This window comes from Canis aureus, chromosome 12 (assembly GCF_053574225.1).
Source record: "Canis aureus isolate CA01 chromosome 12, VMU_Caureus_v.1.0, whole genome shotgun sequence".
NCBI lineage: Eukaryota > Metazoa > Chordata > Mammalia > Carnivora > Canidae > Canis > Canis aureus.
Window position 1 is genome coordinate 27,548,106 of NC_135622.1, and position 102,578 is coordinate 27,650,683.

The following is a 102,578-nucleotide window of genomic DNA, read 5'->3' on the forward strand; positions in this document are numbered from 1 at the left end:
AATCAGAGACTCCCCACAAGTAGTTGCTCTTGTTATTCACAGGAAGCCAGAGAATCAGCGGGGAGGATTGGTGAAGGTTCTGGGAACACTATACTCTGGAGCCCACTTACCAGCTCCCATGTCCCCTGTGCTGTGAGAGGGGGAGGGGAGGAGACGCTTCCTGGGCTCTACTGTGTGCCAGGCTCAGTGTGAAGGGCCTCGCATAAATTAAGGTGGGATTAGCCCCATTTTGCATTTGAGGAAACTGAGGCTCAGACAGAATGAAACAACTTGCCCAAGGTGGGGGAAGTGCTGGATTCAATCAAGTCCTCTTGGAAAGACTGAGCAAGAGGCCAGGAAAGGCCAAGGGAACCTGCAGGGACATCAGATGATCCCTGTGTAAGAAATTCTGGAGAACAGGGGTCACATAAAATGGTGGCCACAAGGGCTCTGCCCCCATCAGGGCACTTGGCCTGTTGGCACTCCCCCTCCCCCTGCCCTGCGTGGGGTGCAGTGGGAACAAGGGGCGGGGCTCTGGAGCAGGGCGCCCAGGTGAATGCTAACAGCAGGGCAGATGACTGAGATGGACCAGATGAAGAGAGGACTCCTCACCCACCGGGCATTCCCTGGTGACTAGGGAGAGCTGAGGAGGAGAGATAGGGCTTTTACCCCACCCCTGGTCCTCCCTAAAGAGAGGCCAGGGATGCTCACTGACCATGGCACGAGAGTAGAGCCATGAGACTGTCCCACAGAGAAAACCTGTCTCTTCTCTTCCGAGGGGATCTAAGATGAGCCTCATTTTCCAGTAATAGCACTTCCTTCCAGCTACAAGCATGGGAGCAGGACTGAATCCCATCGTATCTGAAACGCCTTGTCATCCAAACTCTCAGTCCCCGAATGCCCTAAGATAGCCCCCAACCTGGTTTGGGAGCAACAATAACTGCCCCCGCCAACCATCCAAGATCACTTTGAGAGGCATGGTGCCCCAGGGAGCCTGCAGAGCGATTTTTCATTTGCAGCGAAAACCCTCTCTGGGAACACTTGGTGCCCTTGGCAGGCCTTCTCCACGGGGGCTGTGCTTTTGCCCAGGGTGACCATGGTTCAAGACTCCCCTTCCTTTCTCTGAGGTGGAGTGAGCATCCCAGGGCACTCTGCTTAAAGTAGGTGTTGGTATGTGGTGTGGGCTGAGGGCAGTGTGTCCTGGCCGGTGCCTATCCAGACATTCAATCCACGGTCAAACCATGGTCCACCTTTGGGGTTCGGAAAATACAGTCCTCTATGTGTTGGGGAAAAGCAATGATTTGAAGTGCTCCAGCATGGGGGCGCTGTTGAGAGCAGTTGGGGAGGCATAGGCAGGGCACAGCAAAGGGCTATGAGGAGAGTGGGGAGATGTGTTGGAATGTGGGAGGCACTGTGGGGAGCTGCGTGACAGGTGGTTGGTTTACCTTGTGGCAAAGTCTCTGTGGAGGCTTGTGGGAGCAGAGCATCTGGGGAGGAGAATTTGGGACGAGGCATGCACAGGCCTGTGCATCCCAAGGCATAGAGGGCCCAGCCTCACCCACCCTGCAGAGCCACTGGAGTAATCCCCATTACAGCCTGTGTGGGGAGGCCTCCTCAGCTTTCCAGGCAGCAATCCCTGCTCCTGCTCCAGCATCTTCACCCATCCCCTTCAGTGACCCCCGTCCTCCATATCCCACCCCTCCTAGCTCCGCCAGGCCAGCCTAGGGTCCTGGTAGCTCACAGAGTATGAGCCGGCCAGGCAGCCCTGTAGGTGACTCAAACCACGGGGGCCACAAGGTGGAGTAGAATCCATCTTTCTAAGGTGGGCCAGAGCTGTTGTGACCACCTGGCCCCTACCACACAGCCTGCAGGGGTGGAGATGGGGAAAGCGGGGAGTCCTGTCTCCAAGGTCAACCCTGGGCTGGTTCCAACCTCCCCACCCCCTACCTTCTCCAATATTCTTGCCGTGAGCTGTTACTAAAGAGAGTGTATGTTCCGTGGGGGCACACACTCCACCCTGGAGACAAGCACAGACAAGAGGAATTAGCAGCCACAGTCTACAGAAAGAAATAGGAGACCAGGGAAGTTGAGGTGCTTACTAAGGTGGCCCTTCTGCTTGCCCTCCCCATCTGCCTGCTTCCTTCCTCAAATGCACACACCTTTTCAGGTGTGTACACACCTCGGTCCTCATTAGGCAATTCCTGATGTCCTTTTCCTTTGGGGTGGGAGCAAAGGAAAGGCCCAGAGACTTCCATGCCCCTTGTTAGTGGGAATGAGCTTCAGGTACAGAGGGAAGCCAGTGGGGATTGGGGCTCCTTCACTCCTTACTTTACTGCCCCCCCTCTTCTTCCTTCATCCTCAAAAGATGTACTAACCTTCACATGGACTTAGTTTCTAGTTATAAAGCTCATTCACATCAATTTTTGTCGGTGATTCTGGACATCGGCCCCATTTTGCACTTGGAGAAACTGAGAAGAAAAGATCACCTGACTTTCTCAAGGTCATTCAGAGGAGCAGGGACCACAGCCCCACCCCTAATCCAAGGCCAGCTCTGCATCCTAATCTAAGGCCTGGATGCCTGGGTGTGGCCAGGCCTCCGCAGAGACCTCAGGCAGCTTTGACTGTGTAGGGAGGAACAGAAGGTCCACAACCGCCTAGGGCATGGCCACGCACTCCCAGATGGAAGTCAGGCTACAGGTGGAGAAGGCATGCAGGGCCAGGTTGATCCTGCTCCCCCTCTGTCCCTGGGCCTGAGTTTCTCCTCAGGCCATCCCTTGGCAGCTGTCCTCCTACCTTTAGGGTCACAAAGCATTTCCACCTGTAAGGGATCTGATTGTTCTCTGCCGGTGCTCAGGTTTACGTGTCACGCTCCACAGGGAGTGAGCAAGCTGGGTGACCAGGGTGCCCCAGGGTGGCTGTGATTCTGGTGGAGAACCCTGTGTCCCCCCACCTCTCTCACCTCTTTGTCCTGACACTTGCCATCTCTTAGCCTCTGTCCTTTCCCTCCTCCGTGGGGTCCAAAGCAATCGTTCCTTTGCCCACCCCCACCCCTACCCCTTTGGTGTCTGCAAAGTTGTGGACACCTGAGAGGCGGCCCTGCGTCCTGCTCCACTAATGCCAGAATGCTTTCCTCCTCTCTCCATCGCCTCATCTTTTGGCTCCTTGTTCTTTTCATGACCTTCTTCCATTCCTCTTCTGTTCCTCTTGCTCTTTGGGGCACTCGGGGACATCGGCACAGAGGCCCTGTCTCCCAAAGGCCCATATACCTGCCCGCTGCCCCCCGGCTCCTGCAGGTGCACCACCCCCCTGCAGCCCCACCGCCACATGTCAGCGACCCTGGGGACAGAACCAGCTGCCCGGCCGTCTAAGGAGCCCAGGGACGCAGGCAAGGCGAGTCCCCTCCTGGCCAGCATCCTCGGCCGCCGGCAGGCACCCTTTCTCCTGCTCTGGAGGAGAAGCAGCCGCAGAGGGGCCGCGGAGAGGCCGCCCAGGGATTTGGGGCGGGACCGGGCCGGGCGGCAGGGACGCAGGGGCTCGGCGAGGGGAGAAGGGACAAGGGAGGCCGGGCCCAGCTCCCCCGCAGCTGCGCCTGGTGGCAGCTGGCCAGGCTGTGGAGTGAAGCGCTGCCTGCGGCTCTCGCAGGGAAATGTGATTTCCCCTTGAGTGAAGCGGACTGTGCAGTGTGGAAATTGGCTCTTTTCTGAGCGAGCGCGGCTGTTGTGGAGTCGGGGCGGGCTGGGGCCCGCGGGAGGCCGCGCTGGCCCCTGGAGTGAGCCGGGAGCAGCCATGTGCTGAGAACTCATTAGGGATAAATCAAACCAGTACCAGCATGAAGCCAACACCCGCCCCCCCCCTCCCCTCCCCTCCCCTCCCCCTCCCGCCGAGACCCCCACTCCCTCCTCCTCCTCCTCCTCCTCCTCCCCCACGCCAGGGAGCCGAGCCCACTGCACAGGGACCGTCACGCGCAGCACAGGGGCGCGCAGCCTGCCGCGCTCCAGGAGCCACCCGCGCCCCCCACCCGCACCCCCACCCCCACCCCCGCCCCGTTCATTTGCAAATAAATCTTTTTGTTGGTTTGGTTTTTGTTTGTTTGCTTTGGGGAAGGGGCGTTGGTTGCAAGCTTAACTTACATACAGCCCCCACTTTGCCCCGAGTGTGGACGGCCATTCAAACCACTGTCATCTTCCCACCACCGTCACCTCCTTTTTTTCAGGGCTGCCCCTGCCATTCTGAAAGGCCCCCGGCCCCCAGCCAAGTTGGTTCCCCCACCAGGTATGTGTGTGTCCCCACCCCCCGGAGATGAGAGCACCCTGGGGGCACAGCCGAGGGAGTGTGGCCAGAAGCTTCCTTGGGTGGGATCTGTTTACTACAGTACCCCCCACCCCACTCCCAGGGGACTTCACTGCAACAGGACACACATGGTCCAGAAAGGGGTGAGCTTGGTCTGAATGGAAACTCATTTCCCCACCAAAGGAAGAAGGGAAGAGAAACAGAAATGCTTAAGAAAGAAGGAAGGGGAAAAAAAAGAAAAGAAAAGAAAAGAAAGAAGAAGGGCTCAAGACTGGGGAAGCTGGCTGGAGGGGCCAGGGAAAAGGGGCTGCTCTGCTTGCCATTCCAGAGACCGAATTTGGGGGGTACCAGAACCTGCTAGTTCTTGTCATCACAAGGAGGCCCCCAGTCATCACCTTTGTTTCTCCCACCCCTTCCTCAGAGAGAGGGGCCAGGGATGTAGCTAAGGAGCCCAGAGAGAGCTGGGGTATGGGCCTCTGACCCTGTTCTGTAGCCTCCCCATTGAAGACCCCAGGGGACCTCAGCTTCCTCACTTGTAGAATGCTCCTGGGCCATGAGATGCTGCCCTAACGTTGTGATTCAGTAGTTGCCTGGGTCAGTGAAAGGCATTCCCAGCCTCATCTGACTGGTTCAGGTATGAAGCCTCTTTCTCCCAAATTCCCCAGGTAATTTTCCATGAAACACTGTACAAAACACCATAGTTCCATATTTGGAATCAGGTCTCTGTTGGGGTGGGGTGGGGTGGGGTGGCTTCTGGTGCCCCACTCACCCAGGGCACTGGAGCCCCATCTTGGCCAAGGGAGCTAAGCTGGGCTTCCAAATGATTTCAGGACTGGGGCAGAAACCAAAGCAAGGCTGAGGAGCCACAGTTAAAGAGGTGGGGGCGGAAAAGTCTGCTGAGCCCTGGCATTCCTCCATAGGTTAACCTGGAGTCTCTCGAGAACCACCTACTATGTGCCAGGCTCGAAGACAAACACTTAGCCAAGAGCAAGAGAAATCCTATTGAATTCCATCACCCACCACCTCCACCCCACATCTTTCGGACTTAGAAATAAGACTTTTCCGAAAGTCACTAGGGCACAAGGTGGGAAAATGCTGAAGGCCATGAGAGAGATCTAAAGTGCTTTCAGGTTTCAGATCCTATCCTCAAAATCCTTCTTGCTCCTTGCAGGCCTTTCTTGGGCAGGCATCCCTGTCTTCTCCAAGCAGCAGAGCTAGGAACACCAACTGCAAACCCTAAACCCCCCTGGGGCCTAAAAGGCCCAGATGTCTCTTTCCAGAAAAGGGCTTCCTGTGCTTTTGTTCCCAGGCGGGAGTAGGGTGCTCTCAGTGAGGCACACAGAAAATGTTAGCGACCTTTCAGGAAGGGGAAGAGGAAGAGGGGGCTCAGGGCCTAGAGGAGCTTGGCTTGGCAGCTGCGGCTCCCTGTACAGGCTTGGCTGGTCCCCCTTTGTCCCATCTCAATACTCACCCCTCCCCAGCTCAGCAGGCTGCCCGCCCCCCCCCCCCCCCCATCTCTGACCACAGCCTGGTGGAACAGAAGGGAAGGGAGAAGGAAGAGGTGTTGACGCTGGGAAAGGAGACACAGGAGAGTGGGCAGAGGGCACACAGGGACAGAGACTCCAGCTGGCTGCGGGTTCTAGGTCTTTGGGTTCTTCTTTCCTGTAAGCTCCTGCTAAGTGGTGGTGACAGTGATCTCAGTCTTGGGGGACCAGGGGCCTCACCTCCCTGATCTCTACTCCCCATTCAAGGAGGGTGGAGGGAGGGGTCCGGAGGGGCTGCAGCACCATGATGGGAGGGGTGCTGTCCTAGAAGGGGGAGCAGGTGCCTTTTCTCATCAGCCGGCCCAGGGTGGGGGTGAGGCTGGAGTGGGGGTGGGCTGAGACCCAGGCCAAGGCTCAAGGCCCATCTGAGCATGTCGCCTGCTAAGGAGGAGCGGAGGCGGGGGAGGGGAGGGCGGGGAGGTGAATAAATAATAGGAAATAAAACTTCATGAAGCAGAAAATAAAAGGCAGATTATACAGATGTGGCAATTTGAAGGATCATTGCCTCTGTCCTCTTTTTAACTGCTGCATCTGGAGTTTTGAGGCAGCTTATCCTCTCCCTCCCTCTGCCAGGTCCCCGCCTGGCTGGAGGCCCCCACGGGGCCAAGGCACGAGTGGGGACAGCGACTCCAACCACTCAGCCAGTGGTGTTTCCTGGCCTTGGCCCTGCTGCTGCCCAGCCTTGGCTGGGCCTGGGGGGCTGGGGCAGTGGGTGAAAGGGGGAGGTGGAGCTGAGTGTTTCGGGGTGAAGCGCTGAGTGAGGTGTGTTTGGGGCTGTGCTTGTGTGAGAAGGCGAACATCTGCCAGACAGCAGGGTCTGGGTGAAGACAGGGTTGGTCACTAGGAGTGTGGACAGGGCAGAGATGACAGGAGGGAACCTGTATGGTCAGGAACTGCGTGCGGAAGGGGACCCCTTGCAGAAGGGGCTTTGGCTGAGGGGTAGCTGGAGGGTGAAGTCTAAATCTCTCCGTATCTTCCTGCAGGCAGCTTCTTTCTTCCTCTTCATCAAAATTCATTTGTTAAGCTTCAATTTGACACTGTGCCAGGTGCTATATAAACAGACACGGTCCCTGCCCTTAAGGAATTTCCAACCTAAGACGCGCACACACACATTGACATTTTGTTTATTTTATTTTAAATATTAATGTATTCCCCACCTTGTTCCAGAGAGGATTTGAGACAGCTCACAGGAAACGCATTCGATAAATTAGTCAAATATAAATAGGAAATAAAGCATCAGGACCACAGAAAATCCAGTGAGGGGTCCCGAGCAGCCGCAGTTGAGCTGTAAATCGGCCCAAACCTCGAGCCTCATGGTGGTGGCCAAGTGGAAGGGCTTTGACAGGCGCTTACCTGACCTCGTTCGCTGGATGACAGTCCCTGCTTTTCCAGCCGCATACCTCCTCCAGACCCTGTCCACATCACAGCAGACAAAGACAAAGATGTCAGAAAGCCAGAAGCTTCCACCTGACACCAAAGGTGAGAGGCCCATTTGGCTCAAATATCCTCATAATGCTGGTGTGTTGCCTCTCAAATCAACTGTCACAGAATCATTAATGGAAAACGGGAGTCAGAAGGGGACAGGCTTAGGGGACGCTACTGAATCCAGTCTCATGGGTAATAAGTAACTTCCCTATGGAAACTGACCCTCTCCGGGAAGATCAAGGAGGCCGAGTCCTGTCCAGTTAGACCTCCGGGTCTGAAATCCAGAGCAGAGATCAGAGCTGAAGATCTCAGAGCCGAAGATCACAGCCTCCAGCCTCCATCGGGAGGCTTTCCCAGCGGCTCTCCTGCAGGCCTCGGAAAGCTGCACATTAGAGGAATGCTGAGTTCCCGGGTTGGAGGCACAGGCGGAGGAAAGATAGAAACAGAACATAGAAGGACCTGGAGAACGCGGAAGCTGGAAGCCAGGGGTGTGGGGTGTGGGTGGGGGACATGGTTTCGAGAGTTACACTTTTGGACGCAGGTGTTGCACCCTGAGCCGTGGAAACCAACTTGCCCTGCTCCTACCTTTGGGAAGCTGGGAGATGGGAAGATGTTCTACTGGGAGCAGAGACAGAAGGAGAGGGAAGGGGAGCGAGGGGAGAGCCAGGGAAGTGAGGGATGTGGGAAGTCACAGACTTCTCACATGGAGCTGGGCTCGAGGAAAGCTTCCTGGAGGAGATGGCATCCGGAGACAGCTGGTTTCCTCTCCTTTTAGGTACCAGTGGTACTCAGAGTTTCTCAGCAGCTGGTCCCAGTCCCCATCCTTTGGGTGATACTATCCCCACCCGCCACCCTCATCTCAGCAGAGGGACTCTGATTTCCCTAGGCCCCTGACTCTAGTGATGGCTCAGAGATGGGCACACGGTTCAAAGTGGTCAGCTCCAAGAGACTGCATTCCTAGACATGAGTTTGAACTTTCCAAGAAGAGATAGTCTCTATGTGCTGGACCAGCACCACGAAGAGCGGTATTTGGTAGCTGCTGGGGCCCTCTTGGTACCATGAGGGCTGCTCCTGCCTCCTGGGGGGACAGAGCCCAGAGGAACAGAGGGAAATGGGGGCAAGGCTTAGTTGAGAGTCCTAGCTCAAGCTTCATCTAACCTGGATATAGACTGTCCCATTATGGGAGTGATCAAATGTCCTTTTTTTTTTTTTTTTTTTTTTTTTTTTAGTAAAGCGCATTTGAGTTAAGATTTGTAACTTGCAAATTCCAGGCAGAGGGAAATCCAAGGCCTTGAATTTAGAAAAGCAGAACCCAAACAGCAGCCCCCAAGGACGGGCAGGTGCATGTAGTGAGGCCCACAAGGCTGCGGACTAACAGCTAACTTGAGAGCCTTTCCTTCAGTGCCAGGCATTGTTCTGGGTCATTTTACTTATTCCTCACCAGGACTCTGTGAAGAAAATAGTGTTATTATTCCCATTTGATAAAGAAGCAAATCAGAGTACAAGGGGCTTGGGAGTTGGCCTGTGGTCAGACAGCTAGAAGAGAGAACATTCTGGGACTTGATCCTAGACAGTCCAATTCCAGGCCCTGGCTGGTGAGCCCAGATCACGCTGGGCCTTGTGCAGGGTCAGACAGGTTCCTGAGTCAAAGGTCGCTGAGGGGTGAGGGGCATGAAGGCTGAGAAGACATTGGATTTGATGATTAAGCATCATCAGTGGCCCTTTTGGTGTGTCCCGTTTCTGGGAAGGGTAGAGCAGGAGCCAGTTTGCAAGGTGTGAGTGGGAGCCAGGTGTGAATGGGAGCCGGGTGAGGGAGAGAAACAGCTGGCAAAGACCACACATCTGTGGGTCCCAGCTATAGGCAGCAAAGAGTGAAACTCAGGCTTTTCTTTTTCTTTTTCCTCCCGAGGGTGGTATACTGGAATTTGTTTGCAAGGCGGGATAAGGAAGGTGGTAGAAAGTAGGCCCAAAGACCTGGATGGGACCCCTGAGGGAGAGAGGTCATGGCAGGCAGGAGAAGCAGGGACAGTGTGTGGTCAGTCCCAGATATACAGTGAGCACTTCTTCTTCTAGAGAAGGGAAGAGGAAGGGACAGGTAAAGGTGTGAGCCACAGTTGGACGGCAAGGGGGCACAGACATCCAGAAAAGTTAGCAGAGCGGCGGTGGGAGGAGCCATTATGGAGAGCCATAAGTACGTTGGAGTATGTGCCGGCATGGGCATGCACGTGGGCATAGGGGGCAAGGGGGGGAGGAGGGTCAGGTGGGGGATTGCCAGGTTGTCCTAAGTCTCCAGGCCATTGATTTTTCTCCCCCATTTTCTTTTTTTTTTTTTAAATTTTATTTACTTATGATAGTCATACAGAGAGAGAGAGAGGCAGAGACATAGGCAGAGGGAGAAGCAGGCTCCATGCACCAGGAGCCCGATGTGGGATTTGATCCTGGGTCTCGAGGATCGCGCCCTGGGCCAAAGGCAGGTGCCAAACCGCTGCACCACCCAGGGATCCCTTTCTCCCCCATTTTCATCTTTTATTTTAGACTTACAGAAAAGTTGCACAGGTGGTGTGGTGTCTCCAGGCCATATTCTGACCCTACCTATTGGCCTTATTCACTCAAGTCACATCATTTTCCTAAAGCAGGCTCCCAGGCTGGCTGCTTCCCAGGCCATGAGCCTGTGCCTCTTCTGCTGATAAAGCACACTCTTGGGCTGCAGGCGAGGGCCTGAGTGACCAGACCCCACCATAGCCATACCACCGTGTTTCCCTTGCCCACTGCCACCGCAATCCTGCAGCCCAGCTCCTTCTAACGTAGCCCACCTGCTGTCGCCATCTGACTCTGACCCTCAAAGAAAAAGACCCAGGCCTTGGGCCTCAGTGGCCTTTTATTCTTTTCTGGTGCCTGATGAATGACCCACAAATGAACGTTATCAGCAGAAAGCCACACAAAACAGAGATTCTGGGAGACCAGGAAGAGGTTATATCTAGGGTGTCACCTGGGTCATGGCAGGCCCAGGCCCTGGAGACTGAGCTTCCCTAGAGGGGAAAGGAGGAGCCAAAGACAAACTTCAGCCAGCCTTGCAGAGCCTGAGCCCATTACCAAGAATCTGTGCCCACCCCACTGTCAGCAAAGAGATCACCAACCCACCTCCCAGGTGGGAAAGGAAGGTCAGACACAGGCCTGAGGGTTGGCGCTGCCCTATGCCTCAGGACTGGGACGGGGAGCTCACTCAGTTTTCACTTTTGTGGGGATAATACTTTGGGGAACTCTAGGCTGCCCCCATATGGCTCTGGATACGATATCCTTTCTCCCTCCATCTATAGGAAGATGTCAGAGTCGCAACCCTCTCCTTGGCGGACTTCTCCAGAAGGTGAGGCCTGGCCTGGATTACTGTGGATTTAGGGAAGTGGAAGGCTCTGGTTCTGGTGATGTTGGGGACAAACAGACTAACTTCCACTTCTTCAGGGAGCAGAGCTCTGCGGCTGGACACCTGGGCCCCACAAGCTTCAAAGATGCAAGCCCGCCCCCCAGTGGCCACAGGTCAGAACTGCAGCCTAACCACGCAGCCTGCACCTTCCCAGGCCTCCAGGCCAAGGGGCCTAGGCAGCATTGGCCCGCTGCCCCCCCCCCCCACCTCCCCGCAGCCACCACCTGTCTCTGACGGCTTCCTGCGCCCAGGTGAAAGAGAGGTGCCAGTTCTACTTGAACAAAGAAGCATCATAGTGCCACACACATGCACAAATGTGGATAAACCTCTGCCTTTTTTATTCTGGTTTTAGAAATAAGGATATGCGTTCAGTGAGGTCAAATAACCCACTCAAGGCCAAGCTTGTGTCAGTCCTGGGGCAAGTCTCATCCACCTGATGCTCGGTTTTCACCTATTAACTGCACATCAGTGACCCAAGCCGCTTTAAAAAAAAAAACAAAAACAAAAACATAATCATGCCCTCAACCCAGACCTACTGAATCTGAATCCCTTAGCGTGGGATTTGTTCCTGAGGATGGGAATGCATCCTCAGCATGCCTCCCCAGCAAGATCAAGTGTGCTTCTATACTGATAGCAAGGACCAGAGAACAGGACTGTTACCTCCCAGAGGCCAGAGACATGTTCCAGTCATTTTGGAAATTCCTGTACTGGCCCATAAAAAGTGGTCAATATTATTTATGAAATGAATGAGTGGATGAACAAATGATTCTGAGGTCCCCTCTGGCTCACAGTCTTCCACACACGCACACAGACCTAGACACGCACATACAGACACGCAGAGGTACAGACACACCTAGGTGAAGGGAGACTCAGCCTGGCACCCTGCAGGTGGCTCCAGCTGCTCAGAACAGCCTGACCCTCCCTTCCTCACACATTTGTGCACACCTCCTTCTTCACTTGCCTGCATTTATTGTGCACTCACTGAGTACCTGGCCCGGCCCCAGGCCCTGGCCAGACACCTCTTATGGTCTCGGAGGGTCAGCCCCAGTTGGTGGAGTTCCAGGCCACGGGGCTGGTTACAAACACAGAGGGAGGAGGCCCCCCACCCTCTAGCAGGAAGGCCAGAGAGGCAATGCGTCAGCCAGCAGGCGGCAGACAGGCAGCAGAGGCCCCTCTTGGCGGGCAGCCTGCTCGCACACTTGGCTGAACAGAGACAATGGTGGCTGCTCCTCCAACCCAGCCTCCTTCCCACAGGCAGAGTCTGAGGTCCATGAGTGTCCGGAACCTCCCCCAGAGCCCAGCTGGGAGGCAGTCAGAGGGCAGCACAAGGGGACTTCCCAGGGAGGGGAGCAAAGCCCCCTGTGAGCTGGTGGGGGGAGGGTTCTGGAAGTGGCCCTGGCACCCCTCTTGGGAATGCAACTTTATGGGATGGGGTGTGTGGAAGGGAGCCAGGCTTCTATCTGGCCTTCACAGCTCTCAGCTCCTTCCAAGAGAGCCCCCCAGGGGATGTGTCACATCTTGCCCCTCAGCCCTCTCCTAGGGTCTGAACCTGGAGGACCTCCTTCCCTGCTCTGGAGAAACAAAGGCCCCTTGTTCCCAGGGCTCTCCACAGAGCTCTGGAGGCTCCAACCCCTTCTGGCCCTCACCGACCACCAATGGCTCTGCTCTGATGATTAGCAATTGGGTGTGTGAGGTGGGGCCTCCTTCATTTGCCCCTGGTGCATGGATGATTGTACACAAAGGCCCGGGGCCCAAGAATCAGCCTCACTGAATTTGTTCTTGAAACCCTGCCCTCCCAAGGCCTACCTGTCAGGGGGCAGGGCTGAGCCACCCTGCTGTCACCTGAGGATGGCTGGGGTCTCCCAGGACCTCTCACCACAGGTCACCAGACTCCCAGCGCAAGACCACCCTCAGGGATATGGCTCCACTGGTTTGACTGCCCAGAGGCTTCCGCTGCCTCAGCCTCCCTTCTGGAAGCTCAGAACCCAGGAGTACTCTGAATTTCAAATGAGTGCTGAGCTGCCCCCAGGAGTACAGCCAAACTCTTATCCATCCTCCCCTGAGAGTGAGCAGGGACTGGGGCAGCTGGGGGCCAACCTGGGGGTGGGCACAGAGTACTAGGAAAGTTCCAGTGAACAGGGAGGGAGGATCACAGAGAAATCAGGGTTGTCCTTCAGTGGAAAGGGGAAGGGCCTCATCCCCCATCAGGGACCCACTGAAATGAGGCTCCTCCGTGGGGTCTCATCTCAGGTCCACCCCGGACATGTGGTCAGAGTCTGTGAGGTAGCACCAGCCTCACAGCTGATTGCGGTTCCTCTTGGGTATGATCTTCCGGTAAGTTCTGCGCTCTGAGATGTTGCGCTTCACCTTGGCAGTGGTGGGGGCCTCCTCCTGGTGTAGCGACGGGCTGGAGTGGGACTTCTTCAGGCTGGGCTTGGGCTCCTGAGTGCCTCCGGCTTCCCTCCCCAGGTGCTCTTCCCACAGGTCCAGGTCATCTGAGGAGCAGTGGAGACGGGCCACCAGCAGCTGCACATAGGTCTCGTAGCGGGTTTTCTGCAACACAAGGGACCCGCCACCTTAGCACCACCCTGGCTCCAGGGCTGGAGAAGGCTGGAATCATGGGGGACAGACCACTCACAGTGAACAAGACTCTGGTGGTAAAGATTTCTGCAAAAGGAGTGCTGGGCCAACAGCCAACATCTGTACTGAGCTTGACTTTGTAGACTTTGCAGGACACAGCAGCAACGTGCCCAAAACGTGCAGTTATCTGGACAGTTTTACAATAACACCTACCAGCCCAAGCTTGTTCTAACAGCCACCACCTTGTAATGCTGTAACTAACGCCTCCAGAACACGTTACATCTCTGAGACACTAAAAGATCCATAACCCACTAGGCCTGATCTGTGCAGTGCTGCACACAAACAGCTCACATCTGTACTGAAGCCTAATTGAGTCTGAATAGCATTTTAACAATTGGCATCTGGAGAGTGGGATGCTAACTACCCTCATCTGTTTAACTCTCCGAAGGCCTCCATAACTAGCAGCTTTCAGATGCGGGTGGGGTCCCAGTGTACTGAGTGTATGCTCATCCTCCACCCCACCTGATCCTCATCCCAGCTCTGGCTGACTGGGTGACCAGGGAATCGTTTTCTCCACCTTATAAAGAAGGGAATGAGATCTAGGGAGGGCCAAGGGCTTGCTACAGGTTGCAGCTGACCATAGGCAGGGAGAGGCTAGGATTCTGCAGGCAGGGATGGGTCCTGTCACCCCAGAGACTCTGGGAAACGGTGCATCCACGGCTGAGGACCACCTACCAAGCTAAGGGATGAGCCAAAAAGGCAGGGAGAGGGCAGTGTGAGACCTGGCGAGCACAGCCCAGAATGACACGGATGCTTCCTTCTCTGGTCTCTGCCTCTGGATGGCTCTGATCCTCTCTGTCCTCATACTGCCCCTCCCCTGCCCCTCTTGGCTTCAGATCCCAGAATGTGTGCACTGACCAGAGGCCTAAGATGTAAGATGAAGGAGGGAGGGTAAGATGCGGGGCCAGGGGATAAAACAGTGCGGCACAGATCAGATTATTCCTTAGTTAAGACTATGAGGCACGGCCCTGCCTGGAATAGGATGTGAATTCATCAAGTTTGGAGAAATTGTTTAATCTCTCCCTGCCTGCTTCCTCATCTGTAAAGGGATGAGTCCCTACCTCAGAGTTGTGAGACGCCTAAATAAGATAATACCGGCAGGTATTACAAGATCTATAAATACTGTCTACTAGTACTAGGTAGGTATTAGGGAAAATAATTCAACTAAAATACAGTTTTCCCTTCAATTTAGGTAAAGGCGAATATAGTATACTCTTAGGTGAAAGTGATAAAGAGTCCGCTGGAAGAGTTTGCAGACCAGCAGCTGCCAGGTGCCCCCAGGGCAAGGGAAGGGGTCTGCGTGCACAGGGACACGCACCGTGCACAGGGCGCTGCGGGCCGCCGAATGCGGCCACGAGAGGGCGGCAGAGCGCCGCACCGAGGCGGGGAGGGGGAGGGGAGGGGAGGGGAGGGGGAGGGGAGGGGCGGGGGAGGGGCGGGGACTCGGCGCCGGACCTCATACTCCAGGTACTCCTTCCGCAAGCGGTACTCCTCCAGCTCGCGGCCGCGGCCCCGCCTCTCCGGGAGGTTCCGCTGCAGGTCGAGCAGGTCGTCGGAGGCAGCGTCCAGGCAGTTCTCGTGGGATCGGTGCTGCTCCTCCTGGGGGCGGGCCGGAGGGGAAGCTGTCCCACCGCTCCGCCCCGGCCCCGATGCGCCGCGCAGGCCACCCCATCCCCTCACGCCGTTCCCGGCCCCGGGTGCTCCCGGGCCTAGGTGCTCGTGCTCGGCGCACCCGCTCCGGCTCGCCAGGCCCGGGGCGCAGCCCCGCCCTCCCCTGGCCGTCCCCTGGCCGTCCCCTGGCCCGTCCCCTGGCCCGTACCAGCGTGCTCTGGGCGGGGCCCACAGGCAGGATGGGCCGGACGAATCTGCGCTGGGAGCCCACGGCGGCAGGGAAGGGCGGCGCCGAGTGCGTGGCGGCCGCCAGGTTGATGCGCGCGATCCAGGAGCTCATCTCCTTCGCGGTGCTGAGGGCAGAGGAGGCCGTTAGTCCCCAGGGTGACAGAGTCGGCCCCGTCCCTCTCCCCGCGGCCTCCTGCGGGCTGCACAGTTCCAGACTCTCGAGACCCAGAGCCTCAAAAAGCCAGAAGCCGGTCACCAGCCCAGGTGGCTGACCTCTGCGGGTGGTTTTTATCATCTGTCAAAGAGGAAAATCTAGGAAAGCAATGGATTTTAGATCAAATGCAAAAAAAAAAAAAAAAAAAAATCAGTGGCTAGAGGCTTTCCTGGGATCCTCTGTTCATAAGTAGGAGGCTGGCCCGGGGCTTCCAGGGAAGAGGCCCCTGCAGTGGCAAAGTGGGCAGGGTCAGAGGAGGCCTCAGGTGCAGCCCTAGGACCCCTGCCGGCTGCGGCGGTCTGATGTTCCGGGTCAAGAAGGCAGTTCCCGGGGATCCCTGGGTGGCTCAGCGGTTTGGCTCCTGCCTTCTGCCCAGGGCGTGATCCTGGAGTCCCAGGCTCGAGTCCTGCGTCGGGCTCCCTGCATGGAGCCTGCTTCTCCCTCTGCCTGTGTCTCTGCCCCTCTCTCATTAATAAATAAATAAAATCTTAAAAAAAAAAAAAAAACAAAAAGGCGGCAGTTCCCACCAAGGCCCCAGCCAACAGCCATCAGAGGGTGAGCGTGAGATCAGGGAGAGGAGGGCCAGGGCCTTGCTGCTTGGCGGGCACCCCCAGGGACTTACGGTGCCTGGAAGAGGTAGAGGCGCCAGTCGGCAGTCCGCAGCTGGAAGACGTGCGGCTTCTTGGTGTAATGGGTGGCCGGGGTGGCCAGTGAGTGGTGCACTCCCACCGGCTCGTCCACCATCTGTCCCACCAAACTCTGACCACTCTGGCAGTGGTCCTCTCCCTGCCACAGGGCACAGGGCCTCAGAAAAGGGGTGCCTATCAGTTGCCCACCCTCCAAACCATTCTGGTTCCCCACCCTGCCCTTCCTACCTTCAGGAAGTAGAGGACCATCCCTCGAAGCAAGGTGTGGAACATCTTCCAGCCACGCTTACCCCACGGTGCTGCTCCAGGGGTAGAACACAAAAGCAGGTGGTGGCACCCCAACCAGACACATGCAGTCCCCTCTCCCCGCCAACTCAGTCCCTCCCCAGGGTGCACATAATGAACACACAGTGACGTACCAACACAAGAAAACAGTCGCAAACAAGCAGATGCCATGCCTCACACCCAGGCAATCTTGCTTGGACCACACAAACGACAACAAAACCAGATGTCCACACCGACCATCCTCCCTCCAAACACTCCCACCCGCAAGCACAGTTCCACCAGACATCTTTCTGGTCCCATCCAGAGAGTCACAGGGCTCAGGTTGTCATGCAGTAGGTGGCCGGCTTCCCCGGGGTCGCCTCCCGGCCTTGCTTAGGCCCAAATGCTAGCTCCTGGCTGGTCCCACACCCCATCCAATCCAGGATTCCATTACTACTCTGGTCCCATGGCTGCCCTGCCCTAAAGCTCCTGTCTGCAGAATGAGGCCAAATGCACCCCTGCCATTCTGTCACACCCCTTCTATTCCCAGCAAACCATTCCTGCTCCTTGTCTGAGGGAAATGCCCTCTGGCCTCTTTTGCTCTGAGATTCAACTCTGATACCATCATTTCCCAGAAGCCTCACCAATCCCTGTCCCCCACATCTCACCCTCCAAACAAAATCAAAACCTAGCCCTCCTCCACACCCCCATATTTGACCTCCCCCTCCCTACACCCCTCAGCAATTTCTACCTTTTATCCCAACACTGATGTACTTGTCTCACCTCCCCCTTACCACAGGGGTCCTGGGGGCCAAAGAGTACCTAGTGTGTCTTGTCTCTGCACCTCCGCCCCCTGGCATCTTACCCGGCACCCAGCACATGGTCCCCATCAAGGAAAGAACACAGGCTGCCTGTCCTTGACCTGCACCATCTCTCTGCATGCTGGCACACACTTCAGCTCATGTCCCTATGCCAAGCCACTCTGCATGCCTGTATGCACACACACTCTGGTTCGGTGGCAGACACAAGCCTCACACACTCAGCACAGCAGACACTCACTCTTCTTGCCATCCGCATCGTGATGCATCTTCCGAGCCAGGATGCCCTGCTTGTAGGTGGGCGCCGTGGGGTTCTGGGCCAGCTGGAGGAAGGGGTTGCTCATCTTGCCAGAGGGGAGAGACAGCTGGGCCTTTTCTGGTCTGCCTGCGTTGTCTTCGTCCCTGGGCATCAGAGAATCAGGTTGGGGGTACTGACTGGGTAAAAGCCACCAGGAGGGGCCCGCAGCTTCAGCACCTTCTACCTTCTCTCTCACTGGAGAGCCATATCCCAGGACCCCCCAAAAGGAGTCCTTCAAAGCCAGCTATTCCTGTCATCCCTACTCCCCACGGCCCCTGGATCCTCCAGGTATTACCTAGACTCCTCTACCCTCTTTGAGATTGGCCTCTGTCTGGACCCCACACAGAGGCCCTGGGCTCCTCCAACTCTCAGGTGGGTGGGTGGATGGAAGGAGGATAGGCCCAGAGGCAGGGGAGAGGGGCGGGGAGTAGAAGGAAGGGGAGTCTTACTTACACGGCCCATTCAAGCTTCTCACTTCGGATAGACCAGTAGAGGGCCTAGAATGGAAGTGCACAGTGAGCAGGGAGCCTCTGCCCATGAGGCCCAAACTCAGACGTAGGACAGGGAAAAGCTGCAGTCTGCCTTTTCCATCCCCTTCCTCCTTGACCAGGAGGCAGCTCATCCATGCATCCATGTCCTCATGCATACGTGCAACCATTTACGGAGCGTTCACTGTGTGCCAGGGACTGTGCCAGATGCTGCACGGTGATCAAAGCAATCCTGATCCCTACCTGAGATTCATGAGGCCTGAGCTAGTTCTCCTGAAAAGGAAATGAATCATCCACATACCATCCTGGCCCAGAGGGATCTGACAATGCAGGAACAGCTGACTAACAGGGCCAAAATATGGATGGTGGAAGAATGAGTAAATCAGTGCTGGAACTCGGAAATGATGCAACAAAGAGTACTCGTGTCCATGCATCTTGCTGGCCTTTGTAGCTCTAGCGATGCCTAGCATCATGCCAGGCACACGGCAAGTGTTCGAGAAGTGTCCATCACAGAGACGAAAGAATCAGTGCCATCACAGCTTACTAAAAAGCAGGCTTGTGCCCCTTGTCATGCTAAGCACGACAACCTTTATTTCATTGTGATAACCACACTGTAAAGCAGTCGCTACTCCTGGAGGAACTTCAGCAGCCAAGCTGCCTAAGACTAGAAGAATTCAAACCCTAGAACACGCAGCTCCTAAGTCTTAGACTTAATGCCACTTAAAACTTTGCCTTGGTTCATTTCTGAGAACCAAAGGAACAAAACAAAACAAAACAAAATCTCAGTGAGTCTCAGATTCCCCATGTCTCAGAATCACCTGGAAACTCAAGAGAACATTTTAGGGATCCTAGCCCCAGAGATTCTAATTTAGTCGGTCCAAGGCAAGGGGCCTATGAATTTGCACAAGCCAACAAATTTTAAGGTGCTGCTGCTGCTGACTAGGATGCACACTTTAGCACCTTCCATAAACAAGCCTTGGCCTCCCAAGGACTTTGCAGCAGAGCCAGGCCCAGGCGGGGCATCCCCCCCCACCCCCCCACCCCCCCGGCCGGGATGAGGAGCTACACAGGGAGCCCTGGCATCATTATCCCAGTGAGCCACCAGCTCCCCGTGCCTTACCTTCAGCAACTCCTTGGGGAAGTTCCCGCCATCTCGCAGGCCATTCAGGTTGGTTATGAATTCCTGGCAACTCATGCTCTTCCCAATGTTCTGTGGCCATTGAGAGAAGTGGGACAGCTGACACACACTCCCCACCCCAAGAGAATAACCCCCTAGCCGGCCACTCTGGAATCTTCTCCAGTTCTCCAGACCTACTCCTCCCCTACCCCCAACCCCCAGTTCTCCAGACATAACCCTGCCCCCACCCCCTGGGGCCCTTCCATGCTGCTGGTCCCAGCTCCCTTGCCCTCTCACCTGTCCATGCAGGTCCGTGTTAAGGAGCATGATGGCACAGGTCAAGGTGTGTACAGAATCTGCCCCAGAGGGAGGCAAGTGGAGAGAAAGCTCGTTGGAACCAGGACTCTTGCCTTTCCACTGCCGATGCTGGGTGCAGCGACGCCCAAGTGCTTCTGGTTCTCCACAGCCACCCAAATACTCCCACGAGCTGCTACCCAGTGTACTCCTGAGCAGACCCCTGGGGACACTTCCATGCCATTTTCCCAGGCACCACAGAACCCCCTGCCCTGCCCTCAAGGCCTGCCCCTCCTACCTGCGGAGGAGAAGGTCCCAGGATTGCAGTGATGGAAGCGTTTGGAGAACTGGTAGAGGACTCGCTCTCGCTCCTGTGTCTCCCCACTGAGCACCAGGGCCTGGAGGAAGCCCCTGGAAGGAGGGCCAGACTCCAGGACAGAGCCCAGGCTGGGGCAGCCAGAGGGCACCCAAGCTGGGGGACAATCCTATTCCAGCCTCCCCAGGGCCACCACCTCCCAACTGTCGCTCCTCCCCAGAGAGGGCCTGGAGGCATTACCTGAGGGCTCGGTCCAGACTCTGGCCTCCAAATTGGAAGAAGGACAAGTATTCCTCAGCCACAGCCCTACTGAAGTCATTGCTGCAGAGAGAATATAGCAGTGAAGCCCGCCCTGGGGGTGTGGCTGGGGCCCCAGGGCCCGCACATCCCTGGAGGGTAAGAGGGCAAGGGGGCAGCCAGGGTCCTGTCTGCCACTGGCACCCATCCAAAACTGAGTGGGGAGGACACGTGGAGTCGGGTTGGGAGGCAGGGTGGCCAGGACTGGGGGCTCTCGGGTGGGCTGGAAAGTGTGGAAAAGAGGTGACAAGTGGGACTAAGAGGAAGAGGCAGGCACCACAAGAGGACAGGGAAGGGGATGGAATAGGACAAGAAGGATGGGATGAATGGCAGCAGGGACACAGGGACCGGAGGGGCGGCTGGTCGACAGAGTCCGCTGACCACTCCTCCCTCTCCTGACAACCTCCAGCCTTGCATACGCTCCAAGCCCCTTACTTCTTCTGCAGGTAGGCAGCCACTTCAGACTTCCGGAAGCCTTCCAGGTGATAGAGGCGAGAGGCCAAGTTCCAGGCCACCTTGTCGGGGCTGACACCATTAGCCAGCTTGTCTCCAGCCTGTGGCCTTTGGCCTTCCTCCAGGGACTGTGCTTGGGGCATGGGGCTCTCAGGAAGCCTGTAGAGGTACAACAGTGTCCTCAGACTACTACGTGGGATGGGCAGGAAGGGACTGGGTCAAGCGTCCCTATAGGTTAGCCATGGGAGGGGTGCCCAGAGTCCACGCTCAGAGTTCAGCAGGGGAGCTGGAGCTCCCAGGCCTTGAGTAGTGGAGGCAGCAGCTGGACCAGTGCCTTCCTGGGGAAACTGGGGCCTGGCCTGGCCTGAGCACAGGAGGATCCAGAGAGGTGGCATACCTGCCAGGCCAGCAAGCGTGGGAACCAAGCTTAGGCCCCAGCACTTTCTCAGCTAAACCACAAGGACATTTTGAGCCCAGGTCACATTAGCTGTCACGTGCAGTCCTTTGAAGATGCCAGTGGTATCTAATCCATCCCCAGGAGGGATGGCATTTGTCTCCCCGAGCCCCACCAGCCATTTGTCTCCCTCACTTGTCCTGCTGTGCTTGTGATGCCTCCCTGCCCCCTTTCCCCCCTCTAAGCCCCAGCCTCAGGCTTCACTCCTAGAGCTGGAGCCAAGGAAGGTGCAAGGGTGAGGGATGAACAAGAAGCCTGGCTTCAGGCATGGTGACAGCTGGGAGGGAGTCAAAGAGGTGGCTTCTGACCTCTCCCTTCTCATACCCGCAGCCTTGTGGTAAGCAAGCCCTCTCCTCAGGAGCCCACATGGTGACCTGTTGTTATTATCATGAACATACAGAGGACCAGGCCACCCTGACAGACTCGGGGGGTGCTCAGGGTCTGACACTCAGAGCCTTGGAAGTCACCAAGCCAGTCTCCACCCGACTTTTCCGTTTCCCCTGCAACATTACAATCGGGGGCGGGGGTATCATCATTAATCTGAATATTCTGAATCCTAGTAACCACAGTTAGGGAGCTGTACAGATAAGCAACACCATGAGAACATGAAAATGTTCACTGGTAAACTGACCACTTATCAAATGGGGCTGCACTCGACCGCCCTCTCTCCTTAACACAAGTGTCCATCTCTGCCCCCAACCGGGTCATGTCTTCACTGTTCATTTCTCCCTGAGTTCTGAGGCTCCCGTACACCCAGCAAGGCGGGGCTGGCATAACGGAGACCTTCGGAGAAGCAACATCACCCATCTTGCCCCCTGCCCAAAACATGGGGCTTCATGAAGTCTGTGTTAGTGAGGCCAGAAGAGTCTAGGAATCACAGGAAGAGCCACTGACAAACAAGGAACTGGAGCAGTGAGTCCAGTGGACAACTGAAGAGAAAAATAAGGACAACTCGTCTCATCTGAAGAGAACTCTGATAGCTGAGCAAGCCCTAAAATGCTTTTACAGAAATGACCTGGCCGATTGGTGTGATAACTAAAATAATATCTAGATGGGGAGTTACTCTGGAGGAAAAAATGATGCAAACATAAACTGTCATGGGGTTGTGTACTTAAATGGGTGAATTACTTCTCAAAAAAGCTGTTATTAAAATAAATTAATTGGGATGCCTGGGTGGCTCAGGGTTAAGCATCTGCCTTTGGCTCAGGGTGTGATCCTGAAGTCCTGGGATCAAGTCCCACATTGGGCTCCCTGCATGGAGCCTGCTTCTCCTTCTGCCTATGTCTTTCCCTCTCTCTCTCTGTGTCTCATGAATAAATAAATAAAATCTAAAAAAAATTTAAAAATTTAAAAATTAACTGAGGGGCACCTGGGCAGCTCGGTTGGTTGAGTGTCCAACTCTTGGTTTTGGCTCAGGTCGTGATCTTGGGGTCATGGGATTGAACCCCGTCTCAGGCCCCCTGCTCATCAGGAAGTCTCTTTCTCCCTTTGTCCCTCGCCCTGCTTGTGTGCTCTCCCTCTCTCTCAAATAAATAAATAAAATCTTAAAAAAAGAAAATATGGTTCTCATTTTAGGTGGATTTACTTACTTTTATTTTGAGTTGAATTGACACTAATGTTGGTATGACGAGCCCTCTCTTCTCAGATCCTGAAAGACTCCCCTGATTACCAAGCCTCCGAACACCTCCAGAGGCAGTATGGTTTTCCAGATGCATGGGGAAGATGCTCTGGTTTTGGCACTGCCTGAGATTCTGTCCCCATCACCCAGTGACACTGAGATAGGGGTGAGGCCGACCTTCCAGTTAGTACAATCTGAACCATCATCACTGGTTCCTCCTGGCCTCTTCAGTATGTCCCCTACCCGGGCAGCCAGAGAACAAAACCCCTCTCCTGGGTGGAGGCCCTGGGCACCGACAGACCTCAGGCAGCCTCCTGGGGCAGGCAGACATCGAGACTGGCTTCCCAGTTGTCCTATTCCTGCCTCGGGCCACAGTTCTATGGTTATTTGATCCCATTATGGGCTCTGAGATCCACTCCCTGGTTCCAGTCAAATTTCCCCTTGGTGTTCTGACTTCTCCTGAGATCTGAGCCAGCACCCTGGGCCTAGGCTCATGGATGAGTTTCTCCCAGACACCTGCTCAAGTTCAAAGCAGTGTGTAATTCACACATCACAAACTCTGATCTTCCCACTCCCCAGCCCTGCCTAGCACGACTGCCATTTCTCTGGACACATAGGCCTGGTCAGGTCCTCTGAACCACCCCCCCACCCCCACCCCCCGGTATCCAGGCTCTTGGGACATTGCCTCGGCACACACCAATTCTGCCCCACATGTGTAATTGTCTGCTTTTTGGTTTCTCATGCTTTCAAATCCTCCAGTATTGCTCATAACTGCTGGCACCCAGTCATACAATCCTGGCTTAATAGATATTAGTATGTTAAATCCCAGCGTGCATTTCTCATGCTCCATCCAGACCAGGGTATTCTTAAATGCATCCACAATTAGAAGTCAGACGACCGGTTAGGCTAACACTTACCCTTCTGTAGAAGTCAAGCAAGTGCCAGGCTGGAAGGCTCCAGCCTCTGCAGTCCTGGCTGGACCTTCACTCCTTACTTCTTCCCCGGGGTGTGGGGCCTCTCCTGCCTCTTCTCTCTCCAGAAAACTTGGTTCTGTGCCATCTGGCTCCAAGAGTGAAGGGCATGAAGCATCTAGTATGCACCCGGGGAAACTGCTGCCCAAGTGGTGGTCCTGGTGCTGTGGGCTGCCTTCTTGGGAGGACACAGGGCTGGGCCTGGGGCCAGGGCCTCTGCCCTCAGACTCGGGACTGCTAGGCTCTGTCAAAGAGGCTGTGCTCCCCCAGGGGCCCGGAGCCAAGGTGTATGGAGCAGACTTCTGGATACACTCAGCATCACTGTCACCTGAGGAAGAGCATGGAGGGAAGCTGACATGGGGCGAGAGGCAGGCTGAGGGCCGGGGGCCTGGCAGAGCCAGGAAAACCGCCTGGGCAGCTACTCCACACACGCCCTCCCTGGGGCTCCTCCCCTGAAGCTGGGCCGCATGTTCTGTGCCTCCTTCAGACAGGGACCTCCCCCAGGCACAGGGAGTGGGCAGAGGGTTCCCAGGACTCCCGTCTGAGGCAACCCAGGGCTCAGGACTTTCTAAACCACTGAGGCCCGGGCATCAGAAATGCTGGGTCTTTTCGACATTTCCTCATTAACTCTATGCAATGAGCATTTTCAAACCCATTGTATGAATGAAGCCACAGAGGGAGAAGCAGGATTTCACCCTTGGTCTGGCTTCAACACAATACCATGGGACTTCTTAATGATATCTATGGATCCAAGGTCCATCTTTGTCCCTACCCAAATCCAAAGCCTCCCACACCCAATTTCCCAGAGTCTCTAATAGATCTCACCTCGGTCCTGGGAGAGAAGAGGCACCTGGGCCCAGGAAGGGCCCTCTTCTGTCTGCCAGCCTTCCGGGCTGGGCAGGGCCTGTTGAGAAAGGCAGGGGATCTCCATGAGCCTGGGAGACACTCAGAGGGGAGGGCAGGAGGGGGAGGGTGACTGAGGAGGGTGACAGGGCCCCTCCTTCTCTGCTCTCTTCCCACTCTGACAGCACGGCCTCAGTTCAGAAGAGGAATCCTGGGTGAGAGAAGACCCGCATCCTAGGAACGCTGGTGCTGGCCCAAGAACCACCGGGGCATTACCTCATACAGATGGGGAAGGGGGGGCCGAGAGAGAAGTGACTTGCCCAAGGTGGCACACGATGTGTGGCAGAGCTGGGATCAGATTCCACTTGTCCTGTGTCCCAGGTCAATGCTCTGTCCACACAGGATGTTGCAGATAGGGCGGAGTTAAGACTGCTTCCCAGCAAAGTCTTAGAGAGAAGGAGAGGCAAGAGGTTTGACCCAAGGGAAACAGTTCTTAGGGCCTTAAACGCATCCCACAAGGATTCCGGAGCCCCTCGTCCATGCTCACTGACTCTTGGTCTTCTCTGCCTCCATCCTCCTCCCTCTGTGGTCTCCAGTACCAGCCCAAGGACGGCCTGGATTATGACAGCTCTCAGGCACGGAGGTGAGAGCAAATGCTACTTGCTGTGAGGATGAGGCTCCCAGGCTTCCCTCTGAGGTCCCCAAGGGCCCTACAGCAACAAGGTCCCAAGAATGTACTCGCACAGGACAGAGCCACAATGCCCCATGCTGGACCTCCCAGCCTTCAGGTGGGGGCAGGGGGGCCTCCAAGAATACCTAGCAGCTCCTCTGATCTTGGGGTCAGGTGAGAGAGCTGCTCTGGTTCACGGCTCTTCTGCACTGTTCTTTGGGACCAGAGAGATTAGAAAGTTACAGCCCAGCTCTCCATCTTGAGTGTCCTTATCTCTTAAACAGAGGGCTCCTTGGGAAAACAGTGCTCCCCACCGTCTCACGTGTCACTTGTCCCCAGAACTTGTCCTAGTTGATATCAAGAACCTCTGCCATTGTTATGCAAGCCTGATCTATGGCCCCTGGGGAGGAGGCGGAGGGGTGGGAATAAAAGACTGTGAACTAAAAGTAACCAAATGCTGAAATATCTCAAGAAAAGAAAGGACAAGACTCTTAAAACAGATATCTCCCAGCCTGGGGCAGAGGTCATCTCGCAGGCTGAGCACTATCCTGTTATAGCTGGGAATGTCTTGGAAGTAGGAGGAGTAGTGTCTAAGAATGGTCTGGAACATACTGCAATTGGAGGAGCTGTTTGTTCTCTAAATGTGTCCAGACTCAGCCCCCTGGAGCTGGTGAGATGGAGACATTTGAAGACTTAATTGCCATCATGTTCTGATGACATCACGGCATTTATAAAATGCCCTATAATTCTGAAGGTCATACTGGGCCTGCTTTTCTGCTCTATTACTTTAGGATTCCAAAAGGCCCTAGCATCTAAAAAGGGTGTTCTGGGCCTGGTGACCACAGAGAAAGGCCCTTCCTTCCATGCACAGCCTTGGCTTGGTCCCCAGGGCTCAGCTTACCTCACTCTCTGTCCAGCACCCTGGTGCTTCCAGGGTCCCCTTGGTGGCCTCATCCACCACAGTCTGTGAGAAGGAGTGAGGTTTGTAGGTGGGCACAGGGAAGGGAGGCGTGGTGTGGCCACTGGAATCAGCTGTGCCATCCCCCAAATCTGGTTCACTGTCCAGTTCCCACAGCACCCCTCCTCCTGAGGGGGGAGGCTCCAGGGTCTGGGGACCCTGGGGCTCAGATCTCAAATCCATGCAGGAGTCTGAGAACTCCCAGGAAAAGCGAGCTCCAGAAGCACCCGTGTCCGAGCAAGGGCTCTCCAAAAAGAGGGGATTGTCAAAGAACACACTTTCCTCCTCAGCACCCCACTCTGGGGAGGAGTCTGTCCTTCCCTTCCTGGGCCACACAGCATTCTGGTTCTCCCCTTCAGGGTCACTGCTGTCTCCCCCTGGGGCCTCCACCGAGGGTGAGCTGGGATGGAGGCCTGAGCTGCGGGGGCCAGCAGGGCTGGAGGGGAGAGGGGGGAGTTCCACAGGGGCTGCAGGGAGGCAGCATCTCAGCTCAGCCCGGAGCCCCTCTGTCTTCTCCAACTCTTCCTCCAGGTCCAGGACACACATCTGGGCCTGCAGAATGCCTGCCCAGAACATCACCTGGGTGGATGTGCTCTGCCTTGGGCTCCCCAGGGGATGGCTATCCTTGGGTGACCCAGGGGGTGCTGCTTTGTGCCCGGCCCCGCCCTGGGAAGAGCCACTCCCCAGGTGCGGGGGCTCCATGCTGGCACCACTGGGAGGAGCATCTGGCCTCATGCAATCAGGAGGCTCCGAGGCCCAGGTCTGTTCCCGAAGAGGTTCAGGTTTGGGAGGGTCGAGAAGGCTGCACGTTTCCTTCAGGTGTGCTTCTGGACATGGCTGTAGGTTGTCTCCCAAATAGAGGTTGAGAAATTCCATGGGCTGGGGTTTTTCAGAGAGTCTGTCGTCCCCCATCATCCAGAGTGCAAGCTGCTCTGAAGCCCCTAGAAGTGTTTGCCTTCACAATCCCATTGTGAGGATTGGGCATGGGGAGCGCTGGCCCAAGTGGCAGCTGGGAGTCTGCACCTACCCTGGAAACGCCCAAAGCAAATGCAGGTTAGCAAAGGGCTGTCAGTCCATGGACACATGCGTCTTGTGTATCAGACAGGTTTCAGGGTGCCTGTTGTATCCCTGGCACCGGTCAAGGAACACATGCCCTCCATAGCCCTGCCAGGGGTGAGGGGTATACCATCAATGCTGTCCATCCCACAATCTCAACTGCTCACACCAGGGTGGCACCTGCTCCAAAGACACCCATCTATTGGCAGAAGGTGGCTGAGTGGCTTAGCTGAGAAAGACAAATGGGGCACACTTGATCTTTTTTTTGGGAATCTGGAAGGGAGAACAGAGAAACTGAAGTGGTTGGTAGCAGGAACAGAAGGTGGACATTCCTCAGAGCAGCATAAAAGCAGTGGCAAGCTGAAAACACACATAAACCAAAGTATGGGGGAGCCGAACAGACACAGACTGGAGGCGAGGAGCCCTGAGGGAGAAGCAGGCACCCAGGAAAGGAAGGCACAGGCTGCCTTATTTCTACTTTCCAGGGCTCCTGTCTTTGAGGCCTCATCCTTGGCTCAGCTAAACTCACTAGGGGCCCCAATGAGAGGACCCACAGCCCCTGCGGCCTACCCAGCTACACGGGAAGGAGAGGGAGCAGCAGGAGACTTGTGGCTGCACCACATCTGCTCAGACCTGCCCAGTGCATCGGCCACACTAGCTGAAGAATCTTGAAGGATCTTTTCCAGAAGCATGCATCTCCATCCTCAGCATAGAGACGAGTTACAAGACTCTCTGGGCGGCCCTACTTCTTCAGGACAATGGCTTGTTTTGACCACACAGACACTCTGCAACTCCTAACTGGACCCATTTCCTGCTTGGTAGAGTCCCAGGAAGTGCAGGGCTAAGTGCACAGCCCTTTTAGAGTGGATGCCCGATACTGAACATACCCCTGGCTGCACTGGAACTTTTCTGAGTTTCCCTTTGGCCCACATCCTGCACTCATGTGTTTCCATCCTAAAATCTTGTGTGTGCTTGTGTGCTGTGTTAAACTATTTGGGGGAACAAAGATATAAAGAGACACACACCTGCTCCCAACTTGTAACCACCTGGGGCCTACCTATTGGCCCACCATTAAACACTGGATAAATGGGACTCCGCCCCCCCCCCCCCCCCACCCCCAGGCTCAGGTGGGGACTTACTGTTCAAACCTATCGTTTAAAGTCACCTAGAAAACATGGCTTGGCACCATGCCCTCTTTTGGGACAGTATCTGACAGAAACGACACAGGACCACCAGGAATTTCAGTTTCTTGCTCCTTCTGAGAGCCTCTTCCTAAAAGTCCCTTAGAACCCGTCTGGATATTTCCCTCTCTGTCCCAACCCCTACATTCCTCTCTCAGAGCAGGAACCTGTCATTGCTTGGGCCTCAAGATCTGGAGGCTGCCTCCCTGGGAAAGGCTCATGTCCAGCCTTCGGGGCTACCAAGTTCTAGCAGTGACTGTGTGGACTATACCTTCCTTGAAGGCGAGGCTAGTCCTTATTTTTAAGCTTGTATTCGATGCTCTGAATCAAAGCAATGTGCACCAGTCTTACCCTTGGCTCTTGTCGTCTGGGTCTCCTTGCTCAGCCATTGGTCCTTCTCATTTCTTTGTCTCCACCTCACGCCCCTCTTCCCAGTTATAGGCTGAGGACTCCTATGCTTTGCTCCTTAAGTCCTGCACTGGTCCAACAGGCAATACCAGAACCTTCCTCCCCCCAAGCAGTGTGGTCTGTTTTCTACTCTCAGTCCTCTCTGGGTACTTCCAAGGGAGAAGGACGAGTGAGTCTCACAACCCACTGTCTATATTTGGGCTACCCCACCAGATCCAATCTACCTCCCCAGGCCTGTCTGGAGAATGATCAAATGTGAGAGAGGAGGTGAGATCTCCCCACTGCAGCCTTCTCAAGCAAGCAAGCAAGCAAGCCCACAGGGTACAAAGAACACAGAGAAGGCAGTTCCATTTAGGAGACAGAGGACAGAGGTGGAGGGAAGCACCTTCTTTACAGTTCGCTTATGGATCCCAAGGCCGACCTTTCTTTACCCTCCCTTCCTGCCAAGACCTGGGCTATTTGTGCTTAGCTGGCTCCCCTCCCAACACCCCTGCCCTGGTCTTCATTCCTCTACACGGTCCACATGTTGTACATGAACATGTGCCAGCCTCAGGAGCATGTCCCTGTGGGAATGAGAGCATTTTGTCTGGATGACATCAACTCCCCTACTCTCATCAGTGAACTCACTTGGTGGGAAAAGTTCAAACGCCAGTAACTGGAATGGGAAATGTTGGCAGCGGCCTTGTGGAAAGGAGTTCTGCAATTGCTATGAGACAGGAGTCCCACGTGTTTCTCTTTGCAAATATGTACTTTTAAATAAATATGTATATGAATTAAGGAGCCAAATGGGTAAATGCTCGTGACTCTGCTAGGCATAAATGATCACTGGATTTGCCCTCCCAGAACAAATCCAGATCAACAGGTTCCGGGCTGGGGGGGCAGGGGAGGGGGCGGACAGAAGCTGTAGCAGCTTTCCAGAGACCAAAGAGGAGAGAGCAGATTTCTGGGACCTGAGGGAGGTGGGGTAGGGACCGAGGAATAGAAGGAAGAAGCAGACGGCATTTGGTGACAGAAGAGGCATACAGTTTGGCTAGTCCATGACTCTGAATGGATTAAAATCGACCTGACTCCACCCCACCCCTCACTCTGTTTCAGAGCATTTATCCTGAGGTGTGACTGTTGGTGTTTCACTCACATGGCTCCTGTCTGCCCTTCCCAGAATGGAAGCACCAAGAAAATAGATAGATTAGAAAGCTAAAGGTTACTTTTGACTCAAGAATTCAGGACCACCCATGGGACCCCTGGGGTTACAGAGCTTGGTGGCAGGTGTTCCTGGTTCTAGGCTGGCAGTTCCAAATGGGCAGCACATGGCTTCACAGTAGAGTTGCCACCTTTGGCAAATAAACATAGTGGATGCCCAATATTTGGGACATACTTATACTAAAAATTTACTGTTTAACTGAAATTAAAATGTAACTGGGCATCCTGTATTTTATCTGGCAACCCAACCCCACAGAGGAGGTGAAAAAAAATGTACCAAGCCCCCGCAAAGCACCTGTTATCCAGCTAGGTGCTTCACAGCCATGAGCTCATCTGTCTTGACAGCCACCCCACAAATGAGACAAGTGCTATCATCTCCTTCCTAATAGAATCTAAAGCTCAGAGAGTGTAAAAAATGTACCCAGGTAGCTCAGCTAGTAGTATGTGGTGGAGCTGGAGTCTGCATGCAGGTCTGTGGCTCTCTTATGTATCACCCTCTCTCCCCACCCATAAATCAATTCCCTTGGGCCTTCATGAATTGAATGAAGCATGAATTACTTGTGAAGCAGAGAGTCTCTTGAATTCATCTGTTTTCCCACTGTCCAGTTCAGTGTCTGCTTGACTCAGAAGTGGTACTCCAAAAATGTTTGTGGAAATGAGAGGATGGATGGGTGGATGGATGGATGGAATGAAGGGAGGGAGGGGAAGGAAAATGGATGGACGGATGGATGGATGATGGATAGAAGGTATGGATAAAAGAGAAGGATGGAGGGATGGGTGGATGGATGATGGATGGATGAGTGCATGGAAGGGAAGGATCCTGAAAACCCCTCCTTGACAACCTTACCAAAGGACTGGGGAGATGGGGCTTGGAGGAGATTTAGCATCATTTTGACCTTGCAACTACCTCCCAAGGACAGTCTGCCTATGAACCAATCACATCTTCCTTCCTCCCAGGAAGCCCAGGACCCTTGGGGCAGAGCTCTCCCAGAGGTAGGGTCCTGCCAGGCCAGCAGCCAAAATGTTCACATGGGTCCCGGCTCCCAGGCAGCAGCTGGTAGAGAGGAGGAGACATGAGGAAGACTCATTCAATCACGTGATTTGTGCTCTCCGCCTCTGCAAGGGCTACTGTGACTGAGAGTTTACGTGTCTCTCCTCCTCTGCTCCCTTTCTTCCTCTCTTTCTCTCCTTCTCCTCTCTCTCTCCTTTTTTAAATCACTCCTCCCTGAATGAAGGGGTAGAATGGCCTGAGGGGTAAGCTCACTGCCTATGGCCATCAAGGCAGCCCTGCCTGGGTGAGGGCAGGGTCAAGGGTGGAGTAGGGGCCTGTTTCCTGGAGGCAACCTTCCTTCTTAGTCAGAGGTGGGCCAGGACCTGGGGACCAGAACTCAGGTCTCCATATCTAGAATTGTCTTGATTTACTTTTTTTTTCAGCCCTGGTGTTGAGTGAAATCTCTTTTGAAACCACTTATCTGAGACCCCTGGGTGGCTCAGTAGTTGAGCGTCTGTCTGCCTTGGGCCCAGGGCGTGATCCTGGAGTCCCAGGATCTAGTCCCACATCGGGTTCCCTGCAGGGAGCCTGCTTCTCCCTCTGCCTATGTCTCTGCCTCTCTGTGTGTTTCTCTCATGAATAAATAAATAAAATCTTTAAAAAAAAAAAAAAAAAGAAAAAAGAAACCGCTTATCTCAGGTGTTCTAACCGGAACAAACGAGGAAGAAAGTTCTGCTGCATGCCTTACATGGTGAGTTTTGTTAACCTCCAAAATAAAGCGGCCCTTGGATGGCTTGGGAAGTTGAAGTATAAGCTCCTGGAGAAGCAGAATGGCTCTATGGAATCCAACAAAATGTTTTGAGCTCCAGAAGACAGGAAGGAATGGGAAGGAGCTGAGGCTGGAGGAGAGGGAGGAGGTAGGGGGGAGGCGCCCCCTCTCTACTGGAGTGGAGGACAGTGCAGGGGCTAGGCTGGGCCTGGCTGATGGGAATATATAGGACACACAAACTCATCACTAGGGGATTAAGGGGCCTAAGTCCCTCCCCCCCTACCGCCCCTCACCCTGGGATTCAATGCAACTTTGTCTTGATCTCGGGGGTGGGGGGATAGGGGGTGGGGGGGGCGGCGCGGGAGGGCAAGGAGACCAGTTGGCTCTTGGACTGTACTTCTTGAGAGTGCATTTGCTTTTCACCGCCCGCCCCTCGCCCTTGCTGGGGCACACGGCTTTACTTTGAGGTGCAGGGAGGCCACAGGACACTGTGGGATGGCCTGCCCTGGGCGAGGAGGTGGCAGCCTTGCATGTCTGTAGCCCCCCTATGTCTAGAGGCTCACAGACTAGACTCAAGCTCCAACTACAACTGATGAGCTATGTGACTCTGGTCAAAAACTTCACCTGGTTCCTTATCTATAAAATAAAGGAAATAAGATGGAGTAAAGCTATGCTATAGATTTGTGATAAAGCAGGATGGGTCTGAGAGCTGCTGCTGGCCTGGCCCCCTGCAGGTGCTCAGAAATAGCATGTCCTGCTCAGTTTAACTTTGCTGCTTTGCTGGTTATTTAGAGAGGCCCAAACAAATAAGCCCACAAACAACCCTCCCAGTGGGCTCCCTAAGCTCTGAGCCACATCCCCGAGTTTTATGGCTCTGTGCCTCACTCCCTTGAAGCTTCCAGATTCAGCAGACATTCCTTCCTTATCCCTAGAAAATTTTCCTTCCTATGGAAAAAGCAAAGGATGGGCTCCTGGCCCATCCAGGAATTTAGGAAGTGGCCTGTCCCTACACACCCCTTGGTAGGAGCCAGGTTAGGGATGTCATCCCAGAGGGTAGAGGAATAGAGGAAGAGTTCCTTATCTGTAGTTGCAAGACAGATGCTCCTGCCTAAACCTGGGCAAGAGCACCGTGAGAGACATGCCTAGGGGCAGCCCCACATCCTGCCTACACGGAAGAAGCCTTCATGCAAGTGTGCACAAAGAGAGAGACAGAGATAGAGACAGAGACAGAGAGATACCAGCAGTGCGGAGGATCCCGTGGTGGGGTCAGCTGGGGCTCAGGCAGAGAGGGAAGAGAATGAGGGTACAGAGACAATGGGGTACAGAGACAATGGGGGAAGAGAGGGTGGGGGAAGGGAGAGTGGGAGCAGAGAAGATGAGGGGCAGAGAGGTTGGGGTACAGAGAGAATGGGGGCAGACCACCAATGTATCTCCAGAGCAGCTGCCCCCTGGGAATGACAAAGACCCCTAGGAGGGCTCAGGGCCAGGCTGGACCACCCTCACCCCTCCTGGGTCTCCCCTCCTTCCCCAAAGAGCCCAGCAGCCCAGGTTCTAAGGCCTGTGCTGGGTGGTTCATTACCTGCAGAAAGCAGCAGCTCTGGGATGTTTTAAAGCCTCAGGAGGCTGGGGATACAGGCCCATCTGAGGCACATTCCTTCCAACCTGGCTAAAGTCCAACAGGCCTGAGGAGTATTTATTATCTGCTGATGACAGCTCACCCTCCCCTGCCTTTTTAGCAGAGGAGTGAAGCCAACCATAGGATCTTAGGCCCTTAGAAGGACCTTCCCTCCGTGAGACTCCATTTACCATGAGGATGACAGCTACGAGCAGAAGGCCTCACAGTGTCCTGAACAGGGAGGCTTTGGCGAGTAAAATGATGGCCACTGCGTATCAGGTCAACGGGCCTAAACCACGGCTGCCCTGGCAAACCAGCTAGTGGGGTCCCTAGCACTAATCCAGCCTCTTGGGGTGGGGCCTGAAGGGCGAGGTAGAGCTGGGAGCCCCCTAATGGCCAATTCTGCGTCTGAGCTCCCGCAGCAACTACACCCAAAGCTGCCTCCGCCCCAAAGCCCAGGCCTGTCTGGCTTCCTTCTCTCTAGCCTCGCTCTCAAAGGCTCACCCGGAGCTTCTGGTCACAAAAGCCCTCACTGGGTACCCAGCCACAGTGGTCACCAGGGACCTGAGGAGGCCCGTAAGAGGTTCAGGAAGGAGCCCCTTCCCCCTTCCTAATTGGAGACCCCCAGCGGCTCTGGAGAGGCCAAGGTACCTAGGGGTCAGAGCAGGGATCAGAGGCAAGGCCAGATTGGGTGGGGTGGGTTGAGGGAGGAGGGGGACAGAGAGAAGGAAGACGAACGTGAGGGCTGCAGGCCTGCCAGGCTCATGGAAGGTGGGCCCGCAGCGGGCCTACAGAGCCCTCCTCCTGCCCACCTGCCCCTGCGGCTACCACAGGGGCCCGCATGGGACTCTCCACATCCCTTGCTCCCCTCGGCTCCCGCCAGGCCGCCACCCCCAGCAGGCCCACCTTGCTCACCTCCCAAGGACCCAGGAAAGGATAAGCGGGCCTTCCCCACGCAGGTCCGTCCACCAGTGAATGGAGAATGTGGCTGCCGGTGCTTCCGACTTCCGCTCCCCTCACCACCACGACACGCTCACCCCTCCCACCCCGCGGCCTCCTCCGGGCCCCTGAGCAGCTCGCCACCTCACACTTCCTGCCCACAAGCCAAGCGCCTCCATTCCCAGGTCCACTGCCTCTGGCCCCCTTCCTCAGGCCCCTGCTGCCCCGCGGCCCCCTACCCTCCAGGCGGCCCAGAGAGACGTGGCGACGCCCTCCTCCCCAGGCTAGGGCCCAGGGACAGAAAGGGGAAGGTGCTGTGCCCGGGCTGTGGACAGGCCCCACCCCCTTCCTCCCAGTGGTTCTGTCACCAGGTTCTCATCTCTGCCCCAGCTGGCGGTCCCTCGTCGCCAGGCACCCAGGGGACAGAGGAGGGCCCTAGCCTGGCAGCTTTTCTTTTTCCGTTTCTCACAAATGATATTGCAAACTGTGAAAGGCTTCTTTTCATACAGGTAATAGCGGTGCCTGACACACTTGTCTTGCAGCTACAAAGTGTCCCCCAGGAGCACCGTACTGCACTCCCCTCAGCTCTATTATGAAGTACTGCTATGTCCACTGCAGGCTGAGGGCAGGCTCGGAGAGGTGACACCACTGCCTAGGGTCGCACACCCGGGAAGTCACACAGCGGAGGTTAGAACTCAGAGTGTCTGACCACGAGAACCAACAGTCATCCATTCCCCACTACTGAATTCCTGCAGGATGCAGGTCACAGCTGCCCACGAGTGTGACACAGAGGCTGGTGGGGAGCCTTGCTCGCGTACCATTCTCTTCTCCTTCTGTACAATCTACGTCTTCGGCCTCAGGCACCCCCAGCTTCATGCTGAGGCTCCAAAGCCCCGTCCCTGCCCCAAGCTCTGGTCTGCACAATTCCAAGGGCCCAGAAGACTTTGCCACTTGTGAGCCCCAGAATCAGAATACCTTCTGACCCAGGCTGCCCTGGCCCCTAGTTTAGAGGCCTATTTCCAGCTCTACCCCTCCTCCGCTGTGTCTCTCCCCCAGAAGGTCAGGCCCACCAGGCCTTTCTCCACCATACTCAGAGCACCCAGGAGCCTGGAATTCTCGGCTTCCTGGGCCCATGTGGCATCATCCTACCAAGAGGCCCTGCATCACTGCTCTGTGCAGCCCTAGACTGCAGGGGGGTTGGGGAAGACAGGGAGAGGAGGGACGAGGTTTGCACCTGCGGGCAGGTTGCCCCCTGCAGGCACACATGGTACAGGGTGGAGAAGAGGGAGGGGAGGCTGGCCACAGCAGGGGTTGGAGGCCAGAAGTGGGCTCTGCTGTGGTAGCCACATTCAGGGGAAGCCAAGAATCTCAATTCAAATCTCAACAGGTCACACTATTAAGATGGGAGGTAGGAGGATAGACACACTTCAAAGAACACTTTGTCAGTTGCAGTTCTAATTTTTACATATTTGAACACATCAGATGGGCCCCTCCACCGTTCATGTTCTGGGGCTAGCAAATGCTAGGGGCAGGTTTATCTCCTGAGTGCCTCAGACTCAATGTAATGCTAACCGGGTTCATCACCCCCACCCTCCGTTGCCCGTCCTGCTGTATTTGGGATCTTACAGAACTGTGCCCAGCTGTACATGCCAGAAACCCAAAGTCACCTCAGCCTGAATGCAAACCCTCCCTTGAGGCCTCTCTGGAACATGGCCCCAGCCGGCCAGCACCTACTCCTCCTGTGCTTCCTATGAGAGAAGCTGCTGACCCCTCAGGAACAGGACACAGGACATCTGTCCCCAGGGAGCTTCCAATCTAGTGACAGAGGCAGAAAATAGACAAGTGGCCTAGGTAATCTACATCTGATTGTAAACTGTGGTTACTGGGGAAGGTAGGGGTGGGGAGCCAGGAGGGCCAGCGGCAGGAGACCTGCAATGCTTGTGGGGACCATTACACCTTGGTGAAGGGGAGCCAGCATGTCTAATTCCTTGCCTGAGACTGGAAAGTTCTCCATGGGTTAAGGGGACAGAAAGCAAGCCAGTGTGGTTGGGCAGCTGGCTCAGGGGATAGTGGGAGGAGATGAGGTGGGAGTGGCAGGACCAGATGCCAGGGGGGCCTCAGCAGCCAGCCAGCGTGCAGGCTAAGCAGGGAAATGACAGGTCAGGAGCACTGCCATATTGGTTTTTAAGATCAACTACTGCCTTATGGATAACAGACAGTCAAGGGCTCACTGAGGAGCAGGGACCAGCTGGGAGCCCCGGGGGCCCAGGAGAGGCAGGCTGGTGGCATGGAGGGGCTCAGAGAGGGCAGAGCAGAGGAGCAGGGGGGCTTGGGATACACACTGGGCTGAGTGGATGGACCAGCTACTCAAGCAGAAGCAAGGTGTGAAGAGGAAAGACTAGTCAGGGGCAAGCCCCAGATTCCTGACTACAGCAACCAGATGGGTACAAATGGCATTTGCAAAAATGGCAGGATTGGGGAGAAGATCCAGAGTTTGCTTTTTCAGAGTTCTTTTTTTTTCAGGTTTGAGATACCTGTGAAACTCAAGCAGGCAACTGAAACCATGCCTGGCGGGGATAGGAAGGCTGGGCTGCAGAAGTGAGCGTGTGTGAGCAGCAGGAAGGGGCTACTTGAGGGACTGATGGAGCCTACTAGGGACGAGTCTGCAAAGGAGAGTGAGAAGGGACTGCCAGGGAGGGGACAGAAACATCACAGAAGACAAGAGAGGAGATAACTACAGAAGGAGGAAGTGGTCAGCTATGTCAAATGCTACTAGAAAGTCTAGGAAGATAAGGAGCAAAGTGGCCATCCAATGTGGCTGCACGGGCAGCCCTGGTAGCCCAGTGGTTTAGTGCCGCCTTCAGCCCAGGGTGTGATCCTGGAGACCTGGGATCGAGTCCCGTGCCGGGCTCCCTGCGTGGAACCTGCTTCTCCCTCTGCCTGTGTCTCTGCCTCTCTCTCCCTCTGTGAGTCTCTCATGAATAAATAAATAAAATCTTTAAAAAAAAATGTGGCTGCACGGAGCTTATGGACAAGCAGAGGTTGGGGGCACCAGGGGCATGATGGGGGCTGAAGCCAGGCGGTCACAAGGTGAGGACTGATTAGGAGGTGAGGACCTGGGGTCGATGTCCCAGACCCCGATTCCGGCTCTGCCCCCCACGGTCCAGCCTCTACACCACCGCAGTGATCCTGGTGCAAGCAGCTCCGGTGGCTACAAAGCTGCTGGTCAGGCAGGGTGCCAGTGGTCTGCCTCCTCTGTGGACTTATGAGTCCACATGCTCCCCACACTACCACCTCCTCAAGGGAAGGACCAGCCCATTCACCTGTGGAGCACGAAGGCTGTGGACGCCTGACTCATGCATGCCCACGGCCACTTGAGTGAATGAATGAAAGCTACTCGTCTCCTCCTTGATCGCATCAGGAGGATGCCACAGGCAATAGAATCTGTCCCTCCCTTTCCTCCCAACCAGTGGGGCGTACGGGGGGCTTGTATGTGTGCATATGGGATGTGTGTTTGGTGGTGTGGGGGTGTTTCTACTCACAGCAATCTCCAAGAACAGATTCCCTGACTGCACCAGCCACCAGCTCTCTTCCATCTCCCAGAGCTTTCAGCCCCTTCTCAAGGTTTCCAGGACTAAAACTCTGGAGGGAGGATCCCTGGACACAGGCAAGGAGGGCACCAACTCAGTGGCCATGTGGCTTGGATGGGGACAGGAGGAGGGAACTGGCTTCTGCCCCAGAGCCCTCGCCAGCACAAGCTTTGACCTACCTCCCCTTGCCACGCCCAGGGATTCCCCACCCAGCCCACCATCCCTGCCCTGGGGCCCAGAGGACACCCAGCCCCCTGACCTGACCACAACCCCTGGGCATGCAGCCTTGCCTGGCAGCCCCTTCCTGCCTGCCTGGAGGTAAGTGACTTCCTGTTTGCCTGCGGAGGAAGCAGCTCAGCAAAGGTACGGAGGTATAGCTTACGAGCTAAGCACAGAGAAGGGAATAGGGCCCACCTTCTAGGGGAGGAATCCCCTCTGGGGATTCCAGCACTGCAGTCTGCCCTCCTGAGAGGTGGAGGCATGAGAGGAGACGGGCAGCAGGGAAGGGAACTGGCACCTGACTTATAACTGCCCTTCACCACGCGCTGCCCCCCGCCCCTGTACTGACATTTACCCGGCCCTTTACAAGCTGCATCTCTAATCCCCCTGAGGTTGTTGTATGAATGGGGTGTCATTACCCCCATGCTGCAGCACAGATGAGGAGACTGAGGGTCTGAGCAGTTACTCTGGCTGGATTTGAACCCAGGACTGCCAAACCCAAGTGAATCCACTTTTTGCTCTACCCCGTTGCCCCTTGCCTACTGCTGATGTGAATGAAGGAGCAGATCTCTGCAAGTAGCAGCACTACTGACAGTGTAGCCTGAACTACCTCTCCCCATTCGAAGCTTATAGAAACTCCTGAGCTGTCCTTGCAGGGACACCAGCCACTGGGCAGGGTGAGAGCTGAAGCCAAAAGTCCCTCAGTGGGTTCCTGTGTGGCTGAATAACACTTTCTGTTGTTTAGGCAGCTACACGTTTTGTCTTCCAGAAAAGGCCCTATTCCCTCTGAGCTCTCCAGCCTCCACAACCCCGGGGCCCCAGGGAGGACAGACAGGAGGACGCTTGCCTCCCTAAACATTCCTCTCAGGTTAGATGGGGATACCTGCACTGGTCTATGTGACTATGGGCACCCTGGGGGTCTGAGCCAGGAGCTGAGGAGGGAGCACTGGGGGTGGTAAGGGCTTCCTTCCCCTAGAACAGGAGGGAGAAGTCTCTCAGAGGCAGGGAGCCTAGTCTAGTGGTAACACCACCACCACCGACCTCTCGATACCTATGTGGGCATCAGTGCTGCCCCTGGATTCCTGGAAAAAGGCAGGAAGTGATTATTATGACAGTGAATGACAAGCTTCTACCTCTTGGGCTTGGTTGCCCAGTTCCATGGGAGGCACAGTAACTTTGGGAAGGTGTTTCTACACTGCAGGCCCAGATGCCCAGGCCACAGCTCCCTGGCTCTCCTCTTCCTTGGGACTAGTCTGGACCCAGCCTCTGTCTCCCAAGGCTCCCCTTCTCCACTCCCTCCCAACTCTGTGTCTTTGTAGATTGGCACCTTCCCTACAGCCTCTTGTCATGGGTCTGCCCTCCTCCTTAGGCAAGCGTGGGTAGGTTCCTAGCTATTTGCCTCTGTCTCCAGCCCACCCTTGGCACCCAACAGATGCTCACAAGCATCTGCTAAAGTACAAGAGTATGCAGTTCTTCTAGTGGCAAAAGAGCTCACAACCTCAACACCCACAATTGGGAATTGGATAATAGATTATGGTAGAGCCCAGAGCCATATGGTGAGCCTCAGCCACCTTTAACTATCTCAGTTTTAGAGAGTATTTAATGCAGTGGAAAGATGCTCATGGCATATTATTAAGAAAACCAATTATACATTATGATCTTAATTTTTAAAAACATGTTTGTGTATTTAGGCAACAAAATACCAAAGCATTGGTTGATAGTGGCTGAATGCATATGGCAACGCTATACATGATTTAAAGTTCCTGATGCACTTTTTGGTATGTAGCTAAATTTTAAAAACAAGTATGTATTATATTTATCAGCAGCAAAAGCAATAAAGGCATTAGGAGATTAAATATGCTGAATTAAACAAGTGACGATTTCCATGCACTTCAAAGACTGGGATGTTCTTGACCAACCTCGTCCCTCCTTCTGGGTGGAGGCAGGGAGCTAGTATGCCACGAGGACAGTCTGCAATAGTGTGCACTGTTTTTGACCCCTCACTGTCACCACCCTTCAAGTGGCTGCCGGGGTGACCTCTCTGACGTCTTTGACAGGGACCTGTTTAGAATTCCGGAGTTGCTATGAAGATTATTTTAAGGTGAAGACATTTGAGATTTGACAGCGGCAAAAAGAAGTCTTCTCAGAGCTTCCTTTAACTGACTAAATGCAGCAAATTCTGGAAAATACAGGTCCCATAAATTCCTGCTTCAGGGTGGAGCTACCCCCAGAAGATGAAATAAAAATTCTCCCAATTCCCTTCTCCAGGAAAGATTATGGCCCTGAAGGACACTGAAAGATCACCCATACCCTAGAGACAAATGTGCTCACAAACCTTCTCATCTCTCACCTGTTCTAAAAACCCATTTGTCTTTCCTAAAGAAACCGATCTGTTCTTCCCATAGAGACCTTTTGTCTCCCTGCCTGCCCCCCCCCCCCCCAAGTGTATAGGTGTATACACTTTTAACCAGCTGCTTCTAACAAGCCAGCTGCTTCTCTGGTTGGGTCTCAGGTGCATGCCAAAAAACCTCTCTTGACTGGTAATCTTTCGCCAGTTTAATTTGCCTGTCCCAGTGACTGAATCTAAGAGGGCAGAGGAAAAGTTTCCCCTGGCTCCTACATGGTAAAGATTACTTCCTCCAGGATTCCATGAACCTAAGGCTGTGTTTGCCTAAGTAGGGATGCAGTACACATAATGAACAATTTTAGTAGTTGAGTATTTATTTGAATATGCATTTTAAAAATATAGCTGATACAATGAACCTGGGCTGTCATAGATGTTGTTTCTTAGGGCCATGTGGAAGTAAATAATAGCTATTTTAGTTTCAAATTGTGTGTAGTCAAGGAAAAATATGAAATGAAATAGTATGGATGGAAAACTCTCCCGTCAAAAATCATGGCAAGATATGTAAATGAGTAGACACTGTGTACTTTCACCTTTCCGAGCATTTACTTTGAAGAAAGAACTGGGAGTTACGTATGATAATGCTAATTAGTCTTGATGAGTTGTCAACTGCTGAATGGATATTCAGGCTTACGATTAGCAGGCATGCAAGGCTGTGGTGTTCCATAAAGCACTGAACAGGTGTGAAGGTCCTAGTGAAGGAGGAAGATGACACTTAGGGCAAGGCATTTCCTGGGTCCACCTAAAAGGCCCCAGACTTCCCTGGAGGTGCTGGGACTTAACCCAGCTCAAAGCCACAGAGCCTTGGGCTTCTTGGTCCCTTCTCTGTGCCAGGAGGACCTGATCCATGCTCTCTCCACTGTGGCCCGCAGAGACAGAGGGGTGGCCTGGCATGGCAGCTTCCAGTGGGAACAGCACCAGGGAAGCTCAGAGCTCATCCCTGGGAAGAGAGCCCACACACCTGCACCACCCGAGGTCCTCTCCCTCTTGTCTGTCTCTGTGTGTCTAGGCCTCCTCTGAAGCTGCACTGGGAGACACCAGGAAGGCAGGGCCCTCCACCCCACACCTGCCCAGGCTCCCATGCGGAGAAGAAGCCTCTCTGAAGTCATGCAGCCAACAAAGGGAGAGTTGCAGAGTGTACCCAGCCTCCTTGGCTGGTTCAGCCTGTCCATCCACTTCTACTTGCAGACCTGCCCCAGGCTCTGGTCTGCCTGGGCCTCTCTGGCCCTACTCTCTCCTGGGGTGACCTCACTCACCTCACAGGTTCATCTCCCTCCCACCTTCTTGCTGAAAGCCGGGAGTCCTAACTGCCAGCAAGAATCCTCTAGCCCAATGAGCAGGAGTTAGATTCAGTAGCATGCCCCACAGTATGCCCACATGCCCACAAACATGCCTCCCCATCCCCGTGCCCAGCCTGCCCTCCTGGGTCTTGTCTGTGGTGTCACATCCACCCAGCTTTCCAAGTTAATAACCCTGACACCAGCCCAGACCCTTCCTGACCCCAGTGCCCCATCCTGCTGCTTTTCCCTCCCCAGCACATGCCACTGCCCTACTCTCACCCAAAACCTCTCTCACCAGGAGAACTGCAGGGACCTCCTGCCTCTCAGAATCACGGGCAGAAGGTTCCAGTTTTCCAGGAGATCACTCTTGCCCTTGAAAATACTTCCTGCTGTCTCTCAGCCCCTGCCTTACCCATGTTGCCATCTGGGAAGGTGCAACACTGGCATGTGAGACCCCCCAGTATCTCCCAGGACCACACTTCCACATCCCGAAGCACAATCCTGAAGTCTAGGGGACTCCCTCAGTGTCCTTGGTACTTTGGCACACTGCTGTGTCCTCATGCTATACTCTGGGTCATCTGTTCCTTTCACCACTTTCATCTCTTAAATCCTCCTCAGCCTCCGAGGCTACTCCCATAATTTCTCCAAACCATCTTTATAGACCAAGCCACTAGCCAGAAAGAATCAGCTATTATGAGAATCCCATAATCCCAGCTAGGGAGCGCCAGGCAGCGGTTGGGAGCGACCAACCAAGTGCTCACACAGCACTCAGATCCATCTTTTTAACAAAATAGCTTCGGGCTGAAAAAGTAAAAAGCACATGATTTGTAGCACAATACAATTTATGTAAGTTTGAAATACATGCCTATATAAATCAACATCATCTATTTCTCTAGAATACATCCAGATCCCAGAATAAACCTACCACAAATACCTCAAGAGTGGCTGCTGCTCACAAGAAGGGAGGGGGGGTGCGAGGGGGCAGTCGGTGGGACGAGATTTGAGGGATGAAGTCTTCTTCACAACAAGACCCCTGATAATTCAATCACAACAACAAAAAGGCGAAAATCCAATTGAAACCGCCAGCCACGGATGTGAACGGTCCACAGAAAGAGAAAGACCAATAGCTAAAAACAGGTGTGAGACATAACAGCACTCCCTATAAAGACTTATTAAAACGACAACGTGGTGCCAGTTCTTTTCATCTGTCACACTGGCAGGAACAGGTTGGTAACACACGGAGTTGGTGGAGCAGTGGGGGAGCAAGCTGTGTCCAAAGTGTGTCACACTGTGCCCCTGGAATGCAGGGCTGACAGCATCGACATCTAAAATACTCGTTGCTCTTCAGTCGGTAATCCCACGTTTATTCATTTCCCCTGCCGATATAGTCACAGAAGTGCACGGACCCATAGGTACACGTGTGCTTGCTGTCACAGCAGACACACACAAAACTGAGGAAAACCACCTCAAAGCCCATAGAGGACCGGCTAGAAAAACAGGCTGCACCCACTCAATGGGACATTGCATGTATATTTAAAAAGGGTGAAGTATTTCTTTATGTGCTGAATCAGAATAAGTATCTTAAGTAAAATAATAATGATGATGATAATACGGAACTGAGTATTACTACCATTTGTGTAAAAAAAAAAAAAAAAGAGAGAAGTTATAGATACTTGGATGCTCCTTTGCAAACAGAACACATCTCTTTTGAAATAGTCTTGAGAAATTGCCTCCGAAGAGGAGAATTGAGGGTCAGAGCACAGGAGGGAGAGGGAGATTTTCCACTGTGCATCCCTAAGGGCTGATAAAATCCCTAGGGTACTACACACACAGGTAGTACCTTTAAAAATACTTTCTAAAGAATTTTTAACCCGTGCAATATTATCTTAAAGAGAACAAAAAGAGGTGGAATGTGCTTCTAACCACTAGGGTCTCCTCTAACCATCCCCTGCTGTTAGGCCCTAGGATCTCTTTCTACTGGATTCCTCTCTCCTTTGTGGACAAACATCCCTTCAGCCAAAACCTCCCCCATCCCCTCTCTGTCTCTCAGTGCCTGACTCTAAAATTGTGCCCCTTGATGGTAAATCCTGACTCTTCACTTACTAGCTGTGTAAAAGCAGGCAACTGTCTGTCCTACTCTCTGGGTCTCTCAGTTTTTTTCATCTGTGAAATGGGACAGTACCTACCTCACAGACTTGCTGTGAGGATTTGTGTTTGCACATAAGGTGCTCAAAGGAGAGCCTGGCATAAAGTATGTGTTCAATAAATGTCAATGATAAATGTCTTGTTTTCCTTTTAAGCCTAAATAAATCACCTAATTAAAGACTGAAAGGTGATTGGAATCTTCCAAGAAGGCAAGTTTTTCTCCCCATATCCAGTTTCCAGAGATTTACTAATTTTTAAAAGCTTGGGATCTGTTTTACCACTTTAGTTCTCTTTGTGTGGCCCCATGATGGTTTTCCTGATGGATACTGGGTGTAAGAAAAGCAAGTGACGCCCCTCGTGCTAAGACACATAATCTCCATCTCTAGTGATCACCTATTCCCCTGCTCACTGTAAACCATGAGGCTTGACCCTGGGTTTGCAGAGAATATGAATCTTCCTGCCTCAGCACCTGGGAGCATCATCTGCTTTCTTTAATGCCTCTGGTCATCAGGCTGTGGCCACACCTGAGGAGAGCCTCTGAAATGTCTGCTCGCCTCCCAGAGTCACACTGGCCTCTTTCCTATTCCTCCAGCCCATTCAGCATGCCCAGCATGCTCACCTTATTTATGCCTCAGGGCCTTTGCACTTGCTATTTCTGCTGCCTGGAATGTTCTTCCCTCAGATAGTCACATGACTATATCTTATCTACATTCAGGTTTCCACTAAAATTTCATCTCCCCAGCACAGCCTGTCCTGACCACTCTACTGAACACAACTGCCCTATCATCTTCTAACCCCTTAAGCTACTTTCCTTCTCTTAATAGCACTTATCAGATATGACCTTAAAATTGCTGTTATTGTTGTTTATTGTCCATTTCTCCCACCAGAAAATAAACGCCGTGAGGGGAAAGACTATATTGTTCGCTGATGTATCCTTAACACCAGGAATAGTGCCTGGAATATATGGGCCCTCGGTAAGCATTTGTTGAATGAACAAATGAGCGAGTGAACCCACGAAGCCTGTCTTCTGGGGAAGCTTAGAGTTCCGCCTTGATGTAAGCTCCCCCACAAGTGTATTCTGAGGACTCCAGAGAGGAGCTACTCACCACTTATCCATTGCTCACTGACCCCTCAGAGGCAGCTCAGAAGTCTCTGCTCATGGAAACAGAGGACATCCTAACCTGAGCCCCAGAGTTTTAGGGCCTGAAAATTGTACCACCTTCCCACTTCATTTAGAAAGCTTGTACCTTGGCAGCCTGGGTGGCTCAGTGGTTTAGCGCCTGCCTTCGGCCCAGGGCATAATCCTGGAGACCCGGGATGGAGTCCCACATCGGGCTCCCTGCATGGGGTCTCCTTCTCCCTCTGCCTGTGTCTCTGCCTCTCTCTCTCTCTCTCTCTCTCTCTGTCTCTCATGAATAAATAAACAGTCTTAAAAAAAAAAAAAAAAAGGAAAGCTTGTACCTTATCTAGCTAAGGGCCAATTTCTCTGGTCTCACCACCATGCCCGCGACCAGCCAGTTTCTTTTGTTTTAAAATATGCTCTCTGAAATAACGTGATTCACCCACTTGTTTATTTTCTCTCTCATACAACATGTATGTAAACAAGAGCGGCTGCAATGCCTACATGCCTGGTTAGCAGTCAGCACTCAGTAAATATCTGTTGAATGAATGAATGAATGAATGAATGGCTCTTCGTCATAGGCCCCACACAGAGAAAACACCATGTCTGAAAGTAAAGAATGAATCATTCTGCACTATCTGCTATCAAACCTTGGCCTTGGTGTATTTCTTACGCAGAGGGGCTCACAGACATTCAATTAGTTGCTAATTACATTCAATCAGCTCTGGGCTGGGGAAAGGGCCGGGCTAATGAGGTTCAAGGGCAGGTGGAGTCCCAAACTACTCAGGCCCTCCCTTTGATACTGGCCTCCTGACCTAGCATGCAGGCCACAGACACAGGGGTCTGGGTGAGTGCACTGACCAGAGAAGCAAACTCTATCCTGCGGCATGGAAAAAACCCAGCAAAGGAACGCACATTCCTGGCTCCAGCGTCCCAAGAAAGGACAAGCTAGACTCCATTCTAGGACCAGCAAGGAACCCTAGAGGGAATGTGAGTTTGTTAGTTGGGCAGACACTGTTTACCTTCCCAGGAATCTCCGATGTCTTCTGGCCAGGCACATGGAGATGGGCCAACATCCACGAGGGCAGGGAGGGCAGGGGCCGCGGCGGCACAGGGCCACGGTCATTAGCAGCGAGGCCCTGGGGTCACCCGGCGCTGACACCGGGGCGCAGACCCAGCGGGCCCAGCTGGAGGAGCCCCGGAGCAGAGCCGCCAGCCCAGCCCAGGGGGCACCGTCGCACCGTGCGCCGTCCCTGTCACCAGATGAGGTTGGATTCCGAGGGCGCCGCTCGCTCCCCACCGTCCCGCGGCCCCTCGGCGCAGGGCCCCGCAGCCCCCGCAGGTGCTCCCGCGCTCGGCGCGTCCCAGCGCACGGCCACCGTCGAGGGCTGCGCGGGCGCCCCGGCCCGGCCTCCCCGCGGGCCCCTCCCCACCGCCCGCCGCGCGCCTGCTCCGGCCTCCCGCCGGCCCGGCGGCCCCATGGCGCGGCGCCCGAGCGCGGGCGGGAGCGAGGGCTGCGGGCGGCGGCTGCGCGGGCCGGCGCGGCCTGCTCGGGCGCTCGCGGGAGGGCCCGGGTTTCCGGGAGGGCGGGGAGGGGCGGGCGGGGGCGAAGCCGCCCGACTGGTCTGACGGCGGCGGCGCGGGCCGGCCTGCGCGCTCCGGGGCGGGGGCGGGGGCCGGGGCGGGGGCCGGGGGGCCTGTGCCTCGCCTGTGCGCGCAGACCCCGGAAGCCGAGGCCGCCCAGACGTGTACGCGCCTCGAGCCGACGCGCGCAGCCCCCGGTCCCTGCACACCCGTTGCTTGTATTTCGCGGGCGCGAGGAGCACTGCGTGGTCCGAGCGCAGCATCTCGGCCGTGACCGCCGACCTCGGTGTGCTTCTGCTGGCTGCTTTGCTACTTGACGGCATGATGGCCAATACCTGTGGTTTGAGACGAGCCTATTTTAGCAGCCATATCCTCAGACATCGGTCGACATTGGCGGGCAGCTTTTAGTTTCCAGGATTCCACTTGATGGCTCTCGGTTTCTGGTTTCTGTTTCTGTGGCTACGTTAAGGCACCGTATGTGAAAATCCGGGTTAAGTGACTCCTTATCTCCGACATAGCCCAGTCCTAGAGACTGGCACCCGGGGGCAGCCCATCTCCCCGCCTGATGCTGCCTAAGATGGAACCGACCAGGCTCTCCTGGAAGGAACAACAGCTAATGTTTATTGTGTTAATTTTTTTAATTTTTATTTATTTATGACAGTCACACACACACACACAGAGAGAGAGAGAGAGAGAGAGAGAGTCAGAGACACAGGCAGAGGGAGAAGCAGGCCCCATGCACCGGGAGCCGGACGTGGGATCCGATCCCGGGTCTCCAGGATCGCGCCCTGGGCCAAAGGCAGGCGCCAAACCGCTGCGCCACCCAGGGATCCCTGTTTATTGTGTTAATTATGTGCCAGGCAATAGCTCCCTGTCTTAGCACATGCAATCCGCTCAACTACCCGATGACGTAGGCAGCTTTTCACCTAGTGAAGAAACTGAGACACAGATTGATTAAGTAACCCGACCAAGGTCACACAGCCAGAAGGACCTGGAGTCCATGCTCTACATCAGCGTGCAGTGCCGATGCTTTGTCTTTTTTAGAGGGAGCCCTGCCCGATGCTAGCTCAGCCATCCTATGACTTAATTCATTAGTTCACTCTGCAAACATACATTATGCACCTGCAGCATATATGTCAGGCATTGAGGAGGCATTGTGGGATAAGGGATGAAGACTGACCATATAGACTGACAGTGGAGAACAATCACTGAATTTCAGTGGGTTAGCTCATGGAGATGGTTATCCTCACCTTTCTCAATGGAATTAAATTACAAATCAGTAACAGTCTTTTACCTGGAAAATGCCAAATCAAGCAAGACATCTCCAAACAACCCATGAGTCAAAGGAGACATCACAGGGAAAAAGGAACACTTGAAACCAAAGTGGCATAAAGACAGAGAAGCAGATCAATGTTTGAACCAGACTTTTCAAGCTATAGATCCACACACAAACCATCAACTGGTACCTTTTGACAAAAGTATTAAAGTAATTCAATGGAGAAAGAAAAGTCTTCCCAATTGTTCTGGAACACATAGAAAGCCATATGGTAAAACGTGAACCTTGGAACTTGTATCTAGAGTGAATAACGATATCTTTCAGTTCAATAACAAAAAGACAACTGAAAGATGTGCAAAGGATCTGAACAAATATTTCTGCAAAAAAAAGATACACAAATGGCTCAGAAGCACAAAAAAAGATGTTCAACATCATTAGCCATCAGAGAAATGCAAATTAAAACCACCATGAGATACTCCTTCACACATTAGGCTGACTACAATTAAAAAAAAGACAGTTAATCTCTCTGTTGAGAAACTGGAACCCTCATATGTCACTGGTGGGATTATAACATTAAAAAAATGATCTAACAGCTTTGGAAAAGCAGTTTGACAGCTCCTCAAAGGTTAAACATAGAAGTATCGTATGACTTAGCAATTTTACTTTTTGGTATATATCCAAGAGAAATGAAAATGTATCCCCACACAGAAATATGTACAGGAATGTTTCTAGCAGCCTTATTCATAGTAGCCAAAAGTAGAGCAACCCAAATGTCGATTAACTGATGAATGAATAAACAAAATGTAGTATATGTATACAGTGCAATATTATTCATCCTATCTAAATCCATATTGTCGCATCATGTATCAATTTTTTTTAAGATTTCATTTATTTATTTGAGAGAGAGAGAGGGAGAGCACAGGAGTGGGGGGGGGGCAGAGGGAGAGGGAGAAGTGGACTCCCCGCTGAGCAGGGAGCCCATCACAGGGCTCAATCCCAGTTCCCTGGAATCACGACCTGAGTCAAAGGCAGAGGCTTAACCAACTGAGTCATCCAGGTGCCCCTGGATTTAATTTCAGAAGCATTTTCTCAGTGAAAGAACTCAGTCACAAAAGACCCTGTATTGCATGATTCCATTTATATGCAATGTTCAGAACAGGCAAATCTCTGGGGACAGAAAGTAGATCCGCTGTTGCCTAGGCCTAGGGAAAAGGGGAAATGGTCAGTGACTGCTAAAAATATGGGGTTTGGGTTTGGAGTGATGAAAAGGATGAAATCAATTGTGGTAATAATAGTTGCACAACACTACCCAAACGCTTGTATTTGTGTTCTTCAAAGAACTAGAACCGACAGGATATATATACAGATTTCTATAAAAGTGGAGATTTATTATAGGAATTGGCTCCCGATCTGCCTTCTACAGGCTGGAGAACCAGGAACACTGGTGGTGTAAGTCCCAGTCTGAGCCCAAAGGCCAGGGGAGTTGATGGGCAAGGGCAGGAGAAGAAAAGGGATGTCCTGGCCTAAACAAAGAGAGCAAATTCTCACTTCCTCTGCCATTATGTTCTTTTCAATGGTTTGGATGATGTCCACCAGTATTGGTGAGAGCCACCTTCTTAGTCTACTGATTTAATGCTAACATCTTCCAGAAACACCCTCACAGACACACCCCAAAATAATGTTTTACCAGCTGTCTGGGTATCTCTTAGCTCCCCCAACAATAAAATTAACCATGACAGTACCAAAAACCATTGGATTGTACACTTTAAATGGTTGAGTTGGGGATGTCTGGTGGCTCAGCAGTTGAGCATCTGCCTTCAGCTCTGGGCATGATCCTGGAGTTCTGGGATCGAGTCCCACATTGGGCTCCCTGCAGGGAGCCTGCTTCTCCTTCTGCCTATGTCTTTGCCTCCCACTCTGTATCTCTCATGAATAAATAAGTACATCCTAAAAAAAATAAATGGTTGAATTTTATGGCATGTGAATGATGGTATCTCAATAAAGCAAATAAAAAAAAAAGAATCCCGTGTTTCACCTCACATCACACATAGAAATTAACTCAACATGGATCATAGATCTAACTAGAAAAATTGAAACTATAAAATATCTAGAAGAAAATAAGGAGATAATTTTGCAACTTTGTAAGAGTCCAAAATTTTTTACAATACTAATTGTATTAAAAATTTTTTTTAATTATGTTCACCAAAATACCCTGTTAGGGAAATGAATAAGCAAGTTCTAGATTGGAAGAAAATATTCACAAAACATATCTGACAAAAGAATTATATCCAGGTCATAGTCGACTGCTGCAAATCAATAGTAGAAATACAAACCACTCAATTAAAATAAAGGCCGATAGACTTGAACAGACACTTTACACTGAAAGATAAATTGCCAATAAGCACAGAAAAGGATGCGCAGTATCATTCATGCAAAATAAAACTACAGTGAGATATCACATCATCTCTCCAGGAATGGCTAAAATTTGAACACTCATAATACCAAATACTGGCAAGGAAGTAGAATGACTATTACTTTGCTGATGTAAAAAAAGATGCAACCTTTTTGGAAAGCAATTTGTCAATTTCTTATAACACATCTGGCACTGAACTCAGACATGCCACTCCTAGCAATTTACTCAAGAGAATGAGAAATAAATGTCCCCAAGAAGACTTGTACAAAGAAGTGTTCACAACTGCTTCATTTTTCAAATATGAACACTGGAAACAACCCCAAACTCCATGAATGAATAGTGATTTATTCATAAGTTGGACTAGTGCTCAGCAAATAGAAACAATCTACTGATTGCCCACAACATGTGGATGAATCTCAAAAGCATGATGTTGAATGAGAAATTGTCATTTCAAAGCAGCAAGCAATTTTGTCAGGAAAAAAAAAAGGAACCTTTGGAAAGGCATTTGGGGCAGGTAGATCCTTCGTTCTGGGGGAAGAATGGAGTCATTCGATTATGCCAAGCAGAAACCATCCTCCAAAGGGGAGGCATTGGAGATTTACTCTGTAGGCGCATGAGCAGGAGAGGAGAGACCGAGTCCCTGCACACTGCTTCCTTGTGTTTCCTTCCCAAATCAGAATCGTGCCTGCAAAAAATTGCTGCCGCTTCTGGGGAATGCTCAAATGATCACAGGCCAAGTGTTTCACTGGGAAAGGCCTCACCAAGTGCTTTTTGGGGAGACAAGTGCCACCTAGTGGTATAAGAGCTGAAGAAATAAACCCTCTTTCCCTTTCTCAGAACCCACTTGGACACTTTGAGAACTGGATGCTCTGGGATGATCTGGAGAGCTGGCCCTTGGTCCAAACAATGATGAATAAGGAGAGGAGGGAAGTAAGGGGTGGAAGGTTTGGGGCTAAGGTCCTGACAGACAAGAGTGTGGGCCCCTTACTAGGTCATCCCAGCAATCCTATGGATTGAGGGGAGGAGCGAAGGGTGTTAAGGGGCAAGCTGGACCGGGATCCTGACACTCGGACCATGTGATTTTCTTTGTTTCCACAGCCTGAAGACATCTGGGGACACTTGGGTTATAACGTCATTTTTTAAAAAAGGTTTTATTTATTTATTCATGAGAGACACAGAGAGAGAGAGACAGACAGAGACATAGGCAGAGAGAGAAACAGGCTCCCTGCAGGGAACCTGATGTAAGACTCGATCCCAGGACCTGGGGATCACGACCTGAGCTGAAAGCAAACACTCAACCACTGAGCCACTCAGGTGCCCTGGGTTATAACATTATTAAGCCAGTTTTTATATAAAGCTTTTATGCAGGGTACTTTTACACATGCTATTTAATCATCAAAACAACTTTGAGAAGTACTATGATCTTGGTTTTCCAAATGAATAAAACTAGCTTCAGGAAGCTTTAGTAGCTTGTTCAGAATCCTCTAGCTATTACATGGTGGAGCTGGGTCTTCTTCCTGGGCCTTCTGACTTCAAGTCAGGGACTTCTGTTGCTCTGCAGCCCTCTCCCTGGCAGGCTGGCATATTGGATTCTCTTCAGTAAAATGCTGACCTCTGGTGGACATTTCTTGAACTGTTTTTTTGGGTGTTTTTTTTGGTTTCCGGGTTTTTGTTGTTGTTTGAAAACCCCCACATACTGGATGCAGCAGAAGACCCAGAAACATTCTTTTGAAAGCTGAACATCCCTGTATTTAGGCTTTGTCAGATTTGAGGATAAGAACCCCAAAACAGATACTTCAACTATCTCCAAACTTTTCTAAGAATTGGGTTCAATATCAAGCGTGTTACATTTTGCCGTTATGATCAGGGATTTCATAATGTTATGAAGAGGAAACACAAGATTATTTGGTTTCCCCAAGATTTGCAAGACTTTTACCCCAATTTAACATCTACAGTTATAACATAATTTATGCCAAAAAAAGAAGCTCCAAGTGTGCCTTAACTAGACTAAGTAGAAAACCTTCTACCTTCAACTCAGATTAAAATATAGTCAAAATATACTGCTGACTTGGTAAAGAACCTTTCTCAGAAGGTAAGCATCATTTACCTCCTTTGCATTTCCAGATGCTACCAGACAGGGTTCACTCTGGGGGAGCAGCTGTGAGGACTTGAACTCAGGAGCCTTCTGGTCCAGGGGGATCTTGACCTGAGCGTGCCCAGACCACCCCCAAACCAGTCTCTGGAGATGGAGTCAGCCTTCCATCGGTTTTGGTAAAGCTCCACAGGTGAGCCTAATGAGAACCACAGACCTGGTCTCATCCCCTCCCTTTGTAAGTGAGAACATGGAGGTCCAGAGAAGAGATGGTATTTGGTCCGCTACTTAGTAGGGAAATTCTGACTAGACTAGGAAAACTTTAAAAACCAAATGGAGTCCCATACTTTCAGGTTTGCAGTTTCAAGTGAGCTGTTCCATGATTCTGTGGTCTTCCAGGGCAGACCTCGAAGTGACCAAAAAGGCCACATTCCTCTCCGAATCTTGCCCATCTTCCCTCCCTGTGCTTTGCTCTCCTACCCAAGCCTCCGACCTCCCAGCCACCCTGATTGCCAACTTGTCGCCTTCACAGGCGGCCCAGGCCTGCCTTTTCCGAGCCACTTCACAGGCCCTGTGCTATGTAAGGGAGCCAAAGGTGGCCTCTGCATACTGGCCCCTAGGTCGCTGATTTCTTCACAGTGAGCTGAGACCTATTCGCACCAAAGCCCACCTGAGGCCAAATTCAAATGTTTACACAACCAATTGTTTTACACATCACCCAAATAAGCTGTGTTTTAGCCATTTAGAGCCTGCCTGCTTTGCATACCCCACAAAGCTATTCCCAACATCTGCTAGCCAGGGATAAGCATCAGGTCATAAAGAGTCCAGCTGATGCTGTGCTGACCCAGAAATTCCCTACTGTGCTGCTAGTGACATCACCTAGACACATGAGTACCCTCTCTCTCTGTCTTTCTCTCTCTCTCTCTCTCCTCCCCATGCCTGCCTCTCCTCCTAAGTAGCAACTTCCTACCTGCCGAGTAGCCCCTGAAAGGACTTCCAAGCCTGCGGGGAAGGGCACCTGTCAAAGGGTAGCCCGGTAAAGCCCGTGTGCATTACTGCCACCTTGTGGCCATATCTTTCTCCCTGATGAGCTCCAAAATCTCTGCAACCTGCAACAACACCCTCATCTTTTTCCCTTCTTCTAGGTTTCTTTGAAAACTTCCCTGGCCTAAGTTCCCTGTCTTCCCAAATTTTCTGACCCATGTAATACATTAATTCCTACTGATGTATCACTGGCCAATTCATTTATTCATCCAATATTTATTGGCCAACCTGTACATATCACTTGCTGATCTAGGTACTTGGGGTGCGTCGTAGAACAAAACAGATAAAAATCCCTGCATGTGTGGAGCCGATGATGTTCTAACAGGACAGAATGGGCTTAAAGCTTTTCTTCTCTGTCTCTCTTTTTAAAAGAGTTTACTTATTTATTTACTTTGTTTTTAAAGATTTTATTTGTTTATTCATGAGAGACACAGAGAGAGGCAGAGACACAGGCAGAGGGAGAAGCAGGCTCCCTACTGGGAGCCTGATTCAGGACTCAATCCCAGGGCCCCGGGATCATGCCCTGAGCCGAAGGCAGATGCTCAACCGCTGAGCCACCCAGGCACCCCAATATTTCATTTATTTATAAGAAAGAGAGCAGAGGGAGAGGAACAAGCAGACTCCACATTGGTCATGGAGCCCGACACGGGGCTTGATCTCAGGACACTGAGATCATGACCTGATCCAAGTGAAAACCAAGAGTTGGATGCTTGACCAACTGAGCCACCCAGGCATCCATAAAGCTTTTCTTCTTAAAAACACATTAAGCCAGAGAAGAAGGTCTTTTTTTTTTTTTTAAAGGTACCTAGATTTTTTTTTTAATTTATTTATGATAGTCACAGAGAGAGAGAGAGAGAGAAGCAGAGACATAGGCAGAGGGAGAAGCAGGCTCCATGCACCGGGAGCCTGACGTGGGATTCAATCCCGGGTCTCCAGGATCGCGCCCTGGGCCAAAGGCAGGCGCCAAACCACTGCGCCACCCAGGGATCCCCCAGAAGAAGGTCTTAATAAGGGAGTTTGGGTATCATCAGTGAGCTAGTGGGAGGAATGTTGAGGACATGGGTTAGGTTTATGAGAGTCAGTTTAACAAATGCACCTGAGTTTATACACCGCATGAGGGCTGCTCTTTGAAGCAGACCTTCTTAAACTTGAACGTGGATTGAGTTACCTGGAGATCTGCTCAAGATGAAGATCCTAAGTCAGGAAGTCTGGCATGAAGCCTGAGACTCTGCATTTTAACTCTTCAACCCTGCTGCTGCTGCTGCTGCTGCTGATCTGGGTACCACACTTTGAGCACCAAGGCTTTCAAGCAGATTCCCTTGAGCACTGACTCTTCCAGAACTGATAACAGTAGTACTACTACACAGAAATATTGCAAAGATTAAATAAGTCAGCCTTGTGCCTTAGTTATTACCTGCATTTAGAGATGAGGAAACAGAGCATCCAAGACATTAACTCACTTGTCCGTGAGTACTCTTTGCAAACAGGAGAGCCAGAACATTCTAGAGCTCATGTGCATGGCTGTCTCACGGCCTTGTCCATTATTTACCTACAATTGGCTGTTTGATCTAATCACACAAAGTGGCTGAGCCTCATGTTTTCCCCTTCTGTAAGAGGAGGGCAGGGTGGCTGTAGAGCCCCACAAGTGTTGTCAATATTGGTACCATTAAGCCTCGAAGTGTTTTCAGCCCTGAACTTCCCCCTTTACCAAATTGAAATCTATCCGCCACATGCACCCTTCTCTGACACACAGCATTGTACCCACACCAACTCATTTTATCCCCCAATCATCCCTGAGGAGCAGGTGTGGCTCCTTCCATCTTCCATCTGAGGAAGAGAAAGCTGACCTGAGGGTGGCCTCCTCCAAGGAGCCGAGATCTTGACAAGAGCGTAAAGATTTTCTCCAATTAACCAATTGGTAAACAGGTTGCCTTTTAACCTGTTGAAGTTAGTTTTTAGCGATGAAATCTCCTCTTCCATCAAGGGGATGCGTGAAGTCCGGTCTGTAAGTGGAGAGGATCAGAGGGCTTAGCTGGAAGTGGGTTCGAGGCATGGAGCTCAGCCTTGTGACTTAGATTTGTGGAGTTTGGTTCTGTTTCCTGGGCCTTGGAGAGAAGTCCAGGGAACGCTATTTGCAAAGCCCATCTAAGTCAACAATCTTTGGAAACAAGTGAGCAGCAGGCCCCAACGAGGGAGGCAACCCAGCTGGGCCTGACTCAAGGACTCCCGAGACCACGTCCAGAAGTCAGCAGAACCCAAGCAGGAGGAGGGACCGCACTATGTTTGAGGACAGTCTTGCACTCCCACCTCACAGGGCCAAATTCAGTATTCCACTTGGTGTTCTCATCATTCCCAGTGCCCCGTTTTCTCACACCTCAGAGGGGCAAGGTTTTTTATTTTTTTAGATTTCAAAATTATGAAATATAGCATACACACAGAAAACTGTCTAATCACATTCATGCCGAGAAATAGTGTTGCCCAGATCCTACAAGCCTCTGGGCACTCCCCCCCGACCCTCTGTCTCCCAGGAGTCACTTAGAAACTCCACTTTCAGACACGGCGCCCCCGCCCCCCCCCCCCCCCGCTTCTCCATGTTTGCACCACCTGTCTACACAGCTCTCCCTTCAACTGCTCAGTTCTGCGTTTTAGCTTTATGTAAATGGAATCATGCTCTGTGCATGCTTCTGTGATTCTTGACTCCACACCATGTGGATAAGATGCATGTTTTGTGGATTGCAATCCATCCACTTTCTTTGCTGTTGAGCATTGCATTGTGTGAACACACATGATTTCTGTTTCGTTCTTCCGTGATGGGTATTTGGATTGTTTTCTACTGGGGGATATTGTGGATAATGATGCTACACACCTTCCTGGCAGGGAGATTTGTTCTCATGTATCCAGAAAGAGTGAACCCCAAAAAGAAAAAGACTCTCAGAAAAGAGGCAGTCAGGCTAGTCCCTGGGGTGAGAAAAGGCCCATTGGCCTCCTCATTTCCCAAGCTCTCCATGCGCCAAGCCTGGCAAGGCCCTAGACACAGCCAGTGAAGTAGATGAGTTTTTAAGATTTTATTGTAAAACAGAGCTTAAGTCACAGAGAGTAGAAACCTTTCTACTCAACACATACAACACACATTCAGTGAGCACGTGCTAAGGGCCGGAGCTGTGTGCTCAGCCCTGCGGGAGCCCCAAAACACAGAGGTCATGCTCCCTTCTCTTGGGAACTCACAGTCTGGTGTGGGAGACAGACAGAGACACAACCTTTCAAACAAGTCTCAGAGTGTCAGAAGTGCTAAAATGGTCTGAGAGTAATTCCTCCCTCCCAGGAACAGTGGAGCCACATTGATGCCCTGGCCTGCAGCTGGGAGTTTTGATGGGAGAGATGGGGGAGGAGAAGCACTGCAGGTGGCTGTCAAAGGTCTGGAGTGGAGATGGTACCTCGCTGGAGCAGTGGGGCCAGGCTTTAGGAACGTCACAGAAAGAAAAAAAGTAGAGACCAACATAACACACTAACTTGTCATTTTTGCAGGTCAGGACGTTACAAAAATAAGACAGAGAAATCAAAAGGGAGAGCTACTTTCATCCTTGCCCACACTTTTCCAGAATGGACATAGTGTCTAAATAAAGGACTCTTCTTGAAACTGGATGAAATTGGCTTCAAAGGAAAGCCAAGATGAAATCCTTATCTTCCATCTTGGCACAGACTCTAAGGTTTCCCCACAGAACAGCATCGGTTTGCAAAACACAAGGTTTGGGAGGCCAGCAAAGGAGCAGGAGGGATCCAGGACATGGACATGGGGCAAGGGAGGAGAGCAAGGAGTTACGGAGAGGAGAGCAGGGGGCCAGGCTGGTCAAGCAGCCTGGCTTTAATCCAGAAGGCAGAGGCAGCCCTGAAAGGCCTGGAGCAGTGCTGCAGCTAGAGGTGCACTTTAGAAAGACCACTGTGGTGGCAGCATTGAGGTTGGCTAGCTGAGGAGGCTGGAGGCAGGGTCCCGTTACCAGGGCTCTCATACATCCTTCTGAGGGTCCACCCCACCGAGGCTGCTCCTCAGAGCCTCCACCACAGCCAGGAGACCCCAGGCAGAATGGAGAGGCATCTCTGGAGTCATTGATGTGTTGGGAGTGGGGGGGAAGCACGGAATGGACACACTATTATTCCTTCTGGAAGTAGAACTTAGTGACCATCATGGCCTCTTCTGGTCTGTTGGTGAGGCTGACAGGCCGGTCGGCCTCCAGTGCTGTGCAGAGGAACCAGCCAGGGCAGGCAGCAGACTCAAAGCTGGTGGTAGGGCCACTGTCTGAGAGGATGAAGGTAAAGCGCTTGTCTTGATCCTTGTTCTTACTCAGGTCAGTGATGTTAACGGCCTGGAAGCCAAGAAATGAGCAGTGAGAGCTGAGGAGCCCAGAGGTCCCATGCTGCCTCCCTCTCCCCACCATGATTTAGCCTCTGGCTGGCCCACAAGTGCTGGAAAAACAGTGACCACAGACCATTGCAGTAGGCCATGTGTCCCGGGTCTCTAGGTAGCAGCGACACAAAGAGGCTGTCCCATTGTCACACCTTGACTTTGGGAAATCTGGCCACTCTAGCCATGGGCCAATACGTTTGGTGAATGCATGGCATCAGCAGCAGAGGCCAGTGCATGTGGAGGCTGGTGCTCTGTCAGGGCCTGTGCCACCGGTAAGAGGGCATGGCGGAGAAGGTGGGCAGAGAGTACTGTAGTCCACTCAACACGGTACATACAATGTCCTGGTCACTCCTACTCCACACGGAGTAGTCACCCTCCAAAAGAATGCCCCTGTCCACTGGTGGGGGGAAGAGACAGGGCCACTGTTACAGCCACTCACATTGGGTTAAGATCTTATCCAACAAGTCCCTGAGACAAAGCCATCTTTTCCCAGGGCTGGCAGCCCATTAATACTGCAGGGATCAAGGAGTGCAGGGCCCTGGATAGGCTGCCAACTTGTGGGTTTGAGTGGATAAAGATTAAAAGAGGAAAGTTCTGAAGCTTGGCTTCACTGAAAGAGGGCAAGTCTAAGTGGGTTGGAGGCCCTCAGGCAAGAGAGTGGCATGCAGAGAATGAGGCCCGCAAATGAACCATCCTTCCTGTCTCCCTCCCTTATTGAGACTAGATTCAGCTACATGACTAGCTTCAGCCAATGGGCGTCAGCGGTGTGATGTCAGCACAGCAGGGGTTTAACAGGCATTTGCACATTGTCTTTTTGAACTAATCTCTCTGGGAAGCCAGCAGCCATGCTGTAAGGAAGCGCAGGCTGGCAGTGCAGCTCTGAGAGAGCACGTGGAACAAGAGCTAGAGGGTGAGAAACCCCCTTAGGCACACCTCCGCCTACCTCCGTGTCAGCAGAGCTCCCTGCTGAATGCCGCTCTGGGAGGGGTGCAGGCTATGCCAAGTGGAGCACAATTGCCCAGCCTCGCCTGCCTAATCAACCCACAGAGTCCCGAGAAAGAACACAGTACAGTCGCTCCAGCCACCAGGTTTGGTGTGGTCATTATCTGAGACTGGTCCTTACCTCCAGCTGGAGCCTGGTCTCATCTCCAGACTTGACACAGGCCAGGCACAGCTTCCCCCCATGGATCCCCAAGAACACGGCATGAGGCTCGACGGGCACCACATCTAACTTCTCTGGAGGAAGAGCAGAGGGCAGGGTCAGGTTGTAGAAAGAAGAGGAGGCAGCCTAGACTCTCCCAGGAGATTTTTCTGTCTCCCTCCCGCCACCCTCCACCAACTAAAAACCTAAGGTCAAAAGGATGCTGAGGCCACATCATCCTGGTCTGCATTCAAACAGAAGATCAAACCAAGCACTCTATCGAGTTACTCCTCAAGTTCCCTGTCACCCAGATTCTGCTCCTCATGGGTTCTATCCTCCTTTCTCCTCAGGACACATGTGCTCCTGGTCACCAGGGGTGCTGCCCATGGGCAGGGATATAGCACACAGTGGGCCCCAGGGCTACACACAGGGTCTACAGGGACCTGGGTGACTTTGAAGCTGCCTCTTACCCTTGGTAGTCTCTGAGCCCTCACATAGCTATGAAAATCTCAGCCTTTCTGCGCTTTGGCATGTCCATTAGGAGAATTAACAGAAGGACAGGGAAGGCAGGTCTCACGCTCTCTCTGAGGGAGGCAGAGGGCCAAGAACAAGGGGATGGGGCAGGGTGGGAAGGTGGAGATCACGTCATCCTATAGTACCACGTCAGCAACAGGGCCATGAAAACATCCCAGAAGGCTAGCGCTGAAAGACTCTCCCCCATCTGCCATCACACTGGCCTCATTTTAGCAAAGAAAAAACTAACGGATGGAGTAGGAGAAGCCTGCCCATGTTCATGCAGCTTGTTTTGAGCAAGGACCAGAAGGTGGCTGAATATGGTGTCTGTGAATAAGGGGCATAACCCAGGCCTAGATATGGTGTATTCATTCTGGGTGGTAGTTAGGGTTTGATCAACATAGGAACATGGAAGGCTTAATAGTCACAGGAGGGAAAAGGAGCAACTTGCCTTCTGTGCCCTACCCCTGCCAGCTGTGGCTCTGGAACACCGTGCCAGTAGCTGGGGGCTCCTGACCTTTGATCTGACCCTGCTGCCCTCTGGAGGCTGCCCTCAAGTGTGCGCTCTACTGGCCAGGCCTCCCCCAGCTTCTCACTCGGCCACAAACACCCAAGTGGGGATTAAGACTTTGAACCTAAGGTTTTCTGGGGGGCAAGCTGGAGACTCCATGGCAAAGTGACCCAGGACCCACACAACGTCCACTTGCCTGGCAACCACTCACCTTCTAATTTAGTATTTGATCCTTGCAAGTATCCAGCGACTAGTTGGTTATTCCTCAGGTAGAAGGTCTTCTGGTTAACATCCCAGATTCTGAAATGTGAAAGGACCCAGGTACAGTGAGCCACTTCTGTGGGCCCAGCCCTGTGCTCCACCTCTTCCTGTGTCTCCCAGAGCTCACTGAATCTGCATTCAACTTTTGGCCAGGCGTGGGCCCAGGGGTGTGGTATTTTTTGGGGGGTGGTGGTGGTATTTTAGCACATCCCTGGCATGGAGGAAAGACTGAGGTCAACACTAAGAGGCAGGCCCAGCTGGAACACAAGGCACCCACATTCTACCCCTCTCTTCATCTTTTCTCTTCACCCTCAGATTCCCAGAGCAGACACATTCTACTCCAGCAAAACATGCTCTAGAGTAGCATCATCCAATACAACTTTCCAGGGGCAGAAATGTTCTATATCTGCACTGTCCAATATGGTAGCTGCCAGCCACATATGGCTATCTATCGAGTGCTTGAAGTGTGGTGTGACTAAGGATCCAAATTTTTAACTTAACTTAATTTTTATTAATTTAAGTATAAATTTAAAGAGTTATCTGTGACTAGAGGCCATCATGGCAGTTTCAAGGGACAAAGCACGCTGCAGCTAACTCACTTGGAACCTTAGACGATGAGGGTCTCTTCCCAGTGCCAGTCTTCCATCACTCAGTGGCTGCTCTGGATCTGACAGGGGCAGCCCTCCCTGGGAACGAGCCAGCTCACCCTGGGGCTCCCAGTCTTTTCTCCTTGGTGAAGGGCTTAGAGCAAGGCTTGCAGAACCCCAGCCAGAATGTGGGCCCTCCATTCCCTGCTGCCCACCCATGTGACCTTGGACCTGTGCCTCATCTCCTCACAAATGAAATGTGGCTGACAATACCCATGTCATCAGGTGACTTTGGGAAGCTCATGAGCTCAGTGAGGGGTGGTTGGACCAACTGCAAAGGTCTTTGCACACATGAGCATTTGACCTTTCCAGATTATTCTGAGTTCCTGGATGAGACTCCTACTGGAGACCTTTAGGTGCATCTCCTGGAGCTCCCAGCCAGGAGGAGGCAGCAGAGGCAAACCTCGTGAAGCCTGGAAAGGGGAGGTACCTGGTGTCTGGAAAGGGGAGGGATGCACCCACCCACATACACACACACAGAGAATCCTGAACTGCAGCCTCAAGCTAGGAAAACTCAGTTTGAGGGTGATGTGACTCAGTCCTGGGATATCACAGGACCCAGGGCCCATGAGGACAGCGTCACAGCCTGCCAATTTTCCAACAGTGCTGGTGACATCTCACAAAACTCCTGGCCCAACTTTTAAAAGATCACATAGTTTTCTGGCACTGTGTGATCTTCACGACAACCCAGTAAGGCAGGCAGGAAGGAGGTGATCCTTAACCCCACATTGCAGATGGGGAGACTGAGGCCCCCAAGAGTCCTCCACCATGTCAATACAGATCTGCAGCACTAGTCAGCAGTTGCCACCCACCGTGGCCCTCCTGCTTCCTTGCCCGGCAAAAAGCCCCAGCGTGGCTCCTCCGCATCTGTCTGTCTGTCACTCACTGAATTGCCAGAGTCTATGGGAGAAGAAGCCAGGCTTCTGGCCAAGTTCTGCCCATCTTGAGCTCTTCTGAAGCACAAGCCCTGATGACCACGCATGTGGCTCCCCTTTCACGAATCACGGACATGCTTTTCCAGCCCAAACTCAGCCCAGTCTCAGGCACCGCAGAAGCCAGAGGCCCCCGATGGCTGTGGTGGCTCCATTTCCCGGTCTGTCCCACCCCCCTCAGGGGGGCCGCCTTACCTGAAGGCTTGCATCCTGCAAGGTCTCTTCCCCAAGGGACGGCAGGCTGTCTCTGAATGGGACAGGAAAAGGAGGAAAGAGATTAGGTAGCTGAGAGGACACCTGCAGGTTTCCATTCGGTGGCCACAGCGAGGCAACGGGACACTGCCATTTCGGCCCGGAGTCACTGCTTATAAAGAAAATAGTCACTCACCCAAGTCAGGCTGTTGCCGCCCTGTCCTGCTCTGAGAAACGGAAATGCCCCCACATTTCCAAAATGAGAAACCCTTGTTGTTGTCACTTTCAACCGTGCTGAGTGTCGCAATGGGGTGTTGTAATTGATTCCCTCCCTCTTTTTCCCCTGTGCAATTTCCCCAAAATTAAGATTTCTATTTCCCCTTCACTGAGTTCCTGGGAAGAAAAGCACAATGAAAACTGAACGCCTTTATCTGCCTGACAGGTATCCTGAGGCTGTTTGTTGACTTTTTAAAAAAATAGATTTAAGTAGAAAAGTCCTCCTTCCTAATCAGCCCAGCGGTAGGGCTCCTCAGCACACAGGACGGTCTCATGTCACTTCGTGTTCTCTGAAGGGGGGACAGCCTTGCTGGACTCTGGACCAGCAAACATTCTGTGAAGGACAGGATAGTAAATATTTTAGGGCTTGTCTCTGTCATGATTTCTCAACTCAGCTAGCGTCTATCGTAGCTTAAACAGTAGTAGGTGATCTGTAAATGACACGCTGATCATGTTCCAATACGACTTTATTTACAAAAACAAGTGGTGGCTGGATCAGGTTTTGAAGGTTGCTGACTCCTACTATAGAGGAAATTTCCTAAGAGGTGCTTTGAAGCCAGCGCTTTTCCTACTAGCCAAGTCTTTAAAGTTATGGTCTTGAGAAAATGGGATCTACCCAGCTCAGCAGTTGTGTAGAAACGGGTCCAAATTTCACCCCTTTCATGTGCCACTTGCTACCCGTGTGACCTGGAACAGGTCACTTACCTCCTCTGCCTCGGTTGCCCAGTGGGAGATTGTTCATGTCTTTCTCATGGGTGAAAAGAGGGAGGAAGGAGGGAAGGAAGAAAGGGAGGGAGGGAGAAATTCTAGCCTGCAGTGAGCACTAATAAGCATCACCTTCTTTCCTTCCTACATTCTAGAAGTTAGGGAAAATGTATGCATACTCCTATTTATGGATAGGGAAAACACGGACAGGGCTTCACATGACCAGAGCACATAATGCTAATGCGAAGCGCAGATGGCAGCATTGGAGAACTGGCTGGGAGCTCAGCCTTCGTCCTATCCCACCCTATCATTGTTCTGAAGAACACTAAGAAAGACCCAGAGAGGGAAAGGGACCTGTCCAAGGCCACACAGCTCATGAATGGCAAAGGCATGTCCAGGAATCCAGGTCTTCAGACTCCCAGACGGTGGTCATCCTGTGACAGCAACTGATCTTGATGAGTCTGACTTTATTTTCAACCAAAAAAATCAGTGTCCATGTCCAAATGAGAGTAAAATCCTGTAAGGAGGAAGGCTATACTATGTACTTGAAAGTTGATCACAAAAGTTCTCTTCACAAGAAAAAAGATATTTTTATAACTATGTATATAAAACAGGTGATGGGTGAATTGCTATGTTGTACAACTGAGAGTAAAATAATATTATATGTCAATTATACCTCAATTAAACATTTTTAAAAAATGAAGGTTACAAATGAATATCTCAAATCTTTAAAGAGCTCCTCTTTCAGAGCAAATGGAACATTTCTGCAAAAGTTGTATCACCTCCCTGTGTGATTACTTTGAGGGGCAAAGTGACATGTACGTGTCCCCTCTGTTCTCACAAGGTGAGTGACCTTGACAGACATTCACCTTTGAAACACATGCAAGAAATAATATCTACCTTTGAGGGCCGGGGGGTAGGGGTGAGTTCTGTTTGTTTGGGGCAAGGCTGGCTGAAGGACATGACGTTTAAGAACCTGCTTGATTATTTGCCACTTGCAGCATTTGCTGAGTTGGGGGTTACAGTTTCTGAAACAGCTACGAATCATCAGAGGCCTAAACTGGTCACCACCCCTGCTGAGATGGAAGGCAGCTAGCCCCCACTGTGATCAGTTCTCTCCTACTTGTATTTTAATGCCTTTGCTGAAGCCCTCCTCAATGTTACCTCAGCATCCCTTGAAAAGTGTGCTTGAAGACTGAAGAGGAGGAAAGACTTGCCCAGGGGAGACCGGGGGACTCTGTCCTGACTGCCTGCTGTCAGACAGGTCCCACCCATGCTGTGGCTCCTGGGTAAATGCTCCTCTGTCCCCATCCCAAATTCAGAGAGAAAGATATCTCCTGGAGAGCAGAACCCTGGGTTCTCCACCTTTGCCAGGTCTGCGCCTGAGAAGTGGCCTGGTAGGCCTTTTCCGGGTGGAGAGGAGGGAGTCCCTAGGATCGGACCAAGAAGTCAAGCTGACCTGGGGCTGCACTCTCCCATGTCACTTGGGAGCTGGGTCACCCAGGCTCTGTTCTCAAGGCCTCAGTTTCATTATCCAGTAGATGAATAATGAAACTGAGGCCTTGTCACCGGTACTGTGAGGACTGAGATGTTGCACAGGGTGTATTTCACCCTGACCCTCCATGTAGGAAATACTCACCCAATAGAAAGCTATTATGTCTCCTTCTTCACCCCACATAGAGTGGGAGAGGTGGGAGAGGTCAGTCACAATGCCCCTAACCCCTCAACCCTTCAACCCTGCCCTGTACACCAGGCTGGACTCCAGAGGGGGAGGCCCTCATCTGTCGGGGCTGGAGGGGGAAATGAGTAGGGGAGGAGAGGCTCCTTCCCTCCCCTCACGCTTCTGGCTGCAATTCCACTCTTGGTTCCGTCTTATCAAAAATAGTTGGTGTCCCTATGATTTCTGCCTACAGGAAATCTCTGACTAACCTTATTCTCAGTTCCGGGTGCTCAGCTCTGCACTCCAGTTCCTGAATTCAGGTTAATGACCACACCATTGCAGTGGACCCTGCCTCCCTGGTCAGCACCTTACACTCTCCCTGCAAGCTCCAGACATCACAACTGTATCTAGTGTCTTCTATACGCCGAGCCCTGCCCTATCGTACACTAGTGACAGCAGAAATGACTAAGGCCCCCTCAAAGGGAAATAGGACAGCCATGTCTTTGGAGTGATACTGGACAAGCTCTACAAGTCCAAGCAGTGGGCCCCTGTGGGCGCCTCTAGAGCACCATCCGCAGAAGAAGTGTTCAATAAATGCTATTTCTCAATTTCAGCTAATTGCATCTTTCGATTCTAAGATTTCCATCTGCTTCCTTTTTTTGGTATAGTTTCTGCCAAAAGTCTCAGTCTTGTCTTTCAGATCTCTGAACACAGTACTCATGGTTCTTGTAAAGGTTGCACCTGAGAGCTTCATTATTTGAATCTCTGCTGGGTCGCCTTCTGCCATCTGATTTTGTCTGCTCCACAGGTTGTCTTGCATGTGCCTGACTACTTTTTATCGACTGCTGGGCACCGTAGTGTATCAAACATTGTAGAGATCATTTGAGGCTCTGGACAATATTGTAGTTGCGTAGAGAGAATTCCCTTTTGCTTCTGCTGGGCAGTGAGGCTGGGTGCTACAGCTCCAGGTGACCATCCACCCCCAGCAGGCTTGAGATGATCACAATGGCACATAGGTAACTATGCAGGCTACTCCATTTCCATTCAGTCCTAATCCTTTAGGGTTCTAGCCCAGACTTGGGGTGTTTATCAAGGCCCCTTCTCCTCAGTGGGAGATAAAGTACAAATTTTATACTCACTCACCCCCTGCCCAGCCTCATAAGATTGTCCAAAACTCAACTGGGGCTTTTGACACCAGCAAATGCTTCCCGGGGCAAAAGGCTCCAATGCTGACTTCCACCTATCCGGACCTTTGCAGTATGTCAGAGTCTTGGTCATTCCTCACAGCAAGAAGTTTGGTGGAACCTGATGTGTATTTTTTATTTTTTAAGTCGTATTATTCAGGGTGGCAGAGTTGGAATGGCATTTGGGGGTAGGGGCAAAAGCGATCGAAAAGTTGGGCAGGAGTGGGAGGAAGAAGAGGCTTTAATGCCACACCGAGGGCCAGGGAATTTATCTTAAAGAAAATGGAATCAGAAGGTAACACTGTCAGGTTTGTTTTATTAAAGATCATCCTGGAGCCAGCGGACAGATAACATTAGACTTGGTGTGTGGTTTGGGGTCATTGAGCCTGAAGGCATGGCAGTGGTGTGCCAGTAAATGTTGACAGCTGGATCTCCAAAAGAGTTCTCATTAGTAGCATTTGCCAATTTTTCTGGTGTAAATACCCCCACCGTGGATGACCTCAAGCCACCAGCCTAACAACACTGAATGCAGAGCTGGGAAGAGATGCTCACAGCAGATCTTGCTGTCTCCAACACCCTACAGAGGTGGGGAGATTGGGCGGCTCTTCATCTTTCTCAAGAGAAACATGAATTCCTATTTCCCAACTCCAGTCTCTCCCATCTCAGCCCAATGTTTCACCCCACAGGTCCTGTCCCCCTTACAGAAAGTAATCCCTCCTGACAAATCCAGTTTATCAGGACACTTCAGTGAATCTTGGTGCAGACGTTTTCAGCTGTGCCTAAGTGGCCTGCATTCATGTCATGCAAACACCATTTTTAAAAATTTAAGCAGCTGGCTTTGGGTGGACAGGTGTACATCTTAAGTTGTGGTGGCTCAATCTCCTATTTAGGTCCGTCAGGCAACTCTTACATATGTGAGTGTCACGGCACACAGCACACAATACGGGCAGTGCTGTTGTCCAAACTTTGGAAATTTTTACTAAGATAATAGTACAAAGTCTTTGGTTACTCTTTCCAAGAGATGGGTAAATATATCAGTACAAACAGGAGGAGGAAGGGCAAATATGATCTCACAACTTCTCTTTGTCAGCTTCCACCTACCCAGCCCTGCCAGGTAACCAAGTCAATTTTAACCAAATGCAGCAGCATTTGAGAAACTCCCTAGGGCAGCAGGCCAGGCTTGGAAATAGATATCTTGGCATCTTGTCCCACCAAGCTGCAGCCATCAGGGTCAGTGCCCTCCTGGCCCGGGAATGGTGGTCAGGAGATTGTATATGAAGTCAACTGTTGTCAATCACTGCTTCATAAGAAGCATACTGTCCTCCTAGGCCTAAATGGCAAACTCACTGTGAATTTTTTATAAGCTTCTAAGTCTTCTAAGATGGTTTTGCTCCAGCAACTTCTAGATTTGATATGGATCTGAGTTGAAAGCCATTATTTACCTGGTTATTTCGTGCTTCTAGAGGTACATGTTTGCTCTTGCCTTCGTGGCATAGATGACTAGGTTTATAAGGCAGCTAGCTTCTCCATGGGCAAACAGAGAGGGAGAGGGGCAGGAATTAGGTCGGGGTGGGCACAGCTGTGTTTCTGATCGGCTATGCTTCAGACTGTGTGTTCTGTTCTTTCATATGGATCTCAGTCCTTATAACAGCTATTCAAAGTGGGTATATTTGCACCCACTTTCGAGATGGGCTTATACTTACACTCAACTTGCAGAATCAGAAATCAAGGCTCCGTGGGCAGTCTGGGTGGCTCAGTGGTTTAGTGCCGCTTTCAGCCCAGGGCCTGATCCTGGACTGCTGGGACCGAGTCCCACGTCAGGCTCCCATCATGGAGCCTGCTTCTCCCTCTGCCTGTGTCTCTGCCTCTCTCTCTCTCTATGTGTGTGTCTCTTATGAATAAATAAATAAAATATTTAAAAAAACAAAGAAATCAAGGCTCGGAAAGATGAAATCACTTGCTCCAGATCGTGGCTGAGGCAGGATTTACACCCAGTTGTTGTATTCCTTCCCACGCTGAAGTCCTGCCAGAAAGGCAGCTGACCTCTTTCCTCTGCTTGGTTGCACAGTGAATGGAAGCAAGACTTATATTTGTATTACAGTGTTCCCTTTGCTTTGAACTCATGTCTTACAGAGTAACGATTTATTCCACAATTGCTTGGAAATTTTAGGAGTTTGTTCGTTTTTTGGTAGTAAGAAAAGGATGATTCTAAAAACTTACAGAGGTTAAAAAGAAAGCTCTTTACCTGGTTTTGGACTAGCATGGCCATTTACCCCGGTTTTTCCAGGACTTTCCAAGGGTTAGTACTGAAAGTCCTGCATCCTTAGTCTCTGGAAAACTGAGATGATTGGTCACCTTATAACACGAATCCTTAATCAGTGCTCATACCATCTGCTGGCTAGTATTGCAAATTGCAGGCATGATTAGCTGCTAATCATTGAGTCTTGCACTGCAGAAATGTGGCCCATTTTATTAGACAGGAAGATAAAGCACATAAGAACCAAGAGCCTGACCCTTCCACTCAGGAAGAAACTATGGTAGATGCAGTATTGATCAATCACTCCCCTTCTGATCAAGTTAATTTTTAGTTTAGCCATTCACATTTTATTTCCTCCAATTATGTAAGTCAAGATATGTCAACCTCTAGTAGTTTAACATTGGTTTCAAACTTAGGCTATAAAAAGAGTTTCTCTTTCATTATCACCATCTGCACCTTCACGTCCTCTTCCTCCTGCCTTGCCTTCTTCACATGCATTAGCGGTGAGGTCAGTGGTGTTAGAGAGTAGGTAGAGGTCCAGTGAGGTAAGCACCATGCCCAGGTACATGCCCACCTCCATCCTTGCTCCTCTGTCCTGGAGCTCCCAGCTCTTGAGGCAAACTCTGAATCTCTCCCTGGTCTCTCTTCTCAAGCCCTGCTCCTGGCTTCCCAGAAAACATGACTTCACTGGGCTTGCACTGCACTCATCTCCTGAATTCAAACTTACTCAGGACCTACTATGTGCCAGTTTAAGATATTTTGGAATGGACTGTTTTTAAGTATAATAGTTTCCTCACATTCTATCATCATCTGGTTCCAGAAGTGGCATCATCTTTACACATTTGAAAGATACATAAGACCATGAGCTGACATTTTAACTCATTCCACTGGAGACTGCCTCACCTACTGGGGTAAAGGGAAGGGTTTGCTGCCCTTGGAAGAACTGCTTGGGCACTTCTCCATCCATGACCTCACTCAGTCTCTGTGCCTCTAGAGCACAATATGGTGGTTTGGAATAGACTGTCTGCAGTAGAGCCTGGCTCCTCCCCTTATAGTAGCTGTCTGGCCTTGGGCAAATCACTGAATCTATCTGTGTCCAAGTTCCCACTTCTGAAACTGTGAACAATAATAGTGCTTCCTCATTGGGTTGTTGTGAGGATTAGAAGAGACAGGCCATGTAAAGAGCTCAGCAGAGTGCATGGCTCATAAGCTTATGGAAGAATTGGCTATCACTGCGCCCGTGAGACCCTGAGTGTTGGCCAGTCTCCTCTTGACACTGAGAAGAGTGAGACCCAGAAAGGAGGAATCAGAGGTCAAGCATATAATTGGAAACCAAGTCTTCAGATCTTTTCTCTGCCCCACACAGATCTTAACCAGAGATTGCAAACCAGTTGCCTACAGGTTGAATATTTTCTTTGTTCACTTTATTGTTTCATTTAATCAAAATACTAGATAGGGAAATCAGAATATCTGACTGCTCCTGAAAAAGGAGAAGTTCTAGCCATCTGGGCCTGCATTCTCATGAGAAAACCATCTGCTGGAGTGAATCAGTTCACAGTTCCTACCTTTCATACTACACTTCAGATCTTGTGACCTAGTGCCCAACTGTGTCAGTATTTCTCATTGAACTCACACTGTTCTTTCTCTCATCTGACAGAAATATTTTCCCAATTTCCATGTCTCTATCAATAGTGGAAAATGACCAATAGACTTGAAGAGCTCCATGACTTGTCTCATCATGGTCATACTTCCTCCATTGCCTGCTGTCCTGGTAGTCACTGGGCTGGCAGCCCCTGCCCTGCCACTGCCTCCACCTTGGCCAGGCCTCCCAGACAGGCCTGGAGCTACATACCTTTTACATTTCCCTGGAAGCTTGCTCTTCAGAGTCTGAAAGCATTTGGTAAACACTAACCGTAGATATTTTCCTACCCGTGCTACAGATGGACAAGTAGGAGTGAAAGGAGCTTACGTGCAGCCATGGGAAGGGCCCAGTAGAATCCAAGGTCTTTTTCTTTTTCTTTTTTTTAAATCCACGGTCTTCTAAGGTCTTCTGGCCTCTGGCTCCAGACTGAGCTGCTGCACAGAAAGAAGCACCGTGTGGTACCTGTGCTGCCAGTAACTCCCAGGATAGAGCTGCTCCTTCTTTCCTGATTACCTGAGGAGAGGAAGGGGAAGGGCCAGGGCCTGCCTTCCACACACCCATGCAGGGCTCGCCAGACCCAGCTTCCAAAAGGGTGACTCAGGCTAATAGAAGCCAGACTGGTTCTTACCTCTGTAAAGCCAGAAGTCTCCCATGAGGAACTAAGCTGGCTTAGTAAGGCTGGATCTCAGCTTTGTGTCCAACCTCACTGCTGCCAGTTCATGCACACATGCCCTTATCATCTAGACAACATGGGCTCACTTGGTCATGTGTGCCAGGCACTCTTCCAAACATTAGGGGAAAGCCAGATAAGGTCTCTGATTGTCTAATGGAGGAAGGCAGACAAGAAGCTAATAGACAAAGAAACTAACTTTGCATAACAGCATGTGCTCTAGGGAAAGTAAAAAGTATGCTCTGTTTTTGAAGGACCCAGGGGTGGGAGCATGTTTTCTGTAAAGTGGCAGGGAAGGCTGATCTGAGAAAGTCACTTGTGGGCTGAGGTCTGCTTGATGTCAAAGGAGTGGAAGAGTGTCCTGGGGGAGGGAACAACAAGCACAAAGGTCCTTGGGTGGGGATCTTCTTGGTTTATTTGGGGACCATGTGGAGGCTTATTTGATTGGGACACAGCTTATGGAGCAGCAGGGTGTCCATCCTTTCTTCCCGTTACCCTCAGGCTCCCCACCCCAGCTGTTGGCATAACACTGTCCACAAGGCTGGATACTCTCTCCTCACCTTCTCTATAAGACCCTATGTTCTAAACTTTCTCCTCTTTGCCATTCCAAGCTTGTTCTCTAGCTTCGTGCCCCTGGATCCTGCCAGCACGAAGCAGACAACTCAGGAATCCTTAAGACCATCTGAGTTGATGCATGGAGAGCAGTGGCAAGGGCCCCCTTGGCAAGCTAGAAGTTCTAGGTCTTGTCCCCAGGCCTGCAACTAATCAGCTCTATGACTCTGGAAGTGTCCCTAGATTAGGGGAAGGCTGGAGGAAGAAGGGGCATGCAGACTATAAAATCCTTTACAAGTTGTGTGCATTGAAACAGGGCCTTGCTCTAGGCAGTGCCTTAGGGCCCAGAGCAAGGGGAGAGTGAAGAGGCAGACCAGCCTACTGGCTACCTTCAAGCCTGTCTCTTCTGTTGGAGAAGGAAAGACCATGCTTACTTGCAGAAGGGCTTATCATTCATAAACCCCACAAGACAGGCCTATTGGAGTGCTTCACTTTCCCTTAACCCTGTCTCTGGGGGCTGGGCTCATTCCCAGGGTCCCTTCACTCAGCCCACAGGGCCTGAAGTCGGCTGGGAGGTGCAGAGAGCCAGAGCTGGCCAGGGTGCCCTTTCCTGGGTACTCCTGACCACAGGGACTTCCCACAGGGCCTTCACTTCCTGTTCTCTTCACCCTTGGCTCATCAACTAGAATATCAAGGACTCTGAGTTTGGGCTGGGAATTTCTGAAGCAGCTTTTGCAGAGAAATGCCCATTCGCTAATGAATCAGAAACAAATTTTGTAAACCTGGAAAGTTGGGTATCAGGGCAGCTGGGGAATCTGCTTGTGCACACCATCTTGTCATCGTGGCATGCATGCATTATTACGTTGGGAGGACTACTCGGTGAGGCAGGTTCTGGCATCCAGGGTTTCAGGTCCTGGCCTCACAAACCACATCTGTATGATTTTGGAAACATCTATAAAAGGAGGGTAAGACTGTTACCCACCTTGTAGGATAGTTGTGAGGACTGAGCTGATAAGCATAAGATGCTAAGAACACAAGAAGCATAATCTAAGTAGTAGCTATAATTTCTGCAGAGCACAGGTCTGCTTTCTGCCTGGGGTGCTAAGGGCCCAGCCAGTCTTCTGAGAAGCAAGTAAACCAGGCTCCCAGTCAAGGCCAGGGATGGTGTGTTGATCAGTGCACAAAACTGGCATTCCCTGCCAGGCCTGACATGGGGCACATTCATGACAGAGCGGCCATTTGTGGCCACCGCCAACCCCTTGGGCCTGGCCCACTCCAGAACTCTCCTCTCCAGGCTTGCCACCTCTCCTCCCAGCATAGTCAGAGCACCTGATATGCCCAGAGCCAAAAAACATCCCAGAGATGGGGAAGATTGCATTTGTGAGAAGCACTGGCATCTGGGAACTTGGGAATTCTGGGTGGCTGGGCATCCTCAATGGTGGAGGGGGCTGCTTCTGAAGAATACAGAGGCACTCCACCTCGAGCACAATGACTGACCATTCAGTCAAGCATTGACCTGCCTGGGGCCAGCCTGCTGCACAAAGAAGAAGGGGGTGGGGGACAGATAGAAGATGGGGGGAGGTGGGAGGTAACAAGAAGAGCAGGCCTCAGGAATGGAAGCATGAGATACTGAGGTTCGGTGTTATTTAGAGCCCATGTTTCAGACTGAGACAGCTGCAGGTGAGGTCTCCTGGTAGAACAGATGCCAAAGCTCCAAGGGGAAGTCATCCACTGGGCTCCTGGCAGGGTCCCTGTGCACTGTGGGAAGCCTACGAGCATCAGAGAATCCCCTCACCACAATCCTGGGCAAGAGGCATGGAGGGGGCATCCTGCTTCCTGCTAGTTTAGGTCCATGAGGCCAGAGCCATGGATCTGAGTTGTGAAAAGAGACAGCAATGAGCTGTTCCCCAGGGTCTTAGATAAATGTTAGTCCTTGCAGGGTTTCTAAGAGTCTACACAACCAGACTTCAGGCTCGACTTGCAAAACAATCTCCTTTTTCCTCTGAATTCTAGCTACACAAGTCTCTTGATTTCTCAATAGCACCTCTTCCTCCTGCCTCAGGATTTTGACATAGGCTCGTCCTCTGTGTGGAACTAGCAGACTATCCTCACCCTTGAGACCTCAGGTCAGACACTTCATTTGTGTGATCCTCTGTGTGCCCTGGCATGTCACAGCAAAGATTGCTCTGTTTATCATTTCATCCCTGACTCACGGCACAGAACCTGCCACACAGACAAATGAGTAAAGGAATACATGGGAAGCCACCGCTCATGTATACAGTACCTCTCTCTCTCTCTCTCTCTCTCTCTCTCTCTCACACACACACACACACACACACACACACTTACTCATACATCTGTATAAAAGAGTAAGACTCCCAACATGACATTCAAAAGTAGTCACACATTGAAATATACAAGTTCACATCAATTACGGTTAAGATATGCAGATTCTCCTTAACCCCAAGATCTACTCTTCTGGGAACTACCCTGTCATCACCATCACAACTCTCAGGGCCAGTCGTATAGAAATGTACCTGACTTTGTCCCCAGGCCATGGCTGACAGGACCTCTGGTGGGCAGCTGCTTCCAACCAACTGACTGCCAGGAGGGGGAACTAGAATGAAGAGAGGCTAGGCCATGTGGAAACACTCTCAAACCAAGGACTTCAAAATCCATTACCTTTAGAGTGGCCACTTGCTGCAGAGAGGCAGAGAAAGCCCCTCTGAGGGGAGGGAAGAACAAAGCAGAGAGATGCAGAAGTGAGAAAGCAGAGGCCTTTGCCTGACAGATAATTACGACTGGCTTCCCGTCTCATAACCCCCCTGTTCCCAGGCAGTCTCTCATGAGGTCTGACTGCACATCCTATCACAGGGCCCTGTCTCACCAACTCCCCATTATGGTGGAAGCTAGCTCAAGCATGTCTGTCTCCTGCAACCAAAACCTTCAATTAAACAATCCTGTAAAGGCCAACAAGCAAGACGGAAGGGAACTGAGAAGTCCACCAAAATGAAAATGCAAAGGCACAGACTCGAGCAAGGCACAGGCTGACAACTGGGAGGCCATTCCCCAGCTCTGCGCGGTACACTGCCCTTCACAAAGCTCCTCCTCATGATCCACAGCTCAGTAGGGCCTGAGGTTTTCTCTGTCAGGCTCCTTGCCTCATGCTAGTGAGCTGCCCCTGCTTTTCTTAGCCCTGCCACCTTACCACATCCTCAGCCACAGTGCATGGGATGTGGGACCTGAGTCAGAATAATCTGAATCCTCCTGGTTTTGTTCAAGCTGATCTCAGGAACACAGCGGTTCCTCTGACTTTCACAGCAGCCACATGGTAGATGCTGTCAGCCGGCTCAGGGTGGCGTTTCATCCCTTGTGACAACAGCTAACAATTGTAACAAAGCCCAGTGTACATTCACTCCACAAAAATTTATGCCTCTCCCCCAACCCCCACCACTGCCAGGTGCTAAATGTCAGATCCTGAGGGGACAGAGGTAAGCAGGGCAGGTGTGTCCTTGTCCTCATGGACTTAATCTTCACACCCTTAGAAAACTACATCACAGGGTAACATGTGCGTGGATAAGGGAAGCACAGGGTTTTATGGGAGCATAGACCAGGGGCACCCTACACAGGCTTGGAGGAGCAGCCAGGGGAGCAAGATGGGACAGGTAGGGAAGGAGGAAGGAAGAGAAGCTCCAAAGTGAAATGGGGGGTTAGGCAAAGCAGAGCTGAAGTATAGTGCTTGCAGGGAAAAGCAGCAGGAGCAGCCTACAGAGTTGGAGCCTCTGGCCTCCAGGCCCTTACCCATCTATATCATCATGGGCTCTAGATCTGGGGCAGCATTAGTGGCTCAAGAACTTGTGACAGGGAAGACTTGGGGTGCCAGTCTGGAGGCAAGAGAGGAATAGGCTAGCAAGTGTTCAATTTGCATTTTACCTTTACCCTGTATGCTTACCTGGGGGAGGAGAAGATGGGGGACCTGATGGTAAATATGGGGTCCTATTCCCACCCCCTCAAAATAATTTGAGCTAAAGTGGATCTCTGTAGGTTGTTTCATGTAACAGAGTGTCTGGGTCCTGGGAAGCCCTACCTCAAGTGTTAGTCACCTGAGAAAGCTTCCTTTTCTGAAGCCAGGGGCTTTTATGAGGAAAGAAGCATTCCAACCACAGTGTCTTGCGGTGCGTCAGAATTCCTGGAGAGACCGAGCCACAAGCCTCTCTGTGCTCGGTAACAGGAACACGATTGACCTGTGGTCTGTTGCAAAGAATTGCATCACTGGGGAAAGAAGGCTGTGCCCAGGAACAGAACAACCCAGAGTCTGGGGTTGCTCAGACCTAAAGGCTTCCCCAGCTGTCTGGATCCCAGGGCTGGAGGCCAGGGTCATGGACTTAGAACCCAGAACTTGCCCGTCCTAGTCTGTTGTAAGGACACGGGGTGCACACCTGACCAGGCCAGCCTCTCTGCTACCCTGGGAAGAGGGCTTTGTGTGGATGGTTCCATGCAAACCCACTCCCCTTTGTGGTTCACACCTGATTGAGGATGGTTTTCAGACATGCGCACAGAGCCCAGCATGATACAAAGACTAGCACACAGGGCACTGACTGGAAAGTCAGCTCAGGATCTACCCCTGCATGGTGTGAAGAAAGGAGGAGTGAGCAGAAGGAGCTGAAGTGCCATTCAGTCACAACACTAGCCCATCCCTAGGATATCCCCCATCCCTCTGGAGCTAGGGTGGACCTGGAAAGTGAGCCAGGTCTCCACATCCCACACTGATTGGCCATTGGATGTAGGTTTCCCTTGGAGAGCAGCCACAACTTCTTCAGGTGTAGGCCATTCTCATGGGGCGGCGGGGGGGCAGGTCTGGGCAGCACACACCAGCATCTACAGCAGCAGCGCCCAGTGCCAGCTGCCATGCTACCATAAGGACTATATCCCTGAACTTTCACGATAGTTTCAGACTGTGTTACTATTATCTTCACTTTGCAGATGAGAAAACTGAGGCCCAGTGTTGTTTGGCTCAGAGTCTGCTTTACAATAACATCTGCTTCACCAGCAAAGCACTGGATGTGTAGTGAGGAAACCTCGGCACAGAACACCTTCACTTCCCATCTAGCCACTGACTGCTTCCCAGAGAAGTCTTTATTTCTCTCTTGGATGCAATTTTCCCAGCTCTAAAATGAGGATTCTAATACTTGATCTACCTTTTGCTGAGTGTGCTTTATGAACTGCTAACCCCTAGACAAATATTAGATGGAATTCTTATTACACATGAAGAACAATATGTGATCTAAGAAATGGCAGTCATAAGATCATCCCCAAACCTCTAAGCATGGCCAGAAATGTAAACCTTTTGGGTACTTCAACTGGCAGAGGGCAAATGCAAACACCTCCATTTGGCAAATGGTTGGATGGAGGTAGATGACAAAGAAGTCTGTAGACAGAATTGAGGCCAAAAATTGATTCCCAGAATCCATGTCCAACAGGGCCCTAGCCTGTTATCTGATGACACAACGGAAACAAGAGCTGGCCCATCCAAGAGGATATGGACTTCCTGAGAGAGGTAGGAAGGAAGAAACATTTGTCAAATGTGCACCTGTGCTGGGTGCTTTATTTATATAGATTATATTTTCATCCCTTCAATAACCAGAGGCTTTTGACAACTGACCATCAGAGGTCCAAAGGTGAAGGGTAACTTGTTAAGGACACAGAGCCAGGAAGGGGTGGGAACTTGGCTTCTCCAGCACACCTACCAGGTAAGGAGCTTGTTCCAATGCCACAGAAGTACTGGGAGCTTTATAGGCTGGCCAGCATATGAACCTGTCTCTGCCCCAAAGTGCAAACTGTGGAAGAGAGTGAAAATGTTTGCCTCGTGCAGCAAGACCTGTTTCTTTAATTTGGGTATTGCTCTGAGAACCTTTCTGGGGTTAATTTGCTAGGGGTCTGATGTGGGTGGTTAAAGACAGTTGTAGGCTATGGAGGCAAGATTTGCAAGCCACATCCCAGAAAGAAACCCTGGGGTGAGGACAAAGGGGAAGAGAGAAGAGGTCTTCCTATAAGACCCAGAAGACAGTTTCCTCAAAGAATCCAGAATAGGACCCAGGATCTGAGTGTGGGCATTGCTGCCAGGCCAAGAGAAGGCTGTGGATGCATATGTGCATGCAGTGGTTGATCTGGGATCAGACATACTGCATAGCCTCTTGATTCATGTGCGACCAGAGAAGCCTCCTTCCAGATCAATCTAAACACACTTGAGGATGACTGTTGTCCTTTGGTAAAGGGACACCACCTGCTTGTCCTATGATGGGTGATGTGAAAAAGATCTCCAGGTGAGGTGTGGGCTCAATTAGGAGGGAGTAGAGCCCAAGAGAAACCAAGGCATGGCCCAAATATAATCTCTGCCTGTAATGGGAAGTTTTCTCCATCTGTGAAATGGGAATAATGTTAGCACCTTGATAACACAGGCAAAGCTTTCTGTAGAGTGACATAGACATAGCATGTCAGCTGATAGCGATGACTCATCCAAAATTTCATGTGTGTTGAAGTTTTTTATTATCATATTTTTGCAGCCATACAAGTTCATAAATGCCCTATATTTGTGGCAAAAAAAAGAGCTGGTTGCTCTGCTGTGGCCAGCCCCTTCCTGTTGGTCCTCTCTCAGTGAGATTCTGCTCCAACATTTAGAGTGACCCAGCTGTCTTTTAGTTAGAGCCTGGCTATATTCTTTCATCCTTGTACTTAGAGCTTTTATGTTTAATATTTTAGGCATGTGTCTTGGACACATCACCAAACCAGATTTTAAAATCTAATCTGGCAATCTGTCTTTCAGCTAGGAAGCCTAGTTCACATCCCTTTTTTGGTAATCTTTAATATATTTGGACTTGCTTTATTACTTACATTTTCGTTTCTATTTTAGCTCTCTTGCAGTGCTTATCTCTCCTCTCTTGTCAGTGACTGCTATTAAAATTTTACCACAAATGTTTTACTTTACAGGGTCTAAAGGTAATAAATATCTACACATCCTTACCCCCAAATACATGGATCTATAAGCATTTTAAACTTCAGTCATCTCCTCCTCAACCTCTATGTTATTGTTCTATGGCATTGTAGTTTTACTCTGTCACTAACCCCACATTTTTTTTAAGATTTTATTTATTTATTCATGAGAGAGACACACACACACACAGAGGCAGAGACACAGGCAGTGGGAGAAGCAGGCTTCATGCTGGGAGCCCGATCCCGGATATCCAGGATCACACCCTGGGCCGAAGGCAGCACTAAACCGCTGAGCCACCTGGGCTGCCCCCCCTCCCAATCTTTTTTTTTTTTAAATAGACAAGACAAGGCTTGTTTATTTTCCCACATGTTTACACTGGTTTCTTGGCTCACCATTCTTACTAGTAGCCCAGATCTCCTGGGCTTCCCAAAGCTGTCTACCTCCTATTCTCTGGGACCTATGAATGTGTTATGTTACAGGATAAAGAGGAATTAGGGTTACAGATGGAATGCAAGTTGCTAATCAGCTGACCTTAGAATAGGGAGATTATTCTGGATTATCTGGGTGGGCTCTATGTACCTACCTACAAGGGTCCTTCAAAGTAGAAGAGGGAAACAAAAGAGGAGTTAGAGTGATATGATGTGATAAGGACCCAACACCTGTTACTGGCTCTAAAGATGGAGAAAGGGACCACCAGCCAAGGAATGCGGGAAGCTTTTAGAAGGTAGTAAAAGCAAGGAAGTAGTTTGTCTCCTAGAACCTCCAGCAGCCCTGTGGACTGATACATTTAGTCTAACCCAGTGAGACTTGGATCTGAATCCTGACCTGCACAAATGGAAGATAATTTTGTGTTGTTCTGAGGCAGTACATTAGCGGCAATTTGTTACAGCAACTAATGAAAAACTAATATACCTTCTTTCTGGACTCATTTTCCTTCTTTTTAAAACACTCTTTACTCTTTTCATGAAGGCTTGGTGGTGGTAAGCTTATTTATTATTTACCTGTAAATATCCTTATTGCATCCTTTTTTTAATAGATAGTTTTCATTGGTATACATTCTGTATTAACAGTTAATTTTCTCTCAGCACTTTAAAGATAATTATGATTTCTAAAAACTCAATTTAGTTCTTTCCCCAAACTGCCAGGTTATTTGTTATTTTTCTCTCTTGCTCACATTTTGATTCAGTTTTTTTTTTTTGTTTTAAATATTTCAAACATGGTTATTTAAAATTCTGAATCTGATAAATCTGAAGTCTTAGGGGCCTCAATCTGTTAGTTGTATTTCAGACTCAGGTTCCTATGTAACTCGGATCATGTCATACTGAAGTTGGAGGTCTAAGTCATGAAGTCAAATTCCCTCTGGGACTCTGAAGTCCACCCAGTGATAGGCTCAAAACACTGGGGGGGGAAAAAAGGAAAAGAAATACACTGAATTATTCATAACGTTAGACTTCTAACACAAAATATAATAATGCAGCTTTTTGCTAAGACAGGCAAGAATGAGTAATAATCAAATGAACATTTTAATTAAAGTGCTTATTATAGAACAAAGGATCTTAACCTGAGAGGTGTCTGTGTATAGGCCTGAGTAGGTCCACGAACTCATTTAAATTTTATGCAATAGGTCAGGTTCATTTCAGAAGTAAGGACCCATATCGCAAAAAGATGTATAATCTAAAAACAATTTAAAAATCACTACTCTGAGGGCACCTGGGTGGCTCAGTCAGTAAAGCATCTAACTCTTGGATTCAGCTCAGGTCATGATCTCAGGGTTGTCAGATCGAGCTCCCAGTCAGAGATAGCCATAGTTTAAAAAAAGGCATTTATACCTAATGAATTAGTGAAAATTAGGAAAAGCACACCTCCCAACACTGATGAGGTTGCACAGAAACTTGATGCCAGCAATGGGCTATTGTTCTAAACTTTTCAGAAAGTGATTGTGTAACATGTACCAAAAGCCATAAAAACATTATCAATCTTTGATCCATTAATCCCATTTCAGGGAGTTTTTCAATAGAAAATCATCCAAAGAATGAAAACCACATGGGTTATTTCATGATGAAAATAGTGAAACATTAGAAGAAACTTCAATGTGTAGAAAAGGGAAATTAATTAATAATGCCATATTTATGGAAAATGATGCAGCTCTTTGAGATGTTTAATTTTAGAGACCAAATAGCAAACACAAAATATGTTTATTGCACACTGGTAGTGTCATTTCACCCAACTGAGGCTCAGAAAAAGCATGGAGATTTTGGAGGTGCACAGTTCTCAGAGGATGTGCAACTAGATGCCAATTTCCCTGTATTTTAAAGAAGTCTGAGCAGCTGGCTGTGCCTCATGATCAGATGACCTTAGTGTATGAGCAACAAACTGAGAAACCTGTGACTACATGCACAGAGTTTATATCCTGATCAAACAAATCTCACCAAAAATGTTACCCTGACACGTACTTAATGAACAACATAATTATTACTGAACAGAATGATAAGCAGGCCCAAATGTTCACCTCCTTGGTTCTCCTGAGGGACAATGTATAAGCAGCATGGCTTTAGGACTTAGCTGGAAGTGTTGAGGGTTTTCTTTTTATAGAACCTCCCGTCTTCATCCATGTCAACAGTATCCCTGATGTCATACATTCTTGACTCATCATCTTCATTGCCAGACTACACATTCTTCCCAAACACGGCCACTATCTTCACATCTTTGCCTGTTTCTTGCTCTACCCTTCTACTGGCCAGAAACTCATTCACCTCTGAGCTCTGAGGTCACCTCCTTCGAGAAGCCTCCCTGTTACATCTCCCTCTCAGTAGTAGGGGTTCTTCCCTGGCCATCCATACACTTCTTTTTAGCTCCACATTACTACACTGTGTTATGGTAAACTGCAGTTATCTGTTTCCCCATTGTGACCAGGAGTTTAATTCATAGCAAAATGTGTCATGTATGGGATTTGGAGTTGGATAAAACTGGTTTAAAGTTTTTGCCACACCTTTTACTAGCTCTGTGACCTTGGACAAGTTACTGAATCTTTCTGAACTTCTGATCCTTATCAGAATAATAGGGTCAGAGAAAACCTGCTTTGTGCGGCTATTGGCACATGTTAAGTGCTCCATAAATGGTAGCTATGTACTCAGGTTTATGAATCCCTGGAGTAGAATAAGACCAAAGTCTTCTGGGTCCAAGCCCAGTGCCACACTACATGGGCTGGGGAAGGTATATGAAGTACAGAAGGCTCCAGCTCCTTGAGCCAACAGGAATCCAACTGTAGATCTAGAAATTAGAAGTTGCTTCTCCTGTCCCTTTGGAACCTTCAGACATTGGGGAAATCCCTTCACGCACCTCCTCCTGCCCCCACAGTGAGGAAGTCTAGGAATAAAGTACTGTAGAGGCAGAGGACTCAGATCCCTGGCCACTGCCTAGTCTCCTGCCCTATCCCTCTGCTGGGCCAACAGACAGTGAATCACTGCTGTCATCATCCATGACACCCACTGGTCTTGGAGTCAGTGACCCCACAACGTGAAGAAACTTTCCTTCTGAGAAGCATCCTCTCCAGGTTACCAAAAATTTGTCACCCCTCCTACTACCATTGCTCTAAACTTTATTTACTTCTAACCTCTCAAAGTGGCCCTTTAACCCTGATGCTACCTATTTGGTGACCTCATTTTCTGTGTTCCTGAGAAGAATCAGGACATGGATAAGAAATTGCCCTGATTTCCTCCTCCAGAACTGCAGTAGAACCATAATGGTAAAAGTGACACTGTCTAGAATTAGATTGGACCCAGATATGAGTCCTGTTATTAGCTGGGTAACCTTTAGCACATCTCCTAATCCTTGGCCATTTACCTGGGCCCCTTATTTGTGAAAATACGTTTTAAAAAACTTACCTTCAAAAAAACAAAACAAACAAAAAAACTTACCTTCCAGATGTAATAATGATTCAATAAAATAACTTGGTGAAAGAACCAGAAACCTTGTAGGTACCCAACAAAAAAACGGTTATTATGCATTTCTCCTCCTTTTAAAATATTGTTGTTCCTTCCTTTCTGTCCCTGAAGTTCCAGCTGTTGGATGGACATATCCCCAATAATATGCACCTTACACATGACATCTAGAATGCCCCAAGGAGAGTACATTAGCTTCCCACTCCACCCTTCAAACTACTAAATTTCAGGGATGCCTGAAATGGCTCAGCAGTAAGCGCCTGTCTTCAGCCCAGGGTGTGATTCTGGAGTCCTGGGATTGAGTCCCACATCGGGCTCCCTGCGTGGAGCCTGCTTCTCTTTCTGCCTGTGTCTCTGCCTCTCTCTCTCTAAAAACACAGATTTGTTATCTTATAGTTCTGCAGGTTAGAAGCCTGACACAGGTGTTACTGGGAGAAAATCAAGGTGGCAGTATGGCTGTGTTCCTTCTAGAGACTCTGAGGGGGGATGTCCTTTTCCTGGTCTTTTCCTGCTTCTAGAGGCTGCCCATATTCCTTGGCTTGTGACTTCATCTCCTTGACCTCTTTTTCTGTTGCCATCTCTTCTCTGATTTACACTCTTGCTTTTCTATTATAAATATCCTTGAGGTTACATTGAGTCTGCCAGGAAAATCCAGGATCATTTTTCTTACCATTTTGAGATCCTTAATTCCATCTATAAAATCCCTTTTTCCATGTAAAGTAACATGGAAAAGTAAAATAACATGTTGGCAGGTTCTGGGCATTCTGTATACATTGATGTGGACATGTTTGGGGGCCAGAAATCTACCTACCACACTTCTTCCAGAATCCTGGGCCAGAATCATCAGGAATATTAGTGACCCCGTCTCCATCCCCATCCCCATCTCCTTTCACAGGAAATCACCCAATATAGTAATAGCAAAGATGTTTGGGGTCACGTGTCCCCTCTGATCTACTGGTGCAGGCTGCCTGGAGTATGGTACTAAGGACTGTGAGACTGTGTCTTGGATCCCTTAAGAAAGAGTGATCTTCTCAATTAGTCATGTCATCCGTGGTCATCAGAGGACAGAACACAGCAAAAGTGCTGTGCATCTCCATCCAGTATCTCTCACATCTGACCTCTCCTTCCCATGCCCACAGGCCTCCCCTGCTCTTAATTAGAACTGCGTGTTCAAAGTACTGCAATAGCCCTTAAGATCAGAAATCTTTGCTCTGCCTGTGACCTTTTGCAGCATCAGTCTGCCTTCTATACATGACCAGATCTTTCAGAGCTGTGGTTTCTACATGTTGGTCCTTAGGCCTGTGCTAGTATAATAATGGGCTAAATAAAATGAGGAAAGTGAGAGACCTTGATATTTAAGTGTATTGAAGTACTGTTGACAATTCTCCTTTTTTTTTTTTTAAAAAAAAAAAAAAAAAAAAAGACTGACCTTTCCTCTGAGATCATATCTTTTGGGAGGGGCACACAGAATAAACAATGATTTTATGAGGTAATGGGGACATAATTTGTTCTTTTCATTAAAGTCCTTGTCAAAATTCAAAGCTGCTTTCCTGAATTAAAAAAATTTATAGAATAACACCTAGTGCTCATCCTGTCAAGTGCCCACCTCAGTGCCAGGTGTTATTCTATATGTTGGCAAATTGAACACCAACAAAAAATAAATTTATAAATAAATAAATAAATAAATAAATAAATAAATAAATAAATAAATAAATGCAAAAAAATTTGGCATCAGTTGTTCAAAAGAAAGGTCTACAGATATCGGTTTTAAATCATAGCTCTGATCATCGAGCATATCAGGCCGCCTGCCCCCAACTCACTCTCAATCTGAAAATGCCCCCCCCTTAATACAAATCAAAACTGAAATGAGCTACCACTTCACACCAGTCAGAATAGCTAAAATTAACAACTCAGGAAATAGCAAATGTTGGCAAGGATGCAGATAAAGGGGAACTCTCTTACACTGCTGGTGGGAATGCAAACTCAGCCATCAGAAAAAACGAAATCTAACCATTTACAATGACGTGGATGGAACTAGAGGGTATTATGCTAAGCAAAGTAAGTCAGTCAGAGAAAGTCAAGTATCATATGATTTCACTCGTATGTGGAATTTAAGAAACAAAACAGATGAATATAGGGGAAGGGAAGGAAAAATAAAGTAAGATGAAATCAGAGAAGGAGACAAACCATAAGAGACTCATAACTATAGGAAACAAACTGAAAGTTACTGGAGGGGAGGGGGGTGGGGAGTGGGGTAACTGAGTGATGGACATTAAGGAGGGCACATGATGTGATGATCACTAGGTGTTATTTGCAACTGATGAATCACTAAACTCTACCTCTGAAACTAAAAAAAAAAAAAAAAGAGAGAAAGAAAGAAAGAAACAAAACAAAATAAAACAAAAAATTCTCTAAATCAATAGGCCCACATACTTAATAAATAATGGTAATTAATTAAAAAAATAAAAATGCCTCCCTTGCCTGTGGAAGGAAACTGTTTCACTCTTTATGCCCATCCAGGTTATAGCAGGTTCCCCAGAGGAGGTCCCCACCTGCTCCTTTGCCCTCCATGCATTCCCATAGCTGTCACATGGACCCTTCACTGTCTCTAGAACTAACCCCCCTCCACCTTTCTGGTTCACTTGGCTTGTTTCATGCCTTCAAACTGCCACATCCTCCTTCCTACACATATTCACCTGCTGATACCCTGGTGAGCTCACAAGGCCCATGTGGAACACTGCTTCCTTCATGAAACCTTCCAGATTTCCCAGCTGCTTGCTATCTCTAACTCCTCACAGGTTCTTTGAATCTTCCCTGTGGCATCTACATCCTGGATCATTTGAGATTCCTAAACACAATCTCCAAAGGAGGAGAAGAAATGCATAGTGTTCACAAACACGACTTTCAGTTGGGAGGCTCTGAATTGGAATCTTGTCTGTGTTGCTTACTAAGGCAAGTGCCTTAATTCTCAGGCTTGGTTGCTCCATTTCGATGATGGGGTCTACCAGTAGACCATCTTCATACGTTTAATAAATACCAGGACACACTCCTTCTGTGCCTCCCAGTGTCCAGCACTTGGTCCAACATACTTGTGTCCTGATACCACATCTTGTCATTCCCTGCTTCTCTGGGCACAGGACTCAACTAGCACCTGTTGTGTGAATGTAAATGTGTCTAACCACAAAATACTCTCCAGTTTGCCAGTGTTTAAGAAAGAACAGAAAGCTACAGCACAATGCCCCTTCCCCTGGGAGCAGCCTTTCTCTCTACCCTTTCTTGGCTCTTATTTCTGCCTGTTTTCTGAGCCAGCTCTGCAGCCTTCCCATGGATTCTGGGAACCACTTGATAATATTTTTCAATAAACTATTTTTCTATTTAAACTAGTCTGAGTCCAGAGGCACCTGGGTGGCTCAGGTGGTTGAGTGTCCAACTCTTTAATTCTGTTCAGGTTGTGATCTTGAGGTTGTGAGATCAAGCTCTACATCAGGCTCCACCTTCAGCATGGAGTCTGCTTGAGACTCTCTCCCTACCCCTCTGGCCCTCCCTACTGTTCACAATCTCTCTTTATTTCTTTAAAATAAATAAGTAAATAAAATTAAAAAAAAAACTAAGTCCATTTCTATTCCTTGTCTCTGGCTGACAAGCATGGATCTGCCAACCATGACAGGCTTGTGACACTAATATTATAACACTTCATGTGCCATGTGCACATGTGTTCAACAAGTGTGTGATGGCTATCACTGGTGGTATATGAGACAAGATCAGATACCAGAATATATTTTCATATTTCAGTAGTGTTATTGTGTTTAAGATGTAACAGAAACAAATATAGCTAGAATACAAAACTTGTGATGTCAAGGGTGTTAATATTCAGAAGGAGGCTAAAATGGATAATTTCTATTTTAAAAATATGTCCAGGGGATCCCTGGGTGGCTCAACAGTGTAGCGTCTGCCTTCGGCCCAGGGCATGATCCTGGAGCCCCAAGATGGAGTCCCACATCAGGCTCCCTGCATGGAGCCTGCTTCTCCCTCCCTCTGCCTGTGTCTCTGCCACCGCCTGCACCTGCCCCCCCGTCTCTCATGAATAAATAAAGAAAATGTTTTTAAAATTTTTTAATTAAAAAAATAAAAATATATCCATAGCGTAGTGGCTTTTAAATTTTCTATTCACCAACTAAACATGCTACCCATGAGGGGATAAATACCCCACTGGTCTTGGTAGGAAGTAGCGCTCTCTGCGTTCCATTTCAGAACTGGAAAGAACCAACTACTCCTCTCTTGTTCCCTAGACAGTAAGGAGGGTGTGGGAATATGTTCAAAGACGGGCCAGTGGATGCTCCCCGTGAGGACTTTGAATTTGAGGGACTGATTCAAAGAAACAGCACCAAGTTACTCACAGCAATGGTGGCAGCTGTTATCCTAATCCCTCATGTTGAGCATGTTGAGGACATGAAGCACTGAATGTGATAGAGAACATTGAGGTAATTTGTCTAAGTCCACAGAGCTATTGAGGAGTAAAGCTCACTGTGGAACAAGACCTTCTGCCCACACCCCTCCCCTGGGCCCATGCTCCGCCCACCACACTCCCCCCTAGGGGAATACCACATCTATCATTGTCGGTCAGCCATGACATGAGCACTAATCCCACACATGGTGGTTCTAAGTTGGACTGTGAGCTGTAAGGTGGGAATCCAGAGAAGGAGCATAGGCTTCAGCAGAGAGGATTGACCCTGAGACCCAACAGACCCTGCCTGCATTGTTGAGCAGAATGGCAGGGGAGCAGGAGGAGTGACCCTGAAGACAGCCTGGGCTCATCTCTCCCACATAATACGGGCCATTTCTGGTGACTGTGGCTCTACCGAGGTGGGAGGAGGCAGTGCATATGGTAGCTTGGCTCCTCTGCCTAATTATAGTGGCTTTCCAGCTGTATTTGCACCACCTTTTGCTTCTCAAAAAGCAGAGAACCACATTTTGCAGACTCTGTTGCAGTGAAGGTTCCAGATGTGACTTTAGTTCTGCCAATCAGACACATCCATGGGAGACTTGAATTTGGAATGCATTATTTGGGGAGAGCCACCCATTTCTTCCCTGCAGATTTTAGCAAGCATGGCATGCTTCAGGTCCCCAGATCTGGGTGAGGCTACATGTTCTTGGAGCCAACAGCCACGGCAACCACTTCCTGATTTTGCACTGGGCTCTGGTGGTGTGAAGCTGGAGCCAGAATTTGTGACAGCATCTCCCAAATTGAGGCAGAGATGATGGCTCCCTCAGCAAGCCATCCTCCAGAGATTATTTCTGAATGTCCAGCGTAAAGCTCATTCCCCTATTCATTCCGTTGATTCTGTAAGCGTACAGTTCTTGATACGAAAACATTTCCCTATTAAATCAGCTGTATTAATTTCCTGTCACCTGCAACTGAATCCTGAAAAATAAACCAACATCTCTCCATCTTCCTTATCTCTGTGCCTGCGTGTATTCTCAACTATGTGTAAAAATCCTCTTGCCCTGATTCTGTCTGGCTAACTCCTACTTCTACCTCAACATTGGCTCAAATATCACCTCTTCCTTGAAGCCTTTACTGCCTATTTCTAGTATGGTTTAGTTCCTGTTCTTCTCCATTCTCATGCACTCTCTACCTCTCTCTCTCTCTCTACCTTTCTCCCTCCTTCTCTCTCTCTCCATCTTCCCCTTATCCTTCCTTTCATTCATTTTTCATTTCTTTCACTTACTCATTTATCGCACATTTACTAAGCACTTCCTACAAGACTCTCATTGAGATACAAAAATATATAGGGCACAGCCTTTGCCCAGAGGTTGCTTATAGATTAATCAGAGGTTCACAATTAAAATGTAGTTTGGCAAGTGCTATGACAGGGTTGATCCAGGGTCTCAAAAGACCATAGAGACCATAGAAAAGAGATACACCTTGTGGCCACAGGGTGACACAGTTTCCCTGAGGGCCTGAGTCCTTAGTTGAGCTCCAAAGTATGAGTAAAATTAGCCAGGGAAGCTAAAGAGGAATAATTTTCCAAACAGAAAGATCAGTCTGTGCAAGGACAGACCTTGGATGTGAGAAAGAGCATCCTGGGGGTTGGGGTGGGGGCTGCAAGAGGTTCCTGATGGCTACACTGTGCTGTGTGTGTGGGGAACTGTGACGGCAGCTGGGAGATGACCTGAGGATTGGCTGAGCCCCAAACGTGAAGTATCTTGTCTGTGCTAAAATCATATGGGAACCTTGGAAGAAAAGGCATAAGACCACCCAGATGTAGCAGTCTGGACCAAAGTTTAGGACAAGGCAAAACTGTGGTAAGGCTGCTGGTGGGGAAGTCACCTACCTTAGCACCACAGATGAGGAGACAAGGGTCTGAACTATGGTGCTGGCTATCAGGATGGATGGAAGTACCTAGAAATACTTAGGAGATCAATTCACTAAGACTGAGTGACTACTGAATGTGGATGCAACACGTGAAAGTAGAGGGACAACAGAGAGCAAGGATGTTCTTATTTGGGGGCTTCGGTAACTGAGAAGACAGTACAATCATTTACTAAGAATAGAGATACATGAAGCAGAGGGAGCAGATTGTTTCTGAAGGTAGTGGGGTTAAATGAGCTCAGTGGCATTGTGTTAGCGATGTAAATGGGCCACCCAAGGTGGGGGTGTCTAGTTGGCAGATGGACCCACACACCTGGAAGTTAGAAGAGGAGACTGCTCTAAAGATAAAAATCTGTAAGCAATAGTCGAAGCCTGAGAGAGGCCTAAAAGAGAGTGCAGAGTGCAGGATAAACCAGTGCTTCAGCACAGAGTAGTTTGTAATGTCATTTTTAAAGACAATTGGTTCTCCCTACTGCATTATGAACTATCACGTTTTTATCTTTGAGTCTCTGTTTTCTACTACAATTATCTTGAATATAGTAAAAGCTCAAAGGCTAGTAACAAGTGAATCAATATCGATTTACTTACTTTTAAAGGGAAGGGCTTTAACCATAGTTAGAAAAATACGTCTTCTTCATTACCTCAAGTGACTTCTTCATTATCTCAAGTGAATAGAGCATGAGGACATACAAGACTATAGGATTCCTGATAAAGGAAAATCGGGCAAGCGGGCAACCATCTGGGCTCAAGTGGCATTCCTAGCACCCCAGCCAATCAGGGCATCAGAGAGGATCACAAGAGCCCAGGGCTGTTCTTGGGGCCACCTGCACTGAGGAAGCTTCCTCCCCTAAATCCTAGTCCTCATTATCAGTCAGTTAGCTCTTTCCACTGGGTATTGTTCCTGGTCTTCCTCTAACCTTATTTAGAGACCTATTAAGAAAGTAAATTTCCTGTATTTACTAACCCTGGTAAAGTAAAGCTTCCTTTTCTTTGCTGTAAAAACATCTCCTCTAAGCCTCAATGAATGTCATGTCTGAAGTGCTAGCCACTTCCCTTTGCTCAACTTCAAGAACACCATTGTTTCCTGAGTGGCATGCAAACTGTCTTACCCTAGAGGTTGCCTCCATTCCCACACAGTAAGTGTCTGCTCTGGTTTCCAGTAGTTCAGTGACCTGTGAGACCTGTGGGGCCTGTGGCAGGAATTGTAAGTGTCTGTCCTTGGCCTTGGGGTCAAAAAGATAGAAAAGGTCATGCAGTGGCCATAGCTTTCTCAGGGGGCTATGATGGGAAAGAATTGCTGCAAAAACCCTCACAGTTATTTTGCAAAATCACACATCCCACAGTGATGGTTTGCAAACCCTAATGTGCTTTCTTCCATCTGCTATTCAACAAAATTATTTATTCTAATAAGCATTGATTCTATAAAATCTATCTTGGCTTACTGTCGACACAACTCCCACTGCACCCTCCATTCCCTTTGAAGGACACAATTTGTGACAAATAAGTTCCCACTTCCTCCACACACCCTCTACTTTCCAGCTAATAGCCCTATTTTTCTCTTTCACAGCCTGTACCATCATCCAAAAGTTTATTGTGTATGTATTTGCTCGAGTGTTTATCTCTCTGTCTCTTGCTACTGGAATATAAATTACTTTTCTTTAAGATTTATTTATTTATTTATTTGAAGGAGGAGGGGCAGAGGAAGAGGGAGACAAGCAGACTTCCTACTGAGCAGGGAACCTCATATTATGGCCTGAGCTGAAATCAAGAGTTTGACACTTACATGACTGAGCCACCCATGTGTGCCATGGATACATCCCAATGCCCAAAAGAGTATCACACACATAGCAGGTGCTTGATCATTATTTTTTTTTTTTTTTAATGAATGACTCTCTTTCCATTCTCTTTTCTAAATATTCCCCCAGTTCTTGTGTTGACTGAACCCTGGCTGTCCTCTAGGGACCATGCTTTCCCTGTAGCTTTCTCAAGGAGAAAGAACCCAAGCCCCCCCTACACCAGATATTTCAGAGCCAGGAAGTTGGGACCAACATTGGGTCACCTTTCCACTGACATCAGATTGTGACATCTGCAACCTTTGTTAAATGAACAACCAACAAAAGCAAACAAATGAAAACCCCAGCCCTTTTGAAGTTTATACCATCTTGTACCTCTCTTTGTAGCTTTCAGCCACTGACTTCCTTATCATTCCCCTCCATTTATTAAATATTTGGTACTGGAACCAAGTCCTTTTCTTTGCCCTAAACCCCAAGGGACCTTGACATTATTTGGATGACCCACACCATGACCTCTCAGGCCTTTGACTTTCTCACTTTCAATGACTTCCACTTCTACACTTTTTCACCCACCCTCATTGCTATACCCTATGACTTATCATTTATCATAACCTCTTCACTTCTGAAAAGTTCAAGCATCTTACTCTCTGACCACAAAAGACAGACTTTATGGCCTGTTTTTCCTTTCTTCCTTTCTCTTTCTCTCTCCCTCTGTTCCCCCATTCTCCATCTTTCCCACTGCTTACTTTTTTTTTTTTAATTTATGATAGTTACACAGAGAGAGAGAGAGGGGCAGAGACACAGGCAGAGGGAGAAGCAGGCTCCATGCACCGGGAGCCCGACGTGGGACTCGATCCCGGGTCTCCAGGATCGCGCCCTGGGCCAAAAGCAAGCGTTAAACCGCTGCGCCACCCAGGGATCCCTCCCACTCCTTACTTATTCAATCACCAGAGACCTCTAGTCCTTTGACCAACTCAACTTTGTTCTATCATCTCCTCCTATCTTCACTTCCTTCCAGCCCCTACTTGGACCATTCTTTTGTCAATATTCCTCTCACTGTACAGCCCTCTGCTCACCCATTGCACTACTTGGCAAAGCTCTGGATCTGTCCAATGTCTGCCTCCTCATTCTGATTCTACATCAGAGCCGAGAAGCTTGGGAGAACATGGCAGATCTGTACCATTGCACCTTCATGATAGCCAACCAGCTGTCCTTTATAGTTGCTTAGCATCCTTTTCTTGTTTCTTATAATTTTCTAGCTGTCCCATCTCCACAGAAAATATTTCAAATCTTCCTTACTTTCTTCAATCTCCTACCTAATTTCTTCTTCCTTTTTATAACAAAATAATGGAAACTGGTAGAAATACTTTCTCAACTCCCCATCAGCCCACATTAAAACCCATTGAAACTTTCTTCATCCTTTCCTTTTTCTTTGATCTTATTCAAGGCTAGTTCCTGGATGTTTTAGCTTTGGGTACCAACCCACTCATCCTCCTCAAGGTTCTGACATTACCCACCATTCTTAACTATTGAGTGAGCACTCTGTGTGCCTGGCCTCATGCCAAGAGCTTGGCATGCATTAACTTACTCAATCTTCCCCCAAATGGGGGAAGGCTATGAGGCTATGATGAGGCGCTCACATTAGTATACACCCACTTTATTTCCCCAAGTTTACATCAAGTGGAAGAAAAACACTCTATGTTCCTTATTCCACTATCATTAAATAAAATCCTTTTTAAAATTCTTCCATTCTGCTGTTAAAATTAAATCCAAGTGTCTGCTGTTTGCTTATCATACAAATAATCTCGCTAGAGTGCTAGTCCTCATAACTAACAAACAAAAAAAAATCCCAGCAATATGGGAGGTATCCCCTCTTCCTTACAGCTTCAGGGGGACAGATACAGTTCTGCAGCATAAACTACTTCAAAGAATCCATTTTAAGCAACATTAAATCAAGAACAGCCACAAGACTATCACTTTTGTTCTACACATTATGAAGACCTGTATGAATATTCATTACTGTCACAAACTTTTCTATTCTTAGTTAAAACAAATATGCCCTTGCAAGTATTATTTGAACAAGCAGGTCTTATAAAACACTTCAGGGTTTAGAAGTTATGTAAAACTAATCCTGATAAAAAAAAAAAACCTATAGCTTTAATTTGTCTTAATTGGCAATGTGTTGTTGTGGTGGTTTTAAAATATGCCCACACATTCTTTTTTTTTTTTTAATTTTTTTTTATTTATTTACTTATGATAGTCACAGAGAGAGAGAGAGAGGCAGAGACACAGGCAGAGGGAGAAGCAGGCTCCATGCACCGGGAGCCCGACGTGGGATTCGATCCCGGGTCTCCAGGATCGCGCCCTGGGCCAAAGGCAGGCGCTAAACCGCTGCGCCACCCAGGGATCCCTGCCCACACATTCTTTAAGACATTTCTCATTAGGAGGTGGAATCTAATTTCCCTCTTTTTCAATATAGGTTGACAATGTTAGTGATGCACTTCTAATGAATAGAATAATGCAGAAGCTATGCTGAATGATTTTTAAGCCAGATCATCAGGAATTATTCAGCTTCTGCCTGGCTCTCTTTCTCTCTCAAGATACTCACTCTTGGAACCGAGTCATCATGTGTGGGGAAGCCCACTCTGTGTGGAGAGGCCATATGAAGGTAATTTGGCCAATAGCCCCACTACGGTCCCACCAGAGAGCCAGTCTTACCTCCAAACCTGTTAGTGAAGGAGCCATCAGATGACCCCAGCTTTTACCTTTGAGTTCCCTTAGCTGATGCTGGGTGGATCAGAGACAAGACTGAGCCCTGTTCAATTGCAGAATCACAAGCAAAATAAGATTGTCCTTTTTTTTTTTTAAGCTACTAAGTTCCAGGATGCCTTATTTCATAATGATAGATAAATAAAACAATCACCTTGGAAATAATGCTGAAAAACATTTCCATATCTTTAAATGGCATAAAGGCTTAAAAGATTTCTTGTTAAATCTGAGGAAGGTCCTTGGCACTTTTCTTTTCTCCCAGATGCATCATCGAAAGAAATCGAACTCCAATAAAAAAAAAAATACAAAAAAATAAAAATAATAAAAAATAAATAAAACCGGTATTGCACAATATAAAAAAAGAAAAAAGCATATGACTCTGCTATATAATTTTTAAAATAACCTCAGTATGACAATTTCATTTAGTGTACTCACAAGAGAATGAGCAGAACAGGAATTTAGTCACCCAGACTTACTCCAGAGCTCACACACTTACCTACAAACCCATCCTCTCTCTGCCCCTTCCAACCCATCTTTCTCTGTTAGCTCCTTCCTCTCAGCTGTTTAAACCTGTCATATCTTGAAAAATTCTTCCCTTAGCCACATGTCTCCCTCTAGCTATACCCATCTGTCTCTCTCCCCTTCACAGCCAAATCTATTAAAGAAATTGTCTCTACTCATTGACTCCATGTTCTCACCTTCCACTCACTCCTGAAGACCCTTTATTTCTCTTTTGCTCTACAGTCACCTAGCTCCTAGATCCAATGTACACTTCAAACTTTACCAGCCTTGATATACTGCTAGTGTTTGACACTGTTGATTCTCACTTTGAAACCCTTTCTTCTCTAGATTTCCCTACTTCATGTCTCCCAATCTTTTCTCTACCTCTTCAGGCCTCTCCTTCCAACCTTCTTCTGTGTCCTCCACATCTCCAAATCCCTCTGTCCTAGACCATCTTCTCTTTTAAACTAATCTTTCTCCCCATTTTACTTACCCCACAGATTCAATTATCTCCTTTATGCTGGAGACTCCAAAATTTAAATCTCCATTCCAAATTTCTCTCCTGAAGAAGAAATGTGTGGGAAATATCAGAAAGGGAGACAGAACGTAAAGACTGCTAACTCTGGGAAACGAACTAGGGGTGGTAGAAGGGGAGGAGGGCGGGGGGTGGGAGTGAATGGGTGACGGGCACTGGGTGTTATTCTGTATGTTAGTAAATTGAGCACCAATAAAAAAAAAAAAATTTCTCTCCTGAATAACAGATCTGCATAGATAGCTGCCCACTGAGCACCTCTATCTGGAGTTCATACATACCTCAAAATTCAACTAGTCAAAAGCAAAGCTTATCATCTTTTCCCCAAAAACTGCCACTTTCTCCTCTATTATTCCTTATGTCAGTGAATGAAATTGCCATCCACCAATAGAGTGGATGCCAATAGAGATGCCAGGGGCGCCTGGGTGGCTCAGAGAGTTGGGCAACCAACTCTTTGTTTGAGCCTAGGTCATGATCTCAGGGTCATGGGTTCAAGCCCCACACCAGGTTCTGCTCTCAATGGGGAGTCTGCTTGAAGATTCTCTCCAATTGCCCTTCCATCCACTCTCTCTCTCTGTCTCTTAAATAAATAAATAAATAAATAAATAAATAAATAAATAAATATTTTTTAAAAACTAGATCTACTACCCATCAGTAGAAACATCCATCAATGACAATAAAATAGTAATTTGTTAAACCATCTCAACAATTACCCCTTCATTCTGCACACAATAAATCACCAAAATCTATCAACTCTACCTTCTTACTATACCTTAAATCCATTCACTTTCCTCAAATCTCCTTGACAATTGTTAGACACTCATCTCTCAATTGGATTAAAGGCAAAAAAGGAAACCACTTGAGAGATTGTGCCAATACCTGTTCTTCAGCCAGATGCCAGAAGCAGCTATTGGACGAGGCAAATCAAATCACGTTATCCCTCTGTTTGAAATTGTCCATAGGGAATCCATGTTGTCCTCCTGTTAAAGAGCAGGATTTAGCATATATAGCCTTAATAAATTTCATGATTTGGCCCCTATTTTCCTCTGAGCCACATCTCTTGCCTCACTCCCTTTCCTTGTACTCTTTGCTCCAACCACTTGTGGTTCCTTGGAATGAATTAGCATAACGCTTCCTTTTTTATTCTCATCAGCTAGAAAGTCATTAGAAATATTGTTGGTTTTTTTTTTTTTAGTACAGGTCACTTTATTGTCAATTACCATAACATTGTCATAATAAATATTCAAGTCCATGATATCAAAATGTGAGTGGTGTCTTCTAGAGCCATGCAGCATAAAATCTGCACATCCATATGAGGTGATGTTAGCAGTTTTGTGCTCGTTTATGAATGTATAGGAATAAAAATGCCAAGTCTTTGCCCTTTAGGAGCTCACAGTCTAGTGCCTTGTAATAAGAATATTGATAAAGGGTCAAGCATTCATCTACCCCCAGCAGTGTATTTAGAATGAGTGGGTACGGGCTTCTATTCCCATATTCTCTTGTCAGGACCTCGGGTTAGTAGCAGGAGCTCTTATCCCTTTGGTTAGAAGGTTGGTCAGGCCTACAAAGTGCCACCTACAAGGTAAAATACAAGTGTACCCGAGGACAACACAGTAAGGAGAGATACCCAACTTCCAGAATAAGAAAGGAGGTAACATCAATCTTGAACTCTCACCTAAAAACCATGTCCCTCGCCCCCAGATTAGCCAATCTTAGGCAAAGCACCTCCTGCCCCAGTGGAGTCTACTCTAGTGAATTCTCAGAACCACGGCTTCCCTGAATTTCCATGTTGGTCACCCACTTTGCCTCTCACACAAAGTGTCTGGGGGAAGTTACAACTAATGAGCAGCCCCTCATAATGAGAATGATTTTCCATGATCTTCTATGACTAATGAGCCTGAGCAGAGAATGACATTTTAGGTCACATTTGTGGCACATGTTTTTGTATAGAGAGTTATGTTCTGATTCTCAACTTCCTGTTTTAGTTATTCCCTTTTTTGTCATGGAAATATACACAGACAGAGCGCCATGTCCCCCGACTGGGATTTACTTCTGTGGGGCTGATTGTGGAGGAAGTGAAGCTTCATTTACATTGGAGATCCTCAGAGACTTCTGAAAAATCACCCACCAGCTCCCTAGAAATTCAGGTTTCTAGGCTTAACCCCATAACTCTGTACCAGCTGGTTTGAGATGGGAACACAGGAGTCTTCATTTTTAACTAGCTGATCCTGATATAAGTGGTTAAGAGATTTTGAGACCCTCTCTTACTCTGAGAACAAACTATTATTTAACCTAGTAAGCATGCAAATCTATACTACCTACAAGGTGATCAACATCCTAGGAGTTGTATGATGTGAGAGAGAGATAGTCTTGGATGAGGATCAGCTACCAGAATGTCTGTGAAGGAATATCTTAGGAAGATACTCTTTGATCTTCCTTTCAGTTTGAATCTATAGCCTAGAATCATCTCAATCCATTGATTAAGTCCTCACTACATGATCGACAATGAATTCAAGATTTGAGAGTATGAGGTTGAGAAGGCTACAAAGTCAAAACCTATAGATATCTTCTAACAGAATCTTTTTTTATTTTTTAATAATAAATTTATTTTTTATTGGTGTTCAATTTACCAACATACAGAATAACACCCAGTGCTCATCCCGTCAAGTGCCCCCCTCAGTGCCCGTCACCCATTCACCCTCACCCCCCACCCACCTCCCCTTCCACCACCCCTAGTTCATTTCCCAGAGTTAGGAGTCTTTATGTTCTGTCTCCCTTTCTGATATTTCCCACACATTTCTTCTCCCTTCCCTTATATTCCCTTTCACTATTATTTATATTCCCCAAATGAATGAGAACATACAATGTTTGTCCTTCTCCGATTGACTTACTTCACTCAGCATAATACCTTCCAGTTCCATCCACGTTGAAGCAAATGGTGGGTATTTGTTGTTTCTAATGGCTAAGTAATATTACATTGTATACATAGACCACATCTTTATCCATTCATCTTTCGATGGACACTGAGGCTCCTTCCACAGTTTGGCTATTGTTTCTAACAGAATCTAAAGTAGGATTCAGTAAATACAAACGGAAGAGAGAGAAGGAAGAAAAAAGAGAAGGAAGGAAACATTGAAGAACAGCATTCCTATCTTTATCATAATATTGGTAGGGCACTAGAGGTCAGTTGGTTTGAGGCAGGTGGTATTTACCTATTTCAGAACCCATTCCTGGGACCATAGGCCTTTTGCTTTCTGCTATTCCTTCTCTTCCTTGGATCTGTTCCTCTCCAGCCTTAGTGATTTGCCTTAACTCCTACCCTCACTTCTACCAGTCTGCCTCCCACAGATAAGAGCTCTAGTTGGACCACACTTCCCTCTGGACATCCTTCCAAGAGCTAACACTCTCCTTGGGTTCCCAGTTAGCCTTAGAACCACTAAGCAGGATAAAGAACATCCTAGAGGGCTTGAGCAACATGGCTTTCCCATTTTCCTTAGAAGCATCAAGTGCTGGACCCCACTCATTTCTGTATCCTCCATGCCCAGCACTGCACCTAAACACAATGCGTACTCAGTAATGTTTGATGAATGAATGAGTGAATGAATGAATAAGAGTTAATGCCCTTTGAATTTCTTGTGAAGGCAGGGTAACATGAAGGTCAAGAGTGCTCATTCAATCTGGGTTTAACCCCTCCTTTTCTATTTCAAGTGACTTTGGGGACAAATTTTTTGCAGCGCTTCCCATTAAGAGGTGGAGTTTATTTCTCCACCCACATTCCCTTAAACCTGGGCTGGCCTTGTGAGTCACTTTGACCAGTAGGATATGGCAAGAATGACAATATGAGTTCTAGAGCCTAGGCTTCATGAAGGCTTGCAGCTTCTACCTTTCCTCTTTTGAACAGCTGCCCTAAGATTTGTCACATAAGGAAGCCACTGTAACCTGATGGAGGACAAATGGAGGAGAGCCAAGGCCCCCAAACAACAGTTCATATCAACCACCAGACATATGAGTGGGACCATCTTAGATCTTCTAGACCAGCTAACCCTCAGCTGAATGTGTCCAAACCCAGGAAAAATCAGCAGAGGATGCACCAGCCAACACACAGTCATGAAAAATAATAAATTGTTGTTTTAAGTTCCTAAGGGTTAGATTGGTTGTTACATGGCAATACGTAACTGAGATACCATGAGAAGCACTTTAGACATTGACTAGGAGTCCTGAGACCCCATCCACTCCTACCAGCTCCCCTGGAAACTAGACCCTTCCTCCACTACTCCTACCCACTACCAACCATTCCTAACAAATCTGGGAAAGTGTCCTGGTGCTATTCTTCATAGGGCCTGACCTCCAAATTGGACCATGTTGAGAATCCTACTTGAGTTTCTTGGGACTGAGCACCATAGTGACCTGAATAATGAATATTCCCTCAGCTTACTTGTTCATCTATTCCCGTATTTATTCAGCAAATGTTGCTAAGTGCCTGACACATGTTATAAACACTTTTTGCATACTCATGATATATAAACAAACAAAACAGATTAAAACTTCTGCCCTGTATAACTTGTATTCTAGTGGAACAAAAAGGAAAAAAGTAAAACAAATAAAAACTAAATCATAGAGTACGTTAGAATATGATAGTATTATAGAGGATTCGGGAGTGCTGAGATGCGGGGAAGGGTACATGTTGCTATTTTAAATTAAGTGATCAGGGTAGCCCTCGTTGAGGAAGTGAGACTTCCACACAGAAGGCTAGTGCAAAGGCCCTGGGGTGGCATCAAGGCTGGAGTGTTTGTTTTTGGAGAGCAGTGAGGAGCTTGTTGTGGCCAAAGCGGAGAGAGAAATGTAGGAGAGTAAATCAGAGATAACTGTATTACGGTTCTCCAGAGAAACAGAACCAATAGAACAGATTAAATAGACAGATGATGATCATGATAGATAGATAGATAGATAGATAGATAGATAAATAATACAGAAATACTGAGATACAAAGATATAAATACTCATATCAGCCCATATATATCTACTTATCCATGGAGAGAGAGAGAGAAAAAAAAGAAGGATTTATTATAGGAATGCACTCATACAATTATGGAAGCCAAAAAGTTCCACAGTCTGCCATCTGCGAGCAGGAGAACCAGGAAAGCCAGCGGCAGAACTCAGCCTGGAGTCCAAAGGTCCTAGAACCTGAAGCTTCAATGTCCAAGGGCTTGAGAAGATGGATATCCCAGCCTGAGAAAAAAGAAAATTCACCTTTCCTCTGTCTACTTCTTCTTTTGGGGCCCTCAGTGGATTGGATGAAGCCCACCCACATTGGTGAAGGCCATCTTCTTTACTCATCCTACCAATTCAAATGCTAATGTCTTCCAGAAACACTTGCACAGACACTCCCAGAAATAATGCTTTACCAGCTATGTGAGTATTCCTTAGCTCAGTCATGTTGGAACATGAAACTATAATAATCCATTTCCCCCATAAACCCATGAGCATTCGTTGAAATAATGTTCTCTGTAAGATGTCTAGAAAATACTTAGCTAGGAGATACCCAAGTCTCCAGTTCTCTGAGTAGACAAGGTCATGGTGGCTGTACTATTTATTTGTTTGTTTGTTTGTTTATTGATTGATTGATTGATTTTCTCAGATCTTATGGCCATGGGTCCTCAGAAAGTATCAGTGGAAGATGCTCCAGTGAAGAAGGGCTTCTGCCAAAACTCCAGGCTTCTTTGTCACTCTACTTTTATGATCAGAGCTTAGGGGTGTCCCAAGGGGGTTGGAGGGGACGACTGCAGGAGAGGATGATTCACTGTAGCATCTCTGTCACCAGGAGAAGGAATCAGGTGTATATGTTTTGCTCCTTCACACATATACACAAGAAATAAAATTGATATGTGTTCAATATCCATCTTTCTTCCTTCCTAGGCTCCAAGCTTCTAGAGCACCTAGAAGGTTCTAGGAAACTTGCCAGAAGGAAGGAGCATGCAGGGCTTTGTGACGTCTCCCAGTGATTTGGATCTGCACTCACACACCATCTGAGAAGGATGCAACTCTTGTAAGTGAGGCAGAGATTTGGTGCACGGGAGTTAACACACAGTGGATACTAAATGTAGGAGGAATTAAATTTAATTGTTCACAGCCTCAAAAAGGCAGTGAAGAAGGTTGTCTTTGTTGCCACCTGCAGCCTGGAGGCTTCACTGCAAGCTGTTGGCCTCAGAAACGGGCTCCAGGACCAGATCCTGGATTGCATGGAGTTTGTGCCTTTTAGGGGCAGAGATTGGAATTTGCTTTAAGGATAGACTTTGTTTTGGCAGAATCACTAGGGAACATTAATAGTTACACAAATGTAAAATCCAACCAGCAATGTTATCAAATAACTCAAATGCCAATGCTTCTAAGATGTTAACTTTCCTGTTTATGCTCATTTTGTTCATTTTTGTCATGCTCATTTATGAAATGGTCATATATTTTAGCCAAATGGTATCTAGGAAAATTTGGCTCCCATTAGAGTCTTCTCTCTCACTTTTATTTTCCTCCCTGATTCCAGATTTATACCTCCCTAAAACTGCCTTATGTTTATGTGGAGCCTGTGGAGTTTGTGTCAAATGTTTTGAGCCATTGTTTGTAGGGGCTATAATGTAGGAGTGGGATCATGAGATGAAAATTGGGGTCAAAAGGTAAGTGTCCCTAGATTTTAAATCCTGCTTGGAATGACATATGGGTTACAGGAAACCCTGAACACATTATTCTCTTGTATAAAGTTGCTCCAGAGCTTCTTGGAATAAAGACAAAGTCCTTTATCAACAGCTGCCTAGCTGTCTAGCACATCTTGCAGGCACACATAGAGCACACACACCCAAACATTAACGCATACATACAACACACAAATGTACACATGTGGACACCGGTTCACACGTGCATACATGCACACCATACATATATACGCACATGTACATGCTTATGAACACACACATGCATGTGTGTACTAACTAACACACACATGCTGCCACACTCAGGACTTCCTGAAGGCATGTGACTGTCTCCTCTGCCTGGAATATCTTGACCTGCCCCCACAGCTCCTCCTGTCCCTCACCTGGCTGGTCCCCATGGATGCCTCACTTTCTCTAAATCCTTTCCTAACCCTCTTGAATGGAACCATTTACTCTCCCCACCAGCCTGGCTCCCTGGTGCTACCAGAATGAGAGGTTACTACACGGTTTTCCAATCACTTGTTTCCTAGCTTCTGGCTCCCAACTACCGTTCACCCTGAGATGTAAATAGTGGCTGAAATGTAAAGTGTGCCTCTCCCAGAAATTTACACAGTAATAGCTTTGATTGGCTGGGATTTTTTTTTTAAGATTTTATTTATTTATTCATGACAGATACACAGAGAAAGGCAGAAACATAGACAGAGGGAGAAGCAGGTTCCCTGTGGGGAGCTCAATGCGGGACTCGATCTTAAACCCCAGGATCATGACCTGACCAGAAGGCAGACTCTCTATCACTGAGCCACCTAGGAGTCCCTGACTGGGTGATTTTGGAATGAAACCTTTTTTGTGGTCACCAGGGGGAGGAAGAATTAAAAAACAAAGTCTTGGGAGTTGGAGGAAGAACATTCCTAGCATCTCTGAACTGTATTTATCAGAAGTTACTTCCATTTCCTACTCTTAAATTCCAGTGTAAGAACATCCCATCACAATTCATAACAGAGCCCTGCAGAGTTTCAGTCCAAAGCTCCCTGAGTGCTGTTTGGAGTGTCTTCTAGTCATTCTGTAGAAAGCAAACAACAAAACATGTTGTTTTTTATTCCTAACATCTAGTTTCCCCATACTACATGATCTACACCTTTAAAGGATAGAGACTGTGTCTCCTGAGTTTCTTTCAACCTTTTCATCTCCCAACCACTAATAAAGAATTGACATATATTAGAGGCTCAAAATGTGTATTTTTTTCTTTTTTACTTAAATAGAGAAATTGATCCAATTTACCTTTCTCTTATGAACTTTGTCCACAACCATCTAGGCAAACCCAGTCCTTCTCCCATTTGTGAACCCTGTGCCAAGTTGGGTCAAATTGAGTTACCATGAGTGAAGGGGATAGGCAAATATGGGGAGGTGACAGGGGCTAGACAAACCTTGGAACCAAAGCACCAAAGCTGATCCCAGGGCAGTGCCAAACAGAAGGCAGGTGGGGGAAGTGAAGAGGAAGGTGGAGGTACTGCAGCCCTAGTAGCAGCTGGATTTGTCCAATGTTGACCTCAGGGGGTCAAGCTTAAAATCCAGTCCTGCTTTGGATGATTTTTCCAGGTCTCCTGGATAAAGTGTAACCTCCCTCACAAGGCACTCATAGCCAGGCCCTTCCTAACTTCTCTTTTTTTTTTTTTCCTTCCTAACTTCTCATCTTAATTTTTGACAACTCCTCAGCCACAAGCTCTGGGGGCCAGCAGGTGGTGTCCCACCATGCCCCAGAAGTACTAGGAGCTCTTTTCCATCATACCTCTCCAAATTGTTCTGTCTGCCTAGAAATGCCTATACCCACACTCTCTGCCTGGAAAACTACTCTTTCTTTGAGACCCAGACTAAGTGCCCTTTCCTTTTGGAAGCCCTGTCCAGTCCTCTCTGCTAACCCCACCTCTGTGCCGCAGTGGGGAGCATCCACCTGGCTACCATATGGCTCTCCTTACACTGTATCTTGAACAATCCACAAGACCCAAGTGATCATCCACTAATCTATTGAAGGCATTGTACTTCTGCATCATCTTTGGTGTTCTAGCAGCTACTCTGGATACTGATGACCCAAAATTTAACAGAACATGCCCTCTAAAAGCACAGAGTGGTCTCAACACATAAACACAATAGTTATGACATGGTAGCCAGGTGATAAAATAATTGGGGCAGATGCAGGCCCTGGAGAAGCAGGGTAAGAATCTAAACTCAGTAAAGCCATAAGGCCAACATG

At 49.4% G+C, this 102,578-nt stretch overlaps 2 protein-coding genes and 2 long non-coding RNA genes across 11 annotated transcripts; 2 read left to right on the top strand and 2 right to left on the bottom strand.

Annotated features, from left to right (window-relative positions):
• Positions 1–6,258: 6,258 nt before the first annotated feature.
• On the top strand, positions 6,259–12,270 carry LOC144280833 (uncharacterized). The gene is made up of 3 exons (XR_013349240.1): positions 6,259–7,292; positions 10,556–10,602; positions 10,698–12,270. It is a non-coding gene; the product is annotated as an uncharacterized LOC144280833 (long non-coding RNA).
• PSD4 (pleckstrin and Sec7 domain containing 4) lies at positions 10,975–46,125 on the bottom strand. 5 transcript variants are annotated; one of them, XM_077843255.1, is made up of 17 exons: positions 45,798–46,112; positions 25,802–26,886; positions 24,551–24,676; positions 24,213–24,291; positions 23,334–23,715; positions 20,327–20,503; positions 19,835–19,915; positions 19,577–19,689; positions 19,282–19,340; positions 18,988–19,077; positions 17,833–17,876; positions 17,323–17,483; positions 16,228–16,298; positions 15,975–16,138; positions 15,119–15,263; positions 14,755–14,898; positions 10,975–13,212 (listed from the first exon to the last, which is right to left on the bottom strand). In XM_077843255.1, exons 2-17 carry the CDS (start codon positions 26,771–26,773, stop codon positions 12,955–12,957), a joined length of 3,066 nt encoding a protein of 1,021 aa, XP_077699381.1. In that variant the 5' UTR covers positions 26,774–26,886; positions 45,798–46,112; the 3' UTR covers positions 10,975–12,954. The 5 variants fall into 5 exon arrangements, 4 of the variants coding, with proteins under 4 accessions (XP_077699381.1, XP_077699382.1, XP_077699383.1 ...); XM_077843256.1 differs by lacking the exon at positions 45,798–46,112 and adding an exon at positions 33,994–34,144; XM_077843257.1 differs by lacking the exon at positions 24,551–24,676 and having other exon boundaries at positions 45,798–46,111.
• LOC144280834 (uncharacterized) lies at positions 45,522–99,926 on the top strand. Of its 2 annotated transcripts, none has more exons than XR_013349242.1 (3): positions 45,522–45,765; positions 52,173–52,333; positions 99,546–99,926. It is a non-coding gene; the product is annotated as an uncharacterized LOC144280834 (long non-coding RNA). The 2 variants fall into 2 exon arrangements; XR_013349241.1 differs by lacking the exon at positions 45,522–45,765 and adding an exon at positions 45,878–46,043.
• On the bottom strand, positions 56,235–70,013 carry IL1RN (interleukin 1 receptor antagonist). Of its 3 annotated transcripts, none has more exons than XM_077843253.1 (5): positions 69,835–70,013; positions 61,787–61,838; positions 59,963–60,051; positions 58,710–58,822; positions 56,235–57,545 (listed from the first exon to the last, which is right to left on the bottom strand). In XM_077843253.1, exons 1-5 carry the CDS (start codon positions 69,842–69,844, stop codon positions 57,333–57,335), a joined length of 477 nt encoding a protein of 158 aa, XP_077699379.1. In that variant the 5' UTR covers positions 69,845–70,013; the 3' UTR covers positions 56,235–57,332. The 3 variants fall into 3 exon arrangements, with proteins under 3 accessions (XP_077699379.1, XP_077699380.1, XP_077699378.1); XM_077843254.1 differs by lacking the exon at positions 69,835–70,013 and adding an exon at positions 61,980–62,085; XM_077843252.1 differs by lacking the exon at positions 69,835–70,013 and having other exon boundaries at positions 61,787–61,971.
• Positions 99,927–102,578: the final 2,652 nt, after the last annotated feature.

Coding starts and splice junctions, on each gene's coding strand:
- PSD4 (XM_077843255.1), bottom strand. CDS start 26,773: ATGATGGGGGACGACAGACTCTCTGAAAAACCCCAGCCCATGGAATTT. Junction 19,916..20,326: donor GCTGCCTACCTGCAGAAGAA/GTAAGGGGCTTG, acceptor TTCTCTCTGCAG/CAATGACTTCAGTAGGGCTG. Junction 19,341..19,576: donor TGGGACCTTCTCCTCCGCAG/GTAGGAGGGGCA, acceptor CCTCTGGGGCAG/ATTCTGTACACACCTTGACC.
- IL1RN (XM_077843252.1), bottom strand. CDS start 61,902: ATGGAAACCTGCAGGTGTCCTCTCAGCTACCTAATCTCTTTCCTCCTT. Junction 58,823..59,962: donor ATCAAATACTAAATTAGAAG/GTGAGTGGTTGC, acceptor CTCTTCCTCCAG/AGAAGTTAGATGTGGTGCCC. Junction 57,546..58,709: donor AGACCAGGCTCCAGCTGGAG/GTAAGGACCAGT, acceptor CTTGGCTTCCAG/GCCGTTAACATCACTGACCT.